The sequence below is a fragment of the Chaetodon trifascialis genome, chromosome 14 (assembly GCF_039877785.1).
Source record: "Chaetodon trifascialis isolate fChaTrf1 chromosome 14, fChaTrf1.hap1, whole genome shotgun sequence".
Taxonomy (NCBI): domain Eukaryota; kingdom Metazoa; phylum Chordata; class Actinopteri; order Chaetodontiformes; family Chaetodontidae; genus Chaetodon; species Chaetodon trifascialis.
This window is the reverse complement of record NC_092069.1, coordinates 15,181,844-15,304,826: the sequence shown is the minus strand read 5'-3', so window position 1 is coordinate 15,304,826 and position 122,983 is coordinate 15,181,844. Positions and strand designations below refer to the sequence as shown.

The 122,983-nt window shown below is 43.2% G+C and overlaps 7 protein-coding genes across 12 annotated transcripts; 3 read left to right on the top strand and 4 right to left on the bottom strand.

Annotated features, from left to right (window-relative positions):
* Positions 1 to 12,183: 12,183 nt before the first annotated feature.
* On the top strand, positions 12,184 to 66,246 carry asap2a (ArfGAP with SH3 domain, ankyrin repeat and PH domain 2a). 2 transcript variants are annotated; one of them, XM_070979101.1, is made up of 29 exons: positions 12,184 to 12,767; positions 31,086 to 31,158; positions 37,186 to 37,331; positions 38,781 to 38,855; positions 44,628 to 44,677; positions 45,099 to 45,125; positions 47,944 to 48,073; positions 48,316 to 48,401; positions 48,544 to 48,619; positions 48,700 to 48,786; positions 49,718 to 49,821; positions 50,313 to 50,382; positions 50,820 to 50,907; positions 51,600 to 51,648; positions 51,915 to 52,081; positions 53,388 to 53,521; positions 54,079 to 54,173; positions 55,599 to 55,788; positions 55,955 to 56,040; positions 56,487 to 56,602; positions 57,702 to 57,769; positions 57,877 to 57,984; positions 58,296 to 58,530; positions 59,620 to 59,772; positions 60,018 to 60,123; positions 60,578 to 60,636; positions 60,790 to 60,869; positions 62,318 to 62,437; positions 64,295 to 66,246. In XM_070979101.1, exons 1-29 carry the CDS (start codon positions 12,639 to 12,641, stop codon positions 64,367 to 64,369), a joined length of 2,982 nt encoding a protein of 993 aa, XP_070835202.1. In that variant the 5' UTR covers positions 12,184 to 12,638; the 3' UTR covers positions 64,370 to 66,246. The 2 variants fall into 2 exon arrangements, with proteins under 2 accessions (XP_070835202.1, XP_070835203.1); XM_070979102.1 differs by lacking the exon at positions 45,099 to 45,125 and having other exon boundaries at positions 64,295 to 66,245.
* Positions 66,247 to 66,436: 190 nt separating this feature from the next.
* itgb1bp1 (integrin beta 1 binding protein 1) lies at positions 66,437 to 70,488 on the bottom strand. Of its 2 annotated transcripts, none has more exons than XM_070979318.1 (7): positions 70,435 to 70,488; positions 69,100 to 69,214; positions 68,926 to 69,004; positions 68,716 to 68,846; positions 68,542 to 68,634; positions 67,685 to 67,834; positions 66,437 to 67,568 (listed from the first exon to the last, which is right to left on the bottom strand). In XM_070979318.1, exons 2-7 carry the CDS (start codon positions 69,169 to 69,171, stop codon positions 67,497 to 67,499), a joined length of 597 nt encoding a protein of 198 aa, XP_070835419.1. In that variant the 5' UTR covers positions 69,172 to 69,214; positions 70,435 to 70,488; the 3' UTR covers positions 66,437 to 67,496. The 2 variants fall into 2 exon arrangements, with proteins under 2 accessions (XP_070835419.1, XP_070835418.1); XM_070979317.1 differs by having other exon boundaries at positions 70,248 to 70,482.
* A 256-nt stretch (positions 70,489 to 70,744) lies between these two features.
* On the top strand, positions 70,745 to 76,292 carry LOC139342372 (cleavage and polyadenylation specificity factor subunit 3). Its single transcript, XM_070979441.1, has 18 exons — positions 70,745 to 70,931; positions 71,044 to 71,107; positions 71,427 to 71,524; positions 71,638 to 71,766; positions 71,852 to 72,029; positions 72,131 to 72,220; positions 72,310 to 72,460; positions 72,713 to 72,888; positions 72,963 to 73,121; positions 73,230 to 73,376; positions 73,488 to 73,640; positions 73,836 to 73,944; positions 74,496 to 74,594; positions 74,706 to 74,800; positions 74,931 to 75,018; positions 75,218 to 75,284; positions 75,445 to 75,541; positions 75,616 to 76,292. Exons 1-18 carry the CDS (start codon positions 70,861 to 70,863, stop codon positions 75,715 to 75,717), a joined length of 2,073 nt encoding a protein of 690 aa, XP_070835542.1. The 5' UTR covers positions 70,745 to 70,860; the 3' UTR covers positions 75,718 to 76,292.
* A 45-nt stretch (positions 76,293 to 76,337) lies between these two features.
* Positions 76,338 to 78,328, bottom strand: LOC139342373 (uncharacterized). The gene has a single exon (XM_070979442.1). The coding sequence runs from the start codon at positions 78,318 to 78,320 to the stop codon at positions 77,304 to 77,306; it is 1,017 nt and encodes a 338-aa protein (XP_070835543.1). The 5' UTR covers positions 78,321 to 78,328; the 3' UTR covers positions 76,338 to 77,303.
* A 792-nt stretch (positions 78,329 to 79,120) lies between these two features.
* On the top strand, positions 79,121 to 81,381 carry iah1 (isoamyl acetate hydrolyzing esterase 1 (putative)). Its single transcript, XM_070979127.1, has 6 exons — positions 79,121 to 79,232; positions 79,375 to 79,427; positions 79,635 to 79,786; positions 79,971 to 80,132; positions 80,239 to 80,360; positions 80,455 to 81,381. The coding sequence occupies exons 1-6, from the start codon at positions 79,170 to 79,172 to the stop codon at positions 80,629 to 80,631; spliced, it is 729 nt and encodes a 242-aa protein (XP_070835228.1). The 5' UTR covers positions 79,121 to 79,169; the 3' UTR covers positions 80,632 to 81,381.
* adam17a (ADAM metallopeptidase domain 17a) lies at positions 80,809 to 95,596 on the bottom strand. 3 transcript variants are annotated; one of them, XM_070979123.1, is made up of 20 exons: positions 95,395 to 95,596; positions 94,944 to 95,076; positions 94,446 to 94,579; positions 93,680 to 93,768; positions 93,239 to 93,428; positions 90,003 to 90,133; positions 89,726 to 89,812; positions 88,992 to 89,117; positions 88,552 to 88,696; positions 88,220 to 88,311; positions 87,644 to 87,796; positions 86,853 to 87,052; positions 86,597 to 86,700; positions 86,368 to 86,502; positions 85,933 to 86,063; positions 85,673 to 85,751; positions 85,229 to 85,317; positions 84,997 to 85,056; positions 83,923 to 83,959; positions 80,809 to 82,628 (listed from the first exon to the last, which is right to left on the bottom strand). In XM_070979123.1, exons 1-20 carry the CDS (start codon positions 95,498 to 95,500, stop codon positions 82,234 to 82,236), a joined length of 2,616 nt encoding a protein of 871 aa, XP_070835224.1. In that variant the 5' UTR covers positions 95,501 to 95,596; the 3' UTR covers positions 80,809 to 82,233. The 3 variants fall into 3 exon arrangements, with proteins under 3 accessions (XP_070835224.1, XP_070835226.1, XP_070835227.1); XM_070979125.1 differs by having other exon boundaries at positions 83,923 to 83,956; XM_070979126.1 differs by lacking the exon at positions 83,923 to 83,959.
* Positions 95,597 to 96,473: 877 nt separating this feature from the next.
* On the bottom strand, positions 96,474 to 106,895 carry LOC139342513 (14-3-3 protein zeta-like). Of its 2 annotated transcripts, none has more exons than XM_070979646.1 (6): positions 106,698 to 106,895; positions 105,699 to 106,110; positions 100,428 to 100,551; positions 98,597 to 98,760; positions 98,413 to 98,508; positions 96,474 to 97,591 (listed from the first exon to the last, which is right to left on the bottom strand). In XM_070979646.1, the coding sequence occupies exons 2-6, from the start codon at positions 105,993 to 105,995 to the stop codon at positions 97,517 to 97,519; spliced, it is 756 nt and encodes a 251-aa protein (XP_070835747.1). In that variant the 5' UTR covers positions 105,996 to 106,110; positions 106,698 to 106,895; the 3' UTR covers positions 96,474 to 97,516. The 2 variants fall into 2 exon arrangements, with proteins under 2 accessions (XP_070835747.1, XP_070835748.1); XM_070979647.1 differs by having other exon boundaries at positions 106,340 to 106,723.
* Positions 106,896 to 122,983: the final 16,088 nt, after the last annotated feature.

Sequence of the window (122,983 nt, the reverse complement as noted above, 5' to 3'; positions counted from 1 at the left end):
CAGAAGCGGCTCTATGCCACTCTGTCTGTCTGTCTGTCTGTCTGTCTGTCTGTCTGTCTGTCTGTCTGTCTCTCTCTCTCTCTCTCTCTCTCTCAACTTTCTCTTTTTCTTCCTCTTCGTTATCCTCTTTTCTCTGTACTGGACAGTCCTGGGACCTCTCTCTCTGTCCCCCCTGCCTGTCGGTGCTTCATTCCAGTTGTTGTGGATCTGGATCTTTGTCCCCCAGGAGATTCTGCCCCTTCTCGTCTCTTCTCTCTCTCTCTCTCTCTCTCTCTCTCTCTCTCTCTCTCTCTCTCTCTCTCTCTCTCTCTCTCTCTCTCTCTCTCTCTATCTTTGTCTCTGTCTGCCTCTGTGTGTCTGTTCCTGTCTCCTACCTGCATAAATGGTGTGTCTAAGTTCATGTGGACTGTCCTCTTTCCAGGTCTCCATGATGGAGAGGGGGTAGTGTGGCTCATCATATATCATATATCATAATATCATATATCATAACATACATTATGATCTTGTCATTCTGAGTGTCCACATTGTAATTTTACAATATTAGTCTATTCTGTACACATCGGGGTTCTTCATTTTTTTTCTCAGTTAAAATGATTTGTGGGGAGTTTGTCCAAGAATAATATGGGTCAAATAAACTACAGGGAAGTTAAACTTGTTGGATAGAAAGCAAGATGCAGATAAAACCAAGTTTCAACTCCATATGCAAGCCATTGAGTGCATGTAAGTGTTTGATCTGTCGGCACACGCTTCCGCAGAATTAACAACTTGTACACAAACTCCAGAGATGAGGGACATTCAGGTGTCAGAGCTCATCTCACGTCTGGGAGGAAGAGCAGAATGATGGAGGAGGAAGAAGTGGCGCGCCACCAGATAATAAATGAGAGGAACTATGAGGCGCATCAAATGAGCTGCAGCAAGGCAGGTCATTAACCAGCTAAGGCTGGTGGAAAGTGATCCTTTGACAGCTGCCCAGTGTTTGTGCCCTTGAATTCCATTAAATGATATGACTTCAGTTTAAATAAAGTTGAAGTTGAATTACACACATGTTATAGAAACATGATGCTAACAGATGACAGAGGAAACGTCTTGTAATATATTAAAATCTTAATAAAACGGCTGAACAAATTGCACAGTACGCTGCTGGCTTGTTTTTGCCTGTTTGATGGCAATGACAGCTATAGTGGAATTACCTTGGGCTTGTGTTGTGTTTGTGATGTACTCCTAAACCAGGCAACACAGGACTGTAAAGAAAACTCACCTGCTTCTGCATGATAATTAATATTTTTTCATCTCACAGTGAAGTCTTTTGTGTCTCTCAGGACTGTCCTTGTTAGTCATGCTTATGTTTCCCCATTAATGGTCTGTGCTTGCAGCATTAGTACACCTTTGCTTCTTAAACTTCATTTTCAGTGCTTGCTGTCCCGCTGGCAATGACTCACTCTGCTTCAGCTGCACTTTTTGTTTGCTTTTCTTTTAAAAGAGTTTGCATTTTGCTGTGAAGCAATACATTTTAGTGAGCCTGATTTTGAATCCCAGTCACTTCGACTGTATGTAGAAGAATGACTCAGCACATATTGTGTGTGTGTGTGTTTGCGTGTGTATTTGTGTGTGTCTGCCTGCAAGGGATGAGCATAGTAAATTATTTAACAATCGCTGGTGTATTCCAGGGTTTTTTGAGCCTGCGCATCATATCGACTGCAGAAGGAATCCATCAAATGTTAAAGAAATGCTGGCTGAGCAAAAACACTGTTAGCGTAAGTAACTTACATTAGATTACATTTGAGAGCAGCAAACAACAGTGCAGTTAATGTCATGGCTGTTTATCTCTTGACTATAATTAACAAATAATAATATATGTGAATAACAAATAGATACATACAGCAATTGCTTCTGTTATTGTCAGTTATTTATTTATGCTGAGCACCTCTGGGAGTCCCTTCTCTCTTCCTCTACATCACCGCGTGCTCTCTGTAATGCCCATCATGCACTTCATGGATTGCAGCTCTTATATAATCACCACTGATCATTCATAACTACAGAAAGAGAGCGGGAGCATCACATTAAGGCAGGCAGACAGCAAGACAGACGCAGCTTCGCCGCATCCATGTCACTCCACTCAACTGCGTTTTTGTTCTCCCTCAGTGATATCCAATTAAACCCACCATCACGAACAGAGACGCAGTTCGTTAAACTTGGCATCGTCATGGCAACCCCATCCCCTTCCTCGCCGCCTCTCCCTCACAGACTGATACTCACCTGAAGAGCTCGACTTTACAGGAGAGAAAGGAGACGGTGAGAAAGAGCAGGGCGAGACAAAGCCTCCACTAATCTATTTAAAAGGCCGTGGCAGCGTGTGAATGGCGGATGAGTTACCGGAGTTTCTCTCTCATTCATAATGAAGGCCAGGCTGTTCACAAGCGCGCACACGATGCGTTTGTATTTTCTTTGCTCGTTCCTTTTTTTCTCATCCTAAAAATACTCCTGGATCTGATGTATGTTTACAAGCTAAGCTGTGTGGCTGATCTGTTTTGTGGTGACAAAGTCCATGAGCTCCTTATATAGTCAATAGTTCATGTTTCTGCACTCAGGCTCGCTCCTCCAGGGACACGCAGCCTTTCTCTTTTACAGATCAGACAGGAAGTGTCTTTGTGTTCAGACGTCAGGTCACAGTTCCCCCAAATGGATGAGGCCTCTTGAAATAGAACAAGTCTACAGAGATGCACATGAACTGTTTATTTACCACAACAGTCTCTAAGAATCACTCTTCCTCCCCTCTCCATCTTGGTTGAGCCATGCCTGCAGACAGAAAGCTTACAGCAGAGAGGAGACTGCTGCGATGCGTCTGTCATCCCGGTGGGATCCCTCCTGGAGCACATTACCCTCATCACTCAAAATAGTCCAGCAGCCGTACAACCTGCAGGAATCATTGAGATGCTGCTGAACCGGGGCCATCAATGAGCAGTGGTACCCAATCAATACGCTCACTGACAAATCCCATGGGATACTGGGAATATCAGCGTAAAGACTTCCCGGATGTTAAAGTTAGAACATCCTGTGAATGAGCATAGTGTCCAAAACAGTTCCTCAACATTAATAATAAATGAGGCAGCAAACGTCCCCCTTGACATTATTGCTGGACAGGGTGTTATTTCACAATGTTTTCCAACATAGAGAAGAGAGGAGAGTTACAATGCATCCATCCTTTTCCCACATCAGCAACACGTTTGGAAATTGTGGGGTCAAATCCATAACGGCCGTCTATGTCAGTGGCAGAAACACGAGCTCTCCCAGCTCGTTGTTTCATTTTCGGCCCACAGTTGGCTGAAGGGCGGGGCAATCAGTCATTTTCCCTCACTTCCAGACTGACCTTATGTATCCTAATGCCTGACTCTTCCTTTCTATCTCTGTTCTTCTGCTTTATTCTGTCTTTGCTAACCTCTCTCAATGAAAAGGAACAACACCTTTGCCTTTTTCAACGCGCTCTAAGAAAAATATGATCAAAAAGGTTTATATTCCCAAACAGGGAGAGCAAAGAATGCTAAAGCTTTCAGATATGCCATGTAAACAATTGACTTTCATGTGTATTTTTCAAGGGTTTCTGCACAAATTACATAATGGTTTTGCTGTGTTTTTCTTTATCATCATAGACATCATAGACAGGTTCAGAGAATAACTTTTGTTTTTCCCGGGTAAGGAGGAGATGATAGTCACCCCAAAGTTCGGCAGCACTGCACAAATCAATGCAGCATGCAAAGTGGAAACACAATAGAGGCTGCAGTGGAGGGAAAGAATGGGAGGGTAATGGGAGGGTGTGTAGCAGAATTTAAGGAGGTCTGTTAAGTTTCACAAATGTACTTATCATCTTTAAATTTTGATGTCAAATAATATATAGTAACGATGATTGTATAGAGATGGATTCAGTACCTTGACAATCACTCACCATACAGTATGAATATTGTGAATTGATTTGAAATACGTTTATTTGCTTATTGAATGAGAACACTGATGCTACTCAAAGGTCAGTGTGGTAAATATGAAACCACAGTAAGTAGTTAGGTTAGCTTAGTTCAGCACAAAGACCGGAAACGGGGAAATGGCTAGACTAGCTCTGCCTACCAGCACCAAGAAGCTCACTCAGAGAGACTTTTGGGGATAAAAGGCCAATAAAGATATTCCTTATCACAGAGACTCAGCTGAGTTCAGGCACCTAGCTTAATTTTTGGTCCAGCCTGATAAAACAAATGAAGTGATCCATCATGGATATCTTTTTAATAACCAAACTGTGGTGGACGTAAAATGTCCCCATCGGCTTGTATATTGATCTGACACAGAAGAGATGAGAAGCCTCCATTTCTCCCATATATTCATGCAGTGTTTCCACTTGCTACTGTATACTGCGGCATTCATATTCCATGATTAGTTTTTCCATATGGCCAATATTCTATCTCGTCAGGAAAAAGCACGACCATGATGGATGTGAAGGCTCCATTCTGTGCACTGTCTGTCTGAACTGCCCCCTCCATTAGCATTCCCCAGAGGATACTGACAGATTTGCTCCACACGAGATGCTGGTTTGACTTTATTCTTTTCCGCGGCACCATACTGTAACGTCGACTCATCGTCCTCTTTGAACTCGCCAGACCTTTCAACTGTTCAGAATTAGGACACGAGATTGTCAAGCTGATCGTGTAATAGAGGCAATACAGCGCAGATTACGAACACCCTTGAGGCACACTTTCATCCTCTGCTATCTGCCACCATGATCCCATCGCTCTGGATCACAGATAGTTCAAATGCCTGAGACGCTTTGAGCCGGTCTGTTGTGGTGTCAGAACAGATGGAATGCAGCCTGGGAAGTCGCGCCGTGACAGCAGTTACTCTGGGACTTTGCAGGACTGTCAATGAGCCTGATTTGGATTCATGGTGCCACAGAGATGCTGATTCAGTCAGAACATCCAGTCTGGTTACATTTGTAGCCTGAGTTAAATTAAATCAGTGTGGATGAGCTGAACAGATACAACCCAGCAGTCTGATATTGTCCCCCAGCACTTATCTCATTTATGTCCACTGGTCGCCTCTCAGAGGTACTGGGTTCAGGAATGTGTCACTTCTTCACTCAGGACAGACACAGGACGGCACTCTTTGACATGATCGCTGTGTCACAGAGCTCATCGCCCTTGGTCCTCCATTAATCCCTACATGAATGGATTCAGAGGAACCACTGGACCTGCCCCGCACGTGTTCAGTGCGGCCATTAAACTGAAATGAAGATGAGGAATGAATATTGAATTCGTTTAAAATGACGATGCTGTGATAAATGAGATGCTTTGCACAGTCAGCGTGCATTCAAATGCCTGCAGTGACCTTGTGATGTGTGTAGATCCTGCAGCTTTTTGTGAAATGCTTTGGATTTTTTTGCACATGCACAGGTCATTTGGGAGGTTTGCACTTCCATTTTTTTTAACGACATTCAACACTTGTTCTGATTGAGCTTGAATGCACTTTTTGGGCACAAGCATCTGCCAAATGAATGTAATATACACTTTAATCTGTATTCTTTGGTGTATAAAGAGTTTACCTTCTCAATATGCAGCAATGTTTGTGACAAGCTATATATTCCCAACAGGGGCCACAGGAAAGGAATTGCAAAGATTTCAGCGATCATAATCATGTTTGAGTGCATGTGTTTGTCCTGTGGTTTAATAATTAATATCCTGTGGTTTACATTGCTTGGGGACCAGAAGAGAGGATCAGCAGTATACACAGAAGGAGCCGCTGACCTTTTCTCAAGAGCTGCTGAGAGCACACTAGAGGTGTCCTCATACTGTCTCAGGGGACACTAAATAAAATGAGATGCTATACTATACAATGAAATAACATGGAACATATTTGTGCTGCAGTATGCAACATAAAATGTCCCTTTCAAGCAATGAGGAGATTGTTTAAAGTGGAAGTGGAACGCTTGATTAAGCATCTCTGGTTATGGTAACTAGGAAACCAAGAGAAGATGGGGCATGTTGACACACTGCCTGTCAAGATATAATGAAGAGCAGGGACACTCGATATGCTCGGGCTTGCAGTGCCAAATCCTAAGAGGAGTAATAATTACTGTAAAAGCCACTTGCCCCTAATGATGATAGTGAAGCAGCTGCAAACCCCCAGCTCTTTGCCATCATCACTCAGATCAGTGTGTGTGGTGGGGGTTGGCTGAAAACGTCACGCAATTTTTCTACAGAGCATCATGTCTTGGGTGTCCTTCAGAGTTGGCAAGGTTAAATGAAACTCATGAGCCCAAGCATTCCTCTGGCTGACACATCTGGAGTGCTCAGATATATTGGATATTAATGGGAAACTGGTGATGATATTAATGACTTGATGATAAGAAGGACTATACGTATTTCTGTGCTTCTCAGTGAGGAAAAATGAACACAATCAATCATACAACACAGTGTACCGGTCACATATTACAGTGAGACACATACATGCGGCCGACTATTTTAATGTCCACCAGCTAATTGAATTTCCACTGTTGACTGAACAATGTGTAATTACATCCAACACTGACCTTTGACCCTATTGACGTTTTCACTTGGCTTCAAGATAATGTATGAGTTTCTGACTGACTTCAAATTGACCACTCCTGTTGAATTACTGCAGCATGTTTCCTCCTGACGAAAACTATTCTTTTTTCTGTCTTGCTTTAAATGTCACACAGTGGGTGTGAGTCTAAAGCTGTATTGCTAATGTAGGTAGTAAGCTAATAAGCCAGACATGCTGATGTTTGCAGCTGACACGCTGTTTAACATCCATTCCATCCAATTTTGTGGAATCACGAGGCGTTTAGGGACATAAATAGTCAAGATTAGAAGTACCTCTATGCTGTTCTTGGAAGTGTTTTACTGGATGTATTCTGGTCCAAACTTCTAAATATATTCAGTATTTTGCTTATTTTTTGACACAGCTTTCACGCTAACGTAAAATGGTATTGAACGGAAGTAAACCAATATGCTTCATTATCTTCTCCATATAAGCTGTCATCTACATAAAGCTGACAACATGTGAGTTGCATTTTACTTACTTACTGAACACTAGTACACACAAGCACTAAATTTGTGAAACTCTGCAGGCCAGGAATAACATTCACAGCTAACAGGCTAACAAGCTAACAAACAGATGATTGAATCTGGTGAGTCTTTAAGCTTCCAAGCGGCCTCTTTCCCAGTATGTAAGAGAACTGGTATCAGCAGCAGTGGAGTCGAGGTCGAGCTGAACTTTGTCACGCACGCTCCAGTGAGTTTGTGATAGGAATTTATAGTGGTTCCATTTATATGACTGACCGTTAGTTTGGTAACTGCTAAAACTGGATGAGCGGGAGAAGGCAAGAGCTTCTGTCAGTGTTGGACTTTAGGTGTAAGCATATGTCTATTTCCTGGAAGCAATATGTAGCAGGCCAGACCTGGTTTGAATAAAGCTAGTAAACATATCAGAAAATAATTTCTGTCAGTACAAGATGCAGAGATGACTGCTGCAAAGGCCGTACGTTTGGTGATGATGTCTAACATCTGCAGCTAATCAGAAAGCTCAGTTCAGACAATGGCTCACTCTCTATTCCTAATTTTGAGAGTGCTGCATGACTGAAAGACCCAAATCAGGATTTGGAGTAGAATTTCAATCACATAAATAAACTGCACACTTGCCTTTAGCGACAAAAACAGCTCCATAAGTTGGTAAACCAAATTCTGCATCCTAAGCATCTTAATGTTCTAGCTTCGTCTCATTCTCTCATGTCTGTACCAAGTATTCATTCAAATAAACACTCTTAGTTTCCCCTGAACTCACTGAATTCCCCCCCTGAGAGTTTGTGAGAAAAGACTCTGCTCGTTACAGTTCACTGCCCTGCCCTCTGCTCTCCTCTGCCTCCCCTCTCCTCCTCATCCCTCTCCCATTAGGAGCCCCACAGCACGCAGCTCCCACTCAGGCTCACCGGGCACTGCTTGTTCAGCTCATGCCCATGTGCAGCTACCTCATTTGTGTAACAAGCTTTTCTTTAATGCACTCTCAAAGTAAGTAAAGTGGTCAACAGTCTATGAGAAGCTGAGATAATTTCTCCACTGAAGAATGTTTCAGTAATGGACCTGCGCCTGGCCCAGGATGTGCCATTTCATCCACTTGTGTGTTGGAAAGTTTCGGCTGCCAAGCGGTTCGAATTAGTTGCTGATTATTTTAAACAAAGAGGTCATTCATTCCACTTATTTGAGACATAAGAAGCTGGATTGTGAGGTTATCCCACCTGTTACACAATCATGATGTCATGGCAGTTCAATTAGGAAAAAGTGACTCCTACTCAAACCGCAGTCCCTTTTATTGCTATGACATGTTGTCTGTTTCTGCAAACATTCAAGCGCCAAATCGTTAATATTCGATGCTTGTGTGCCGGCACACCCTGTGCTCTGTCCTGGTGAAATACAGATTACATGCATGTTTTCCAAGAGGTTCCCTTTGTACAGTATGACATCTGCTTTGGCTATTGTTCTGTCTGCAGCTGCCTGCTTGCATTTAGTTCCACTTCACCAAGTCGACTTTAGTTTTAAAGGAAAGTGAAAATAGCACATTGCGCACCAAAGGAGCGGATGATATGGACACTTTCGGTTTGGTGACTCACTAAATCACTTGAAGATGCTCAAACACAGCAGCAGTAACCACAGCAGATCCCGATACTACCACTCTCACTTTCTACTCAAGGCTGTTTGCATGCGAACAAGGTCCACATTGAGGATGCGCGCTGCTGGAGAATGAGGCTTCTGTTCGGCTCAAGAAAGCGGCTGACAGCCTCTGCTTTTGCATCCTTTTACTGTAAGCTTCTGCACAGCTTGGTTGTAAAATAATAAAAAAAAAAAACTTTTTGAGGCTTTAATGAAAATATGATACAATAAAAGCAGAGTATGGATTAGTTACGCAAAGGCTACATTCACAACACAGTTTATTTTCTGAGTGTTTTTTTCCTTGAGCTGATTTTTTATGATCCCTCATTGATATGCCTGGTTGTGCTTTTCCAGGTCCTGTAAAATATACAACAATGTGCTTTTCATATGAAGTTACCACCCTGTACCTGCTGGATGGCCATGCTCGCTGTGGTTTCCAGTGCAGTTCTTCAGCAGCAGAAAGGAGAAACTGAAACTGACACAGCTAACAGTTTAGGTATTTTTAGGTTGGTTTGGTTTTGGTTTAAAGGATAAAACCTTCATTTTGAAAAGCAGATGGTGCTGAAAACATAAAGCCATGTCAGTGGTGCAGAGGAAAGCTGGTGTTTGGTTCTGCTGACCTCACTGACTGAGCTGCTCCGTCTCTGGATAGCAGATGTTCGCTGGGAGCGTGTTTAATTATTTCATAAGGGAGTTGAGGCCTGAGTAGCCAGTCAGGGTCAGCCTGGGTCTTAAGCTCTTCATTTAGCAGCTTGCCAGGAGACGCTGCAGAGCTGAAAGAATGTGTGAACACTGCCCAGTTTGTGATTTAAAGGCTGCCCGGGGTTTTTGCCTCGGCCGCTGTGATACTATTTATACCGGTGGCTGTCCTGCCGGGACTGAATGAGCTGGGAAACATCAGCAGATTTTTTATCCCGAAGCCCAGGAAAGAAGCAAGTGCTCTGGGAGCGGAGGCTGTTGTTTTTTCAGGCTCCTGTTGACAAAAATTTCGGCATGGGAGAGAGTCTTAACAACTTTTCAGGCAGCGCCTAATGATAGAATGTTTTCTTTCTTGTCTGTCTTTTCCCAGCAGGATTTTGGGAGATACAAATGTATTTTAATTTTAAATTGTGTCTATTTTTGGCTACAGCCTCAAAAGAAAATCCAAACATATTCTCACATAGGGCATGCACAGTTGATTGTACTCTGTTAATTACTGGCCTAGTTAGCCTTTTTATCTGATACTCATTATCAGCATCAGTGCTGATGAGGCTTATCCCAAAAGTCTGAATCATTTTCCTCTATTTATCAGAGGTGTAACAAAGAATAGCTCCCCTTGGCTGTCTACATAAATATTCACACAAAGCTCAGATCAGACGGAGATCCAGATAATGAACACCTTGTTGGCACCATGAACAGGACAGCGGGAGTGTAAGCAACAGAGTTTCCATTTTAGTGTTTCCAAGCATGAAAAGCATTTAATGACTGCTCATCTGAAGATGACGAAGAAGAGAAGCTACGTTATTTATCCCCCCTTGGAAATATCTTTTTTTTTTTGACCCCATCGTTATTTTCTTTCATTTACACACACAGGCCTGAAATGCAAATACATTCACAAACCGCACCTACAGTTGTGGAGAGATGTCAGCCTGATGGGGCTGCTGCATCAAATAGCATCCTGAGCAGACAGTGGTTAGGTGCCCTGCTCGAGGGCACCTCAGCAGAGCCCAGGAGGTGAACTGGCACCTCTCCAGTTACCAGTCCACACTCTGAACCGACCTGCTGATCCTTGACTGAATCCTTGAATGTTTAGATGATACAGTTACAGGATAATTTGAACATCTGGATAAAGCCATAAACCCGCCTTTATAAACAAAATTCCAATGGGATCCTTTTATTTTTGTTTTCACTCCTGACATTTGGCCACAACTCCACTGGATTCACAGCTTGTCCGCACAGGGAATCACAGCGAAGCTCATCCTTGGCAAAGCATTCACACCAAACACTATATGCTTTTAACACGCAACAGAAAAAAGACCCCAAACATGAGAAACCACATTTAAACTGCACTTCCACAATGATACTGCATCATTATCACAGTTTACTGCTTCTCCTGCGTCCACCTTAAGAAACTACAGGCGGTGCTGTAATGAACGTGTTGCTTTTAAGTGCTGTCGGTTTTTATTGTTTCACGTTTGGCTCCTACTGCACTGGATTAATAACCTGCCCAAACCAGTGAAAAAACAATGAAAGTTGTATCATATATCTGATTGCGAGGGAGTTATGCCAAAATGTATTCATTTTACTGTTGTTGCAGCATTTTGTGTCATTGAGTTATATGTTTTGTGTAAACTGATCGTTTAACATAGGTGTCGTGTAGCAGTGTTTGGGAAATAAAATTAAACATTAGCTGAATATCATACATATTCTTCTTACCACCACTGCAACAGAAAGTCTATGCTGATTGATTTGGAAGTATACTGTAACAACAGCAAACCGCAAGTGACCATAAATACAGGCTCTATTTTGTTTTTATTTCAGACCAAAAGTGCTTTGAATGCACCTAGTAATGGGACAGTTATACCACAACACTATGGACAAAAGACACTGCTATTTACTCCTCAGATGCACAACTGAATGCAGTTGACAAAGTCTCAGCAAACCTCATTTGCTAACACCTTCACAGATGACCATAACAGCACCAAAGTCACATTTAAACACAGACCTTAAAGCGTTTACTCCACTGGGAATCAGAGCAGGAATCTATATTTATACTGTCTGGACACAAAAAACAATGAGAAAAGGGGGGAAAAAAAGACAAACGTGTTTATATGCACTGCAATAAGATGATGCTATTAAACCCCAGTTTATGTGCAGCTGGTCAGCGCTATGAAAAATAAACGTAACCACTTTAAGACACACAACTGTAAGACTGAAACTGCAGGGCTCACAAAAAATAATGGATTTTTGTCTGGCATGTGCTCTCTTGATTTTACAGACTCTTTGATATGTTGAATAATTTTGCAGTTATTTGACCAGGACACCTGCCTTCTGCTTTTTTCTATTTATTTAAATTTAATACACACATCAAATGACTGCTAGCTGAAAAATATTGCCACTGAGCATTTCAGCTCATATTAGTAGTGGCATTTGCTAGTCATTCAAGAGTCATAGAGCCAAAATATCAGCTAATTTCAGTTATCTTTCCTACATTTGCATAATGCTACACATACTCGCTCTAAGACCCTTTTCTTGAGGTGTTAAATTTCTTATGTGTACCCTCACTTGACTAGAGAAACTTTTGGTAACAGGTTGAGGTCTTTGATGCCACACATGAGGTGGATTTAGTAGTATACGAGGAGCATTTGAAAGCAGCATGAGTTCACGCCTCCCGTGAATCCTGATTGGCTTCCAATTACGAACTGGCGCGCCCCATTGGCTGCTGCGCGTCCATTGAATCCCCTCCTCTACCTTTGTCAATTTCTTGCGCTCTCGTTGAAAACGCCTGCTCGTTGTTTCCCCGGGATAGGAGGAAGAAGTTGTCCACCCCGCACAGCCGGAGGTCAGCGAACACCGAGAGAGGATAACACGCTCAACCGGGGGAGCTCCACGTTTAGTGACCACAGGACGATCCGTGAAGCTGAATGCAAAGAGAGCAGCGGGCTGAAAACCGGCGGGGACATAATCTACCGCATCACCTTGTAGTAAAGCGCGGTGTGAGCGGCAACGCTGCAACTCCTCCAGCCAGCGTGCGACACCGCGGCGCGGGGCGCAAACAAGGGGATGACATAAACATACCCAGAGATGGTTCACTACCCGCGGGGGCCTTCATAGACACTGCGACTGCTTCTGTGAACACTTTTGTGTCCTAAAACTATACAGGCGAGAAAAGGGGGGGTGGGGATTACGAAAAGTGCTTCTCCTTCTTCTTCTTCTTATCAGCAAAGATAAGGATTTATGATGCCGGACCAAATCACAGTTTCAGAGTTTGTGGCAGAGACGAACGAAGATTATAAATCGCCGACTGCCTCCAACTTCACCACCAGGATGTCCCACTGCAGGAACACAGTGGCTGCCCTGGAGGAGGTGAGTGACTTTGGTGCCAGTGGGGCTGTAGTCCACATCAGTGCTGGTCCGCCTAAAATACCTGAATGGAAGATTTCTGTTATTATTATGCTCATAATTTAAAGATTGCGGTTAGCTCAGAGTAGCAGATCTCCTCCATTCAAGAAACTGTCCACCTCCATCCATCCCTCATGCCCCATATACCTATTTGAGCCACCTCAGCCATTTTTATTTTTTATTTTTTTTTAAACCAAGGTTTGTATTACTGTCCTGGGTCTATAGATTGCCATTATACAGGAGTTTTTTTTTTTTTTTTAATCAAGAAGTATTATTTCTATATTTATTTATATAGCTAAAAGTCATATTGCACTAATTTGCCTAAGTGGGCTTTACAATCTGTGCTCCCAAGCTCCTAATAAAAGACCAGGTAAATAGAGTATGGACATGCAAAGTGGAAGGTGCCACAAAGGGATTATCACCTACATGTGCATCACTTTCAGTAGTGGCCATTGCATGTGTTTTGGCTTAGTGATCACTCCCTCTGTGATGGATGGAGAGGTGCAGCTGCATGGCCCCGCATGTGCACAGACAACGTTCCTGCCTTAACTTGCAGGTCATCAGGAGGAAGGACACTTCCGCTTTGTTCCCTGACAGCCCTCCGCTGCCTCCCTCCCTCCCTTGTTATAGTTTCCCTACTTTGTGTGCTGTATGGCGGAGCCTCGCCCAGTCTGATGGTAAAAATAGAAGTTCCCACATGAGCAGCTCGTTGTGTTATGTGTGTTAGTGTGTCTCAGCTCTGTAAGTCAGGGTACGCTTGCAGATGTTTAGGTGTCCGGTGCCTGATTTCACCGTGGAGAAGTTTCAGTTGCCTTCCAGATGGGATTGTGACAGACAGTTTGGTGCCTTCCACCTTTCCATTGTGAAAGCAAACACCTGAATGCGTCACACGTGCAGAGAGGAGATAAGCAATTGGCGACAGATTTACCCCTGCTTTATTTTTAAAGCAGTGTTTGTGGAGGACGGAGCCAGGCAGCCAGACGAACACCTGCTCAGGCTGACAGGTGCTTCACGTGGGCAACGCACACCTTCAAACCTCTGCTGCAGCTGCTTTAAAAATAGCAATTAATCTGCTGCTGGGCTTGTGAGGAGTGGAATGTGCTTTTCCGTAGAAGGAAGCAAATAAGTGTGTGGATTGTACTCCTTTTAAAAATAGTAGCTCTGCAGTAATTGCCGGTTGGGTTGAGAATGGGCTTCAGAGATGTTCTTCTGGAGATGAGCTGAATTGTCGGTGCAGAGACGTGGAGGAGCGTGTTGTTGTTTCACATTGACCTTCCCGCGCTCAGGCTCAGGGAAGACAAGGCCTCATTGTTGGGACGGCAAGGCCTCGCTCACTTTGGTCTGTTTGACCAATTAAATGCTGCAGTGGATGGGGAACACTTCCACTTATTGTCCGCCAGCCTGCCTGGAATCTCAAACACAGGCACGCTAAACAAAAACACATCTACATATGTGCATCCACCGGCTGCTATTTTTATTGTTCTTTTTTATAGTCCTGTTAGCATTTCTTGAAACATCTGACACACTGTCTGAGGATGACTCTTTCACCCTTGAGTATTACAACACATCCGCCTGCTGTGTATTCATGAAGTCTAAATGAAAATGAAACTTTTCAGCGCTGTGCTGACTCTCAAACATTGTGCTGATTCCGGCCTTCTCTTGAACAGCGCTCACCTCTCGGCTTCACCCTTGTACTGACAGTTGAGGACGGGCTGACAGGAGCAGCGCTGCGCTCTGTAATGCTACAGTGAGCTGGTATATCATTTCACAGGATGTCTTGTTCTGTGAATTGGCACCTATGACTTTTGATAATGGGCTGTCTGTTTGCTGACTGTTGTCCTCTTGCTGTTCTTGGTGCATAAAGATTCTGGATATGATAATATCAACTGACAAAAAGGCGTTTTATAAGCATTTTAATATTATGTGCATATATTTGCTTTGGACTGTGCATTTTAGAGCCTACTTTGGAAGTGCAGTTGTGCATTGCACTCTTTAAAATAGCACTGCACTGATTTAGCATTGCACTTGTATAACTTTGTCGGACTCATGATTTACAGTTTTGGACAAAAACGATTAAAACCAATGCAGCAGAACCAGAGGACATCCTCTGAATTTATTCCATATATTCTTTTTCCTTGTAAAAACCTGGTGCCTACTTAACCCACAATGCAACCATCCATTGGAGATTCAGGTCTGATGTGGCGGCAGCACCTACTGTAGCCTCGAGGAGTGATCTGCAGTAGTCTGGTAAGCTCACTCCTTCCAAAGTCCATGCCCCCGCACCTTTTCCATTTTCAGACTTCTTCACCCCCAACCGATGCTGATTTATCAGACTTCACACAGCTCCCCCTGGAGACACAAAAGGCTTTATATGACTTTCTGCCCTTATGCAGCAGTATTTTCCCAGAGCTGTAGACAAACTGAGAAGCCTTCCATTTGCTCCCACTCCAAATCAGATCTGCTATATTTTGACACTTTTTGTGTAGGTGTAACCGGTTGACAAGCGGCATTCATTTGTTCATAGAGGTTTGTGATTTAATGTGGAAATCTGTGCTGCTTTATGTTTGGTACCAGTTACACAGAAAACGTGCTCGTCGGTCCTGTTACCACTGAGAACTGATCCTAAAAACAATGAGTGTATGACAACAACACAGTAAACATACACACAAATACAAGTACTGCTTGGTTTTTCAGTTCAGTCCACAGTGCAATTTTAATGTAGATTCTGTCAATAATTAATGGCAGCATGCACTGTTTTGAGCTTTTCAGCGGATCCTTGCTGTTTTGTTGACTGTTTCTTCGTGCTCCTCCATCCCTCTTTATCAGACTTACCACAAATGTATGAAATGGAATACATCCACTGTCCTTTATCTCCAAATAGGGCTTGCACTTGTTTAAAATAGCTGATGCAGTTACAGCCTCATCTTCTTAAAATACTTTTTAGAAATGACCTCTGGGTCTAGTTGTTTATAGGAAGCCTTTAAACACATTAACAGGAGAGGAGGCTCAGAGGTTTTACGGAAATGGGTCCACAAATGTTGCATAATTACTTCTTTCTAAACTTAATTGCATCTGACACAACCTTAATTAGGCTAGTAGTTTAAACTGCTGGCACTAAGAGGCCATCCAGAGCGCTTGTGTGTGTCTGTCTGTGCGTGCATGTGTGTGTGTGTGTTGTAAAACCACAGCAATAAAAACCTGTTTATCCAGTAAGAGGATGTTAGGGATTTGGGTCACGACCCCCCTTTGTGCCCCTGTAAAACACAGCTTTTCTTCTTCCACACTTGTGTTGACTTTCTTCTGGCAAGTCCAGACTTTTCAGAAATAAGAGCTCTAGGATCTGGTTTTTCCTCCAGTGCTTCGATGAAAACGATCTGAATGGCAAGTAGTGACTGCTTTAGTTTAGGCCTGACAGTAACAATTTTGTCAGATACTTTGTGTTAAAGTATCATTTACTGATTTGAAGTGGGTGCATTTGAGTCACATGGTATTTCTAACTTTGTAAGTGGAGATTTTCTAATGAGTTGTGACATATAAAAACCCATTTAAGAATTGGAGAATTTTAGAAATGTATAAATGGCAGCATGCATGTTAATCTGACAGCACATAATTGGATATATCTGACACTGATCGGTGCGTCTTTACAGAGCACACAAAATAATTCTTCATATCTGAAAGGTGGCAACCTGACATCCATTTCTCTTGTCAGTTGCCAAACAATAGTGTTTGCGTAAGGTAAACCTTGTAAGCCAATTGTCTTTTCAACCTTCCATGTTGGAAACACGAAGTTCCCTTTGAGGGAGGCCTCAGGCCACGGGGGCTGAGCTGACCTCTGTGTTAAGTATTGATCTTTGTGAAAATGCCCCCGTGCTTTTGTCTCACCCAAGAACACCCCATGAGGATGTCTGTCTGAGGCCAGAAACTGGCACACATTGTAGTCATCTCAGATCTATTTTTGCATCTGTGACTGTTTTACGCCCCAGTTACTGAATCCCGTAGGTTAAAGAGAGAGACTCTGAAAATGATGCAATCGATAGAGTTGTCTCCTTGAACAAATCTCAAGTGCATCAGCTTCGAGCTCAGGTATGAAGACGGGTGTATTTGTGTAGTACCACAGTGTTGGACATACAGCTCACTGAGCAGTTGTGGCAGGTGTTTAAAGCATTAATGGCATATTAATTCTCTGGCAGAGTGGATCAGTTATCAGCATCACTGTGTATTACATCAGCAGCCTTTTCAAAGTGTCGCTGAGCTGAATACAATGAGTTTGTAAGGGATCTGACTCATACAGTAGACTGCAGAAGATTATTGAGTATTAGGGCTTGTGGCTGCAAAACAACCATCACTACTTGACATTCGAGACAAGCTTTTGTGTTGTTGGCAGTGGAGCCCTTTGATCGGTCTGTCAGCTGCATACGTTTACTCTGACAGACACACAATATGTTTCATGACATTTCAGTTACTTTGTGATTTACACTTGCTTTTGACAGGTACAATGCATGTGTGTAATGCAGCCTGGGACATCCCCTGTTATTGTTGCATAAATACAAATGTTCCAAAGTTGTTTCTGACCCCTTCGGCCCATAAGCATTGTTCTGCACTTGTCTTCAGCAGACCTGTCTTTCTAGCCCTGTATATTTACGTAGTGTTTATTTTTACACTGGTAAGTACATAGTGTCAACCAATACTACATACCACAGCATTCATAACCTAAGCTAATTTGCAGCACTCGTTCCTTGATGGGCCTTTGTGCAAATACACAGAGCTCAATAGAAAAGGCACACCAAACAAAACAGTAATACAATTCAAAGCACCATAAAATCTACATGAAAGGCATCTGATCACATGTGTCTTTGAAAATGGTTTCAACTTGTGTTTCGAATGAGCCAGTTCACGATCCCCTTTATGTTTTCTTCCCCTTTGAAATCCCTTCAAACGTAAAAGGACGCCTCTCCAAAGGGTGTTTTTGGAGAAACAAAAGGGCACCTTTCATTTCTCTGTAACTGGAACCAAAGACACTGAGCCTGAAATTCATGATGTCACTGAGGACCGAGGGGGTCTGGTTATGTAGGTATTTATGGATACGTGTAACATAAGCAAATTTAATTCAATATCAAAACCTAGGACATTTAGTTACTTGAGTTCATGGCATTTGTAATATCCTTTATTGGCGTCCTGTCCAAAACTATAATTGCATGTGTGCATGTATATCATCTTAAGTCACTTGATGATTGTAGAATCTTTTCGTGACCAAGGTACAATGGGGGGTCCTGTTCCTCACATGAGCCCAAACAATGATCAACAATGCTGTCGTCATCGTTGGCCTGTATCCCTTGAGGGAAAGCAGCTTCTGCATGGTCTATATCGTCCTTTATATAGTACCATAAACCCACCCATACACTAGGCCTCTTCCTCTGTCCAGTTTATTCATTTTTTGACGATGAATAAGGGTTATTTTTAGCCAAGGTACCTTTTCATGGGTCATTACTGGTTTTGAGGGGGTTGGGCCAACTCAGTCCTGAAGGCTGGCGTCATTAGTCTTCCATCTGGCTATTATTTCATCCAACAGAGGTCCATCACACTGGTATGCCAGCTATGCACTCGTAAGGCACGCTGCCTTACTGCTTGATTTTGTTGAGAGATTACTAGGGAGTATCGCAGGGAATGCTAATGGTATTTACAGCATCCACAGACAACTGTTGGCGCTGGCTGTGCAGACCACACCAGCCCTCATTCTGGTTCTCATAGACTGCTTCTAGTTTTCCTGATGCTGGTGAACAACAACGTAATGGTGCTTGTAAAATGGTAAGTAGATTCTCAATGCAGTCATGAGTGTTGAAAAAGCAGTTAAGTGCCTGCTGTGAGTGCCTTTAGACTCTCATCTCTTTATAGCACCTCTAAGCTTAATCTCAGACCTCAGGTTGTTTTGGGTACACGCTTAACGGCGATGAATTCTTACCTTCTGTTAACACAAGATGATGTCTCATTTAATTTCCAGCTGCCTCGGTGGCTATGCTGCTCTGTCTTTGCAGAGCTGAGTGACTGCAGAACAAAACGCTCTCCACTCATGCTTTGTGCTGAAACGTGTCATTTAAAGTGCAACCATTTATCGTTGATGTGTTAACATCTGAAGGCAAGCGTGCTCTCATAACTCTTCTCCATGTGTCAGTCTGTAAACCTGTGTTGATGCTGGAGTAGTTCCCGAGCCAAGGGTAGGCTTGGCCTTCTTCCTCCCCCCCGGCAAGGTTGGTGGGAATGGTTTGGCTGGGGACAACAGCTGCCCTCTTACAACAGGTGGCCTGGAGGAAAGTTTTAACAAGGCTTCAGACAGTAGGATTATCGATGCAGGGACAATCCACATGTAATAGCTTTAGAGACAAACTGACGGATCTGCGAGCTCTCACACTCATGGCCAAATGTGCAGTGTGGCCCAAGCGAGCAGTCCAAACCTCCAGACACTCTGGCCAGTCTTTAGCATACCACCTAAGGAGCTTAATGCTTCCTATAATTGAAATGGGATTTCTGGCAGGATCCCTGCAGTTCTGTCACCTCCCTTCACCCTCACTCTACATCCGCTGTCCCCACCGTCCCTTGACTTTGGCTTACTGTAGTTAATGCACCAGAGTAGGCCAAGTACATTGAAGCAAAGCCAACTACATCCATTCTTCCAATTCCTCGATGAGAACTCTTGGTTTCTTAAGTAAAAAAATGTTCATGAGCTTTCGTACTTGTTTCTGATGCACTTGTGTTTGAAAATGAAATGCAAGTTGATGTCATCTTTTTGTTCTGGGACAGCAGTGCACCAGATCACTATAGGCTAGTCCAGGCACTGTGAGCATATACTTGAATGCTGTGTTCTTGGCAGGGGTATAGTTTGGGAAACAATCCCAAACAGTTGCTTTTGGAGCTCAAGCACCAAGTATCTCATTTTTGTTGTCCATACTCATGATGCTAGCTGTATAAACTGAGCTAATTTGGTTCGTACAGTTTAGGTAACAGTCAACAACCTGATTTATTATGGCACTTTGTACGTCTGGGTGGCACTTTTGACTTTATGTTGTTCACGTTCCAAGAGGTGAACAGTTATTAGACCATATTAGATTAATAACACTTCTAAGTTTCCAATTCAGTGATGGGTCACCCTAATCTTGTTTATATCAAAGCACCTTTTTACCCTCTATGTGAGACCTCAGCATTTCCTTAGGGGATCTTTGTTTGAAGTTAGAGGTGTCTCCTTAGCCTCCAGGGCCGGATAGAGCAGGGCCTGTGTTATCATCCAAACACAGGTTGTGATCCCGACCCTCGTTATGATGCAGCAGCCCTCCCCATGGATCTGCCAGGGGCGAAGGTCACGGTCCTGTCCCAGTCGATTCAAAGCCATGATCTCCCTTATCCCCTGATGGGCTTTGACTGCTTGGATGTGATATGAGTCTACTCTTGTACATCTATCCTCTTTGAGCGTGGATGTTGGGATTTGGGAGCGATGTGATCAGCCATTGTGAGACCTGATAGGTCCGTTTGGTTTGGAGGAGCAAAGATGATCGTGAAACTCTCAGTCCAGCATGTCGAAGTGGATTGAGGTGAAAGGGGAGACTGGCTGCTCTCTGTCCTACACTGAGGTTAGGGGGTTGGACACAAGGGGCACGGGGGGTAAATGGGGAACTTTCAGCCCATCTCATCCATCAGAGTGTCCTGGCCCAGATTGTCTGAGACGGCTCCTGTTGACGGCTATTGTTCCCCGACAGGCCCTGCCTCTTCATTAATGAACTCACAACCATTGATTTGTGGTCCTGGCCACTTGGCTCTGCTTGGGGGTGGGGCGGGGTGGGAGGGGTGAATCCTCACAGTTGTGTCGCCCTGCTGTCACTTTCACTCAGGGAACAGACCCAGACTTCTCTGTTGGGGAAATGCTTCCATATGAACTTCTTGGAAGGTCTCCTTTGAGCTTTAGTCTGACTGCTTTTGACTGAGCTGGGACCAAACGAGATCAGTTAAATGAAGCTTTAAGAAGGTGTTTTTGAGTCAAGACCTTTTGCTCATTATCATTTTAATTTAGTCTGCTACATGTAATGAATTATTTAATATTGGAAACCGTCCCTGATCCCTTCAGTCTATTGCACAATACGAAGCATCTTCAGAGTTTGCAAAAGTTGTAGCACAGAAAACACTGATGTACGAAATAAAACTTGCTCTGATGTCATTCATGCAAGTTTTATCTGTAGAGCCTGTCGATAAAGTTCTGCTGAAGTCTTAGACCCTTCAGATCGTCTTTTTCATTGAAGGGCTGGGTTTGTGTCGAGTGAAGCTCTTTTCGTGTCGTAAGTTCCCAGCGGAGTTCAAAGGGACCTGTTTGAAATGAAGGTCTTTTTTTGTGCAACTGAAGTGTGCTCTGAAGCCCACGATGGTGTTTGCACACACACACACACACACACACACACACACACAGCCGTGCTCTCTGTAGTGTTTTTCTGCAGCCTTTTCCAGGAGAAAACAAGTCATTTTCTCTGTCTCTCTCAGACATCATTGCACTTTACAGAGCTGTGTGGTAACTCTTGGGCACTTTGCCTCTGGCTCTGCAGCTTTGACACCACGATGTTGACGCATGCGTCTGCGTGAAAAGAGAGACTCCAAGGTGAAGTCAGAGTTTTTTTTCTCCCTCAAAGTGCGGCACATTTGGTCCTTATTTCCCAGCCCCTCCTTCCAGGATGGTTTTTATCAGCCTCCTGTGAGTTTATAAACTCCATTAAAGACTCCCCTCAAAGTCGGGGAGACCATTTTAACAGGTTTTAAACTTGGCGCCATCAGGTCTCTGCTGTGATTTTTTTTTTTATTCACTGTATTTCAGGGCTGCTGACATACGGGACGGTCGAAGAAATGCAAGAATTGAGAAAATACTCATCTTCAAATGAGAACAATGACAGTTGATGAAGTAGGTCTGAAACTTGGTTTAGTAGCAGGTTGGGACAAAAAATGTTACGACCATGAGGCAGCACAGCCGTCTGGGAAAACCAAATGGAAACCGAAGTTCTTCCCGGGTCTCTCACCTTGTAAAACGTAAAACGCCCTGAACAACAGCTCAGCAGTTAACATGAAAGTTTGTTTCTCTAACACTTAAATGACTGCTGTTGATGTTGTCATCCCACTGTGATTTCTGGCAGCTGGCGGTCGAGGCTCTGGTCCAACGGCGGTCTTTGTAGTGCCCACCGAGGAGCTGTAAAGCACCAAGTGTCCCGGTGCTAAAACACCAGAAGGCTTATAGTTAGATGAGATGTTTGAGTAACTCGCAGTCAGGCAGAAAATCCTGCACAGAAACCAGCAAGGTCCTGTCTAATTGATTAATAAATTAATCGATTGGTCTGTGAATTGTCAAATTCTAGAAAATGCTCATCATAATTCCCCAGAGCCCAACGTGATGTCTTCAAAATGGCATCTTTTGTCCAAACCCTTCAGTTAAGGTGTGTTTGTGTGTGTTAATGAACTCTTGTCAGACAGTCTTATGACATAGAGAAAAACGCCGTCCCCCTCCCTTTCTCTCTCCGTCCCACGCTTCCACTGAACTTGCGTGCTGGAGTTTTCCGTGCTTCCCCCTGGCAGCCCGACTACACACATCTCAGCTATCTGAGAGAACAGAGCGACTCTGCAGCCATGGCCTGTTAGCGGTCGGCTCGATGGAACCCACTTCTGTCCAAATATTGACTTTACTCACACAGCATGGAGAAAAGTTGTGAATGAAACACTTGAAAGGGTGTCAGATGGATTTTTTATTTATTTTTTTTTTACAGTGGATTTGTAGTTGTGGGGATATTGAATGGACTGTAGTTAAGAGTCAGCCTCATGGTTGTGCTGTCTTTAGTAGAAAGTATAATAGCTGTAACAGAAAAGTTTGTGCTGTCGTCAACAGCTCGAGTTGAGCACAGCTTCCTTTGGGATCTACCTTCTCTTTGATGGCTGAACTGTTTATTTGACATATGTTTTGAATGAGTCACAGCTTTTCCTCTGTGGATGTTGAGGTGGAAAGAGCGCCCTTCCTGTGTGTACCCTGACTGTACCACATGTGGAGCTGCAGACAGCAGCTCTGTGTCTGGGCGAGAGCCGGCCAGCAGCACATATACAGCACCGGGCGACCACTTTAGCGCCACACCTGCAGAAAAGCTGACGTGTCCCATTCTGCAATGAAGCAGACGAGTCTGTCTGCAAATGATATGATGTTTCATTCATTTTTCTGCGGGGAAATTTTCCATAGATTGCTCTCAGGTGAGCTAACATAACTGCTGGCAGCCATGTAGGAGAGCAAAATTGTTGTATTTAACACTGGTGTATTATGTGTCCTCCCTGTTGACTCACTGATGCTATGTGCTGCTGTGTTGCAAGAGGGATTAGGTGCAGGGGTAGGTGGACAACCATATTGACAGACCCAATAATGGACTGTGTGTTTAAGGCCGGGGTTTGCTTCAAACAGTCTGGTTCATATGAAGTGTCATCTGACCATGCCTGGAGGCAAAAGTGCTTAAAGCCAAATGTCGGGGCCAAAAGCCTGAAAAAAGTGCATGAGAGAGAGGTTCAATTCCTGCATACTTCCTCGTCTCTGGGTAGGGCTGTCGCTTCATTGTTATACAGATAATTGTGATTAACCATTCTAATCATCTTACAATGCTGTCAAACAAAAATGTGCTCACCTATCAGTGGAAAGATAAGAACCTGTCCAACAACAGTAAGGTCGAGACAGCCGAGCTTTTTATCCCATGTTTTTTCACTCACATTTTCACTCACAATTTCAATCACACTGTGCTCAGGTAAAAGGTTTGCCTCCACGAACTCATGAAAATGCACATAATTCACTTTCAATTTGTTGCAACATTGATAACATTAGCCAGTTTTCATCCACATGTAGCACAGCTTTTGACCAAATTTACGTTAACAAAAATATGCAACAGAAAATGTGAACTACTGTCCGTTTACATCCGCTACTGTTATACAATAAACAGTCAGCGGTGCCAAGTCCAAACTGAGGTGGCATGAAATGAGAGCAGAAGAAGGGATCACGACGAGATGACGTCATCAAAAAAACAAACCTCTAATGGTGGAAATATTGATGGAATATGTCATTTCTGTTTTATCAAGCTGTTTTTATATGCAACTGTTGTGATAATTATGCAAAATGATGGTGGTGACCTCAAGTAATTGCAATCAGGTGACTCCTATAAGCCACTTCGTCCATAGTGTATACTCACGTCTGCTCATCATATCATGACATACTGCTGCTGGTCAGACCTGCTTAGTGCTTTTACTCAGATGTCATTTAGCTTCTCGTGAAAATATCTCAGCTCAGGACGGATGTTGTGAACGTGCCAGTGGCAGTTATTGACCTGGAAATTGATCACAGAGGAAAATGGATTAGAATTGTCTCGCTGGAAGATCCGGTTTCACTTTTTGCTGCTTCTCCAAACGCTGTGGACCGACCACACCACAGTGGTGAAATAAATATGATTAACTCGCCCATGACTTTCACATCAAAACCATTATTTATGTTCCTGCTGTGAGCTCGCCCTTTTAGCACGCTCTTCTTAGACCTTTTAGTTGTTTTCTTTGGGGGTTCAGTTTGTTTGGGTTTCATGTAATATCTGGCATCTTCATGAAACATGGTTTACAACCCACCACAGCCCCCCACAGACACTGTACCCACACATGCACCAAATAAATTGGATAATTACATCCCAGACTGCAGCCTTCACATTGGCTGATCTCCACAGTATGTGGCAGACTGTTTCCTCGTGTGCCTGTCGCGGGGGGAAGGCTTAAAGGGTTAGCCAAGTTTAGTAGACAAGTTATAATGAGACACCAGACAGAGCCCAGATATGTGTGTGTGTCAGCTTTAAAGGAGTATGCGGTGATGACGGTAGCAATACTACAGACGGGGAGGATTGCTTGCATTGTGTTTTGTTAAAATTGGACATGTGTGTGTGTGCGCTGTATGGCGATGGGGCCTCAGAGAAGAGCGGGACAGCGTCTTGTCAGGCAGACATGCTGTCATCAGCAGATAGTTAGCCGGCAGGAACAATGGGGCTGGATCTCTGTCTTGTCTGTCAGTCACTGCAGCATGCAATCATCCAGGAATGTCTTTCTTCTCCAGACTGTGGAGTAAGAGGTGGAGAGCGCTGCGATGAAACAGGCTTGTTAGCTGGACTCACTTTCCTTGTATTCAGCGGCGCCTCGCCCTCCTCGCCGTCCCTCTGTCCCCTCTGTCCCCTCTAGTCTTCAAATGGCTGTTTGTCACTGAGGAAGAGCAGCTCTTAATTTATTGAAGGGAATAAAAAATGTAACACTTTAGATTAAACTGGCTATAGACACGTTTTTTACTTCTGTCATTATGAAGTAAATTTGATTTCATAAGATAATGGCTTTAAAACAATGACACCATCAGTGTGTGGAGGTTTTTTGTTTTTTTTTTTAATAAGCCCGACTTTCACTGTGCGCTTCTGTCTGCCACCGAGTCCGATCTCCTGGGGGAATGAAGGCTAGTAATCCAGGCAGGCTGGCACCGTTTCTGTCTGCTTTCATGTCTCCATTAGAGACTGAATGAATGAATGAACTCACGCTTTTTCTCCTCACGTGTGCTTCTACGCCTTGGTCACCCCAACAATGTTGAGGGTTAGGTTATTAAGATTGTGATTCATATGCATCAACTTCAGTCTTCAGCCGATTGGTCAGTAATGAAAGTGATTGTTGGCTGCAGCTTTAAGTCACACTGCTGTCTTGTCTGCACTTAACAGTTAACAGAATTTTTTTAGGAAGCTCATCCAAAAAGTATCGCCGCCTTGCTTGATATCCAGAATTTCCCTTGCGTTCCTCGTGGCATGTAGACATGTGAAAGCACTTTCAGTGAAGTGAACAGCTCAGAAAGTGGACAATGGCTGCCCTATGAGACGACTCGGTGACCCTCTTCTTTTCCCCCGTCTTGTTTTGGTTTTAAAGACCTTGGCAAATGCTGAGCTGAGCACATTGGATTCATTCGCTCTGGTCTGGATCCTCGTAGTCAAACATTGTGCTTACGCAGCTGAGTTTTGCCTTGTGACAGCAGTCAAAATTGCTAGTTTATACGGAAACCTACACCTACCTAAACCTATTCTAGGGATCTAGTCTGCTTACGCTGTTTTTTTTTGTGTTTTTTTTATTTCCCTCAAAGGTGGTTGTGGCAACTGTTGGGCCAACAGGAGATGGATATGAAGCCTGAGAGAGCGAAATCTCCTCAGGAGTCTCTTTTTTATTCACTTTTTATGATTAATCTCTGGACTCTTTTTCAAATAGTTGTATTTCTTATTCAAAGCGTTTTCCGCTAAGGATGGAAAACTTGCCTCTGATAAATTCCTCGGAAATTCACGCTGTAATCCATCTGAGCATCCGCAGCATTAATTAGGTTTGCATCTCGTTTCCCTCTCTATCTGTCCGTGCGCACACACACATTTGATGTTATCTATCCGCACCATGCTCACACAGATCCGTAACCCGACACATGTTACTCTACTATTCAGCAAATGCACAGCCATAAGTGAATGGATCACCGTGGCAACGACCCCCACGACCTCGGCAGTGTTGTGATAGTCTCTGTAGATTGGCTGGCAGCAGATGGTGCCCGATTGTTGTCACAGTGATGCTGATGACGGCGATGATGATGCCATGCGTTATAAGATGAGGATTAGTTCAGCTCAGTTTGGGATCCTCCTCCTCCTGCTCCGGCCGTAACGGCCAGTCGGCGGCAGGAAGGGAGAAAAGAGCCACTCTGGTTAGTTTACTGTGAGCGGGGTGGGGGGTGCTGACATCGCACTAACGTCATATGAAGTGTGCTTGTGAAGCAGCTTCGGGCTCGGAGGCTGGCTCTGTTGTGCAGTGATTCAGCGCTGATCCTTCGCTGTTGAAACGCGACACGGCGGTGGAATTCCCCTCTCTGTGAACAGTTTTTTGGGTTAAAAGTGTCTAGTTTTAGAGCGGCCTTCGCTGCAAACAACAGGGCTCGCGTTTAGGGTGGCCTAGAACGAGAAGAGGAGTCACTACTTTGCTCAGCCCTGGAGGGCACATCAGAGTGGAAACGTGTGAAAGTGATGGAAGAGTTGTGTGTGTGTGTGTGTGTGTGTGTGTGTGTGTTCATGTGAAAGTGTCAATGATTTAGAGCGGTGTTTCTGTGTTTATTACCCCGCCTGTCTGTCCCCCACTTGTCTCGCCCCTTTCCCCCATCAGACCACTCTCTGCAGATTGAAAGGGTCCGCTGGAGCATGATACTGCCTGATTTGTGTGTGTGTGTATGTGTGTGTGTGAGAGAGAGGGAGACCTTGGGTCGATGGGAGCTGTGACATCCCATGTTGAAGTGCGTGTAAGGCTTCGGCCTCTCAGGCTGATTCACGGCCTGATCGCAGACGTCACGTGTCAGGTGGAGGTCGGTTAGGAGCTTGGATTTGCCAGTGTGTCAGTAGTTGTAGCCACTACAACAAAGCGTTGTTCACTTTAATATTTCACACTCACAGGGAGTGATGACGTATGTGCACCAGCAGTTGCAGTGTATCGTACAAAGCAGTTTCATGATCTCAGAGCAGAACGCATAGCTGCCATCTGACTGTGTTGATGCAGCATATGCACCGAAAGCTTTAGTCACAAAGTGAACAGATTGCTATAAATCTCTTGTCCACTTGGCTTGTCTTCCTCCACAGAAACATGAACGCTGGTGCCAGGGAGCCCAGCTGAGTTGGTCAGAGTGCTGCCTGTTTTTCTTTTTTTTTTGTCATTTTTTCATATGTGTTGATAAAGTTGTGATACCACGATCAACCACAACAACAGGCAGCTTGCAGTCAAGCAGTGTTTAAGCACAGACAGCCATGAACAGAAAGGCACATTACAGTTCAGACACAATTTTGTGGTTTTCAGTCCGGAGTCGGATCGATTCCTCGCACCACTCAGCTGTTAAACGCTCTTACATGCTTTGACTTCAGTTTGACCTCACTTCCTCCAGACCAAACACATTCACGCCATCAAATAATCAATAAATGAGCTTCAAGTATGTTTTACGGGCTCGTCTTCAGACAGCTTCTTGCAATGCTGAAGCTGCTTCTTTGTCCATAACGGATGTTTTTTTGGGCCTCGAAATCGTACGCTTCGTGAAAGCAGATCCACTATCACGCCTTCTGCTGTCTCACAGAGGCTCAGATACCAGAAGAAATGCTTTCAATGCTCTCAAGGCTTTCGCTCTGAGTATCAGGAGTATATTCAGCACACAGAGCAGAGCCCACAGTAGCATCAGCTCTGCTAAGAAAGCACGTCGAGCTCGTCGCCAGTTCCTTTTTAAAAGTCTTGGTGTGGTCGGGGTGTAGACAGAGATAGCACTCTGTGTTGTTTTGTAGATGGCTGTATTTTTCTCAGTCCTTGTCTCCTTTGAAAATACGTGTTTAACAGTATGCAGACACGCATGGCTGTGTGGGGTCTGAGCTGCAGTCAGGAGAGTCTGTCTGATCCAGACAGAGCTAATGGGATAATGGCACATGTAGCAGATGAGTCATTTAACAGGAGCTGAAGGAACTAAAACCACAGTACTGTAAGTCCTACTTTTACTCAGAGGAACAAGTGGCCTCTGCTCGGCTTCTTTTAATTTGCACAGTTCCCCTGGTGAAAGACATCATGTCTTATTTTTAGCATGTTACTTTTGCAAAGTGCAGCTGTCTGGAAGTTCGGTTGTCTACGCACTTTTGTTTGGAAAAGTTTAGGAATTTTTTGACTTATGCTGCTTCATATTTTGCAGTCACTGTTGAGATCCTGAAGGTGTGAAAGATGTAGACCCCGTTTATGCTTAGGGAAAACGCATATGTTTTCATGCGGTTTGGCCTCTCGTTTACACGCAAATGGAGTTTTTTTTCACGGAAAACGATCATTTTTAAAAACATCCGGCCAAAGTGGAGATTTCTGAAAACGCCGGTTATGTGTCGGTGTGTAAACAGGTTTAAACAGCGTTTTAGGTTCCGCAACGTCACAACATGCGACTGAATACTTAACGTCATGTGAGCGACCTGTGTTTACACTCGCGCCCATAGGTTTGGCATAGTTATGATGGTGCTCGACGGCGTATTTATCCGGGTTCATGTAAACGACAACATTTCTGAAAACGATGTTGTGTGCACAATGTTATTTTTGAAAACGGAGGGGCCAAAATATCCGTTTTCCAAAGTACCCTGCTACATGTAAACACAGGGTGAAGCAGCTAAATGGAATTGAGCCATCATTTACTTTTATTATTTGCACCTGTGCTTGTCCCGCTGTGACAAAATGTCTCTGTGAAAATGGCCTGTTGGGTAAAATGTGTGTCCAGCTGGTGACTGTCAAACCAGCTCCAGCCTGTGTGTGGATTTCTGTGCAGCTGTGGGTTTTTTCCTCACACATTAGCACCTGATTGTGACTTATTAGGCTGTTTGTCTCTACTTTTCCCAGTTAGATCCCCAGTGCATCTTATCTTGTACATACCGTCACTGGATGTTAAACATTGGCCTCAGTCATTAAATATGTGGCCTTTGCTGTGGAATGTAGTGCCGCCGCCGCTCGCTCTCCTCGAACCTCAGCGAGCCTGTTTCATAAACATATAAAAGTAAGAGATGGCACCTCCACAAAAGGACAGACGTGGTCTTCGCTTGATCAGACACTTCTTCCATTAGGCCTGCATCGTTTGGATTTGAGTCCATCCAGTGTAACTGTATACACACTGCTTTGCCGCTTCCCATAGGTGGTCCCTGTGAGTCCCAGTGAGCCTCCTCTGATAGAGGACTTGAACACCACCATGTCAACGTTCTTGTCTGAGCTCTGTGTTCTTCTTTGAGTCTGCCCGTCCCTCCAGCAGAGACACTTAATTTATGCCACTTTCACCTCCGTCTCACTCTCTCTCTGTTCCTTTTGTGCGTGTCTTTGCAAGTGTGTGTGAAATACGACTCTGGGGAAAAGGAACTGCTGAGCGGTTCTCTCATTTTGCAATAGCAAACCGCTCGTAGCTTGGATATTAATACAGAACCGATTTATGGATTTAATAAATGTTGTCATCCCATCTAGTGGTGTTGCAAAGAGGGCTCTGTGTGTGTGTGTGTGTGTGTGTGTGTGTGTGTGTGTGTGTGTGTGTGTGTGTGTGTGTGTGTGTGTGTGTGTGTGTGTGTGTGTGTGTGTGTGTGTGTGTGTGTGTGTGTGTGTGTGTGTGTGTGTGTGTGTGTGTGTGTGTGTGTGTGTGTGTAGTATTGCTGTGTGCTTTGCAGCTGAATGGCAGCCATTGTGTGTTTTAGTTTTCAGAGGGTTTCAGGGGATCTGATATGTGTCAGTCAGATGGGGAACAGTGCAGGGAAAAGCGGCGCCAGCTTTGGCCCGGTTGGCAGACGTTCTTAATAAAGTCCCCTAAAAACTCATTTCCCAAAATCCCCCTCATCCCGAGAGTCTCCCTCACTCATCGCTGGCACAGTGCTGCATTGTCTCAGCTGGACCTTCAGTGTTTGTTCTGGTTAGTGTGTGAGTCTGAGCTCAATGCATGTGAAAGTGTGTGTGACCGTGGTTATTCAAAGCCGTCTGTGTGTGTGTGTGTGTCCGCGTATGTCCTTCATTCATAAGGGACCTCAGATGCTCGCTGCTCTTGTCCTACAAGCTATTATACTGATAAACACACACACACACACACACACACACACACACACTGACTGATGAGGGAGCTCAGGTCTATTCTTAGCTTTCCCTTGAATAATTCATTACTGGCAGCCACAGTGGAGATGGCATATGCACACACACACACACACACACACACACACACACACAAACTGTACCCACCTCAGTGAGGCATGCCTTCAGGGCATGGACAAAAAAGCAGGAACAACAAAAAGTGTAATCCAACTCAGTGCGACCTCTAAAGTGACAGCAGAGTTGAATTGAGAGTCTGAGCAGTATCAGCTTTACAGAGGTGTTACAGAGACGCTGCTGCGTCTGAATACCAACCTGGTCCAAGCCTCTGAATCACGTCTCAGGTCCGGTGTTTTTGTCAATGATGAACAGTCGACCAGTCTTTGTAGATGGGATTACAAATGGGGACTTCATCCTCATGCATGACTCGCTAGCTATAGTTCTAGTTATATAGTGTCAGACTGAATAATAGACAAATAACAAACATTCAGGCTAAACAACGTGTCACGCTCTATAAAATACATTCATGGAGTTAATTAAAGTGATAAATCTACAGTGGTTGGTGAGTATGACTTCTCAATGCCTGCCTCTCTGTGTGTCCAGGCTCTGGATGTGGACCGCAGTGTTCTGTACAAGATGAAGAAGTCTGTGAAGGCCATCTACACGTCTGGTCTGGGTGAGTCCGCCTTTCTGTCCTTTCTGTTTTCATTTCCTTATCTTGCCGCTCTCATTTTAGACAGAAAACCCTCAACGATGTTGTGCATTTTCTTGAGTTGTGTACTTAAATTATTCCAAATTATTCAAGGTAGCGCTTTCATTCAGTCGCCTGTTAATGCCGTCACATTCCCTCTACGCCCTCTGGTTGCTGTGAATCCCGCTCGGTAACGACAGACTATCGCTTTTGTTGCTCACTCCTGATGGAGCGCGACTGCTCATTTTCTTATCAAACTGCGTCTTTTCTCCCTGTTTTGATTGAGAGACCTCTTGTGGCAGAAATCACATACACAAGACTTTGAGGTTTTGCGGCCCAAGCATTTGCGAGACATCCAATTGGGCGGATTCTTTTGAAACAGGATAGTTGCCTCAGTTCAATAATGCACTATAGGTTGAAAACGAAAACAATAATTAATTGCATCCCTAAAGCATCTGTTCCTCTGGCTCTGAGGCGGAGGTAGGGCGGATAGTTATTACCATGCTCATTGTGGCTGTCTGTGCCAGTGTTGGGTGTTTCCAGTGTCTTTTGTTTGGCCTGCCTGACAGAACCCTGCTGAGAGAGAGAAAGAGAGAGAGCGAGGCAGAGAGACCTCTGAACAATGTGCTGAGCATGTCTTTTTCAGAACAGTGTGAGCTCTGTTCAGGCCGGAGGGACAGCTGTCTGATCCAGACCCCCAAAGGAACAGCTGGGGAGCCCTCTGTGTTTGTGTGTGGGTGCTGAGGCACGGACGGGCTTTCACTTCACCTCACTGTTAAACATGCATTTACACATATACATGTTTCCTTATTGCACGTCTGCCAGACCTCTATTCTGTCATCCCATGAAATGAAAGGCTGATCTCACGCAGGTGTACATTTATAAGATTAACAGATCCCGTTTTCTCACAGTGTTCAGCTGCCAAAGCGAATGCCCCCGTTGTTGATGAGGTACCTTCATTTGAATCTGTGTGGTCCGTGCGGCGGGGAACACGTTTGAGGTTTGCAGGTGTTTCAGGCAGTTGAGATTTGTTTTCACCGTGAACAAGATAATGTGCTGTAGGAAAAATTAGGAGGAAGCAAATGAACCTTTTTGAGTTGAAGCGTGAAGCCTGTGTTTACAGTAGAAACACTGTATTGTCTGAGGAAATGCCGCTGGGAATGCTGTCGTCTACAGTTCTTCCAGCTGAGGTCACCTTGACTTCTGTCATTCAGGAAAAGCTCATCTGAGTCTAATCTGTTTTGAATACAACCAAGATGACCATGAAGCCCTCTGTTTTATGCCTGTGGCGACCTTGTATCTGTAAAACATGAAACCCAGACAGACCCAGTGAAAAGATAATGCAGATGATGTATGTTCCAAATATAGAGCAGACTTTGCTGTTTTAGCCCATTTGCTGCAGATATTGTACTGCTGTACTAATCAATATTTTTACATTAACAGTGGATCGACTGACCTTGTAATGTGAAAGGCGTCGCTCTTACTGACAAACCCTCCGTGTGTTTCAGCGTCTTTCAGCTCCTTTTGTTGGTTTTACAGCCTGAAACTTTGCTGTTTTAATTCACTCTCACTGCATAATTTTTGGCTGCAGCAGGCAGCAGTTTTCAGGGAAGTAAACCAACTGTGCACAACCTGCCCAGCACCAAACAAATTGACAATTACCTTGTCAGCGTAGTGGAGCATTTAGCTGCGAAAGAGCCATGTTTTGCTGTTACAAGTTGGTGGAGACCAAAAACGGAGCTACAAGGGAGTGAATATTGAACCTAACATTTGTCAGACACGTCTCCAAATGAATGCTTATGTGGCTGTTTTTCTGCTGGACGGGCAATTAAGCAGCTGTTTTACTAACAAGGTCACCAACACAACTTTTAAAGATGTTGACATGTCAGTGTTGCAGGTTTAACATCATAAGTAACCATTTTGCAAACCAAGCTGCAGTGAAATAACCCTGTTTTCCACCCATTTCTGTATGATTGTATAATCAGTTCATTTGGGTTAAAGCAACATAATAAGTATGAATTAAAATAAAACAAGAAATCGATCAGCAGTTAAAGTACATATAAATCACTGAACCCCATTTAGCAAAAATGAGCTGCAACTTGAGTAAATCAGCAGTAAACACTTAAAATTATGAATTCATGCAGGTAAGATTTAATACAGCGTTGGATTGCAGAAAGTAAACAACTAAATATGCAGACTGTTGATGCTGACATGCTGGAAAACAGCTGTGTTACAGTATGTAAAGCAAATCTCTGCCATCTTGGTGAAAAAGTGAAAGCAGAGAGTTTTCTGAACAGTGCTGGGATAAAGCCTCAGTAACGAGACACACAAGAGGGAGCCTCAACACTGACTGGCTGTCAAGCCCAGACCCCGCAAGGATATTCTGGGCTATGAATTGAGGAATAGTGATGATGAGGAGAGTTGGAGTGGTGAGGAAAGATAAACACAATTACATGAGTTGCCATGCTAGTGAGAACAAGAGAGGCTGAGCAAGCAGTGTGAGGTGGTACCGGAGAGGAAGAAACCCACGGGGTAATGAAAGAGGTGAGCAAGAAAAACACAGGAAAGGCTGCACAGACGAGCCAGAGAGCCCCGTCCTACTGCAGGGGCCTGTCAGGTTGTCAGTTTGTGGGTTTTGATGAATAAACCAGCAGCAGCTCCTCAAACCCCCGAAGAAACTGGAGCTGATGGAGCAGAGCTGCCGGGACCGGTCTGCCAAAGCTGCTGAACAGATAACGACATGAGGCGAACCTATAGGTGGGCAGGATGGCTCGATGGAGCCGCTGAATAATGCAGCACTCGGCCGACGTTGCATCAGGAAAACGCTGAATTCCACGGCGTCTGATCTGGACGTGTCCTTTGAATTGCTTCTGCACACACACACACATACACACACACACACGCACACAGACAGATTTCTCAGTCAGTCTCAAGTCATCAAACCTGTTCTAAGTTATTATTTTAACATAATTTACTGTAGATGAAAACCTGCAGTGCAGAACTTTTGTCAGTGAGAGGAAATGCCCAACACTGTTGCTGCATGCTTATGACATCATAGGCTCTGGCATACTCCTGCCCCCCCCCCATTTTGTCAGGCCTCGAATGGAACGGATGTTCATTTCTATGTAAAATCCAGCTCTCCTGCTACAATCAGTTTGCAGCGCTTTCATTGACTTTGACTTCGGATTGCTTAAGTTGATGTGGGCCATGTTTGTCAGTCTTGTTAAGAGCGTGTTGCTCGTTCAGCAAGTTTGTCCACATCATCAGTGTTGTTTGTCTTTGCAGATGCCTGGAGCCACAGAAAGAGGCAAAAGAGATCTAAGAGAGATTGTGAATGAAAGATTTAATAAGGTATTTGTTGGCCGCCATGCTGGACGAAATCTGGTATTTTACCAACTTGGAACCAGATCCAAAATGGAACCCATCCATAACTGCCTCCAGCTTCTTATTAAACAGATATGACGGTGACGTTTATCTTCTCATGGACTGCGATTCTCAGCAAAAAAAGAAATAAGCGTATTCCCAAGACTGCTCCTTTAATATCATTCTCTTTTTAGTTTATTTGTCTTTCATACGCAGCCGAATCTCGCTCTCTCCTCTGTGTGTCAAAGTTAATTACACTCCCGTCTCTTTATACCAGTGGCCGTATTAAGTGGCCGTGGACGCCAGTGTTGTTTTCATAGAGTCCACAGAGAGATATGGAATTGATCCGAGCTTGGCCGCGCATTGTGTTAGCCAGCGTCTGAGCGTCAGCCGACCAGGCCTGACGGAGCCGAGTGTAAGGGAATGAGTGTGGGAGAGGCGGCGAGAGGAAGCGGAGGCCAGCCTGCTATCTGATGATTAAACCCTGTCTGTGTGTGTGTACGTATGTGTGTGAATGAGAGAGACGGAGGACGCTGCAAAACAGGCCTTTGGCGTGTTAGATAATCCTCAGCAGACGCCTGGAAGCTGTGTATTATGTTTTTTTCTTTCTTCCCCTGCGTGTGTTTGGGAGGGAAGATACAGTAAAGAATGTTTAACTCAAGTGTGGTGTTAGCAGGCCATTTGTGTCTGCTGTACAAGCGTGTGTTTGTGTGTGTGCGTTCAACCACGTCATGGCCTCCGTCCTCCAGCAAAAAACAAGGTCATCAGTTCCTGAGGTCACCACTTAAGGGCACAGTACCTTCTCAGGCATTTCTCTGAGGCTGAAACTAAAGAAAGAAGTAACATTGAGTTAAAGTTTCAGAAGAAATGTAACTTTAAGACTTTAAGACCCAAACACCAGCTTAGTCTACTGGAGATATTTAGGCATCACGTGCAGGGCGGCGCTGAATTGGCGCCCTTTGTTTACAGGGTAAATGACGGAAAAGGTTGCCTCTGTCCTCACGTCTCACTTCATTTGCTTACTTTCCCCGCCACGTTCCTCATAAACCTGCTCAGTCATGCCGTCCCTTGATGTTCAAAGCTGCTCTGTGCTGTAGCTGCATGTGTGGTGTGTTTAGGTCACGTTACGACAAATACACATGTACTCACCGCGCAGCCCCGGCGGGGGGTTTGGACTGTTCGTCTGCGCTGAGTAGCGGAGCTCAGATCTCATGTGCCACTTCAAAAACAACAGCAGGCCTCCGCCCTGCTGGCTCGGAGCCTGGCGGAGCCACAGCCAAACAGCTGGAGCTGATGTGTAAACTGTAGGCTGCGGGTGCGCGGCGAGTGTCTGACACACGACGATGACAGAAGTTTATGATATCTCTCTGTACGACGATGTCACTGCTTCCGACCAGAAGCTGTTTTTAATAGGGCTGCAAATAAGAGAGAGTCGCCAGCAGATTTTAGAATTGGATTGTCATTTAATTAACAGCAGAAGCCAAACTTTCAAATGTCAGCATTCAGTGTTTCTCTGTTTTATGTTTTAAATTGGGGACTTTGGGGCAAAACGAGCTGTTTTCTGGCGTCACCTTGGGGCTCTGGGAGCTTGTGATCACACGTCATTTTTTGCCACTTGTGCTCAGAGACTCTGTCGCGCCTTATCGTCCCGCTCACCTACGGCATCGGTCGATATTTGGTGGTTTAAATCAGATTTGTCTGGCGTGATGATGTCAGCAGGTAGTGACTCAGAGGCTTTCGGCTTTCTCCTCTTAACAACGCTCTTAACAACGTGATGGATACGTGAGCTTAACCAGCTCCGTCTGAAAACCCGCCGCATCTGTGCACCTGTGTCTGGTCCGTGTCTTTGTGCGCGTGCGATGTGGCAGCAGGTGTCTTTTCGTGTACGTCCTCATGTTTTTACGCACAGCCCCCCCCCCCCCCCCTTTTTTTTCTCTGCGTCACGTTTCTCTTAGTGAGCGTCGTCATAGCAACCGTCGCCGGCGCTCCATCCCTGGCTCCAGCGCTGTCCCAGTGGCGTTGGCTGTTTTCAGCTGCCTAGTGTGGCGTGAAGTGTATTAAGTGGAATCATGTCGGCCTAACCCCATGGTGGATTAGGTTGACTTTAGATGCACTGGGTGACTTTGGTCATGGCTCGTTAATGGTCCACCCCCCCCACCCCCCACCCCCCCCCCACCACCACCACACACACACACACACACACACACACACACACACACACTGGTGACTGACTGGAGGTTTGTTTATTTTGGGGGCCAGCTCAGTGCATTTTCCTTGTCTTCTTCCTGTCCATCTTTTGGCGTAACGTTTTCCTTCGCTGTCGCTCGTTTCTCTACCATCCTGCCTCTCATTTCTCTGTCTCTCTACAGCCATTATTAAAAAAAAGGATCAAGGAGGATCAGGGATTTTTTTTTTTTTACCCCTGTCGTTTAGAGGACAAGCAAAAAGCAAATGCAGATGAGGGTGAAGAAGAGTGAAAAAAGGAGTGTTTAATCACAACTAATGGTGGTAGAGATTTCAAGATCATAGGCAGCAAAACTTTAAAGTCAATGCAAGAACAGCCTCACTTAACTTCCACATTTCAATTTATTGACCTGTGTGTGTGTGTGTGTGTGCGCGTGTGTGTGTGTGTGTGTGTGTGTTCTCCAGCCCACGTAGAGAACGAGGAGCAGTACACTCAGGCCCTGGAGAAGTTTGGAGAAAACTGCGTGTACAGGGATGATCCTGATCTGGGTTCAGCTTTCCTCAAGTTCTCCGTCTTCACTAAGGAGCTCACTGCGCTCTTCAAAAACCTGGTGAGTCTCGCTCTGTGTGTAAATGTGTGTATTTATGGAGGAGTAGATGGAGAACGGGGGGGGGGGGGGGTCCTCTGGGACGAAGAAAGATTTCCATCCTGTCCCTAATTGTCTCTTTTCCCTCGAGTCTCTGTGTGTGTTCTTTAACACACGCACACACATCGAGTCCAAACTGAGCCCAGCTGGAACTCAAAGCCCTCAGGATGTAGCTCCAGTTTTCCAGTGAGACGGCCAAAGAGCCCCTGCAACACCAAATATCTGCTGGATCTAATTCAACCTGATCCCACTCTGCTAAAACCAGCTTTTGTATCGAAGCCAAAGCTTTATTAGAAAAATTTGACACCGCCATGTGAGGTCTTTCCCTCGGACACTGTGTCGACTCACACCGAGACCAGGAGCTTGAGACTCTGTATTAATGTTATCTCAACACCTTATATTAAAGAAATATGAGCTGCCGCCTGACCTGGACGCGGAGATGTAATCTCTCAAAGCTCCAGCAAGCTTCCTAGATTACATTTGCAGGATTATACGTGGAGGCCGGCCTCGACTGGACCGGCAAATGGCAGGCTTGTCTCATAATGGATTGTTTCATGTTTTTGACTTTAATGATATGAAAATGTGATGTCTTAGCGATTAAAAGATGGCGGAAACCGTGCAGAGGGTGCAAACGTTAACACATAAGAGAGATTTTGTCCCCCATTGCTTCAGTAATGGGTATTTCCCGCAGTCGTTTTATTACCTCATTTAGCCTCTTATCACCATCGTTTAATGAAGATAAAAGTAGAGCTGGGCAGTTAATCGAATGTTATTTTCAATCACGGTTTTTGCTCCCAACCGTAATGAAAACCAGATAATCAAGATAAAACCATTCTGCTGCTGTCTCGTGTTATAAATCCAGCGCGCCCCTTTTCTTTACAGCGGTGCACATTCGCCCAAACTCACTCTCAGCAGGGCTGTGGCACGTTTAGCTCAGCCCGCACCAAGGCGGCGGAAAGAGAGTCTTTGATCAACAAGAAAGGGAAAACCAATTCAGCTGTTAGACAGGACGCTGTCACATGGTACGCACAGCAAGCACGCACACTCATACACAGTGAACTTGTGTTGGGAGAGCAGACGGGGGGTCGTTACACACTGTGGCAGTCCCAGACCTTGACAAATAAATTAGAAGACAGCGAAGCACATGTCAGCTTGCAGTGCGCGTATCGGCCCCACGGTCATGCCTGTGTGTGTGTGGACACAGTGAAGCCCATGATCCACGATGTATTTTTACCTGAGCGCCTTCATCTTTTCCCATTGGACGCACACACTGAAACAACAACACAGGACACTAAAAGGATTACATCTCAGAGGCGTTGGCCGCCCCTGACTTCCACCCTGGTGCAGGTTTAAATCCTCTGACGTAACCTTTCAACTCTGATCTCGTCTTTCTCTTTTCTCACCTTCCTCCAGTTCCAGAACATGAACAACATCATCACCTTTCCTCTGGACAGCCTGCTGAAAGGAGACCTGAAGGGAGTCAAAGGGGTAAGGCGTCACAACAGCACAGGCTTGTGTTACTCTGCAGCTGAACAGGCCCGTGTTGAATCATCAGTGATATGCACCTTTAGTTAACTTCCAGGTATTTTTCAAATGATGTCGTCTTTTTTCCTTTCATCTCGTGGCCCCCCTGTTGCATGAGGGAACTGTTATTAACAAAAAAACAAGCCTGTGGATTGACACTGAAGGCTGATTTATGTTTTTTCCTGGCAAGGAAATACAAAATTCAATGTAAATGTCTGTCGAAACGTGCTCATCTGCAGTAAGAGCTTAAAAGCCTCATTAGCTGAACCTAGGGGCTGCTTTTTCAAAGTGGTTTGAAGCAGCCATGACAATCATCGGCATCCTTGAAGTCCTGCTGTTTCACTAACAAGGTTGCTAACGAGCTGCTTTGATCAGCCTCAGGCCACTTTCCATAAAAGCTAGATGAGCTGGTGAGACAGCTGCCCGACGACACCCGGCTTCAGCGGAGTCGATTTCTGAACGTGCTGAATAAAAATGCTAAACTTCAGCTGTCGCTAGGCGAGTGTTGAGGTATCAGCATGATGAAAGCTATGTAGAACTGTCAGCATGAAGGTTAGGATCGCTCAGTCAACAGAATGTGTGCGGAGGTATGAACCAGCGATCGCTCGACAGAGCACGTGAATAAGTGTTGGTATGGAGCCCAGTAACTCAGCATGACATCATTTAGTGTGGAGCGTCAGCGTGAACAGTTTGCCACTGACGCAGGATGATTTCAGAGTTTATGATCCAATCAGTCAGTTGTTAAGCTGACTTTTAATGGCAGTTTTTGGGACTTGGCAGTTGTTTCAGTACTTGTATTGAGGCTCAGTACACGCCGCCCTGCCACCCGCTATACTGACGCCTTAGTTAGTCCTCCAGTCTGTCATGTGCGTCCACCGACCGGACCAAACCCAGACAGACGCTTGTTAACAGGCTCTGCAGCTCTCTAATGCAATCAGCCTTCGTTACTGTCCCTGGCGGTCTGTGACCTTTCACTCTCCGGGCACATGATTGGCTGCCTTTCCCACAGAGGTATGCTACTAATAAGGCGGCTGTGTAATGAGGCTGGTTGCCATAGAAATGGCAGTTGTTCCCCGTGACCCTCTGCCACTCGGCTCTGCGTTGACCTCTGACCTGTTTGTCTCCGCTCCTCTCTTACTCTTTTGCACGTCTCTCAAGTGCAGTCTGCTTTTCTCTTCTTCTCTGTGATTTCCTGTCTTCGTCCTCTTGTCTCCCCCTTGACTCCACTGCCATTTCTCCTCCTCTGTCTTTCCCCCACGTCTCCTTCCCTCTGTCCCCTGCGCCCACTCACCCACTCTTCATCTGGCTGTGGCAGCCAGTCACATCTGTAACGCTTACCCACTTATTCCTCATTAGCCCTTGAATGAATCTCATTACCCCAGTGACATGGGGCTAATGAGCTGCTGGTTATTTTATACCTCAGGACACACACGCGCACACACACATGCACACACTTACACACACACACACACTCATATAAATGTTACTGCTGTTATAACATCAACAAACCTCAGAAATTAAGCCTTCGGTGTCAGGAGAAGAAAAGTGAGGAAGACAGCAGAGGCAGGATCATCCCCTCCCACCTGTTGCTCACCTCCACAGCCCAAGGCCATTACCTCCTCCCCTCCCTTCCCCTTCATCATCCTCCTCCTCCTCCTCTGTCATTATTCTGCTCCTTACTGCTGTCCTCTCCCAGGGGAAAGTACCTGTTTGGAGAGGGGGAAGCAGGAAGAAGTCCAGACCTGCATGATGGGCTGATTAGACTGCAGGGACAGAAGGAGGGAGAGGAGCATGTTGTAATGGGCTGATATGGATGTCACAAAAGAAGAAGAGGAAGATGTATTCAAAAGATCAGAGAAGCCTATGGAAAGACCTCATTGATGACAAACATGTGCTTGATGATTCACAAAGAAAAATGTTTAAAAATGTACATGATGATTTGTGACCAACCAATTCTACACGTGAATACAGCTTGAATAAATGTCAGTATGATTGTCTATCTGACAGCCAAATATTACATGTAAACATACTTTAATACTGTCTATTATGTACGTTTTGGGAAACTGCCTGTCCCACTTTGAAATTCAACACGACCTTGCTGAAAAGTGGCGCTGCTTCGTTTTCCGCCAGCACTTAAACGCAACGTGCATTTGTGGATCAGAGGCGGTGAAAAGAGTCTCAAAACTCCCCGTGCTCACACATGCAGCAAATTGTGAATAAATGTAAAATTAAGGCTGCAGCAGGGAGGCTGAGCTTACAGAGGGCGGGTAACAGCTTGGAAAATGCTTTTAGGGGTGTGATAAGGAGCAAAACGGCGAGGGAAACGGGAGCATCTCATCGAAGATAAATGGCATAACCCTAAAAATGCCACTCCCGATGCTCTTTAAATGCATTAAAAGTGCGTTCTGGTGCCTAAAATGCTGCTTTGTGGCAGAAATAATAGTCACCAGTCTTTTCACTTGATTTAAGTCAGACCTTAATGGCTTTCTTGTGGTCGTTGTACCGTCAGAGCGTGTTAATATTCTGCCGGTGCCGTCTTTGGCAATGAGTGCAATGAACTAACCTCGGGGGAGGCGGCTGCTAATGGCTGTGAGATTAGAGGGCTAACACCTAGCAACCTGTCCACTGCTGTTGCTCTGCTAAAAACCCTCCATTTTCTACCTCATCTACCTTCATGGCCATTTCCCCGCAGCGGACAATTTACATTTCATGTGTTTAAAAAAAAAATAAAAGAAAGAAAGAAAAAGAAAAAATAGTTACCATGCAGTTTTTAGGCTGCCATCAGCAAGAACTGAGGCAGGTAAAGTTTTCTTTACTCAGGATGCAGCTCAGTCAGTACCAGCACAAAAGGCTGGGCTGGGGTCCCTGGAAGACCTGCAGCATTATTACTGAAGATAAACACACACACACACACACACACACACACACACACACACACTCCAATCTGTGGAAAATGGAAAGTGCTGAGTCCACGAGACCTTTCTGCTAACAGCGGACTTTCAGAGTGGACGCCGGCATGATGTCATGCCTGCAGCCGACCCTCTCATCCTCTGCTTATTGACCGGTCTGTGTTTCCAACCCAGCGTGAGTCATATCAGCTTATCACTATTCAGTTACAGTGTCTGGATGGCTGCTGCACAGTGCGCTGTGTTTGTGTTAAGTGAGCAGTGTGAGGAAACAGGACGGCGGTCTAATGCTTTTGGAGGGAGCGGTGAAGCGAGTCCAGCTGCACCCTGTCTCCATTGTGGTTCAGCGGGTCGTGAACGCCCGAACCCCCCCACGCATGCTTGCTGTTTGAGATTTTAGATAAGAGCAGATTACTAAGAAAGGCTTTTCCTCGTTCATTTACATACTCTGCTATCAACTGAAGCATCAGCAGCAGCGGTAGGTTTTAAAATCACTGAAGGATTTACACTCAGCAGAGGTTTAAAGAGTCAGTTTTAAATTTGAATATGGCGATGCCGTTTTTCATTATTCTCTGATATTACAGACCAAACTCTTCTTTTCGTCTGAGTCTTAGATCAGGTTTTACACAATGTCAGCCCAGCAGGTTCAGCTTTGGGAACTGAAATGAGAGTTGGGAGCGACGGCTGCTCATTTCACCTTGTAGTAGAGGTCGCCTGTCGCAGTGTCCGGGATGCCTCACGATGTCCTTACTGCAGGTAGTCGACCTCTCGCGCCTTGTTGTATGACTTCTATGATGAGAGGTGTGACGTTACTCCACCGGGGAAAAAGCGTTCCTCTGTGCACATCTGTAAACATGGTGGGTCTCCTCCGTGCCTCGGCAGCCTCCTTCCCGATTACCGAGTCGTGAAAGACAGCATGTGTCCTGGCCAAGTCACAATCTGGCTCAGTGACCATCTGTATACTGTGGAGGCGGCGGGACACCAAATTAAACCAACGCTATCTGCATGAGCACCAGAGTGAGGACATGTTTTATTATTTTGTAATTTGGGCATACTGGCCCTTTTTACCACCACACCTCCAAAGTGAGCTCTGCCTGCGTAGCTGCCGACCAGGTTGTGCATTTATTACTGAGGTGGGAAAAGGTTTGAGGAATGTGTGACAGGAAGTGCTATTCCTGGGCTTGCGTGGTCGTAGGTAGGAAGAGGTGATAGGTTTGCAAATGGAGGCCCTTGTCAAGGGCACGACATTCCTCTGGCGTGTTTTGGATTCAGCTAGATGGGGACTCTTGCTGCTCTCTCAGGGAGTTTTTTGCGCCGTCCTTGGCCTATTCTGCTCCGCCATTCCCTGCCCAGCCATGCCGGGATCTGGTATATTTAGCCATTGTTACCATTTTTCTCCTCTCTGGCTCTGGCGCTTCCTTCCGCTCACCCTCTCTCGTCTTGCTGCCTCCCCTTTGACCCGTAGTTCGTTCTTTTAGCAGCTTCCTCTTTTCCTTTTTCCTTTGCAGGCTCGTTCTTTCACATCCGTCCTCGGCTCCTTTTGTATTTTTACAGTCTTTTTATTCTCTTTCCTCTGGTGGTTTCTGCCTTCACGCCGCTCGATTGAATGGCTGAGCGCCCCTTGGCTCGGCCCGGTGAACCAGACCGTGATCCTGTGGGCTGACAGGTTGAGCCTGCCGCTCCGCTGCTGTTGAAGTGGAGGTCAACAACGGGATCACGGCCCTCTCTGGAGCTCTAACAATGCAGTGAAGCCGTATGCCGTCTGTCCAGGCAAACAGAACTATGTGTGCTTTTCACAGTGATGGACAGAAGTGCACGGCAAGCCAGATATGAGTGCTGCTTAAGTGCTAAATGTTAGCATGTGTTTGAGTTTTCTCACTTTAATGCCATGCTTCAGCAGGTGCTTGCTGCAGTTTTTGCTGTTTAATTACAAAGAGAGTTAGATGTGACAGAGTCCTCCTGATTGTTCATTATTGCCGCATGCTGTCGAGCAGACTTTCCTGGCTCTCTGCCTCCGCTATCAGGCCACAATTCATTTTGTTAAATTTTATTTTTCAGACGCGGCCAATTGCACCCAGTAATGTCTGCTTTTGTTTGTCCTAATCGCTGTTTAATCAGCGCTGCCGCGTTTGGGATGTTGTTTAATCAAGCGCTGCGCTCGAGCAGCTGTTGAAAGCATACCCATGACGAGGAGAAATCAGCGCCGCCGTTGTCGTTGTGTCACCGGAGGAATCGCGTAACCGGTGTCAGAAACAATGACACCGTGCTTCTGCGGTCCCAAAAAGCCTCCACAGCGACTTTCGCCCAGTTCCCTGCTGGGACAGCTGCATCTGTGAGGAGGATGATTCAGCTTACTGATTCACATCGTGATGAAACGCACACCTGCGGACGCACACGCACACACATACCCAGTAGCCTTTCATTAGTGAGTAAGAAAGGAAAGTATTTTCTGAACATGTGACCGTTAGCAAGCATTGATGATGATGATGATGATGATGATGATGTGTGCGCGCGTGTGTGTGTTTAAATTCCTGTGCACAGCCTCAGGCATCACATGTTGTTTAGTGTTAAACCAGCTTCTATTTGACTTCTGTTCATGAAATTGAAAAAAAAAAAATCACACCAGAAGGTTTAAGTAGCTGCTCTGGAGCTTTTGATGGTCACAGGGTCTTCCTCAGTTCCACAGTTATCCTGAAACTGTGATGTTCAATGTGTTTTTTTTGTTTGTTTGTTTGTTTGTTTGTTTTGGGGGGTGGGGGGCTTTACAGAATGTGTTGAGTGACTTCTGTTAATTAGCTCATTACTTTCTGCTTTGTGTTGTTTCTCACAGGATCTGAAAAAGCCTTTTGATAAAGCCTGGAAGGACTACGAAACGAAAGTGTAAGAAACCTAATATGTACACTCAGCAGCTTTTGGTTCAGTGTCCATAAATGTAACCATGACGGTTTGTTAGCTAGCTGGTCGACATTGAACAACATGCTGACACAGTGCTTAAAACCACGTGTCCCCATTAGCTTGAACTTATCACTTCAGCTGCTCAAGTTAGCCTTCACTTGCCGATTTGAAGCCACAGATGTGTCACTATGTTAAAATGAAACGTGCAGTATGTGTCTTGTCTGTGTCTCGACTAACCGCTCTCCCCCTCTAACCTCCCTCTGTGACTATCTGTCCACACGTCCCTGATAATGTGAATAACCAGCATCACTTTGCCACCTCCACACCATCTCCACTGACGCACCGTTGTGATTGTGCATGCCAAAGAACACATGACTTTTTATAGCACTTTCATATATTTTACAAGCTGCAAAGGACATTCTTTGCTGAAAGGGTAATACATCCTCCCTCCAAGCCGTTTCGATCAGACAGTACGGGCTTTGTACTGACCGAGAGTTCAGCCGGATGCTGTGTGACTGTTCCTGACCGTCCCGACTCATTCTTATGATTTGACTCTATTGATGGCGAACAGAGGTCATCAATAGAGTTCAGTTTTCTGCCTGATTGGAAAACCGCCCCGACTGATCGTGCTGCTCTTCATTATCAGTGATCCTCTGGTTGTCCTAGATCTCTCTGCCGTCTGCTGTCAATGTTTTCATATTCACAGACGCAGAGAGATGAAACTGTTTGGTCTTAACACAGCATCGATTTCTCGATTCCCTGATTTGGTTTGCAAGCTCTCTGCATCTGACACCCGAGCCTGAGTTCTGTTTTCAGTCTCCGGGTCAACAGGTGTCTCACTTTGAATGCTGTTGATTCAGGAAGAGTGTTTAATCTGAAATGTATTTACTAAAATCAGACTGTTTTTCCTCAATTTGAATGTAGACTGCTTCTATGGAAGCTCAAAGTCAAGCGTCTGGGTCTTTTTTTTCCTAATTGGTGAATCACTCCCTGAACTGACAGGACTGAAAGTGAATGGATTCTCAGCCCAATCATCAGCTGAACAACTGTCAGTTTGGCTGGCGGCCAAACAGTCTGGCTAACATGTGTCTCTCCATTAGTCGCAGCCCTGATGATGCTGTAACGCTGTCAGGGCTGAAGATTCATGTGCTGACTCGGGCCGGTAGTGTGCTGTCAATGAAATTTCATTTGGCTTGTTTGCGATGGCAAAATGGCAAGTTTACAACAAAAACTAAAGGCTGCTAAAACTTACTTACTGTTTGTGACTTTAAGGCTGATTGTTTCAGGTTTTCCAACCGTGTTTCTGTTGGTAAAGACAAAGGTTTTATTAGTTTTCTGGAATAGCAGAAAGAGAAAGGAAACCAACCTGGGAGCTCACCTGATAGAGAGTGTGCTGGGTCTCTTCCCACCACGATTCACAGTTGATGTCAATGAACAAAGAAATCTTAAGTGGAAGCTACACAGCTGTTGTGAACATGCCAAATGTTTCATTTACAGTGTCCTGCCTGCCTCACAGTAAACGTTAACAATACGACTGCAGCTCAGTGTAGCTGCAGACCGAAGTGTGAAATCCAGTCAGAGTTTGCAGTTCAAATAAATAAATAAAAGAAGAAGAATAAAGAATAATTCCCTCTTCCTTTTTAAAGTGGTACAACATCATGAATCACAGTATAAAGGGAGTAACGTGGCAGTTGAGAGGGAATGTTAAAGGAAAAGTTGGACATTTTGGAAGACACGGTATGGTTAGATTAGCTTAGCTTAGCATAGCATTAAAACATGGCTAGCATGGCTCTATCCAAAAACAAAACAGATACAATAAAAAGATACAAACATAAGCAACAGCAGACGTTTAAAACACACTTTCCAAGTGTAAAAAAGTTGTGGTTCTCCTCCAACTTAACAAGAACACAAAGAAGTGTTTTTCCCAAAATGTCAAAGTGTTCCTTTAAGACCAGTTGAAAAGACGATCCCACCACTTTAATCCCACCTCTTTAAAGGTGAGCTATGACATGGCCTTTTTCTATTTATTTCTTTTGTCATGACTTCCACTGAGCCGAGCTGCAGGTTTAAACAGATGACACAGTTTAGGGAGTGAAGTCTGCCTTGATGCACATGAACCAGGCTGAACAACAAATGGCTAGCGGACTCCGACGCACTCGTCCCGTCTCTCTGAGCGGGAGCAAACTGCTGCATCCTTTTTGTAGGGAATATGCTGTCAGAGAAACAAGAATAACAGCATATGGAAAAGAATGCCCTGTTGCATGGTTTGGTGCCCCACCCTCCCACCCCCGCCCCCCTGTGTGTGGTGTGTTTTCCTGATTGCCTGTGCGAGATGCTGTATGCAGAGTTTTTGGTCTTTGTGAAAAATCAGCCCTGTGTGCGGACTGTCAGGCAACATGGCAACTCTCATTTACTCACATCCCCGACCTTTTAAAGCACTTAACCCATACCTGACCTTAATCATCTACATATTAATACATACATGTAACTGAATACTTAGTGCTCATCAATTATGCATAAAGATGGATTCCCCTTGGTGGGATTTTTTTATTTAAAACAGATTAGGTCTGATTCAATGGATGAAGACTGCTGAGTTAAATCCCACTGGCTGACATCTGCTTTCTAACTTCTTCAGCTTTTATGCCGGTTTTCAGTTGCCATCATCGGCGAGAAACAAGTGTTAACGAGCTTTATGGTAATGATGGAACATTTCACACCCTCAAAAAGCACTGATCAGCCTCGTGCAGCTTAACCCCAATCTTGGTAATTCTGATTTAAGAAGTTCGAGTAACATAGATCTTTTTTCCCCCAACTATTCCAGCAGAGTCAGTGCAATTAGCCAGATGTTCCTCCTCCAAAAAATTAGGATGTTTACTTCTGTACATTTGGAAATGCAGCACATTAGAATAGGCAATGACTTGTTTGCTGTGCGTCTGAATGGCTTCTTTAGCTCTGTTGTCTGACAGGGAAACCTCTGTGTTTAACCCTGTGGAGGATGCAAAGCCTCCCAGTCTTTTCTAACTGTATCACTAACTAACTAACTAACCATTTCTAACCCATAGTCACTTAATTAGTAGAACCCAAGGATTTCTTTGGCGGCCAGCTCCTCCTCCTTTATCTGCCACACAGCAACAGGGCTGATTTCACACAATACCGCTCTTTTTTTTTTTTTTTTTTTCTTTTTGCGTTTATGTTGACGTCATGGATGTGCTGTGTGCGCTTTGACCCCCTGTGATGTCACTTCCTGCCAGCACCAAGATAGAGAAGGAGAAGAAGGAGCACGCGAGGCAGCACGGGATGATCAGGACGGAAATCAGTGGGGCGGAAATCGCTGAGGAGATGGAGAAGGAGAGGAGGTTCTTCCAGCTGCAGATGTGCGAGGTTAGGCGGAGGATTGACCGAGCGTCAGATCTGACTTATTGACTTTATTGACTTAGTATGTTTGTGCGGTCCGTACCTCTTCGATGCTTTACTTGAGCAAAACTTTACTTGAAAGATGCAGACTTTTGCTTTGAAGTGCTCAGATATGAGATGAAAGGGGCGTACATGTTTGAGATGGAGCCTGAGTTAACTGAACGTGGCCTCACCCCGTCTGAAGAGATGTGTGTTCGATATGTTTACAGTATCTCCTCAAAGTCAATGAGATTAAAATCAAGAAGGGGGTGGACCTGCTGCAGAACCTCATCAAGTACTTCCATGCGCAGTGCAAGTAAGACGGACACAATCCTAAACGCACTCAGACTGCTTTGATTTGAGCCTGAAAACTTGTTTGCTTATATCACTGTTCATTAAAGGTGTACAGCAGTTCTGTGATGCCGTTGTGCTCCATTAAATTCATGCGTCCTGTTCAGTTTCTTCCAGGATGGTCTGAAAGCCGTGGACAACCTGAAACCTTCCATAGAAAAACTGGCCACAGATCTGCACACGGTGAGAAAAGCAGCAGCTCTGGCGTCTTCTGTCCTTCAGCTGACTTTGCTCCCTCTCTAATGATCGTTCCTTCACTACAGATAAAGCAGGTGCAGGATGAGGAGAGGAAACAGCTGACTCAGCTAAGAGACGTCCTCAAGTCAGCGCTACAGGTGGAGCAGAAGGAGGTAACACACACACACATCCATCAGGGTTGGTGTCCACACAGCCACGTATCAGCTGATTCAAGAGCGAATCTTCTTGCTAAATCCTGTGAAAATCACTCAGTCTTGAATAGGTTGAAGAGTTTCCTATTTGTTTCATACATGCACTGATGTTTTCCAGTTTCCCCACCAGCTGAATGAGCGATGCTTTTTAACTGACCTCAGGCCTGTGCTTAGCAAACTATTAAATCTGCTCCTGGTCTCACCTGAAGATTGTTTTTGTTCTTTCCTTCACTGCCTCCGTCTTTTGTGAAACAAGTCTAGGAGAGTAAGTGGATTTCTTGAAAAAAGCTCCTCTCATCCTGTTTTCATTGTGGTGTTGTCATGTTTCAGTGCTTCACTTAATTTAAGTTTTCATTTTTTATTTGAAATCACTCTTCAGTTAGAAAAGCCGGAGCTGGAGCTACAGTCCAGCTTTTCCAAGTTTATCCTCTGTGTGTGTGTGTGTGTGTGTTTGTGTGTGTGTGTGTGTGTGTGTGTGTGTGTGTGTGTGTGTGTCTGGCATAACAACACACACCAATGAAATCATGAACGCTTCGTCAACGCCTGCCTTCAGAAGTCGTCCTCTGTTTCCTGTAGTGTTTCCAGAGAGGAAATGACATCACTCATAGAAAAATCTGGCCTTTGTTTTGTCCTTGTTGTCGTTACATTGCATTCAAACCTGAATGTCCAAAAAATAAATCAGCTTACATTTCATTTATTGAAGGTTAGATCTTTTGAAACTTTTGATGCTTCAGATTTGATTCTGGTTCAGAGGTGTAAAAGCTCCTTTTATTTTATGAAATCCTCCAGACTCACAGCAGCAATATTTCTGTTGTTGTTTTAGTTGATCTTTTATTTGTGTAAAGTCACTGATTTTTATAATCTCTTTTTAATCATCTATGTGTTTTCTCAGGATTCACAGGTGCGGCAGAGCACCACCTACAGCCTGCACCAACCGCAGGGTAACAAGGAGCACGGCACAGAGCGCAGCGGGTACCTGTACAAGAAAAGCGACGGGTGAGATACTGAAGTGAAGTGATTCATCATGGATTAACCTGCTGATTACTCTCTCATTTAGCTAATTAACTGCTTAGTCTATAAAATGTCACAAAATGGCAAAACACGCCCATCACGATGTCCCAGAGCCCAGGGTGACGTCTTCAAGCTGCTTGTTTTAACCAATAAACTGTCCAAATTATAAAGATTTTCCATTTACAAAGATATAAAATGAAGAAAAGCAGCAAATACTCCTGCTGGAACCAGTGGATATTTGGTGTTTTTGATTGAGAAACAATCAATCAATCAATCACCAAGTTTTCTGTTGATCAACTCATCATTTTATGGAGTGATCGTTACAGAACCAATGTTTTTTTAATAGATATGAATACACTGCTCAGCCTGTGTGTCATAAGTAATTCATACAGTCTGCTTTATAACATGAATATTTTACCGGTGTCCGTTGCCGCTGCGGTTGTGACGCGCTAATCGCCGTCTCGTGTGTGTCACAGGTTGAGGAAAGTGTGGCAGAAGAGGAAGTGCACGGCAAAGAACGGATACCTCACCATCTCACACGGCACAGTACGTAAAACGACGACGTCATCTGGAAACAGAGCAGCTGAACGCAGACGGGATCGATGTGTTTGTCCTGATTAAAACACGCATGTGAACAGACCTCCACACACACTTCATTTAGTCTCACACACATCAGTGTCAGTGTCCCGGCTGTGAGCCGTCTCCCTGGCCGGTCATTATCTTCACCCATTAACCATGAATACGTTAACAGGCAGCAGCAGGCAGCGCCGGCTGAGTTCACGACTTAGCATTCCTCTCACGTCGAAGCCTCGGCCGAGTCTCTTTAGACTTGAACTCTGTTTGTTCCCATATAAAGCTGCAGTTCACACAGTTCATCTCACAGGCAGCAGCTTATCAGATGTTTTCTCTGGCGGCAAACACGACGCTGTCCCACTCATTTATGTTGCTATTGCACTCCCTCCCTCCCTCCCTCTCTCTGGCAGGCTAACCGGCCGCCAGCTAAACTCAACCTGCTCACCTGCCAGGTGAAACACAATCCTGAAGAGAAGAGGAGCTTTGACCTCATATCCCGTAAGCTCAGCCTTTTTCCTCGCTCTTATTTAATATGTCGCCCTCCTTATCTTTAGTCTGTGCTCACTGCCTCTTTTTCCCCTTTGTCCAGTCTGTGTATGTTGCACTCAGATGCCTCATTTTGGGGGGGCTCCATTGGGTTGTTATGCAGCAGTTTGGATTTCACATGGTTTTTCTATTAAGCAAGCCAAAGATAAGCTGATTTTTCAGTCGCTGAGAAATTTTTTGCTACCAACTTTAATCGAGAAAAATGTTAAATAATAAAATGATCATTTATTCTTCCCTACATAGCCAGTTTGTGTCAAGGCAACAGCCCTTTTGAAGCTGTACACTCTTTCCCACATCAACTAAGGTTGAGCTAATAACACTTTTGACACTAAAACCAAACATTGTAGTTCCAGTTCTTCAAAGGTTTGACCAGTTTTTCCACACGTAAAAGACGCTGGCATCGAGAGGCTAACGTTCAGCCACTGGAGGCACGACATAGCTGAAGTGGCTTTAGATACAGTGCTGTATAATAAATAGGCCTCGGTCTTCCTGGTTACTCGTCATCTGAAGACAGCTCAGAGTTTTTTTTCTCTTTGGCAGTTCATCCTCAGTCTGACCCGTCACTTTTCACTCCATCGCCGCTGCTCTTTGATTCATGTCCTCCTCTCCCTCTTCTCACCTCGGTCATTTCTCCTTTGTTTCAGACGACAGAACGTATCACTTTCAGGCCGAGGACGACCAGGACTGTCAGATGTAAGTGCCTGTTCTTTCCTTCCCTTTCTGTGCGTTCAGTCTAAGTGCATCCTGTTTACCACCTCGGCCGCTTTCCACACACTTCCCACCTCACACCCAGACAGACGCTTGGCCTTGTCTTTACCTCCTCCGCCTTTTACTCCCATCTTCTCTCCATTTTTAACTCCCTTCATTTGTCTTCTGCTCCCGTCCCCCACCTCTCAACCCGCTCCTCCTTTTCTTCTGTCCTGTCATCTGCCTGACTTCTCCCGTCTCCCCTCCTCCAGCTGGATCTCGGTGCTGCAGAACAGTAAGGAGGAGGCGTTGAATCAGGCCTTTAAAGGGGACCAGCATGTCGGCGAGAACAACATCGTGCAGGAGCTGACCAAGGCGATCCTGGGAGAGGTCAAGAGGATGACGGGAAACGACGTGTGCTGTGACTGCGGAGCGCCCAGTGAGTGGCAGCGGAAACCAAACGTGATCACATCTGTGGTTTTGCATGTTTTAGGCGTATTAACCACAAATCAGGCTTACTTAAGTTCTCGCCTATTTGCAGAGCATACCAGAGTTTTTCTACCGTCCAGGCAACATTTACTGATCGTTTTATTTCACTGTGGTTTGAGTCAACTTGTACAGACTTGATACTTGTTTGAGATAAGTAATCCAATCACGGCGACCGTTTCATTATAGCTTAGATTTAGTTCTTTTGTTCGACAATGCAGTGACGAGCAGAGATTGTTTGGAATGTAAGATATCTGGCGTTCATTGAGTGTTTCCAGAGTTCCTGCAGGGAAATAATCAAATTCACATTGTTATCTCAAGCGTAAAAGAAAATACCCCAGATAATTCTTGAATACACCACAAAGCATGCTTTTAAAGACAGTGCCGGCCTGAGTTGAACGCAAGGAATGAGGCATGAACTATATAGCGAAATATTATCAAGCAGGAGCTTCAATTTTTGGATAAAGGCAAAATGTCTCACAGCTTGCTATTGTAAGAGAGGCGCTGTGGTGATGCTCCAGCCTGCAAATCATAATCTATAGATGTAAGAGAACATGATTGTTTGGTGCAGATCCCAGCAGACATCACATCATCATATTTAGATTTTTTTCAGTGTAAGAATCACAATTGTCACTAAAACTGTGATTCGTATTGCAGTCTCTGTCAAAATAGTCACAATATGGCTTTTATGGCAGTAACAAACAGAACATAATGATGACATTTTAGGCAATGCAGCCGCCCTTTAAGGCATTTTTAGCTCCTGTAAAAGCCTGCACCACGTTTGACTGATGTGCCATATTCTGGTTTAACTCACAGAAAACAAAAGGACATATTATCAAAAACATGAAAGACCAATACTTTGTTTGCATGTAATAAGTTTTACTTTTGAGATGACTTTTTTTTCCTTCAGTGAGCTTTATTCTTTCTCAAATTCTTATGTTTGTTCGACGTCTAAAAAGTTTTGTTTGATTTTATTAGCACAAGTCTGACTCCATATATATCCACACATACACTGAGTATCTGGGCCAGACTAAGCTATAGTTCAGCGTGGTCACTTTCCTCTGACATTGTGTGCTGTGAGATAGCAAAAAGCCCCTCAGGCAGCTATTAAATTTCCAGAGCTCTCAGCTTTTCACAAGGACACATCAAAAATTGGCTCATGTGCTGCAGAAATGACTTTTGCTTTAGCAGATTTTCCCCCAGGGGAGCGTGTCACTCATTCATTTCTCCCTCTCTCCCCTCATGTTTCTCTTTCTCAGACCCCACGTGGCTGTCCACCAACCTGGGCATCCTCACCTGCATTGAATGTTCGGGAATCCACAGGGAGCTGGGCGTCCACTACTCCAGGATCCAGTCCCTCACTCTGGACGTACTCAGCACCTCAGAGCTCTTGGTAAAATCACCAAATGTTCTCACTGAATCACCTCACATCCCGTTTCCTGTCACAGTTTGAGTCATGTCATTGCATTGATTTACTTTCAGAAGGTTTTTAGGCTGGATGAAACTGGAGGGGAGGACATGTGGGAGTAGATAGAGCCAGGTGGAAGGAGGAGAGGGAGAGTAAACGGCGAGTAGCATCCTCCCAGGCCTCTTCTCCTCTCTCCTCCAAGACCTCTGGAAGTCTCCACACTTAGAATAGCTGAGATGGTTTTTTTTTTGGCTTTTCTAATCACTGTTTGGTGTAGAGATTTACCGCCTGCGGGTCGGTCGGGATTAAATGCTTCCAGTCATGATTGCTTTCCTCAGTGTTAAGACGCCAGTTGCGTTCACCACAATCAGACAGGCGTTGTGCTGTGTTTATAAGGCTCCACACACACACTTCAGAATCCGTACCACATCCTGGTGGAGCTGTGAGTTGAACTGGCAAACACGGTGACCTGAATTAATGCATGTGGTGGAAAAAATGGCTAGTATGACTGGCTTTGATATGTGTGTGTGTCTGCTCCACAGCTGGCCAAGAATGTGGGGAATGCAGGCTTTAATGAAATCATGGAGGCTTGTTTGAGTGCTGAAAATGTGGTGAAACCCAACCCAGCGAGTGACATGTAAGTCACCTCTCCAACTTCTCTCCTCCACACTCCGTCTCTCCACCTCAACTCTCTCCTTTCTCACTTGTATCACATCACACTCTGCCGGAGCCAATCAACAACTGGTGACATCATCACTGTGATATATTGGCATATGCTGACCAACGATGAGGATCAAAAGGGTTAAAAGGGTTAAAGCTAGCGCTGTCAATCGATTAAAATATTTAATCGCGATTAATCTCATGAATGTTGTAGTTAACTCGTAATTAATCGCACATTTTTATCTATTCTAAATGTCCCTTGAATTATCATTTTAATACTGTTATCAACATGGAAAAGTGGATGGGCTTGCTTTGTGCAAATGTTTTTTATTGAAAACAACGTGTAGTGTTATATTTCACACCAACATTCTCACTTTGAGCAGTCATTCACATTTGAAGCAAAATCTCACACAATTTAACACTGTTAATAAATAGATGACAAAAAATAAATACTTGGTTACAAAAAAGCCCCTTCAACAACCTGTTCTAAGGGATCAAAACAGGGTGATCCAAAATAAAGTTACAAAGTGCACATCATTGTAAACTAGGACTCAGGCTATAGTGCAGTTAAACCATGGCTTAAACTCTCATACTTAAGTTTCCTTTGAACATACAAGCATCCATATGCCTCTGTTGAAAACCATCCATTGTCGCCTGGTTTTGACAAGGAGGCGGCGGAGAATTCACATTCGCCGTGTGTTTGGCCATCAAGTGGTATTTCAGACTGGATGTGCTCTGGTGATAACTCAGTTCACACCGACAATGCACACAGATAACTTTGGTCTTTTCAGTCGAACCCATCTGGCAACTTTTTGAAACTAAACTTTCCATTCAGAATCTTGTTCGCATCCATTTTGGCGTTTCGCGCTTGACGTCCACACAAACCGGTAGCCTACTCTTTTACAGCTAGCGAACAGGCAAGACCAAACACGTGTGTGGGGCGTGCCTATTGTTTTGTTTCCAGTTTACAATCGGATCCTGTAGTTTTTTTTACGTTACTAGCAGTGGCCACAGCTTATAAAAAACTGCAAGTTCACTAGGTCACAAAAGACGTTAATCTTGCGATAAAAAAATGGCGCCGTTAAAATTGATTTGCGTTAATAACGATATTTTTGATAGCACAGCACAATGATTATGTGCAGTTAGTGTGTGCGTGAATGTAATATTTTAGACAAATAATTTTATTATTTTAGATTTCAGATTAGAGGCAACAGTGTGAGAATTCTGACTTTTTATTAATCATACCTAATTACAAAACCCATCAAGCACTGAAACAGTTATCACAAAAATCTAATTCAGTGTGCTTATTTGCCAGTTATCCCAGTGTTAATGTCCTATTCACATTAAGACCACAAATGATCCAGCTGTCACTGAGCAGCTGCCTCTGCACGTCTCCCACCAGGCAGGCGAGGAAGGACTTCATCACCGCCAAATACACCGAGAAACGTTTCGCCAGGAAGAAGTGTCCTGATGCGACATCGCGGCTCCACACGTTGTGTGACGCAGTGAAGGCCCGCGACATCTTCTCCCTCATCCAGGTCTACGCCGAGGGGGTCGACCTCATGGAGCCCATACCTCTGGCCAACGGACACGTCAGTACACGACATGTTTAATCTGTCCGTCAGTGAGGAGTTTGACTTCTCACTCAGAATAATCTGTTGCGTCCTCGTTGCTCTTTGCCGTGATTCTCCACAGACGCCTCATATTCCCCGGGGTGTCATAACAACATTATGCAAATGTTTTATCTTTTTGTTGCAGGAACAAGGGGAGACGGCCCTTCATCTCGCAGTCAGACTGGTGGATAGAACATCTCTTCACATCGTTGACTTCCTCACTCAGAACAGGTAAACATAGCAGGAAAACAGAATTATTATGCATTTGCACTTCAGTTATTTGTCACAGAATACAGCATGCTGGAATAAGATGTGACTGAAGCAAACACTGAAATTCTAATATTTTATAAGACAAATTTCCGTATTGACAGGGGTTACCACACCTGCTTATGCTCATTTTCTTCTTTTATCTCTTTTTAGATTTTAAGTATTTGTTTAATTATGCATTTTTCTCCTTTGTCTTTCTCTTAGACAGCATTTTTTCTGTGCCCTACTTCTTAAAACACAATGGAAATAGTGTTTCAATATTTTACATATTACATAACTACAAAACAACACTCTGGACAGAAATGTATTTACAGCTTATGTTTTTACGGCTGCATAGGAGAAACCAAGACTTCATCTTATGCCTCCTGTGTCGGGATCTAAAGATTTCCTCTCTTTATTTCCCTCCGCAGTTTGAATTTGGACAAGCAGACAGTCAAAGGCAGCACAGCTCTGCACTACTGCTGCCTGACCGACAACAGCGAGTGTCTGAAACTGCTGCTGCGGGGGAAGGCCTCCATAGAGATCGGTAAGGAGACATACTGGCATCAAACAGACTGCACATTGTGCACAGCCTGCCACAGCTCCAGTCAGCTCTGCTGGTTTTTCTGCAGCCAGAAAGTCACTTTGACCATTTCCTTTCCACACGTAGCTACATTGTTACCTTCAGGGCTATCAAGAATATTTACATACAGCAGCAACAGACACTGGCGAGGATCCTGCAGTGGAATTCTGTATGACAACAAAGCTAACGCTAGCTGAGCTAGCGCTGCAATATGAGCACACAAAAGTAACATGAAAAAACAGTTACTGGCATCAAACCGACTGCTCGTGTTTTTTAGGTTACTTCAAATGTTCACAGTTTCTCTTGACTGTCCCTCAATACTACAACATTAGTCCAACATGACCCCAGCTTCATTAGCCTCGCAACATGCTAACACCAACTTCAACAGGCTTATAAACAGTAAAACAACATAAAACATGGCAAAAATAGTGGATAGTCCACTGAGTCTTGACATTTTTGGATGGTTGGAGTAGTGTTGGGTGTTGAAGCCAACGCATGTTGGACTGGACTACTGACAAGACATTTGAGGCAGTTCAGGAGCAGCGTTTTCAAAAGCTATGAACACACTAAAGTAAAGGGAAAAGCACAATATGGCCTCTTTGATGCACTTGGCTGTTGACATTGTTACAGTATTACTTTCACTTAGTACAAAGTTTATTCAGTAAATGATCTGTGTACTTCCTCCTCCACTGTCTCTCACAAATGTTTTCTCTCACCATGTCCCTCTCTCTCTCTCACACACACACACATACACACACCACGTGGTCCGGATCTTTCAGGTTTAGTTCCCAGAGGTGCGGGCTTTGCCAGCAGACCATGGCAACTCTTTCTCACAGCACTAATCTTTCTGCTCGGCTCTGACATCAACACAACAGCCAAATAATAGATACTGAGAGGAGGAGGATGGGGAGAAACCAGAGAGTTGCTCAGTGTGGGAAACAGTCTAATTACACATTTCTCATGTCACAGTGAAATAGGAGGAAAGAAAATGGGCTGTGTGTTTGTGTTCATGTGGCATGTGGATACAACAGTGATTATATGTTTGTGTTGTTTTCCCTTCCAGCTAATGAGGCCAGGGAGACGCCGCTGGATATCGCTCGGAGACTCAAGCACCTACAGTGCGAAGAGCTGGTGAGCTCACTATGCGTAGTCCCAGACATACTGCTTCCTGAGACCACGTGAGAGCAGTCAGTCATTCATGTTTGTTTGTATGTGTGTGGATTTGTTTGCGTGTGTAGCTGAACCAAGCACTGGCAGGGAAATTCAACGCCCACGTCCATGTTGAGTATGAATGGTGCCTGCAGCATGAAGACTTAGATGAAAGCGATGAAGATCTGGATGAGAAGGTGAGACGCGCAGAAGGGGAGTTTAAGTGCTTTAGAGCAAGAAGAGAAAACAAATGTGGTGATGAAACCTAAAAAACAACCCGAAGAGCCCAAAAGAATTTCTGCAATTAGACTTTTGTTTTGTTATTAATAAAGAAAATAAATGATCCTCCAAACATAATAAGCTGAATTCATTATTCCTTTTGTACTTTCTAATCCTCAGCTTGCAGCATACGTTTTAAAAACCTGCATTGCTTTTTGCTGAATTTTGCTCCCAGAAGACTTTTCTTTTTGTTATCTGGCTTCGCTAACACCGACCCTCTCACCTCCAGCCCAGCCCCCATCGCAGAGACGAGCGTCCGGTCAGCTGTTACACCCCAAGCAGCAACTCCCACCTCCAGACCAGCCAGGGCTCGGCGGGCCGCGACGCCGCCGGCCTCAGCAAGGACAAGCAGCGCACCTTCATGCCCAACCTGGTCAACAACGAGACCTATGGCACCATCCTCAACACCAACCCGCCTCAGTCCGGCACCACCTCTGCTCCACCCCTTCCCCCGAGGAACCTGGGTAAGCTCAGAACTAGGAGAATGGAAGACAGACAGTAGCATTCGCAGGCTGATATGGATGAATTGATGAAAAAGATATTACTTATAATCCAGCTCAACCTGATGAGCTCTCTGACCTCAATCTGACCCGTTTGCCCGCCTCAGGGAAGTGATATTCATAAAATATGCCCTCAATGAACAACCTCATTTAGATCTTCAGTGTCTGAGGGCCCAGTCTCATTTGGTTCTGTGTCGCTAGTTTCCAAAGCCTTTCTGTCAATTACTATGCAGGTCTCTGTGACTCTTTGACCTGTTTCAATACCACAGATTAAAAAAAAAAATCTAAAAATAGATGTGATTAAAAAAAATATGACAGCAAATTTCTATCTAATGAAATATTCTCCTTCATGTTTGATTTTCGTTCAGCCTTTCAAGCCTTTTTAGGGTGATGACGTCATAAAATATGACGACAGACATTGAAAGCGTCATTTGAAAACCTCCGCAGAAGCTTCAAATGTGAAACAGTGACATTGAGCGAGACCCTGCTGGGCGCTGGAGGAAGAGTTGCACTGGAGACGATCTCAAATCGAATTTCTTTTCGTGTTGAAAATGAGCGCTTGGGGATGGCAAATTCAGTGTTGTGAAAAAAGGGTTTAAAAATGTGTGAAACTACTAATTAAAATGTAAAACCTTCACTGAGCGGCATCTGTTGATGTGCTTCTCAGTGAAGCTTTACGGGCCAGCAGACCGGTGACTTGTCCACTTCAGTCAGTCTTTAATAACATTAGTGGCCGTCTGGACTTCTGCCAGCAGGGCGGAGGAGAAACAACCAGCTGTGTTGCCCACCTCGCCTCACCGCAGCCCCCAGCCCCGGCATTCTGCACATTCCCTCTCCCCATTAACTGTCGCTTTCAATTACACTCACATGGAAACGGCCAGACTTTTAAAGTGGACGCTGGTTCGGGCAAATATTCTCTCTCTGTCTCTCTCCCTCTCTCTCTCTGTCTGTCTGTCTCTCTCTCTCTATGTCTTTCTCTCGCTCTCTGTCTGTCTCCGCCTCTTTCTGTCTCTCTCTCTTTTAATCTTAATAAGCCGTCTCTCTCTTTCTCAGTCCAGTTATCCGGTCTGGGGGGGATCGGTCAGTCTTCAGCATCCAGCAGCTGGAAGCCGGGTTCTTTGGACCTGGTTGGCCGACAGAGGTCGTCTTCAGACCCCCCCAACATGCACCCTCCTGTCCCCCCCATGAGACTCACTTCAACTGGAGGTACGCATCCCAATAGACCCATTCCTGCCTCCTAAACTGGACCTAGGAGGCATGTCAGTATATTATAGTTCAGTGTGAACTCACTACATGACTGTAAGGAGCCGTAAATGTTTGATTGTCCTTTGCAGGTCCTGAGTTTGTGTAAACTCAGAGGAATGTGTCTTTAAAGAGTTAAGGTCCAGCGGTAGGTTCAGTGTGCAACAATATGAGACAAAAACAATAAGGCTGTATCACTGTGTGGCCAGGTCTGGGTCCTGCTCCTGTGGCGAAGATGGAGACCATGAGCATACAGGTCAAGTCTGGCCAAGGACCAGTGGGGTCCAGAGCGGTGCCACCTAAATCCCCATCAGGGTAAGAACAACAGCTTCCCAAGCTGTGTGCAACAGTTAACTCAGTGTAAGCATGTTTGGAGCCAAGCGTTCAGCAGTGTTTTTGCAGCTTCAGTTGCTTCCTCTCAAAGTCATTTTACAGGTATCACAGTAGATTGATATAAGGGGACATTGTGTCTCAGGAGTTGTGTGTCTTGCTGTTGTAAGTTCTTGTCCTGTAACATGGTGTTTGTTGTGTGACCTACATGGCTTCATTAGCTTCCAGGCTAAGCTGTGTGTCGAGCCACACAAGGAATAATTCTCCTCCACAGTCGCCCTCTTGTCTTTTTTATCCTCACAGGGCTGGTGGTGCTGTCATAAATCTGTAACAGAGCTGGACGCTTCTGTCCGTTAGATTATTGTCTTTATGTGACTATTACTTTGTCGATGAGAGCACTTTGTTTTTTTTCATTCTTTTTTGTTTGTTTGTGTTCCAGCAATGATAAAAGCTTCAACCGAGGACCCCTGAATCGAACCCAGTCTATCGAAAGACCAGGTGAGTCTGCAGATAAGAGACAGAAAACATCGAGTCCGGTGTCCTCAGAGCAGCACTCAAGTTGTTTTACTATCAGTCAGCTCCTGTTTCTTCTGTGGAAACGTGGAAAGTTTTTTGTTGTCATTGTGATATAATTTCCTCTTCCTGTTCCAGCTAAGGAAGTGCCAGGATGCCCCCAGAACTCCATCGGTCAATCTCTGCCTCCAGCCCCCATGCCGAGGAAGGCTTACCCAGTGAGTTCTTCCTGTCTTTATCATTCACATAAAGTTGATTGTAAAGTTATTACTCATTCATACCGTTGTACCGATTCATTGGCTGCTCATGGTTTATGTTGTTAATAGTGTTGTGTGCGTCTCAGTGTTTCCAGTGTCTGCTTATGCAGTAAAGTTCCTTCCTGTAAGAGGCAAAGAGCCTCTTTCTCAGGTTTTGTAGAGAAGCTCTCTGTCAGGGTTTTTAAGGACCAAGAGGAGGGTTCATTTACAACTTTCTTGGCCACAAATACGAATAGTGATTTCTTAGACGTTTCTTTCAGGTTGTCAGTCAGTCGAGAATCCAGAGGTCACAGCAGCTTTTTCCACCTTTGTCTTAGATCAGTGTTTCTCAATTCTGGTCCTCGGGCCCCCCGCCCTGCATGTTTCCTGCTCCAACACACCTGATTCAAATGAGCGGCTCGTTATCAGGCCACTGCAGAGCTTGATGACGAGCTGAATTGAGAAACACTGTCTTACCCTGTGTTTACACGTAGCAGGGTATTTTGGAAAACGGATATTTTGGCCCCTCTGTTTTCAAAAATAACATCGTGCACACAGCATCGTTTTGCAAAATGTTGTCGTTTACATGAACCTGGATAAATACGCCGTCGAGCTCATCATAACTACGCCAAACCTATGGGCGTGAGTGTAAACACAGGTCGCTCACATGACGTTAAGTATTCAGTCGCATGTTGTGATTTTTTTGGAACCTAAAACGCCGTTTAACCCAGTTTACACGCCAACAAATAACCTGCGTTTTCAGAAATCTCCACTTGGGCCAGAGTTTTTAAAAATGATCGTTTTCCGTGGAAAAAAAAACAAACTCTGTTTGCGTGTAAACGAGAGGCCAAACCACATGAAAACATATGCGTTTTCCCTGAGTGCAAACAGGGTCTCAGAGCCAGTTCTTCCTACATGTTATCACTGGATGAATCAGTTCAATTCAATATTCAGTATTCCTTTATTAGTCCTGTGAGGTTGCTTTAAAGGTCTTAAATCCTCTGATTTTCAACCTTTAGTCAGTTGTTACATTCAACTTGAAACAAAATCACATTGCAAAGAAATTAATTTGGTCAGAGGTGCAAATAAATAAACAATAAATAAAATACACAGATGCAGTACAGAATGCACAAAGTACATCAGTAGAGATGAACCAATCCAACACCCTCTGTTTCCAGACCCTCAAGTCAAAAAAAGAAAAGGTCCCAAAATGGGGTTAAAAAATGAGAAACCGCAGAAGAGGCTGTACGTAATCGTCCTGAGGACCTTTATCTTGGAACATAATCTGACACAGAACAGCGACTCTCACCGACTCCATCTTCTCTCAGTGGAACTTGGCCGCGGTTCCCAATAATAATCACAGAAAAATCCCCAATTTTATAAGACAAACAACGATCCTCTCTTTTCCTTTTGTTTCGTTTTTCTCTCAGAAGCAGAGGCCGAAACGAGTGAAAGCCATCTACAACTGCGTAGCCGACAACCCAGACGAGCTGACCTTCTCTGAGGGCGAGGTGATCGTGGTGGACGGAGAGGAGGACCAGGAGTGGTGGGTCAGTATCTCTCAGTGTTTTCAGTGTGCTTGCATTATGTTCTCAGATTAAAGCTTCCCAGTCCCGCTCTGGTCCCATGGATGTCAGTGCACTTGGTAACCATGGCAGTGAAAGCAAAAAGCCATGACCTCACCCCGGCTGATATTCCCCCTCCTCCTCTTTTTCCGCCTGCTGCTGCTTCCTCTGTGGAGCCCCTTGTGTGAACCATCAGCCAGCTGCAACTTGTTTTCCTCCGAGCCACCTCTGCAGAAATGACCGTATTTAGTCACTCTCACTCTCTCTCTGCGTCCCTGCGTGGACCCTAAAGTCCCCCGAGGTGCATCTGAAATATCAAAATGAAAGCACGGTACTGAGGCGGCGCAAACGGGGGGATGAAGTCATCTGCGGCGGGTGTCTCTGCGGTGCTTTAAATTGGTCTTTTAGCTGGAAAACAGGCCTGTTAAATGTCTGAAGTTTTATTTTTAATTCTGAGTATTAAAAAGGTTTCGTGGGAGAAGTAAAATAAATGACAGAAGGATGATGTGTTGTTGGTACAGCCCTGATTCCAATTAAGTTTGGGCGTTGTGTAAAAAAATGCACAACAGAATCATGCAATCATGTGAATCTAACTGTGTTCCTGAGCCCATGTAGTAATAATCTTTCCAGGATGCCCCTTTCAAACCCAATCATGATGTTATCACCTGTTACCAATGAACCTGTTTACCTGTGGAACGTTCCAAACAGGTGTTTTGGAGCATTCCACATCTTTCCCAGTCTTTAGTTGCTGCTGTCCCAACTTCTTTGAAACATTTTACTGCATCAGATTCAGAATAAGCAGATATTTACAAAAATCAATGAAGCTGATGAGGTGAAACATTAAATATATTGTCTTTGTGCTGTTTTCAATTGAGCGTAAGTCAAAAGCGATGACTTAATTATCACATTCTGTCACTTTATATCTCACGCCGTCGTTGTTAGATCGAGGTTGTCGAAGCAGTGTTTGTAACTCCAGTTTGAACTATCAGTGTCAACGTATTGCTCATTATTCCTGTCTAAACATGCAGAAAACATGTAATAGCTTTTCATTTTCAGGTATAGAGGACGTTTAAAATGACTTAAATGGACATAATAAGTTCTGTCTTCTTTATCCGCCAAGGTAATATAACGTGGGAATGTCGTTTTACATCTTAAGAAGATGTTAATTGTGACTTAGCCTCTCTTAGTCTCTCTGTGTGCTCCATTAGGTGGTGATTAGCAGGGCTGGATGTTGGGACTGATTCAACTGAATTCTACATATTTAGTGCAATTAGGGCTGCAGCTAACGGTTATTTTCATTATTGACTGATCTGCCATTATTTCCATGATTAATCGTATAGTCCATAAAATGTTGTGAGAAATGCTCCCAGAGCCCAAAGTGACGTCTGTAAACTGCTTCTGTTCTCCAACCAGCAGTCCAAAACCCACAGACTCTTCATCTAAATGATGAAGAAAAGCTGTGAATTCTGACTTTTAACATGCTGGAATCAGCAAGTGTTTTACTTTTTGCTTGCCAAATGACGATTAATCGATCAAAATAGCTGGCAATTAATTGTCTATCCATCAACGAATCGACTGATTGTTGCAGCTCTAGTGCAAATGTACACACATTCGCTGAGAAAAGGCAGGTTTGGTGTGATTTTAAGAATCGATATTGAATCTTTCAATAGCGATTAATCAGAAAATCTTTCTTTTTTTGTAAACCCAGCCCTTGTGTTTAGCGGTGCTTTAAGTGTTGTGACTTGGTGAAAGCAGTCAGATGAGTTCGTGTTTCAGTGAAATCACGCGGCTCTCAGTTGTGGCTGCCCTCTGACCTCACCCCTCCGTCTTCCCCCCTCACAGCTGGGCCACATCGAAGGCGATCCGATGAGACGAGGAGCCTTCCCGGTCACGTTCGTACACTTCATCGCCGACTGAACGGTTCCTCTCTGGGTCTCAGGAAACGTCACGGGACGCGGCGTCCCTCCTTCACCCGCCTGTGTGTGTGCCAGCCAGCAAAACCTCCACCATCGTCCCCGTGTTTGTCGTCGACATCGTCACTGGCCTCATCGGCGAGCTTGTTGTAGTGTCACTGCTGTTTCATCACCTCGGCTGCAGATGTGCGTGGGTGTCACCATGCCCAGACTTTGGCCAGAAAGTCTGGGCGTCGCTCCTCGCGAGGACTGTATGTGGTTTTAATGCTTGCTGTTAACGTTTCTGACAAAAGACTCTATAAGATTTAAAAAACGATGATTGTAGTGAAAGACCTCTCGCAATAAAATGCACTTTCCTTGTCTTTATCCTTGTTACAACATGAGACGACGTGACATAATGAAGGTTATATGTACAGTATTCATTTCATCATTCATCCATTTTCCGCTCGGCTGCATTGTACAGACAGTCCTGCAACAGTACAGACAAGACAAAAGCAATGTATTTTATCTTACTAACAACTGTAAATGTGAACATCTTCAACACGCTCGCATTCCGCCTCTGTGCACGAGCCGTTTTAAATGCCTCCTGCGTGGAGGTTTTTCTAATGGTGCTAAATGAAACCTGGAATATGCTCGAAGCTGCACCCGAGGGAGCGCTCCCCTGTTCCCGTTTCAAAGACGAGACCGCCGTGGAAGAGGGGGGGAATGTAAAAAATAGCCTCCAACTCATCACACCTGCGAGAAACACTCTTTCTCGCAAGTGTGTGGAGTGAAAGAGCTGCAGATGAATGCTTCTCCACGCGAAGAGTACACACTGCCTGTACTAGTTCACAGATGATATTGAACAGTTCTTCCTCCTCTGCTGTTTTATGTCAAACTATGAGAGCAACTGGAGCTGCAGCAGCCAGTGATTACCTTTATGCCGAGTCTGACACCTCAGGCAGTCATCGCCTGTCATCTGCCTTATTGGAGGAACAGGAAGTGATTGTGCGCGTGTCTCGCCTGCACAGAATAAGCTGAGAAGGAATACTGAAGTAAGAGGAAATAAAAAAGCGTGGGAATGTCATGAGGCAGCTCTGTGACTTTTGTTGCTTCCTCTTGCCTTTGAGAGGCTGATTTTTGAGCTCTCTTATCTTTCTGTGTACAACCAGACGTAAAGAGAGAGAGTATCCTTCCTGCAGCTTAATACTCTCATATCTGGGGTCCTATAATGTGGAGAAATGAGTTTATCTGATAGTGTTATCAAAGAAATATAGAACAGTCAATGTAATTAACTTCATTTTGGTTGCAGAGCAACTTTCTTTCTGTTCATAATGTTGATATTTAGGCATTTAACCTCCATGAATTTGTCACTGACCGGAAGAGAAGCATGTGAATCGTAGCTGAGCTGCTCTCTTCATCGTGTTAATATGAACTCACTGGAACCAGGAAGCTCTAATAGTTCATGTAAATAGATTTGGTTTTGTTTTGTTGATATTTAAATATAAAAACAAGAAGTTAACCTGGGCAGTAAATGTCTTTTAATGCACTGTGGTGATGAGCAGTTACAGATGTGACCTCAGCTGGACCTCTGTGTGTCTGTGTGTGTGTGTGTGTGTGTGTGCTGAAAACAGACAAACACACACACACACACGACTGGGAAAATAAACTTAATTCATTCTCATTAACCGTCTGTGCATCGACTCTTAACTCCATTGTACAAGTAAATGGGAAAATGAAACTGGAATAATAAAATATGAATTAATACAAGGCTTTGGTCTGTTTCTTAAGGTATTTCAGAGAATTTAAGATCCATTTGTGTAAATATTAACGCCTAATTTAGCTAAATTATTGCTAGTAGCATGTTTCCCTCTGAATATTTCAGTCTTCAGTCATTTGTGCACAAACAACTGTATCAGCTAATGACCTGCTTTTTAAAAATAAAACTTCATTTGACTGGTGTGATTCTTGTAAAGTCAGATGATGTATGAAGTGCTCCCTCTAGTGGTGAATATTTCAGCACATCAGCATCAAAGTTGTGGGAAAAAATTACCTTAAAAACTGTTTGTAGCAGCACATAATTAAGACCAAAAAAAATGCAAGACGACACTTTAATCAATAAAATAATGATCAGAAAACACTCAAGCCCTCCACTCCTTTATCAGAGCAGATCAAATTTCTTTACTGTCACACAATTTCATCCCAGTCTTAACTGGACCGCACTGAAAAGGAGGACAGGAAACGGGCTATTACTATGTACAAGTTGAAATCAAGTTCGTACCACGACTGTAAACACATTCATATGCTTCGAACAGCCTGCAAAGATTTGTGTGGTTTGAGCAAGTCTGATGGATTTAATACATTTTCAATCACTGCATAAAAATGAGAATCAGAAAACACATCAAGCTTTCAGTACCAAGAAAACTGCAACGTAAAGAAATGTAAATCAAGATACGATAATGTCAAAACAGTCAGTAAAAATTCCACAAATTAAGTACCTTCAAGTCAAAAAGTGACCGGTAATGTAACAATACTGTTATAAAAACACAACAAATACACACAAAAAAAGGATATTTAAGCTTAAAAAGGGGTCTGAGTGGTTTCCACATGAAGAGAACCAAACCTTGTGCATGTGTTCAGATCTGTGTACCGCGTGCTTTCTGCACTCATGACACAGCTGGGCAGAGACGGACTACAACATTATGTACCATAATTTACATGAAATATGATTCATTTACATGACATTGCTGAAAGCTGTGCGCTCTATTCCATTGATTTTTCTTTTTTTAAATGCAACCATTTCCCTTTTTGTGACACTTTTTTGTGACTTTATGTGACAGCTACAGGAATACGTGAGGTAAAGGAAACAAACTCCAACGAAACGATTCAGACAAATTCACAGTAGTTCTGTCTCGACTGGTGATAGTGCGTGATACCATCAATACAGAGGCCTGAATCATGTTTTCATGGAAACTAACTCCGGATTTGTCCTCCAGTTAATCTCTCTGAGCTAAGTTGGAAAAAAAAGGGGAAATGACTGCATTTCTTTGGCAGTCACGATGCAGCCACGGTCGTCTCCTGATTCGCTGTTTTTGCAGTTGTTTCTTTTCTCTTCTAGACAGATCTCAGCTCCCCTGCCTGCTCATCTGGCCTCAGGACTTGTCTGATGTCAGAGCGCAGTCAAAAGAAGCCGACAGCACCTTGCAGATGGACTGAGCCTGCTCCTGTCAGACAGATGATAAGAGAAAAACAGCATTTATTGACAGGGTAGATAGATGAGCTCAGACAAGAGATACAGATCTTTTTAATAAATCCAGCAAAGGGCCTGATTCACACTCACTGAGCTGCTGCACTGGTACACCCAGATGCTGCACTCCTCTTGCTTTGCATCGGTGGTTTTGAGAGCCAGGAGGTTCTTCCCTGCGCCCAGGCCGTCATCGTAACACAGCATTCGCACTATCAGGTACAGAGGGTGGCGATGCAGCACATCCTGGCCAGAGGCGCAATTAAAAGCACTTTATTACTGTTTCATTAGATTAAACATGCATTTTCTTCATTTGGTAACCCTTTTTATGAAGGTATACTGATTCACCATCAGCACGCTACTTATCAGCATGCATATTAGTAGCATACTGACTCTTCATTAGTCATCATAAAGCACTTATGTATCCTTTATTCTGCATGACCACATTCGACAACTACAACGCCATTAACCTTCTGTCTAAGGATTTTTCCCTCAATAACCTCCTAATTGCTATCAGTGATAGGAAGGAAGTACATGAATTATGGTGTTCATAACCTTACCCTTACCCCCAGAATGAGGCATTAATATGTGCTTTATCGTGTATAATAAAGAGCCAACATGCTACTAATAAGCATGATAATAAGCAACTAGTTAATATGTGCATCTTAATAAAAAGGTGTTTCATTCATTTGTATTATGTGTGTAAGAAAGACAGTTTCAGGGGTAAAGCGTTACTCCAAAATTCAACTCACACGGCATCATTTCAGATAAAATGGGTCATGTGGAGGGAACATCAGGGGAACTGCTGAAACATTCGAGTCAGCAGCTTTTGTGCAGAAGCGCGTCAAAAATATAAACTGATGCTGAATTCATAAGCATGCTGTTTGACTGCACTGAGGATTTAGCAATACAGGACACGTCTAATCAATCCGCGACATCACGGCTGTACTCACACACTGGTCCAGTGAGGCCACTTTGACTCCGTACTTGGACACTCCCAGAATCATCTCTTCATCTGCGGGCACGAAGGGCAGCTTTCCATCTTGCTGTGAAAAGGAAACTCATATTTACAGCATCTTCTCTATGATAGCGTAAATTAATGGCGTGGTGTTTCTCCAGCTTCTCACCTGAGCGGCATCAATGTAGTTGATGAGGTCCAGAGGCTCCTGGAGGGTCCTGCTCATGTCAAACTGTAACTTCTCAATGGCTCCAACATACTTCACCCTGAACTCGGCGCACGTTTCAGACGTGCTGTTACCTACGGAGGGCGTGCAGCGAATAATCAGTTAGAAAAGAAAAGAGGAAGAGTGGAAGGCAAAGAGGACGGAGAGACCCACCAGAGCTCTTGGTGGAGTCTGTGTCAAGGCTGGCGACGGTGCTGGACCTGGAGAGCCCTCCCAAACTGGAGTCCACAGACTACACAGAGCAAGAAACACAAGAGGGCGTTGGCTGAATTCGACAAAGGAGAGAGTGGCTCTGCTGAAACATTTACAATGTGTGCGTTACTGTACTTTGCTTTTGGTGCTGATCTCACTGCTCTGTGAGCTGCTGCTGCTGTGGCGCTTCTTGACTTTCCGGAACATCGTTCACCATGACGGCCACATCCAGCCCTCCAGCCTCAGCAACCTGAATCATCACAGATCGCAGCGTTAAACACACTAAGCCTCAATAGAGACGGGGAGCAACTGAATTTAGATCCCAGCGTAGTCTGAAGTCCACATAATGGATAAATAACACAGCACGGGCCTTTGTCTATCGTTTGAATGATTCAGCTGTTACTGTGACAGCTGTACGGCCAGTCATATTATACTTTATTTATTCAGGAAATCTCATTTAGATCTGGTTTGAGAGAAAATGGGGAACAAACAAGACAATTCAATTGCTCAAAGCAGTCATCACACACACAAATAAGATTTAAAATGTCAGCGTGTAGAAGTTTAAAGTGCCTCAGAGAAATGAGTCTAACCTCAGTTAGTTTTGCACTTGGCACGAAAAAGCTGATCTCTTCTGTAATCTGATGTCAGAGTTTTTAGGGCTGAACTCAACTAAAGATTACATTTGATGTTTCAGAAACTGTCCTCAACACACAAAAGCTTTGTAGACATGAACTATAAATGAAGCACAACACCAAAAACTAAATCACGTTTCACTTTCTATTCATCTCACTTTCATTTTTAAAGTGTAAGGTTGCTTTGTTAAATGATGAATGTTTCCTTTATGATTTAGCATTCATGGCGGTGCTAATATTTCACGCTGTAGTAAATCTCACTTGTAATACTGACTGAACGTTGAGACTTTGTAACCACGGCTGACAGCAGAGGAAGTCACTCAGGGGCACCAGTTCAATCGGACACCACTTTATCTGTTGCACCTGCTGCTGTAACAGTATCTGCTACCTCCATCGAGTCAGAGCAAATTATTACTGCGGCTCTGGAGTCGGAGGCTGTATCTGTACTGGGGTGAGGTGGAGGGTTATACAAAATTTACAACGGAGCCCCCACGACTGATTACCCGCCATACACCGGAATCAACAGGTTACGTTTGACTTGAACTCATCATTTATCTAGCTAACCGACACGCGCCGCTGAAGGAAAAAAAAAAACTCCTTAGCTATATTTTTACACCCTAAAACAAAAACAAATGTTTGGATGAAACTCACCCTACTCCACCTTAAATGTCCCCCACCGCATTTATTTTCATACTCAAGTTGAAAACCGAAGACTTTGAGAGCGGGCCGGCAAACACAAACGCAGTGTATTAAACAGAGTTAGCTTCCACGCCCGTGTGTACCCTAAACGCCTCAGTGTGCCGTTCAGAGTTAATTTCCATCAAAGCTTTGTGTTTACCTTCAGTTTGACTCTTTAGCTTCCCTCTGAGTTTCACAGCCTACACCCAACACCGCTTAAAGGGGACGCAACGAAGTGCTAAAACATCTCTCAGAAGTTGAATATTAAACCGAAAGGCCTGTGGATAATATATATTGTTAAGTGTGTACAGAGCTTATGTTTTGTTATATATCTAAATGTATGTTTACCGTGTCTCTTATAACATTTACCGAGTTCTTTTATTTTAAGTGCAATCGCAATGACAAATCCGACCAACGTCTGCCTCGGAAATTTTATCACCGCTGTTCTTTCTCATCGGCGGTATTTTGGCACAACACCGGAAGTGTGACGTTTGGAGAGGCCGCCCCCTCTCATTCATTCAACACAGTGCAGTATGGCCGAATTAATGTATTCTATTTTAAAATTTAGCAGCAAAATTTAGCAGACATGGCTACAAAGCGCAAGGTAGAGGTGATTGTGCCCGCAGAGGAAAGCGACCAGCTCCTCATTCGTCCACTGTGAGTTCATTTGTATTTTATATAAATAAAGGTTTTTCAATATAAAATCATAATAACAACAAATAAATATATGTGGCGTTATCTTAAATGCTGTTGTCTCATGTAACTTCAGGGGTGCTGGTCAGGAGGTTGGGAGGTCATGCATCATCCTGGAGTTCAAAGGAAGGAAAATTATGGTAAATATCGTCTTGACTCTGTGATTGTATTAAGTTGTAACTGTATGCTATTATGTGACTTAAAATAGAGAAAATGTACAATATTCCTTAACCCAATCACATATCAATGAAGTTATATAGTACAGCATGCAGTTCTATGTTCTCACATTGTGCAGGCTGAGTTATCGAGGCTGTTTGATATGTTTTTATTACTCTGTTGTTATCTTATTGTGTCCTGTGTTGATTTCATGTACCCTTTCCAGGACCCCCTGGAAAGCTGTATTGATACTGAGTGGATTATCCCGGGTGAAATAAATAAATAAATATTTGTATTTGGCAGCTCGACTGTGGCATCCACCCTGGCTTGGAGGGGATGGATGCTCTCCCCTACATAGACTTAATCGACCCAGCTGAGATAGATCTGCTGCTCATCAGCCAGTGGGTCTTCCCTTTTATGTGTCGAGCCATCACATATTCTTCTGCTTGTATTCTATTTTAATTATATTCTAAAATATAGTTACAGACATGTGATGTATGCATCCTCTAACCAGTTTCCACTTGGATCACTGTGGAGCTCTGCCCTGGTTCCTCCAGAAGACCAGCTTTAAAGGCAGGACCTTCATGACGCATGCCACCAAAGCTATCTACCGCTGGCTACTGTCAGACTACGTCAAAGTCAGGTACATGCAGGAGCACTCATCCTCATGTAACACTCTTCCAAATGATAAATGTACCTGCAATAATTCTGTCTTGGTTTAATTACAGCAACATTTCTGCAGATGACATGCTCTACACTGAGACTGACCTGGAGGAGAGCATGGATAAGATTGAGACCATTAACTTCCATGAGGTGAAGGAGGTGGCTGGAATCAAGTTCTGGTGCTACCATGCTGGTCATGTGCTTGGGGCTGCCATGTTCATGATTGAAATAGCTGGAGTCAAGGTAATGTCTCCAATTTTTATATATAATAATTTGTCCTGTCAATGAGTACAAATTGAGGTCCCTTAACAAATCCATCGCCTGTTTGCTTTTCCCCTCCGAAGCTGCTGTACACAGGAGACTTCTCCCGACAAGAGGACAGGCATCTGATGGCGGCGGAGATCCCAAGCGTCAAACCTGACATCTTAATCATAGTACGCTACATACTAATTCACATCCAACACTGCTTTTAACAGATTTTTGGGTGATCACAACACGATAAATGCTGTTCCTCTTTCTGCAGGAGTCGACCTACGGCACCCACATCCATGAAAAGAGGGAGGAGCGTGAAGCTCGGTTCTGTAACACAGTCCATGACATAGTCAACAGGGAAGGCCGCTGTTTAATCCCTGTGTTCGCCCTGGGACGAGCCCAAGAGCTGCTGCTCATCCTGGGTGAGAGGTCATGTATAGAGTTGAATAAATACAGACATGTACTGGCCTACAAATCATATTCTGCAGACATAAAGCCCCCAAAAAGGCAGTTTTAACCAAATCCAACAACATTATTAGCCGTTAGCTTCTATGCTTTCATTTATTACCCTTTATCATGGAAACCTTAATGTTTGTATTGTGTTACCCTCCTCAGTTTTGCATCTGTGTTCTGTTACGTTTGTGTTTGTTTGAGATTGTGTTTCTCTCCTGTAGATGAGTACTGGCAGAACCACCCAGAGCTCCACGACATCCCCATCTACTATGCCTCATCCCTGGCCAAGAAGTGCATGGCCGTGTACCAGACCTACGTCAACGCGATGAACGACAAGATCCGGAAAGCCATCAATATCAACAACCCTTTTGTCTTCAAGCACATCAGCAACCTCAAGGTGGAGAGCGCCGCAGATACAGACAGCCAGACTTGCTGCTGAATGTCCTTAACCGTGGTGTCGCTTCTTTCCAGAGCATGGATCACTTTGACGACATCGGCCCCAGTGTGGTGATGGCATCCCCGGGTATGATGCAGAGCGGCCTCTCCAGAGAGCTCTTTGAGAGCTGGTGCACTGACAAGAGGAACGGGGTCATCATCGCTGGATATTGCGTCGAGGGCACACTGGCCAAGGTGAGACGACAGCAGGACGGCAGACAAAGTGTAGTGTTTTTTTGGGGTTAATAACAGGCGGAAGCATCCAGCCTCTGGGATAACACCATGTTTGCGTACTTCCTGCAGCACATCATGTCAGAGCCGGAGGAGATCACCACCATGTCAGGACAGAAGCTGCAGCTGAAGATGTCAGTGGACTACATCTCCTTCTCTGCCCACACTGACTATCAGCAGACCAGCGAGTTCATCAGGGCTCTCAAACCACCACATGTGGTAGAAAAATATAAAAATATATCGATTTGTGTTTACAATTCTCAGTCGTTCATACTTTGTATGAGCTGTAAATGAAAATCCTTGACTCTGCCGTCTGTGTGTTACCTTCAGATCCTGGTCCACGGGGAGCAGAATGAGATGGCCCGGCTGAAGGCTGCACTGATCAGGGAGTATGAGGATAATGATCAGGTTCACATCGAAGTCCACAACCCTCGCAACACAGAGGCTGTCACCCTCAACTTCAGAGGAGAGAAACTGGCCAAGGTCAATAGACTGCCTCTCTGTCTATGCCCTTTTTTATTAGATTTTACAGTCTGACATCACTTTGGACTCCATCTGTCTTTACAGTGCTGCATCACGGTTATTGCATGTGTTAAATGACCCTGTGCCAGTTGTTATAAAGGTTTCACACAATCAATCCACTCTGAAAGAGTTACTGGACGCCACTCCTCCTCTCAGGTGATGGGATCTCTGGCTGATAAGAAGTGTGCTCAGGGCCAGAGGGTTTCAGGCATACTGGTGAAAAAGAACTTCAACTACCACATCCTCAATCCCTCTGACCTTTCGAGTGAGTATTTTTTTAGTTCTCCAAACTGCCCCGAGAGATGTTTGTTAGACACTTGTTCTCTTGCTCCGCGGCACTTCAGAACCCAGATTCCAAAAAAGTCGGGATGCTGTTTCTGAGCCCATGTGTCAATATCCTCTATACAGTCATGTGTTCAGGTGATGCTATCACCTGTTACCAATAAACCTGTTTACCTGTGGAATGTTCCAAACAGGTGTTTTTGGAGCATTCCACATCCTTCCCAGTCTTTGGTTGCTCCTGTCCCAACTTGTTTGAAACATGTTCAAATTCAGAATAATCATAATAATCAAGTTGTTGAGGTAAAACATGGAATATATTGTCTTTGTACCGATTTCAATTGATTATTTGTCAAAAAAAAATGGCAAGCTATCACATTCTGTTTTATTCACGTTTTACACAGCGTCCCAATTTCTTCGGGTTCTGGTTGTACAACCGTCTCCGTGCTCGGTTGAACGCACTGCTATCCCTCCGTCTTTTAACATTTGACAAAAGAGCGAGGCATCATGAAGTGACCTGATGTGTCCATTCTGCAGCCTACACGGAGCTGGCCATGAGCACAGTGAAACAGTCCCAGGCCATCCCCTTCACTGGGCCTTACTCACTGCTCGTCTGCCATCTGAGGAACCTCACAGGTAAGGCTGCTTATGTGTGCAGTTACCAGTGTCTGCACTGATTGGTGTGTATACATGGAAACTTTGACTTGGAGTTCACACCATACTGACTGTGGAGATCTCACGTCTCAGGTGATGTGGAGGAGCTGGACGGAACCGAGAAGAACACTTTGAAGGTCTTTAAAAACATCACTCTGATTCACGAGGTCGGCATGGTGCTGCTGGAGGTGAGCGGTCAGCCAGCGGTGGTCCACATGCAGGATAGCAGGATTTTTCTGTGTTCAGACATTGCTGTTTATTGTCCTGTGCTATATATTCACCCAGCCTTCCTTTCTCTCTCTCTCCCTCCTCTTTCAGTGGATAGCTAACCCTCTCAATGACATGTACGCCGATGCCGTCACCACTGTTGTGCTGGAAGTTCAGTCAAACCCAAAGGCTCAGAAAGGTCGGTACAGCAGGCAGTTATGCATGTTTTTTTTATCCAAATCTTTGGTTTTGAATGCTTTATGGACTGTATGAAGAATACAACAAGTCACTTGTTTATTTGAACTTATTTACTGAAAAAAAAAAAAAAAATCCATTGTGTCTCAATGCCATGCAGTTTGTTCTTTTCTCACATGATGTAATTTGTGTTATATCAACAGTCATGGAGACCCAGAATACCATTCTGGACATGGACATCTTCCAAACCCGACTAGGAGTCATGTTGCAGTGAGTGGCACACCAGCCATCTAATCCATGCTCACTTGCTTTAAACATTGTATACATGGATGGATCAGTGTGTTTGTCTACTGTAGTATACTGTGAAATGTCACCAGAATTAACAGTTTCTCAGCTGATCTTTAACATCTCGTCATCTGTCTGTCTTAAGGGACATGTTTGGAGAGGAATGTGTGGATTTCAGCGATGGTAAAAACATCTCTGTGACAGTAGACGGGAAGACGGTTCACATTTGCTTGGAAACGAGGGTGAGCAGCAGAACAAAGCAGTGTAATTCTTCTTCTTTCATCATTCTCACTGACCTCCTCTCCCTCCCCATCAGTCGGTGTGCTACGAGGATGAAGGCACAGAGGACGACTCCCTGAGAGAGATGGTGGAGCTGGCGGTGCAGCGGCTCTATGATGCCCTCAACCCGGTCATCTGAGGGCAGGGACAGGACTGCAGACGAGTTCGTAACCAGAACACTTCGACAAATACAGAGAGTATTAGACGGTAACCAGCAGCTTGTGCGTGTGTGCTAAAAACTGGATTTCATGTATTCCCAAGAATCACAGGGACTGGTCTGACAGATCAGTCTGACGTCCATATTTCTACACCTCCTGCACATACACTTTGGTGTAATCGATCGCCTCAGAAACCAATCCGAGTCACACCTCATGAATGCAACTTGGAAAGACTTGATTGAAGACTTGTTATGATCTGTGACCTCAGAGCTACCATGTAAGAACATAAAACAAATAAGCTGTGCAGATAGGACTTTATAGAGTTTTGTTTTTTTTCTGTAATGCAAGCACTTTTAATATATTTAATAAGTTAACTGTGTAGATGCACTGTAGGTTTTATTTGACCTGAGTTTGCTACTAGTGTGCACTGATGACGTATTTGTTTACTTTTGTGATGTGAGCTGTGAATTTCTCTGTAGACTAAATGTTTGTGTTCATTACATGTTTGAGAAAGACTTGAATCACTGAGCAATTAAACCACATTGGTCAGTTAATGCATTAGCGTCAGTGTTGTTGATGGAGCAAACAAAAGCATGCAACATTTTTTCATTTATTAGTTCACTATCAGGACAATACAACAATATTGATTTTTTTTTTTTTTTTTTTTTTACAATAAACATCATTCAAGGCACATTCTTCAACTTACAGTTCCTGTAATGCCTGTTTATTGGGCTCTCGAGGTACGACTGATCCACACATCCCATACTTCCTGATATTGTGACAAATGTTTTAGAAATAGCAATACATTAAATCAATTAAAACTCGCCCTACCATTCAAAATAAAGAAATCTGACAGACAGATGACTTTATAAAAGCTAAAGGAGTGGAGACGTGGCACCACCTTCTTTTGTCAGTGTGTACACTCAGTATTTGTAGACCACATTTAAAGGCAAGCCCTGCAGAACAATAATTACTGCTGAGTACAACTTCAATAGTTTTGGGTCCTGACTCAAATGTTTCCGTCAAAAAACAAATTCCTAATGATAATTTTGTCATTTTTAAACAATTTTATTTTGTTCTTGTACGGCTGCTTGAGTTTTGACAACATTTAACATTTGAGAAGTTTGGCTACTTTTGCTGAAAGTAGAAAGTCCTCAAAGCAAAGCATTGAAAAAGAAGAATTTTGGTAAGAAAAGATACCCCTGCTGCTGGGTGTCACATGAGTGACGAAGGCCATGCCAAACTCAAACCGGTGCACAGAAACATCTCAACAACAAATGAATACTGTGCTACTGTGCAGAGATGCAGGATTGCAAACTGAAGAGCTGAAACATAAACATTTCAGTCCAGTCTTGTGAGCAGCTTTTACAAAATTGCACAGTGTTACATTGAATATAAGTATGACATTAAGTCATCCACTATTTTGTCCACGTCCCCCTGCATAGAGATGTCAGAGGGCAGATCAAGACAGTCTTCAACAGTCATGTGAAAGGTCAGATGATCCAAGGGACCCATAACACATCCCACACCCCATTAAATTGCTCAGAATTCCTCCTCAGCGCACCTTTCATCTCCCCTTCATGCTGAAGACCAACACCATGGCCACACCCAGCATAATACAAATTCCCATCTCCATCATACTGGCAATCTTATTTTCAACCGCATTTTCTTGCCTCTTCAGCATCTCCTCTTTGCGGAATCTGGCGTCCCTTTCTTTCCGCAGCTGCTCGCCGTAGTGGGCCTTGAAAAACTTGTCGAAATCAAAGATGCCTCCGCGGCCATCTGCGCCCATCACAGACCGGGTCCCGGCTTGCCGCTTGGTGGAGCTCCCTGTGGTGTCCTTACCGGAGGGTCTGGCTGTTGCGACGAGGTCTGACGGATTCAGCAGGCCCCGGTCGTACTTTCTCCTCAGTGACTTGTTGCCCAACACAGTGTAGGCCTCGCTGATCTCAGAGAAGCGGACAGTGGCCTCCTCGCTGCCGGCGTTTCTGTCCGGGTGGAAGATGAAGGACTGTTTGTAGTAGGCTGTTTTTACCTGGGCTTGAGTGGCAGTGGGCAACACCTCCAGGATGTCATAGTAGCCTGTTTTGGATTTGTAAAGGGGCTCGGATCGGGTTTCGTCGCCGCTGTAAGATCTGATAAACACGAACTGTCCGTGTCCCCAACGCTGACTCCCGAGGCTCTGTGCTCGGTGACTAGACCTCCCAAACTTCTCATAACTCCGGTGTCGAGGGAGATGTCTACCTATGAATTGAACCGGGGTCTTGTTGGAAAATGAACAGTCTTTGTTACATCCAAGATAGTAAAATTCAGCGACATTTCCGTTTCCACAAACATTATCAAACAGTGGTGTTAACCTTGTGCAGCTGTCCTGTGAAACTCCAACAGTCACTCCATCCTCAGCATTTTCGGCTCGATACAGTTCGCCATTTTGGATATCACCCAGCAGAAACCCGGCGGACAGAGACGAGGCTTTTATTGCACGTTTACTTTGCTTGTTCTGACTTTTCAGGAGGTAACGATTACTTGTTTTTAGTGCTATGTCGTATGCTCCCCTTTGGATTCGTTGCCTGACCGCTGCCATGTTTAGAAGGAGTAGAAGAAGAAAAGTGTTTTCCGTGATTCTGACGGAGGATCGTCTTGCTGCAGCGCCCCCAGTGGTGGGAATGAAAAGGGCAAATCATAGATTGCTTGAGCCAAAAAAAAAAAAGTTCCGCTATCAGCCACTTACAACAAACTTTTATACAGATATATTTTGTTTTGAGAAAATGTGCAACATATTAATTCCACAGGATATAGTACTAATACTCTTTACAAACAGACATATTTCTTGATGGGAAAATAATCATTTGATTCCAGGTAATTACTGCCATAGCAGGTCAGTTCAATGTGCAAAAATGTGAAATTTCATCTTATTCAAAATACGTTTTTTTTTTTTTTTTGTTTTTTTTTTACACCCAGGTAAAACTAATGCAAGAAAACAGTCCTACAATAAATCCTACCTTCATGAAGTTTATTTTAGAAGGGTGTTAATTCAACTCTCTGATAATTTTGGAGGCTATTGTTTGTGGTGCTGCTCAGTAGTATTGCATATATATATATGTGTGTGTGTGTGTGTGTGTGTGTGTGTGTGTGTGTGTGTGTGTGTGTGTGTATATATATATATATAGAGAGAGAGAGAGAGAGAGAGAGAGAGAGAGAGAGAGAGAGAGACAGACAGAGAGAGAGAGAGAGAGAGAGAGAGACAGACAGAGAGAGAGAGAGAGAGAGAGAGAGTTAGTTGGTCAGATTTTATTTATTTTATTTGTTTAAATAATAGGAAGAATAAAAATAAGAATGGTGTAGACTTTTATTATGAAGTAACACGCCTCCTACCCTATAACCGGAACTTCCGGTGTATACAGCTCAGCTGGTTCCTACCAATAAATACAACATGTCCAAATTGAAAACAATAATTTGGCCTAAAGTGATTTTATTCGGGGACTCCATAACACAGGTTAGTCATGCATGAAAATCGATTTTGAAGACTTTAACTATGATTATATTTCATATTGTCAACTACTCTTTCAGTTAGCCTTAGCTGCTAGCTTGCTAGCTTAAGTTTGGATTTAACAAAGCGGTGCTGTTGATTCTCTCAGTTTTCATTTCAAACCAGTGGTTGGGGTGCAGAAATTGCCAGCAAACTAGAGAGGTAAGTAGTTCCTACATATCATATATCGGTTGTTGATTTGTTTTAGCCGTAAGTTAAGTGCTCAACTAATGTCTCATTTCTCACCACAGATGTTGGTAACAATAGCCCAAAGTTGTGAACAGAAATGGTACTGATGTGGGGTTTTTTATGTAAGCAACCAGACTTTGTGCCTTTGCCTAATCTGAACCTGGCATGTTTTGCCTTCAGAAAATGTGATGTTGTAAACAGAGGACTGTCTGGCTACAACACCAGATGGGCCAAGATCATTCTTCCTCGCCTCATCAACAGTCACGACTCTGCAGACAACAGCATAGCTGCGGTCACTGTCTTCTTTGGAGCCAACGACTGTGCACTGGAAGGTACAATGACACTGAGACTGCAGTGACGATTCAGGATGTGTAGTGATGCTACAGTATCTGATATCATACTTTGCACTTCACTGGTTTGGATAAATGAAATCAATGTTGTGACAGGAAATATTGTCACTAATGATTAATGATTGTTTCCTAATGTTTCTGTGTGATTTGTGCTCCTGTCATGCAGATAAAAACCCCAAACAGCACGTCCCTATGCAGGAGTATTCAGAGAACCTGAAGGAGATCACCAGGCTTCTGGCATCTGCTGGAGTGTCAGCAGATAGAGTGATCTTCATCACCCCTCCACCTGTTCATGAGGCAGCCTGGGAGAAGGAGTGCATTTTGAAAGGTTGCGCTCATTCAGTTTCTCTTCTGTCATTCTTGTATCGTCACTCAGACCGTTTTTATGCTGCAGGCCAGCAAAGATCGTGAGTGCCTCTTCTTGTCTTTTCCAGGATATCCTCTCAATCGGCGCAACTCTGCAGCGGGGCAGTACGCCCAGGCGTGTGTGCAGGCTGCTGGTCAGTGTGGCACGGACGTCCTGGACCTCTGGACACTCATGCAGAAAGATGGACAGGTGATTAGTGCTTGTCATTGTCCCTGCTGTCTGTTGTTAGAGGTCACTTAAACATGAAATTCTCACACATCTTGTCTTGTGCTCTGCTCCACAGGACTACACAGTCTACCTGTCCGATGGGCTGCATCTCTCAGAGAAAGGAAACCAGTTTGTGGCTCAGCATCTGTGGGGGCTGCTGGAGAGTCGCGTGGCCGACCTGCCCTTCATCCTGCCCTACTGGGGGGACGTTGATGCCAAGAGTCCTGAGAGCAGCCTCCTCTGTGAACAGTGAAGGCTTTGGAGAACACACTGCTTTAGGATCCTACAAGGCTGGAGAGTCTGAGGAAAGCAAATCAATCACCACCATTCATGTGTTGCACTTGGTCTAAATTCCTGAGAGCCTGACACTGGACTGCATTCCTGCTACAATGAAGCAGTGATTTGTATAAATCAGACGTGAAATCATGTATTAATGTTTAAAATGCACAATAAAGATTTTTATTTTGAGATTTGTATAGGTAATACAAGTAAGACACTTACAAAAAAAAAAAATCAAAGGTGGCCATTTATACGCACAGAAACATTAAGAATATACACATCAGAATGAATCACACAGGGCATGTGCTTGTTGTGTAACACTTCACATCCATCCAGGAGAGTCAATGTTAGCCACAGTCTACTCTTATTTTCTTGACCTACGTTTAAATACATATTCTACAGTTGTAATGTGACACAGCAGGCAGCAGTGGTGAGACGGCATTAAATAAGAGGTGCATAACTCACATTGGCACAAGGACAGAAAACCGAGTAGAAAAATCACATTCAAGCACCTCACGCAGTTTCTTTTAAAATTTAATCAGGATTGTCCAGAGGAATGTTCGACTACTGTGAGTTTTCATGCGTTTTAGCCCAGAATAAGTCTGCTAGGAACGGTTAGGCACAAACTCTGAAAAGGCACCATGTTGTTTAGTACAGAGCTGAAACCACGCAGACATGATAACCAAAAAAAAAAAACTTATAACACGGAGGGAGACCATCACTCGATGCTTGAAAAATGTTACATCCTAAGCACAAAGGGGCTCAATATTATAGAGGCCTGGCAGTTTTAAAAGAAACCACTGATGACACAGAGCACAGAAAGAACATGCACAACTTATTTCAATCCTCCAGTGATGTGAGAAATACTTCCAAGTGCAGTTATGACACAGATTCTGGTCATTTTTAGGTCAAAGTTCAGCATTTGCCGCTTAATATATCACACTGAAATGTTTCCTTTTAAGAGAAAATAACAATAATATTACATCATTCACCTGTTGAACGGTCAGTGGAGTGAACTGCTGAGACTGAGGCAAGGCTGAAACTTCACATAATGCTTTGGTAGCTTTATGATCCACGATCATAGCTCACTTTATTTTTTAACGTGACTCTCTGGCAAAGGCAGATAACCTTGAGGTCAATGTAATTTGTTCTCGCTTTTCTTCATTCTTGGACAATTTAGAAACTATTCAGCAACTGGGTCACGCCAACAAGATAATTTAACTGTGGATTCATTTCCACAGACCTACTCAGAACTCTCAGGCTTCACTGGGTCAAGGACCCCCCCACCTCACTAAAAAAAGGCACCACAGGCACAAAAAAAACATGAAGTCACCCTCACTATTTCACTTGCAGTCACAAGGGTTTGAGACAACTACTCTACATCTAGTGTTGGCTGAAATGTTGGTCTTAGTTTTGTTAATCACCTACTGTACTAAATGTGATGCTACTACCTTTCAACACCTGGCGTCTGTGATTTGTCATAAGAAAAATTTATATGATGCGGCATGTATATGTATGTTCCCTAAAACACATATCAGTACTGGTCGTTCGCTCTCAGCACTCTGTCTCTTTAGTGTCAATGCAGTCCTGCCTCTTGAGGCGCCGCCGGTCCCTGGCTGGCTGGTTCTGTTCTGTCAGATCCTCGTAGGAGGATTTCGTAACCGACGAGCAGGCTCCTGCGGTTGTGAAATCGTCCGACAGGCCCTCCTCTCCCAGGTGAGAGTCGCTGCTGGTGTCCTCCTGGATGGTGGCCATCCGCAGCCCCCCTGCGCTGTCCGGGGTGGGGCCGCAGCTCGGGCCGGGGGCCGGGGTACTGCTGCTTGCCGCGGGAGTGGCCCCGACCTGACTCAGCTGCTGAGGCTGTGGGTGCTGGGAAGAGGGCGCGGTCCGGCCGGCGGAGGAGGAGGGAGGCTGAGGAGGCTTGACGATGCGCACGGATGCTGACTCGAGGTTGCTCAGCATTTCTTGACTCTGAAGAGCAAAGAGTGACATATGAGACCGAAGCATCTCAAAGCTGACGGGCCCTGACTGAGGTGGGATCCATTCCCTTTTTACTGCATTCTGCTCAGATTAGACCAGTGTTTCTCAATTCCGGTCCTCGGGCCCCCCTGCCCTGCATGTTTTAGATGTTTCCTGCTCCAACACACCTGATTCAAATGAGTGGCTTGTTATCAGGTCACTGCAGAGCTTGATGATGAGCCCATCATTTGAATCAGGTGTGGTGGAGGAGGGAAACATCTAAAACATGCAGGGCGGGGGGGCCCGAGGACCGGAATTGAGAGACACTGGATTAGACCATCAGATATTTCCCTCTTCACAGTTAAACATCTACAAAGTTTTATCAAAACCCTGAAGCTGCTTCCATTATATTTTAAGAGAAATTAAGTAACATCTCCTGCTATCTCCATCCCATTATAATCCCTAGCACCCCATTTAAAGTGGGAATGAGTAAAACAAACATTTCTCACGGTGGACAGATTGTGTTGTAGAACAGAGGTGGAACTAATATTAATAATGGCTGTTGTCCTTTTAGGAGCACAAGGGGCCTGATACTCTGCAAGCTGGCTCACTTGTAGGACTTAGTGTCACACCTAAATGGAATTAAGCCATCGTTAATGTTATTAGTTGCACCTGTACTTTTCTTACTTTGACAAGTCAAAATGTCTGCCATGAGAAAAGTCTGTAGAGGAATGTACCCTCAGTCTCCAGGTGTTCCCAATCAAACCTAAAAAAAGGACGTAACACAGTGCAGACAGCCACTGAATAAAAGAAAAGCTAAGGGTAAAATAAAAAAAAAAATAAAATAAAAAAAATAACGATCACCTAAAGGGCAACACCCTCTTCATGTTGTGGCTTTGAACAGCAGCAGATGCAAACTTAAAATGTTGACACACATTGCATCGGATTTCACAAAAGACAACAAGGTGCAACCTGTTCAGTCCTCTCTCTGTTTGAATACTCCTAAAATGCCATCTTGCTTTCTTGAAGTAATTTCTGATCAGACTCTGCATGGACGACGTGCACAGAGGAACACATTTACAGCTATTCAACTACGAGCTTTAGTTTTCTTCATCAGCCACTCTCACTTTGTCTCAGACGAAAAAGACACAAGTGAGTTTGAGGACTGGAAATGTGCAACTAGATCAGCGATTACGTCAAGGAGTAAGTGACTGCAGGAGTATCCCAAACGTGGGCCACCGACCATGCACCACCATGGACTCAATGGCAACGCACTGCAACACCAAACCATGGCGCACACACTCACCTATGGCGGGAGCTCTACTACAAACTTCCACCATCTGCTGCAGTTCCAATGAGAATGGAAAGGGCCAAGGCAAAGAGTCATGGACAGGTCATTTGGAGTTTGAACCCAGCAGTGACAGTGAGGCCCTAACTGACAAATAACCTGACCACTAGTTCACGCTGCCTGAAGCTCGAGCTTCTGAATCCAATCGCGTCCTGCTCTGGCCCTGTATTTTCAAGAATATTGGCCAATTTAGCACCTGATGTCTCAGGACTGGGAATGATGCTACAAAAATGTTTCTTGGGTTTGAGAGAGTGAATGTTTTGTACAACCCTGATTACAAAAAAGTTGGGACGCTTTGTAAAACATAAATTAAAAACAGAATGCAATCACCTGCAAAATAACTGCGTTTACACAGCCTCCCCCCTCTTGATATTGGGGTTGTAGTAGCAGATACTGAACATCATAGAGAATAAATATTAGTTAATATTGTAGGTATTATCAAGTGTTTAATGCTCAAAAGCTCAGCTAATCTGCACACACAGGACTGTGTGCATGAGGTTTGATAAGGTCACAGTGGCCTGCAGCACAAGCACAACGCCCACAACTGTTATCAGTTGTTAATTCAAATACTTGAACATCCTGACTGGTGCACAAAATACATAACATCACCTTTTTTTTTTCCAAATGGAGCTCTGATACTACACTTTTAACTTTAGCACACTCTGCCGTGTTCATGTCATGTACTGCTCCTCCTAACCATTATCAAACAGGAGAGAAAGTTTGGTGTTAAAAACACAAGAAGTTAATTCTTATTTTATTGTTGGTCATTTAAACTTATTTATTTTCCCCTCATCAGAATTTTTGCCAAATTGATGTGTTCGAACACCTAGTTTAACGGTGACAGATGATGCACGGATCCAGAAAAAAGGCAAATACCTAAACCTGAACAATCACCCTCATGCTCCAATTAAAGATGACAGTGTGTGTTTAACAAAACAATGTGGGATTGTGTTAGTTTGGTTAGTGTAGCAGCAAGGCTAGTGCACAGGAGCATATAGTATGGGGTATGCATTTGAGAGATGAGAAACTTACACTTGGAGGATAGTAGAAGCATTTTGTGTTCTCCTCATACTGCTGGTCAAGTCGTTTGTCCTGCAAAAAGAAGCACAAGAGGAGAGGACTTTCAGTATCTAACGAAGTAAAAGAATATAGGTCATCACTGCAGCTGATGAAGAAGAACTCTAGCTTCAACCACAGAGCTACAGAATGTGAAAAGGAGCAGATACTCAGAACTAGTATGAATTGATGTCCAGCAGTTTCTTACCACGCAGTGAACCAGGATACTGAGAGGAATCCAGAAGATGAGGGAAAACACAACCACAGAGCCTACGATGTTGTCAGCCAGGAACTTCCCTGATGGAGAGGTGGCAGTGAGAAAAAAAGCATTTCCATCATTACATCACGGGGAAAGCGTGTTGCTGCTGGCTAACGGTGTACCTCTGACAGAAAGTGAGTGTTCCTGACAATAAATGGAGAGCTTTATGCATGCTTATATTGCTTTATTGTATTTTCACTCCTAAGTTTGTCGTTTGTAATGCAAGTTATGAGTTATAGGTGTAAATTACAACTGCTGGCAGGGCTGTGCTGCTGCTGAAACTGGCAGACATTGTCATGTCATCAAATATCATATTGTTGTCCAAAGAAATCGATATAATAACATATTGTGGTGAAACTTGTGATTTACTCCCCTTAGCTGTAACCAACTCACCAAATGTATTAATGTCCAGCTTGTCAATGAAATCCCACAACCTCTCGATCACGTCCTGCACCTGCTTCATGCACTTTCCCTGTTTTAACAAGAGACAGTTGACACTCTCCAAACAGCCAAATAAAGAAAAAAAAAACAATAAACTTATTGTAAAATTCACAGTTTGTAAGACCTTTTGGGGTTGGCCTGTGTTAGCAACTAAAACATAATGAATAAATGTGATGGAAACATGTCTGTAGAGGGAAGATTTGTTGACTCACGCCCTCGTCACAGAAGCCCACTGTGCAGGGTTTTCCTTTGCGAAGGAACAGGAAACTGCCATTGGTCTGGACGAAGGGAGAGCAGGCACCATCTCTTCCCCTGCAGCACACTTTACAGGAGTGCTCTGTCTCTGCAGGCAGAAGAGGAGATTAGCTTCAATGACAATTCACTTTTACGTCTGCAAAATTGTAATAACTGTACTCTATAACATTGGCAATGCACACATAACTTTTTTTTTTTTAGAACAGAGATTAAAAGATTTATTCAGACATGTGAACAATCACTTCATATGTCTTGAATGAGCAACTGACATCTGTCACAGCTCAGACTGGCAGGATCCACAACACTGGTCAGACAATCCACCTAGAGCTTTTATCAGTTTGGGGCTCTTGCACGTTTTCCCCCTGATTTTGTGACAATTCACTGTTCTTTACCGTTGCAGGCACAGGACTGCAGGTTCTGCATGGCCTCACAGAAAGGGTTGCACTCTCCGTTGAGACACCGGCCATTGTCAACACACGTCGTGTTGTCATCAGCGTTTTCAGGAGGTGGACACTGACTGCTGTTGCCTATCAATTCAAGCGAGAGGGATGCAGTTTTTCAAGGTATTTCTAACATATAAATCACTGCAGTTCTTTTATTTCACCAGCAGGAGGCACTCACCTGTGCAGGAGGATATGCCTTTACAGGTTGCGCTAATGGCTTCCTGGCACCTTACTCCTGCCTGCTCAAACTTGCACTTCCTACAGCAAGGGCTGTTTCTGTCACTGTGGAGAGAACAGACACATGTAAATGCATGAGTGACTCAAACTAGCCCCACAAAGACTTTCTGGTTCAATTAATTCACTCAGCATTTGAGTGTAAACAAAGACTGGACGAAGTGTTTTGCACAATTCAACCTGTCTTTTGGATCTCATACCTGCACTGTGCACCATGTTTGAATTTGCAGTCGGCTGAGCAGCAGGGGTCATCGTTCAGGTGAAGGAGCCCAGGGTCGCACTCCTCCCCCTCCTCCACCCTGGAGTTCCCACATACCTTACTGTTCCTCTCCTTGAAGCACACGGGGGCCTTGAAACGTAACGTCTTTCCTACGGAGATCTTACTGCAGTTGGAGAAACGCTGGGGGGGGGGGGGGGGTGAAGTAGATGGTGGTGAGATATTAAAAAGGACTGTAAATCTGTTTCTGATGCAAAATTATTCCACAGATATTTACTCAAATACGATGCGAAACGATGCTGTTTCCACCTGCAACAGATGCATCTTTTTTACATAACTAAGTATGAATTTACAGCCACACCTCTCAGTTTCTTTGACGTTGTATGAATTTTTGTTGATGCACACTGTTGTGACTCAAGATTTGGTTTTAACCTTTGCAGATATCTTTAAGAGGGCCTAGCTTCCAGTGCAGAACAAGTCACAAAGGACAAACAGCAGCACTTCAAACTTTAAACTGCAGCATAACTCATATGCATATTAGCTGTTGAGGCCAATGGTGGAGGAGGTACAGTACACTGACTGTCTATCATTATATTTCACAGGAACAACTGTGATTCACAGTTATACAACACTCTGTAGATTAAGCAACTCATTTAGAAACAGAATTCACACTTCAGTTACACTTTGCTTCATTAACTCTGTGTATTCTCATAACTGTCAGCAGAGTTTGTTATATACCAAGATATACAGCAATGCTTCTGTTTGGGAGTGTACCTTGTTGTTGACATGGTCTCCGCTTACAGCAATCGGGTACATGACATACTTGCCCCCGTGGTCGTCACTGGGAGCACAGTATGGGATGTTGTCGGGATCGTGCTCCGCTCCGAAGTTATGGCCCAGCTCATGAGTGGTCACCAAATCTGCCTCCTGATAGGACACAAACACCAAATGGTCTGACGTAAGGTCTTTATTCCACAGAAAGATGTTGGTGTCTAATTACCAATAATGTGGATTTCACTCACAAAAAACATGCATTTTATCATAGAAGCTAGAAATACACATTCAACCAATAGGCCTCAAGTCTCAACACTTCCTCCAGCTTAAACTTAGCTGTAAACTATGCAGAGGAGCAAGTAATACACTGGCATCTTAGGTGTCAAAATGCAAACCGTTCACATCATTACTCAAAACACCCACACAAAAAGGTGTGTCTGCCCTACTTAGAGCCTAAACTTGGCAAGATGACATGTTTCATAACATCCTAAAACTGAGTGCACTTAGTAATTAGCTGCTTCTTTTTTTTTTTTTTCTTTTCCAAAGATGAGGATTGAGAGTTGGGGTAAAACAGACCTTTGTTAGGATGGTTTTGCCATAGTTCTTGGTGCTGGTCAGGCCTGTGTTGAGGTAGCTGGGCTTCTTTACAGAGTGAGATGGGTAGTATGCTACAAAGTGACACAATCAGAGAAAGAAGTCAGTATTTACTTTGCTTTACTGAAACCCAGACCTCCAACAGTTTTTCCACACTTCCATTTCTACACTTCTGATTCAGCAACGTATTTTTAAAACATGTTTGAAAAATATTCCATTGAACAGCCTACATTGACCACCTGGTAATGTAGGTGTTGCGTGATGCTTAGCTTAGCAAAACAAAGCCATCTTGCCACTCAGGGATGTGTCCTTACGTTTTGGGCAGAGGCCGCCCAGGGCCTGAGGTTTGGAGGGGGCCACGTAGGCCAGCCCCAACGTGCCCTCATCGAAATCCTGGTAGGTGAACAGGTGTGCCAGACACACAGTGGAGGCGTTGTCAGCTAGGTCTGAGCTGAATTGCTGAGAGACACAAAGAGAACTATCATCTTGACTGACAACTTGAGTCATTAGCTTTTACAGGGCAGCTATACGCACATACATGTTACACATTTGTGTGAACACATTTCACATTCTGTTGATTGACGATTTAAGTTTGTAGTTTTCCAAATCATATCTAGTCCCAAGGCTCTGACTAAAAATAGAAAAACCACTGTATTTCCCCCAGCTCCCTTCCCTTAGTGTAGCTCTCACGGTGAATTTTGTTTAACTAGACACATTTTTGCATCCGTCTGTCTATACATTTTTTGTTTCCTACCTCCAGAAGTCTCTTCACATCCCAGACCTTCTTTCCACTCACAGGGCTGTCCTCCATATTATAGTGGACCCAGCCGGTGCCAGCATGGCCAGGGGGAGGCTTTGTCGGCTCCTTGTTAATGATGATCTGAGAACCAAATACTCCATTTATGAACAATGCATTTAAACAAGTTTAAGCATAATGGCACATAATCATATGTTACTAGAAGCATTTCATAGTCAAGGTTTTAAGATGTATATTACATTTATTTTGCCCCTCAAATCACTTTACATTAAACTTAGGTTGCCACAAGTGGACCCAAACCCTGTAAAAATAGCTTTACAAAAGCTTTACCTAATGGGTAGAGCACACCACATGTCACTCAGACAGTACAAACCTAAAACATGGTTTGTATTTCAAGAGGCAGGGAGATAAAAGCTGCATGTTAGAAGTCCTTCTTGAGATGTGTGGTGGAGAAAATTGGAAAATAACTCCACTAAATGAATGCATATCTTTTCAGTGAGAAAACCCAGGACTCAGAGTATGACAAACAGTGTCTCCATTTATTCCCATAGCCCATGGAACAAATTAAATCACCCCACGTGACTCACACAAAGGCTTTCAGTTCCTCCAAAAAATGCTGTTGCTCACTTCCGGGAGCAACTCAGTGTCAAACAAAGCTATCGTGCTGCTAGGAGCAGCGCCTGTTGCACAAGTCAGACTTGAACCATATTAGAGTGAAGTACAACACGCACCTGATGGATCTGGACCCCATAGCCTTTGAATTCATCGTCCCAAGTTGTGTTCCTATAAATGTCATCAACTCGATCAATCAGCTCAATCTGGAGTGAGAAAAAAAATCCTTAACATACAGAAATACCATAAAAAATGAATTACATTTAAGCTTTTCCACAGGATTTTTCACAGATTTTTCAATCTGATGAATTAAATCTAAACTGTTAAACCTTTACATGGTGAATTCTTTCTGCACCACTGAATTAGGTGTTTGTACATAGCATCATAAGGACAGACCAAGTAGTTAAGAGTGACGCTCTCTTGTCCGCGGCCCATGTGTTCAAAGAAGCGGTAATCTGCAACCAGCAACAGGGGGCAGGTGTTCTTCTTGTGATCATGAGCCTGCCTCTTCTCTCTGTGGTGGTACCCTGTGACAAAGAAGGAACAGGAGCAGCGTTGGAGATAGATGCATAGGAAGGGGTACAGAGAGAAAAAATGGCCACAGGAAGACAAAAGGGGGGAAAAAAGAAGTAATGATCAGTTTTTTAAGCATTGCCATATTCAAACAGTCAAAGGTAAGCTTACATAAGGATAGACACATAAAGAAGTTTATGGGGTGAGTCTGGGGAGATGGCATGGTTTGGTGCAACAGGCAAAGAGAGTCAGTACAGGATCCTTGACAGTCTGCAGCACACACCCCAATCCCTGAATACTTTCCATCGTGGGAAGTGCAGGAAAGAGGTTGAGGTCTTACATACATACTACATATCATCGCTGTCCGATAAAAAACACGTATCTCAACTTTTTACGATTTTGACTTTCCATTGGCTAAGGAATATTCACATTCTCCCCCAGCAACAGGTAGCATTGGGGATCCAAGTGACCAATGGAAATACGTTTTATTACATCATATATTTAACACGTATCTCCATTGGGTGTCAGAAGTGTCCATCAATGCGCGTATCTCCCGCCTCTGGCGTTGCCTGTATATCAGATGATTTGTCATGTCCGTAAACACAGACTGTATACCGTCAGTACTTGGCAGACTTATTATAGCATCTAACGCTAGGCTAATGTTGTCCTTGCATTGAGCGATGCCGTTCAAAAACTTTTTATAACCATGACAGTGTTGTTTACGTTAGATTACTGACCGAGATGTATTCATTGACGTCTGATGTGTCTGTTATGTGCACTGTTTTCTCCTTTTCAGGCTAGACATGTCTCTCACGTTAGAGGAGCTATGTGCAATAGCAAAAGTAAAATACAGTAGAGCAGTTGAGGCAGAGAGGAGGGTCAGCAGCAGTGAAGCGATAGACGATAAACTCTGTGATTTCCTTGAACCGAGTCAGACTGATGCATGTGCGTTAATACAGTATTAGATGACTCTTTGCCTATATGGACTAATCTGATTTCAACACAAAATACCAAAAAAATCTTAGATTAGGGTAATGTGCTATGTGGAAATGTAGGATAGCCTGCTATCAATAGTTTACGGATTTAGTGGGACATGAACGGGAGACTCAAGGCTCGTAAATGACCGGACATCATTGGAACGCATTATTTAAAAAACACGTATGTCCAATGTCACTCACAACAACGCACGTAAATCCGATTAAAATACTAAACGGGTTGCTAATCACCGTGTAACTATAGGTTTTCATTTCGAGTCCTAAGTGTGTCTAATTACTGTGTTTTGGGTTTAATTTGAAAATTAATTGACGAGTAAAACACTTTTTTCATGCTCCTGAAAAAAACGAGTTTTGGAGATCCGTGCTTTTTATCGGACAGCGACGATATGGTACTGCCCTCTGATATTCAGTTACTAGTAAAATTACTATTTTTGATGAGATACAGATGAATCCTGGTTAGCTTCTGCTGAATCTTTCTGGCAAAACTGAACAAGATTCTCCTATTAGCAAGAAGATGAATTTTATTTCAACTGATTAAGCCCAGACCTCCTACAGTAAACCAGTGGTATGGAGAAATCCTTAAAGTTTTGCTCAGACTCATTCTTGAAGGGCAATGAGGATTTTTTTTAAAAGCTGTTGACACCTTTTCTAGACTACCTCCCAGAATGCACAGCTGACCTTGTACACAGGGGGCATCGCACTATGGACTGGCGTCCGTCCAGCGTCCTGTGAATGTCTAACACTCTCACCTGGGTATTTTACTGCTTTGCCTCACTTGTATACTCCCTGCTCTGTGCCATATATTGAAGTTCTGACATCTTTATGACTTCCCATGTAATGCGTATGTCTACATCATGTCTATCATCATCGTATACATCATGTGCTATTTCTTTCCTGTTCTTTTTTTCCCCTTGCCTTAGGGTCTGTGATCTGCTCATATCTTTCTCTGCTGTCACATGTTTTTATTGTGTATTGTATATATAATATTATTTCAACAAAACATAATGCAAAAAGTAAAGTACCTATTTAAAAAGGAGTTCAACAATGAGGCCATGCTCCAGTATCCCATTGTTAATTGCCCTCATTTTCACATTTAGCTGCACGTCTCCTTTTTTGTTTGGCCTGTGAACTGATTAAGCTCTGCCTCTGTTCTTCAAGCTAGAATTTAGAAGTTTATCTTTATAGAAAAGTCTTCCTGAGAGTATAATAATATGCGTGAATGAGTTCTGGCATACACACAATATTACGTTCAATTTTCCAGCTAGACCAGGTTTTTTTTTAAGGTTATATTCATGGCTTTCTGAGCAAACAAATCTGTGTCGAAGCTGATCATGATCATAACCTACATGCATCCTTAGCACTTCAAACAATCTGTAGTTGAAGAAGAATAAAAAAAGGACAACAGGAAGACATCCCATTTGAGCATTACATCATTCACTTGGCTATGCACAGCTCAGAAGTGTGGGTGTGTGCTGCCCTGGCTTCCATAACAAGCAGTGGGAGACCAGTGACGACTCAGAGTCATCTCACTGGGCAGCAGAGCCTCCATGAATTTTAATGCCTCCTCCATAAGAACCTTCACCTCATCTCATATCCCCAATGAGTGCTTTCAACCAGCAGCCACTGAGAGGTGTTTCAGATTTCTCTTCTGGCACATTATCGCTGCTATACGCTTTACATTTCCCGAGCAGCACGAAAGAATCAAAAGGCATTTGGTTGTTACATAATACCCACTTGTCAGCAGTGTGTATGTGCATAACATAGGCTCGGTCTTACAGATAAAAAGGCTTTTATTAAACTGACTGTTACAGAATCTAACACCTACCTCCTCTGTCTCACTACTACAACCTCCTCCTTCCTTCTCATCTCATCTCACCTTCAACCGCTTATCTGGGGTCGGGTCGCTCCTTCCTTCTCTCCACCTTAAACATTTGTTATCCTCCTACTCTTTATCTGCTCTTTACCATCCACATAGAAAAGCACAGAGCCTAGGCTGCAGCTGATTTGTAATCCCTAACCTCTTATATACTCCATTTTCCTCCTACACATTTCCACTACACAGGCACAAATATGCACACACATGCAACACTCTCCAACTCTAGTGAGGGAAACGGCAGCGCTCACCATTTTCCTGGCCCACCTCCTCCTGCCTGTCCCAGTCCCTCCTGGCAGTCTGTGGCAGCAGGTCCTGGGCCTCTGCATGGATGTAGCCACACACTTTCGGAGAGGCGATGCGGCTCAGATTCCTAATGTCATCAGAGCGATAAACCAGCAACCTGCCATCATTTGGGGAGTCTGTAAACCTCCACAGGGGCTGCATGGGCAGAGAGAAAGAGGTGGTGTTAGAGGACAATACAGTAGAGTCAGAGGGGGGTTAAAAGGAGGAGAAGAGATTTTTTTTGGGGGGGGGGTCCTTCACTGACATTAAGGTACAATAGACTTGAGGGTCTTCAAATCATTATATGAACAAAGTAAGAACAGTGACCCTTTTTTGCAGAATATCTGGTCAGAGACTACTTTAAACCACAAGAAGAACCTTTGATGGTACTGCCAGCCACTTCTTACCTCTATGTTGTACTCTGCTTCGTCAGTTAGAATGTGAGCAGAAAACTCATCTCCTTCAATGTGTGCCTGCACACGTGAGTTCTCCTCTCCTGCAAACACAAAACAAATATGGTTACTTACGAAAATTTTGACCTATGCAGACTAAATCCAGCTATCTATTCAGTTAAGGTGCACAGATGCATGAACTTACTATCGCATCAGCCAGTATCATTTCCGTGAAGCAGTATCGGCATCAACCCAACTAATGCTCGTAATTAGCAAAAAAGTGGCAATTATTTGATCATAATGTCACAGATTGAGGTCTTAAAAACAATGATCTGAATCCCACAATTAACCAGCAGGTTTGAAAGTCATGTCTTCTTTAATAAAGGAGAAAAAAACAATATTACAAAATATATCATACCCAGAACCCGTAAAAGCAGAAATTATCATCAGATCTTTATATTTCCAACAATCCTTGAAGGAATCATGTGCTACAAACACTTCTGTCAAGAAAAATTAATTTGATGATTTGCCATAAAAATGTTATAGTGCACAAATGACATGTCTCAGTTCTCCTTACTTCTAGCCATGACTGTGCGGTCTTCACAGAGGTGCAGGACTTATAAATCGCAGTGAAAAGAAATGTGACAGGAGCAAAAATGCCCGGAAACTGCTCAGAGGGTTGAGCTTTACTTGTTTTGCACTTGCAAACTAAGACTCTTGGAATAAGCAGGATGTGGGAAAATATCATAGTTATTAAAAAGAAACAGAGTCATTCACTCACCAACGACATGTCCAGTGAAATAGTTCTGAAGTTGAACATCATAGTTCTCCTCATTCCCATGTTCATCGACAAACACAGCTTTGAAGTTGTCAGTGAAAAGGCCCGTGTTGGTGGTCAAGTACAGCTTGAAATGCCTGAAGACGAAAAAGAGCAAACAGAGACATGATTACATGGCTGCTTTCAAAAATCGAAGTCATATCAATTGAAGTGTTGGGCTTATTTACAAACAGGACTAAGGTGAGCAAATAGTTTGAAGATATGGTCTCAAATCAACATGTAACATAAGTTGGGACTTAAGTTGGGTCTTAAGGGATCTTACTCTGCAAGTATAGACACAGGAATTATTACAGTGTCCAATAACTTTTTCAACATATACATGGGGATGTGAGTTTTGTATTCACACAGATTTGAAAGGATGTGAGCCTATCACATCACTCCTATCAGAAGAATTGAGGTCCTATGGGTAAGTTTATGTCAGACACGAGAGTGCTGCTGTACCTGTGCAGAGCTCTGAAGCTCACCAGGCGCTCCAGGTGGGACTGGGTGTGGACGTCCCTCTTCCTAACAGAGTGCAGCTGGAGGCTTGACAATGGCAGCACCTCAAAATCTGACAGGATGGAGTTCAGAGCATCTGGAAGACATGGAGAAGTCATAAACGACCATTTCATTTTCATGTGACACACCAGAGAGATACGGTCAACTATAATCTGGAGCTAACGAACAGCTTTCTAGCCTGATCATGTTGTTTTATTTAGCAGCTAACCTGCACTCAACGAATTTACATTTTAGAACACTTAATCCAAATATCAGTGTTGTTAATCTCAGTAAACACACTGGACATAAATAGCATTAATTTACAGTAATTATCGTTAATGTTCATTTCTCTAAAAACCGTTACCGTTAAAGCTAACGTTAATGCTAGCTTTGGTTAGCTTGCTAAGTGACTTACCAAACTCCGGGTTTTCTTCGTGATTCGCCTCTGTAGTAACTCTTGACTTTGTTGCACCGTCGACCCAACAAGGAGCCAGAAAGACAAATATCAGTATGCTCCTCATTTTTCAGGAAGCTCAGTCAGTCATGCTAGTGCTGTCATTGTCACAGGTTAGCTGGCTTGTCGAGATAGCTAGCTAAGCTACCCGGAAGTGCGCCGAGTGGAAAACATCCGCTTTTTGTATCCATGGGAGGACGTGATAATCGACGCCACACCTACACGCCCGATACACACAGGTAGCGGATTCATTAGTTTATTACAGCTTATTACTATTACAGATCTTAGAGAAAAAGTGGAAATAACACAATGAAAAGACACTCTGTTACTGCTAAAAGTCCTGCCTCCAAAAGTTAAAATCCTCGCTATGCGGAAAAGCATTTGTCAGATTATTTGTCTAAAATGTATTTTCATGTTGTGACTGGCGGAGGAGGAACCAAACTTGTTAACACCTTATCCCCTTTGGTCAGTTTAATCTCTAACCATCATCCATCTAATCCATCATGATTTACAATTTTACCATGAATGTTTTAATGTAAAATCTTAATCAGTAAAAAACTAAAATATCTGTGTGGACACTTGCCTGCATACATTTCTTTTCTATGATGCATCAGTGGCCTTTCAAGTCTAAGTAGTGTGCAGAAATGGCCACTGCAGGGAGTTTAATCGTATATTATACATTGTATTTTAAAAACTCGTGTTTTGCTTTAAACTCTTAAAGTAAATGTATTTTCCTTCTAACACTGATGTATAATTATTGTGTATTCAGCTATAGCACAAAGATAATGATGCCATCAACATATCACATTTTGGGAATAACTGCTCTCCATTGCTAACTTGGAATTCCAGTTCAAATCAGTGAGAAGTAACTGTTACATTTTTCTCATGGAAATATGACAGAAAAATCCTAAAATTTTAACTCAAAGTTTAATTCAAAAAGAAATCAAATCTCATTTCTAAGGTTGTCAAAGCATTTTGCAAGAATAGATGCAGAGAATTTACAAACATCCAAGTAAGCAATAAAACACACAAAACTGAACTTGGTTTATAAAATGTTTTATTCATGTTAACATAGCTGATACATAGGGATTCAAACAGTTCCACAAGGCTTTTGGGGACTACAATTGAATGAATAGCAAAACAATAGTGGTTCAAATCTCTAATGACAATCACTGGACAGACTAACAAATCATCCTTTTATAGGATGTGTACAAACCTGCATTGAAAATGACTAAACTTGACACTTGGACTTGTGTGTGTTACAGCATTTGTTCCCATTTCCAGTGTAATATCTCAAGAGACATGCATGACAGAATTGTCTACTTCCCATTAAAAAGGTCCCTGCATTTGGTCAGACAAGCCCCACCACCCAACCCCTTCCCAAACAGGCATGCTTCAGTGAAAGAGTGGCGTTACAACCAGGGCAGAAAGTGAGGATTAAACCAATTGGCACTACTTGGCTGTATTACAGTATTTGTTGCCAGCATGTAAAGTGCACTAGCTTTCCCTGCAGTATGAAAATTAAATCTGTTTGAAGTTGGGCTTCAGCTGCTGTAACCGTACCACGTAACTGTGTAGAGACAGACATTAAAAAAAAAAAAAAAAAAAAAAAGTTAAAAAAAATTGGGCGATATTTTTTTGTATGTCTAACATTTCTTATTGGAAAAAAAAAATCAAAACATTCTCAACTGATGGGATTTTAGGCTTCCAGTTGTTCAACAATGGGAGTTTTTCTGCCTCTAAACTGAGCTAGAAGTCTGATACCATGTCAAGCTATCAATCACTTTTCTACAGCTGAAACTGCACAAATGGGAAGGCCAGGATAAACACAAATCAAAGGAATGGAGGGTTTCTTTTCACCAGTTGCTGTCCAAATCTGCATTGGGAAAAGCTTTTTTTTTTTTTTTTTGGAAATTATTTTTTCTTTTTGTCCTTACGCAACTCTTTTCAGCAATGGGTTTAATTGGTAGAATGTTTGAGTGGAGCAATAAGGAATGAAAGATGTGTAAAAAGTTTTTTTTTTTTTTTTTTTTCCTTTTGTTGTTTTTGGAGATGACCCCAACATTTGAGGGCTTGTGTTTTTTTAATTCTCATTCTCGCCTCCCTCTCCTCCGTCTCCACCATCGGCCTCCTCAGCAGCGGTGTCGGATGTCCATAACTGAGGAGAGAAATGGGTATTTGTTTAAAATACAGAGGAATACAGTGAAACATCCACACCCCTTTACCCTTTCTGAATTTTGAACATCATAGTTTCTCCTTTTTTACCTTGCAGAGTTCAAGGTGCTTTAAACAGAACACAATGTAGAAATTTGAAGTGCTGCAAATACTCAACCTCTCTTTTTAAATAAATCCTGCCAACAACGATTTCAGTCCCTGGACAGTGAATGAATAACAAGGCAATTCCATATACTTAAAAAAAAAAAAAAAAAAAAAACTGCTGGTAAGAAGGCACTTGAGCCAGCATCAGTTTGTACAATGTTGGCTGTCAAAATTAACCACGATAATAAGTAAGTATATTTGTATACAGTATCAGAATCAGAATTACTTTATTTATCCCCGAGGGGAAATTGTTTAAGTAGGACTGAGTAATAATTCAATTACATCTTTTACTGACTTTCAGTCAGTGTGTTTGCACACAGCAGCAGCCATCTCCTCAATGAACAGGTCTATGCTTGCACCACTACAACAATACAGCTAATAATGAGTTCACCATCATCAGTACATTCTTTGTGCCCTGCAGGCATGAGCAAAATGTCTTCCAAAACCTTCTGGAGTTTTACTGTATGAACCCTAATGAATGCCTTTGAGGAGACACTGTGTGTGCCATTACACCTATTTGTATGGTTAATCACATCTCACCCTTCAACAAATGAATGCATATGAAGCATATCAAGACCATAAGACAGACATCGAGGCAAGCGTAACACAACTGCTACACAACAAGGATCATTTTTTGCTGTGTGAGAGCAGAACACTCACTGTCAGGTTGTCTCTGAGGAGCTGCATGATGAGAGTGCTGTCTTTGTAGGACTCCTCATTTAGCTGGTCCAGCTCTGCAATAGCATCATCGAATGCCTGAAAGCAAGAAGGAACAGGTTAACATGTGCAACGGCACAACTGAGGCCGCAGGAAAGTGACAGATTTTGTAAGATAGTCTGCAGACCTTTTTAGCCAGTTCGCAGGCTTGTTCTGGGGAGTTCATGATTTCATAGAAAAAGACGGAGAAGTTAAGTGCCAAGCCCAAGCGGATGGGATGTGTGGAGGCCATATCCTTAATGCTGATATCAGATGCAGCCCTGTATGCTTCCTTTGATCGTAAAACGGCCTCTGGAGACAAAGGAAGGAATCACAAGAGAATATAATGTCAATAAAAGATTCTGACTCCTTGACAAACATTAATGCAATAGTTCAACTGTACAAAAACCAAAGCGTGAAACAACAAATCTGTGGCTCTACCTGCAGTTATGTGCCAGACTATAACCTACAGTTGTTACAGCATTTGCAAAGCAACCAGCAGGAACTGCTCCTGGCAAAGAGACTGTCTGGTACACAACTGTGAGTAAATATTTTTTACATTTCCTTTTTTTGTACAGATTAAACAGTGAGATATAACATGCTAATTAGTAAACTTTAGAGGTGCTGGTAGATGGATTTTGCTAGAGGCAGGGTAGCAGTTTCCAGTCTTAGTCTCAGATAAGCTAATCAGTAGCTGGCTCATCAGTGAGCCACACAGCTGCATTGGGTGACATAGTCATTCATTACCATGAACATGGGCACTGTAGATTACTTTGAGGACGAAAATAATCCCCCATAAATTCACTACTTACTCCTGTTTCAGTAACTTCTGCTATAAAGTAGAGTGCCCAGGGCTCTTTCAGGAAATGACAACTTTTTTCTGAAAATGAAAATTTGTACTTTTTTTCTTTGTTTTTTTCCAAGTACATCTTTGGTAGGAACCAACAGGCTTGGGGCTGAGAGACAGACGAGGTGAGAACATCAGAAAGTACTGAAGGAAGGACTAAGGCATTGTGAGGTTTTGTCTTTTCAAAAGCTTCTTGACAATAAGAAGAATATGGAATACAGCATTAATGTTTTATATTGAATTCATCAGTATTAAATGAGCCAGGTCCTTTCATTTATGTGGTTCCATCTGGAACATACAATGCTAACAAGAGAACAGCGAGGGGAAGAAACTCTGTCACTATACATTTTTCCTGTGGGAAAGCGGGAGGCCCTCTTTATTAGCTGCCACCCACTCCTGTGTTACCCTCCAATGAGAGGGGGCCCTGTGGTCAAATGACTGTGACACATTACCCTATTTGACATAATTTACAGCTCTTGGCTCTAAGACAAAATCTGACACATCCCTATTTGCAGTGTGAAGACGCCCTGATTAGACAGGGGGTGGGGACAGTTTACCTTTTACTAGGGATCTAACAATTTCAAAAACTCACGGTGCATACCAACCGTACATACCTCGATATTAAGGCCTTGATGCCATATCTATTGCAAAGAAAACTTATTTGAAAAAAATGCTCTTTATTAATAGCGCATACAGCATTTTTTATTCATATAAAGATGGTTTAGCCTATATTCAAACCCTCTTGTGAAGAGAGATATAAAGTGTGTGTAAAACTATGTGTTTGGACAGTGCAGCCTCTCTCACCGCTACATCCACATTTCCTGCATTGTCTGTAATGACAGCAATACTATAATGATAACAGTTATTCTTCAAGTTGAGGTCCCACTCCAAAACAGCAGATTTCAAAACCTCAGCTATATTGAGTCCAGTGTATGACTGGAAAAGAGGCCACGTCTGTAGGACAAAACTTTTCATTTCCCACTCGCTGCTAATAACATGAGCTGTGACTGTAATCTAGCTCTGATTTGCCCAGTCGGCAGTATTTGCAAGTTATTTTGCGTTTCTCAATTACCTTTTCACCAATGTCAGCACTTGAACTGGAAATTGAAATGTAGTATAACTGTAAACTCACCATCTTTTTCAGATTCAGTGGCAACCTCAGCGAGGTATCTATAGTAGTCCCCCTTCATCTTTAGATAGAAGACTTTGCTCTCGGAAGAAGTGGCTTCTTTAATTAAATGGTCTTCCAGCAGTGACTGTGAAGAGAGAAAACGGAAGATCAATTAGCAAGTAAACAATGAACAAGAAGACTCATCACAACAACCAATCCACATGCACACAGACAGATGAAGAGCCAAATCTGAAGGACTATTTCACATGATCATTCACTGAAACAGCAATCACGCTGTACTTACAAAACACTCACTGTGGAATTGGGCACAAATTAAGGCACATGTGTCAAACTCATTCCACAAAGGGCCGAGCGGCTGAAGGTTTTCTTTCCAACCAAGCAGCAGCACACCAGACCTGACTCATTTCATCAGCTGATCTCAGTCTTCAAACGGCTGATTGGTCAGACTGCATCGTCTTGATTGGTCGGAGGAGTAACCTGCAGCCACACGGCCCTTACATCCACACTGCACCGTACAACACTAAATATAGGTGGAGCTCACACATCCCAAGTGTGGCCTCCATCCACCAGATAGCACCAACTCCCCTTGCATTTCACAGCTGCTCAACTCAATGATTAATACGAACACTTCTGCTCCATCTGAAGTCAAGTGCATGTGCTCACCCGGTGCCATTTAGAAGAAACATTTTGCTCTGTGTCAGTTTCAGCTAAAGTCGCTCCAAAATAATCTACAACCAGGCCAGGCCTCTAGTGTGTCCCCAGCTGCCGTCTGTCCCAGATTCCACACTCTTTCACCAAGCACTCTCCTCCTGTCACCACTGTATAGCAAAATTTGAGGTCTTATTGCTGATTTTAACAGATTTGGCATCAATCTTTATTCCCTACTGAAACGTGATCAGTAATGAGTTGTTTCGTTCACAAAGTCTAGGGTTATGACACAATAGCTGTCTGTGTTGCATCATACTCCCTATTATTAACTTAAACAGCAGAGCTTTAAAATAAAGCCCATGCAGCATGTGTCTGTGTGCCTGCACATTGGCTGGCAAGTTCAGGATCTTCCTCTATCTAGGCCACAGTACAGAAATAAGATTGAAGAAAACAGCGAGGGGAAATTTTGAGCTCAGATGTTCAGTGATGAGTTTACTGCAACTGCCGGCTTCTTTTCAGTAAAATCACCCTCAATTTTCACTTAATTACAAAATATACAGCAGAGCAGTGGAATGAAATTACAATTTGAAGATTAAATTGCTAACAAAATTGAATCTGTGCTTTACCACTAAATATGCAAACTGCACTGCAACTACAATTAGTTGCTTAAAACAGCTAAATTATTACTAAAGTAGTAAGACTGGTGAAATAATACAGACTATAAAACAAGTCTGAAGCCTACACTGAAGCCTAAGGTATCCATCTTGGGATGATGAACACAGGGCGATAACCAGGGCTAATCTGTGTCAGTGAAACTGTGTTTTAAGCTCATATTAACCAATTTAGAGCAGATCAACCATTCACTCAGAATGAATATGCTTGCCAACACCTAAATTCCAATTTAGGTGTTCTGACTGAGAGGCTGTATGGTGTTTAGAATACATATCCTCCATGCCTTGAACTAAAATAAGTTTCATCAAAAAAAAAAAGAAGGAAAAAAAGGAATGAAAAGGAAAAATAAAGCATTCCCTTTCACTTTCCCTGGGTAAAAGAAACTTACCATTGTGTAAGGCAAACCCACCCCAGCAGCTACTCCCCAGTCATTTACTGACAAAGATTGGCTCAGGCAGAACATGTGCATGTCTCAAGTGCTAGCTATTCTTTTTTCACTGCATGCTCTACACAATAGACAAGAAGAGTAGCTTCACTCTTAGTGCTTTCACACAAAGCTCTGATTTCAGTCATCAGTGCTCACAAGAAAGTACAAACAGTGTTGCTGGATTAAAGACTGGCTGGGCATGTGTGTGAGTGCCTTTCCACATCAGAAACTGATTAGTTTTCCGAGCATGGATTAATCCCTCATTATCAATTTAATTAGCAACACTACAATCAGCTGTGAGGTGGATTTCTTTGTTTGTTTTTTTAACTGTGATAGTCAGGCATGATGATGAGATAAAAGGTGAGTTAGCTGCATGGATAGAGAGAACTAAAGTACTATTAGAGGGGCGTGGGGGTATCCCCCAGAAGAAAATTTAGTCAATTTTAATGCATCGATCTGGCCTACTCTGAAGAGACAATTTAAAGATTTGTGTAACTTAGAAATAATTTTCCCACATATTGTATTAGCAGGCTAAATACAATATACAGAAGCTTCCATAAACTGCAGGCCGAACAGCTATTCCAGCCAGCTACTTTATTATATTCATTTTTTGATTCTAACAAAATAGTTTTGATTCACAAGTTGAAATTCAGCAGGTGTGTACATTTTACGACCATTAGCTTCCGCCTCAACAAAATGCGAGCAAGATAACAGAGAAATGTGCCATCTGCCTTTATCAGTCCTGCCCCCATATGCTCTGTGTGAGCATGTGTGCCACACAGGCTGTGTCCTGCTGGGTGGAGTGGAGCTGGCAAAATCATCATCAGCATTTGACAAATATTAGCAAAATAATTGACGACAAAACACACGAAGAACTGCACTGATTGCACGGACAGGATATTTTCATTAGACAGGCTACTTCGGAAAACACTTGAAGATGCACTACCAACAGACTAAAGAGGCAATGCTGTCAAAGTAAAAACGGTACAGGTTGAGGCAGAGGTGCTGCAAGCACAATACAGCAGTTCAGCAGGGCAGTTATTGAGCTGGGCATGAACTCGGACAATAGTGAAGATGATTAGATGTTGATGTTATTCGGTAGATTCACATGATTTGAGTCACATGAAATTATTTGTATATTTTGTTATTTTCGAGTTATTTTTGCACAAGCTTATTTTATAAGTTGTTTAATTTTAAACCAATGCTGAGGCTGGATAAGACATGGGATTAAAAACATGCCCCCTTAAAATAACCTTGTTTATTTCCATTGTGGAAAGCTCTGCATATAGAGCCACAACAAAACATTACATTCTAACATTTACCATTACCTATACTATTGCAGTATTTCCGCTAAGTCTAAGTTTATAGAGGATTCAGGACTCTACTATGTGCCATGACCACATCAAACACAACTAGTAAGAGTCTTTTCCAAACCATCAGAGAGATTACGTTTAAAGCATCAAAATACATGAGGGTCTCACCCACACATCACTGACTGCACTGAGCATATTTCAGAAATGTAATCTAGTTGTAATGTAATCTAGGCTACTAAGAGAAAGCGACAGTATTACGATATGGCTAGTTTAAACTGATGCTGGGGATGTTCAGAAACAGACCGTGAAGCATGTAATCTAGAATGAAAGTAGAAAATAAGTGACTCTAAACAGCAAATTTTGCCAAAATATGAGTTTACATCTCGTCTGGTCTAAAGCCCTACATTTACACCCAGTGGGTTAGGGTTAGGGTTTCTCAACGGGGGCGGGACTGCCCCCCAGTGGGCGTTCAAAGAACATTGGGGGGTGCTAGGAGTAAAATAGCTGAGTTTGTTTTGCTGAAAATGGGGGGCGTTACTATAACAGTAACAGTCATTCACCACCACAGTATTTTAATAGTCTTCCATGCCTTGTCTCACAATATCATGTAATTTTTACAAATTTACAGCAAGAGTAGGCCTGGAACATGCCGGACGCGTCTGCAGGGCGTGTGCGTGGCAGAACCGTGTTGCTTTTTATTTCAGTCCTGTGTTAACAGGTTAGAGCTGCCACATTGCCGTGACACTGGCTATGAATGCAGTGGGTAGTCCTACATCTCAAACAGGCTGGTAAAATGCACAATTTCAATCATAAATATCAATATACAGGGGTTCCAATTGCTTTCTCATTGATGGGGGGCGGCAAGAGGTGTGGGCATTGAGTAGAGGGTCATTTATCCAAAAAAGGTTGAGAACCACTGTTGTACAGGAACTGGATCCCAAATACCCCCAAACATCTGCTGCCTCCCATCTGAGACCTGCATTTAGCAGAGATGCATGTCTGTCTGGTTTCAGTCTGCTGTGCAGGATATCAAGACAGGGTGGGCAGATGACGCTTACTTGTCTACCGCAGCCTATGCACTTCTGCCTTTGTGTGTGCATAAGTAACCCGTCAGGTTTCTGCAGACAAGTTATGGCATGAGGACTGACACACCCTCCTCTGCTGACAAACCCTCAGTCAACAATCAGGAACAGAAATGCTGAAAACTGAGTCACAGATGTGCGAGTGCATATTCTCAGGAACACACATGGAAAGCTGGTTGAAAATTAATGGCCCCTGCAGCTTTGCTGTGCATTTTTTTAAGACTTTAAAGGCAGCTCACAGAAATTATCTCAATCTTACAGCCAAGCTTCCACCCAGCTCTCCTCTAATCCATTGTCATGGCAGACTAGAAATAATGTAAAGCATCAATCTGTACTGTTGCATTAGATTAAACAAGAGGTGGAAGTGATCTGTGCAAACTGGGATTTATGGAGGGTATGAGTCTTTTACAAATGCAAATTCTTGCACTTGGCTAACAGCATTAGGCTTATATCTGCCACATGGGATGGCATGGATACAGAATATAGCACAGCTTTAAAGAATACAGAGCATTCACTGAGTATTACCAGAGTTCTCTCTCCAACCATTTGGACACACCTTGCTGGTGTAGTCACGATGACCTTTTGTCAGTTCATACCCTCAAAGGTTTCAAGCCTATTGTTCTAAATCCAGATTCCCAAAAGGCAGGAACAGTGGGAGGAATACATAATACTTCCTTGTCCTCTCTGGCTTTAAAGGCCATAATTTTGCAACAGAGCAGCTCACATGAATCAGGGCAGATGCTATTTGACACACATTATTGCGCTCAACAATGACATCTCACATTAAATTTGTACAGATCTGTCATGAAGACAGTGAAGGACTCAATGCAGACATGTTAACAAATAAGATGAGTAAATATAGTTTCTTCCACCAGTGTTTAAGTGTAACTCAAAATAGCTAACCTTAGGCTACACATACTTCAACCGTTCACTACTGGTCTCAAGAGAGTGGGGGAGTATTAATGAAACCATAGACATCATCAGCTGAACATGGTTAAATTATAATGTTTCAGTGAAACAATATCGTTATGCTTCGAGTGTGTTTTTTTCAGGAAGGTGATCTGACATGGAGGTAACAATGATTCAGGCTAAAGATTTAAAAATCGGAGAAGAAAATTGGAGACATTACCAAAACAACGTCGCAGATATCTTTCAGCTCTCTCTCTACCTTCTTCCTGTATTCATCGGCCATTTGCTGCTTAGCCTCAGTCTCCGAATCGCACTTCTGTGCGATACCGGCTATCACCCTCCATGCGGACCGTTTCGCCCCAACGACGTTTTTGAAGGCAACGGACAGCAGGTTCCTCTCCTCGTTTGACAGCTCCCCTCCCAGCTCTGTAACCTCCTTCATGTTGCTTGCCATGTCGTCGTAGCGTTCAGCCTGCTCCGCCAGCTTGGCCTTCTGGACAAGAATCTCTTTAGACATAGTTTATATTTTTGGGGGGGACTGAGAAATCAGAAATCCGGGAATAGGTGACAGTCAAGGACTGCTAAGTTTAAGAATGGACGAAGCAAGGTATTCCCCACAGTATCGTCAGAAGCTGCGAAAAAATAGTTAAAAAAAAAAAATTAGTAGCTGTCGATAACACTTTATGCAACTGGGAGGCAAAATAGCCCCGCCGATCATTAACATAACATGAAATAGCATGCATCCGGCTGGTATGAGCTGAAAAGTGGTAATATCAACCGTTAGGTAGGTAACAGCAGTCAGTAAAATCTCTTAAACGGAAGAAAACCAGTTTTCAGACACATTTAGTAATTACAAATTACCAGCTCGCTTTCACCAAGATAACTCGCAGTGTGGGAAAAAAAACTTTCTCTTTACAAACGGTTTCTAAACTGATGTTGACTACAAACATCGGAAGCGGACATCTGATGGTGAGCCCGTTTCGCACGGCGACCCGCCACAAAGCTGTCTAGAGCAGCCAGCAAGCAAGTTAGCAAAAGCTAGCTGGTAAGCTACAATGGCCACTCCTTTAAATAAAAAATGTCTCATTACCGTTACTGATACAAAAAGCTAAATGCAATAGAAAACGAACCGCGGTTTGTCAGTATAGCGATTAAACAGTGATCTTATGTTTAAAGAAAAGAAATAAAAGATTTAATAATTGTCTCTGATCTACTCTACCTCAAATTCGCTCCACAAATTGATCCGATTTGAGGGGTTGGTCCGAAATCTAAAGAACAGCAGTAGCAGGGAGACTACAACTAAACTGCTGAAATTGGGAGGTTCGTTTGTATATCAACTCTCCAATCATAAACCGTAATCTCAATTGATCGACAGGAAGATTAAGCGGTGTAAACCAGTCGTTGTTTAGCGCTGTGGGAAAGAGGTGGGCCTTCGGGGGTAGTTTGACAGACCGGAACGCTGCAGCGGTTGGGGCCACGGGGTTTCCTCCAATTAGAGCAAGGGATGAAGACGTCATCGCATTGCCATGGCGATACTCATCCAATCACTCCCTGCTTTCACACGCCGTGGGCACTGTAGGCGGGTGTGGCACTTAGGCACTTCAGATGGATCCGTCTTTTTACACAAGGATTATTGGGTGACATTTAATTTTTTTTCTCATCGTTAAAGAATCCCATGTAAATGGACAATATGTTATATATGGATGTACTACCACACAGGCCTCCTGGGCACAGACTGAGGGACCCAAGTCTAGCTAGTCTAGTTACATTATGTGAGTCCACTTTTCTCATTAGTGCACTAACTAATTTATTTCAACCAATACTGTTCTCATAGTTTCATAATTAATTCCTGTAAAGAACTACAAAGGCCAAGACCTGTCTTCAATCTTCATTGGAAGTGCATTTATCTCACTACATGTACATGTGGATGTACATGCATAATGAGGGCAGAAGAAAAATGCTAATTTCAGGCTATTTTGAATTCAGGAATCCATTTGTAATTATCAGCTTGGCCGTATTTACAGAGCCTTAAAATCAGGTAATAAAGCAAATCTTTACCTGCTTTGCAGAGCTGATAGTTCAACCTTGTTTATCAAGAGCTCTGAATTGGTACTAAAATCTGCTAATTGGTCAACATTGACCCATTTTAAGTCACATCATGCAACTACTACAACTTTTGTTGCTTAAATCTAACCAAGTAGTTGTGGTGTCTAAACCCAAGCAATATTAACAACTTGAGGAAAAAGGCCCAGTATGACAAAGGTCTGGGATTGTCTCACAGTGTTATTAGTAACACTGTCATGTGTGGTTCGACTCAAACCTCCATCTGTTGCATGTCTTACAGGCACAAAAAAGGATAGATGAAACACTCTGCTGAGCAGGTATTTCAGTGATGGGCTGTGCCTCCCTGCTGTGTGTAGGTTATGAAAATGGCCTACATCCTGGGACGGATCAGTTTCCACTCTGGAATGTCCCCCTGGACACCTGAAATTATACCTGAAAACGTTTGGCAATAGGTTAGCAGATAAGGATTGACTCATGCATGCTGGTATGCCAATGTTTTTGCCTTTTACAGATGAGGCTGGCATTACTGTGTATTTTATTTATTTTCAGGGCAAAATTCACGTAGGATAGTGTGCAATGGACCTCATGATTTTAAAGTCAACTGCTGTTTCCTTGGTCCAAAAGTGATTTTGCAGCTCAGCTTTAGAGCCACATGGACACAACAACAATCTACATTTTAACACTTACTCAAGGTCACCTAAATAAACTCAATCTGATGATGACGATCATGTGATATGAACAAAAGCAACAGAACAGCTACTAAATGGACCTTTAGATGAGATTGTTTTGCTCACTGCAGTGCTGATGTTCATTGTAATGAAGGGACTCATCATCCAGTTCAACTCTATGGCTCAACACTGTGTTTCCAATAGAAACTGTGGTAGAGAGAAAAAAAAATCAGTTGTTGGTTGTTGGTTTTGATCTTTTCATGGGAGTTTTTATGGGGAAGTACAGAATATCACCAGACATATCCTGCCATTTTGCTGCAAGTAGAATACAACAGATGTGCCTTGTATGTGCATTAAACAAATGCTGTGCGTCTGCAATCAAACAGCCCTACATGTCTATAACACTTCTGTCTGACAACTGACTCACAGCTTACAGTGGCTCAAACGTTAGACAGCATGTGTCTCTGGGAAAATATTAAGGGCAGCTTCTACTGAAATCTTGTTTGCCATCAGTCATCTTCTTCAAAGGTCTTTCTGAGCCTGTTCCTTCTCTTACGCAGTTCAAACCCTCTCACTCTGACCTTTGTGCTCGCTCGATCCCCACCTTGCTTTCCCCGTCAGTCATAGAGGGAGGCTGAGTGACAAGCCGCTGAGTTCATGAAGAGGCGTGGGCTTACGTAACACGTACTGTAGAAGGTGTCTCAGCTGTCTACCTGGCAAGAGCTCTCATTCAGTTCCTTTGAACCCTGTGATGATGGATACAATATAATGAACCAATAGCATAAGAAATATGGAAAATGTAAAACCCTTTTCTCATAAATTAACATGTATGCCTCTTATGTTACTGGTGTTGACGGGCAGTACAAACAATAAAACACAGCTGCACAGTTTATTATGTCTCCCAGATTCTGTGTGCTTAGTCATACATCCCCAAGGAAACCACAGATGCATTATTTACCATTCATGAGAGACAACAGTCGAGCTAATGGGGACTTTATACAAAGCCTCAGCTGGAGGAGGCCAGGAAAGACAGACAGGATTAAGTCTTGATAAAACAGGTGTTTGTTTTTTTCAACCAAGGCATCTTTATTCCTCCTTTGCGTTCATGGCTGGATTACATTTCTACAGAACCGCAAATGTCACTCCCAGACCACAGGCTAATAGGAAATGATTATGAAGGAGAAAGTAATTAAAAAAGCTGTCATTCTATTTAGTTATTTGCTTTTTGACTCCTTTCCTCTTCATGGTTGAGTGCAGGCCTGCTCTTGCTCAGAGTCCCTGATAATGATGTGTGACGCAGCCTGAGAACTTGCTGGCAGTGAGGAGTCATGAGTGATTCAAGTAAAGATTCAGCCTGAATCACTGTGAAATGTGGGTGACTTTAACAAGTCATCATATAGAAACTAGAATACAGGCAAGAGTTTACCGTCTTAATCCTAACTGTAAAACTGTTCTTTATCTCTGAATGTTTCTGGATAATATCATAGGTGCATTTTGAAATTGTAGAAAGAGCAGCTATTGATGCACGTATTCAAAGCGTGGGTATGCATATTTACATATATGAAGTATAAAATTTTCTCACACATGTTTTCCTTATACTGAAAGCCTTATTTTGCAGGCAATGCTTTTAATTGATTAAATAACTTTAAGGGGTCAGATTAGGCCAAAAAAAAGAAAAAAAAAGAAAAATGAATTTAAGCTATTTGACAGGACAGAGCCCTTTACTCACTGCATTTTCAGATGGTCTCTTCAGGTATTTGGTGCTCACCTCAGTTCACTTGCTTCTGTCCTCACCACACTGAGCCACAAACACACAAAATTCTTCGGAGCTTGAATAAACAGTTCAAACCTGCCTGGCGGGTGGGAATGCGCCCTACCTGAAGAGTCGAGGCAGGCCCAATAGTTGACAGCAGAGTTTCCATTTTGAATTAATTCAGTCCTTTTATGACATGGTTTGAAATGGGTGTGACAGAAATTCATGTCGATTTTTGAATCTTATCCAAAAATCATAGGCTATCAAATGTACAATACAATACCAGTCAAAAGTTTAGACACACCTTTTCATTCAGTGGTTTTTCTTTAATTTTTTTTATTTTCTACATTGTAGATTAATACTGAAGACATCCAAATTATGAAGGAACACATATTGAATTATGTAGTAAACAAAAGTGTTAAACCAGAATATGTTTTATCGTTTAGGTTCTTCAATGACAGCTTTGCACAATCTTGGCTAGCTCTCAATCGGCTTCATGAGGTAGTCACCTGGATTGGTTTTCACCTGACCCAAACCCAATGGAGATGGTTTGGGATGAGTTGGACCACAGAGTGAAGGTAAAGCAGCCAACAAGTGCTCAGCACCTCTGTGAACTCCTTCAAGACTGTTGGAAAACCATTCCAGGTGACTACCTCATGAAGCTGATTGAGAGCATCCCAGGAGTGTGCAAAGCTGTCATCAAAGCAAATGGTGGCTGCTTTGAAGAACCTAAACGATAAAACATATTCTGGTTTGTCTACAATGTAGAAAATAAAAGAAATAAAGACAAACCATTGGATGAGAAGGTGTGTCCAAACTTTTGACTGGTGCTGTATATTAGTAGTAATTTCACAGTGACAATGGAGTTGTCACCATAATTTTGCACCAAATGGTGAGGTGCAATCCAAACATGCTTTGAAAGTTGTGAATGAATGAGTTGCGCTTCAGATTCATGGACATCTCTTTGTGTTTACTGTGTGATGTGTTGTTCATAGCAAACACTTCCCCTCCTTTTGGGACAAGACGTGAAAATGTTTTCCGAAGAGTGTTAGATTCAGCCCCTGATCATGTGTTTCATCAGTGATGACAGACAGTGCACGATGACTCTCTTTTAGACCCAGCAGCGCAGATCAGGATATATTACAACAGCTACCATTGCTCTCGACAGGAAAGAACATGAAGGTTCACATCCTGCATATGGCCAAATGTAACCGCACAACAAGCCTTTTCTTGCCTTTACAGACTCAGAGGAATCTACAGTAAATGACTAACTGATGAATAGTTTTCGGTCATATTTCAAGACCACCTGCATCAAGGAAAAAGAAATCTTAAACTAGATGTGATGTACTGAGCTATTTTCTAGGACTCAAGCAAGAGGCTTTGTTTTCTAAAAACTATGTGGAAGATTTTATTTTGATAGATAAGTATTGCAATGAATTATCTCTCTCGCATCGTGAATAGAAAAAAAAGGTGCATATGAGCTGCTCTTTGGATCTTCACTCTCCAACACAGCCAAGTCCTCTCCCTCAACTTTAAAGTCTATATTTGAATCACCACCTTACACTTCATAGGCTAAAAACTAAGACATCTATTTCTGCCATCAGCCGTGGCGTTCTCAGATGAAGAGAGACTCTTGTCCACAGTAGGGCAGATGGCTATAAATAGTAATGGTTAATAGGTTGGGAAGTCCCATGGCTTCAGCTCTAGTTTTGAGCTGCTTGTGTGGATACTAGTCACCAGTGGTGCATCTTCTATAGTTTAGGTTCACATGTCCTGTTGTTGCATGTGCTATTCAGCCAAAATCTATGGTTTGATATATCTGTGCTCAAATGCAGAGACTGAGATGTTTTGTTGTTGTGGAGTTCTGTGTGGGCCTGAAACTGAGACTCAAACCCAACCCTTACCCACAACTTTGAGATCTGGCCCAGCTACTGTCAAATTTAAGACCCAAACATGACCTGACACCTGAAGCTGCTGTTTTTCGTTGCCTTATCCGTTAATAAATCGAAAATTCTTCACAAATGACATTTAAAACAAAGAAACCTGCAGCTGGCCTGAACCTGAAGCTTTACGCAGCAAAAAGCAAAAAAACGACATGAAGCATGGTTCTTTGTAGGGTCCCTCTGTGCCCTGGATGGATATTTTAAGTCTATATATTTGGGACGGTCTATATTCTTTGTCCTTTCATGAAGAAGTTAGGTCATTATTTAATATCTGCTAATAAGGATGTGTTTTTACGGTCAGGGACATGTCTGTAGTCCTGACTCTCATCATGTCACATCTGCAAGGGCGCTGCAAGCAGGGCAGGAATTTCACAGGGGTCAGAGGGTCATGGCTTTGCTCTTATTCCACTCAAAACACAAAATGCCCTGTAGCCACAGTGGCCACGATGCCCCGCCTGCACTGCCCCCGCTGATTTCACTGTCTCTCCCTCTGCCTCTTTTCTGTCAATAGGGTTTACAGCAGTCGTTGGTCCCGATTCTGAAGTGTTATTGGGGAACGTCAAAAGAAATGCTGTTTACATAACCAGTGGTGGACTCAGTTTGGAGCCTGGTGTGAACTGCTGGAAAACCGGGCTATACCTGATGATAGTTTGACACATGTCTAGGACAGGCCAGCCAGGAGACTTAATCGCACTCATCCTGATGCGCCAAAGCTGCAGAGCTGTGACTGAGTAAACTTCTGAGCAGAGAAGGTCGATTGAGCTGAGGTAAGAAAGTCAACGAGTAAGACAAGAAGCTCAACATCAATAAATGCTCAGTCAATGCAGATACATTTATTTGTGCAATGTGATGTACTATACATATGTACACTACTATAAGACGACACTCATTTTTCCATAGTGTGGTACCTATCTCTTAAATATCCCCTGGGTTTGTTAGTCCTTTGTGGGTGATATTAATAAGGTTGATTTTTTTAATGTTATTATTATATTTTATGATTTGAGATGATTTGAAATGTGGGTTTACTCCGGGTCCTCCAGAGTAAACCCACACGAGGAGTGTAGACACTCCACACATCAAAGATCGAGGCTGGCAATCCAACCCAGACTGTTGCTTTGTGTACAGTGTGAAAAATGTAGGTGTCATGTATTGTATTGTATAGAACTGCACTTTTTGCTGCATTGTGATAGAAAAAGAGCATTAATGCTGTGGACATGTTCAGTGCTCCATTTAAAGTACATGCATGGCAAGAGCAGAGATAAAGAAGCATTGATTTTAGAGACTGGCCAAATATGTTCTATTACAGACAATCCACTCAAGAAATTCATTAAAATTGTGTTCAGTTTGCACTCACACACGCACAGGCACACACACACACGCACGCGCGCGCACGCACACACACACACACACACACACACACACACACACACACACACACACGCACACACGTGTGTGTAGCTGTTGATGGCAAGAGGTTGAATAATAGATGAGAGATGAAGCTATTTTCTGAACCTCATTAGATTCTTGTTCTGTGTTTAAGAATTATTGACTTTCTCTTTAATAGTCTGTTTTTAATTATCCTTTGCTCAGCTCATTCTGTAATGCAGGAACCATTTAGGAGGCTTGTATGTATTCAGGGACAAATGCAGCTGTGATTGTTTGTATTTTTGAGTAGTGTAAACCTTGCTGTATTTATTTAGTGGCTTGTGACTGCTAAACGACTGACTGTAGAGGAGAAGGTGGTGTCCGCTCCACACTGTGCGGTGGTGGGAGGTGGTCTCATGGCAATTACGGCTCTGTGCTCCAGTTCGCAGCCCATCTCTCAGCTCTAATTAGAGGTAATTAAAACACTTTCACTCTCCCTTACACTGTCTGACACACAGACACATACATACAGAGATGCAAGCACACACCAGGATTTCAAAAGGGTCTAGGCTCTAATTAAATCCAACAGAGAATGTCAGTGAATTATCAAGTAGGATTTAGACTCTCTCTCCTGCATTTCAGCAATGTCTTTTTCCTCGTATCTTGGGTAGTGGCGCTGCTGACGTGCTGAGCTGCCTCTCTACTTATCTGTCCTCACAGTGGAAACCAGCTTCCGCACATTTGCATCCACTGCTCTTTTAACAGAGGTTATGTGCTGCATAAACTGCTGCATGTGTGTGATTGTGTGTGCATTAGCTTGGTATGTTGGTATGCAGATTGCATGCACTTTGTAATTCTTTGACTGCTAATATAAATTATACATCACCTGTGCTCACTAAGTGCACATCGCTGCAGAGATTCACAGAACCAAAGCTTTATATATACATATGTGTGTGTGTGTGTGTGTGTGTGTGTGTGTGTGTGTGTGTGTGTGTGTGTGTGTGTGTGTGTGTGTGTGTGTGTTGGGGGGGGGGCTCATGCTGTATATGCTACTGGCCATCTCTTCTCCTCTTTCAAAAAAGATTTCCTGTTTACAGTCTATGCAGTATTTTGTGGGAAAGCAGATGCAGCTTATAATACGGCAGAAAGACATGGATGAGTTATCATTCTTGATCATTCTTGGATGGCCAAAGGGTACAGGGGACCTTGATATTATTTAGTACTGAATGTTTTTCTTGACAAACCACTTTTTGCACATGTTATCCAGGCAATATTTGACGCCGCTGTCCTGTTGGAAAAATGAAGATGTGGAGCAAATGTGACTTCCGGATAAGACCTACATATTTCTACTGGCAGTCAATGTAAACACCAGTGACCTCTGCAGTTTATATTTAGATCTAAAGAGGCGTTACAAGATGTGTATGACAACTGACAGATTTGTCTCCATGGTCGCTTGTTGACAATAGCAGGAAGACTTTTGTACTTTGACATATGTGGTTCTCACTGATTGACATACTAAAGTTACATCTTGGAAAATGACTGTGGAGAATTGTTCAACTAAAAATAAAAATGATGAATGATAGGTTTGTATCAAACTGGCACACAGTACATTGGGGAGTGGATATAACACCGACCGTTAGCAGAATGATGCAAAAAAGAGTTTTGCCACATAAATCATGTGCATATTCTTCTATGTATATAACCATCACTATCCAAGTCATTTTTGAAATGTTTGGAAAGGATTTTTGTGAAAAGAAAAAAAGTCCTAAATGTATAAGAAGTAGAGAAGAGATTCTGGGCTTCTCATTTTGCAAATAATTTGCAAGTGATCCAATGTCCAGACTCCACCAAGCATGCGGATTGGTACAATAATTGTGACTCTTATGAAGCTGCTTCTGAGATGCTCAATATTTGATGTGTGTTGAAAGTTGTACATTTTTTTGAGGATTTGCTTTCCTTCTTTTAATCCTGAGCTCTGCGCTTTGGGCAAAATAAACATTTATATGGTTTCTCCGCAAAGCTTTTTGAAAGGTGTATTAATCAAGATGCAGCACCCTTCAGATAGTGGCCTCTGTGGTTTTTGCTACTTTTCCCTTTCCCACCCACTCTACTTTCATAATGTATGGAGTGTACTCAGAACCAGTTCTCCCTCCCGTATCTTTTCTCACTCACTCCGTGTTTCTCTTGACTGACTCAGCCTTTCCACTGATGCTTGACGGTCAAACATGTTCAGACACACCTATGCATGGGCTCATCACTGGCAGAAAATCATGCTGCTTGTTCACAGCTGTGCCTGTTTCCCCCGTTATGGTCATTCTCCACATCCTGTTCTCTCAACAAGCATGGCTGAAGCACCTAAATTTATGTGTCTATACACTGTCTCCTCCCAGCACTTTGTACAATCATGCACGAATGCTGCAGTGTTTCCAGCCTCCAAGCTGTGTCCGCCAAGCATCATTCCACCTCGCTGCAGAGTGGAGTGGCAGTTGGCTGCAGGAGGGCCTCAAGCGAGGCACACTCTGGCAAGATTTTGTGCCTCTCTGTCGGACTACTTCATCTGAGCCAGAAAACATGTTATACTAGCTGAAGGGGGGTGAGACGAAATGGGCATGGGGCTTGAGAGAAAGAAAAAGACGGATGAGAAAAGCAGGATGTGATATGATAAGGGTTACCGTTAAAACAAATGCTTTTGAGTTTACCTGCTGGTGTGGATAAAATGTCAGGAAAACAGTCAATTATTGAAGATCACTGTGGTGCAGTCAGTCTCACATCCACACTAGCTAAATCAGCTTTGGTGTTATTGGTCCAATACAGTAAGAGGTCAATGTTGAATAAAGTGAAGTTACCATTAGATGCTGATGTAGCAGCCATCTATCACTGCTTCCATTTATCTTGAAGTTAGAAAAGCAGGAAAGCCAATCTCCTACACAGTACTATGGAGAACTACTGTCGAGGTCAACAAAGAGCACATCAAGAGAGAAAAATCAATGGAACATGTCAAGAAGCATGATTCCTCTTTAGAGACATATATATAATGTAAGACATTAGCCTCATCTGTAGCAGCTATCTGGAACATCAGTATTATGTTTTGTCTTACATTAACACATAGCAGTGTTGCAGTTGTTTTGAGGACTCTTCCACACAGCTATTTTGTGCATAATTTTAAAAATTCTGTCCATAAATCAGCCTTAAAATAACAACCAGGCTTTAAAAATATATCTAAATCTGATCTGTTGTGGTCACAGTGTAGGAGAGCTGAGTCATAATATGAGCACGAAAAACAGTTATGAAGATTTGTTTTAAAAGTAGCCTGCTTTGACACGAGAGCGAAGTAACACGCTATATTATTTTGCAAAGCAACCAGTATACACATTAGAAGGTGCTCTAGCTATAGGTGAGTTTTCCCCAGTTATATTTGTTTTGTTTATTGTGTATGGTGTTTAAAGATACCTCTCCTGAGTTTGTGGTATTAGTATGGATCCCCAAGATGTTCCATATTGGGAAAAAACAAACAAACAAACAAAAAACATTGTGAAATAAATACACCTTTGCATGACAAGGGTGTCACCGCCCCCTCACCTTTAAGCCAATCACGCACCCCTGACTCTCTCAATCTAGCATGCTTGACCACTGCTACGAAATTTAGCCAGTTAGCTCCAATTTAACAACAACAACAACAACAATGCCAGAGTTATTAGTAAACAGACACTACCCCAGCTCCTGTAGTTATTAAGCTTATCTTTACAAGGCTGCTCACGCTACCTGACTAACTAGGCTAGCTTGTGATCTTATTACTCAGAATTAGCTCGCTAGCTGGTGCCATTACCTCTCTCTTCAAGTTAACAACCCTGCTTAGCCAGTTAGCCAGGTAGTTAGGATGTGCAGCCTTATAAAACTAGATGAATAAAATGTGTTAGTCTCTGTGTATTGTGTTTATTTAAAGCAGCAGCCAGAGAGCTGATTCAGAGAGATGCTGTCATTGTTGTTTCTCTAGCTAACAGGAGATATGTGGCTAATTCTGGTAGCAGGTAGGCTGTTGACCTTGTTAGCATAATCGAGGCGGGGGCATGTGATTGGCTGAAAGGAGAGGGGGCGGTGACAGCATTGTCATGAAATTTAAAATTAGGAAATAAAGACATTTTCAAACGTGACATTAAGGAAAAAAAGTGATATTATAAAGCATTAAAAAGCACCAAATGTTATCCCAGTTCATCAGAAGCAAAGTAGTGCCACAAATCTGTTGCAGCCTTACAGGTTTATTAAATAAGGAGTCTTATGAGATTGATGAAAGTTGCCCCATTGATTTATATTACTGCTGATTACCAAACTGACTGAATTCTGTTGATTTTTTTTTTCAGAGAGTATTACGGGGGAGATAGGGACAGGCATTACAACAGCATATAAAAACTTGAAATATCCCACCCTGTAAGATGAAAGCTGTTGTGACTCAACCTTGTTGTAGCAGAATTTGGCAATAGTGTGGAGGAGAGTAAAGGTGTTACACAACAAGTGGGCTTCCAATACTCCCACTTAGGGTGCTACAGTACCAGAGACTCTGCCAAATGAAACAGTGATAGGAGGAGGCTGAAGTGTTCCGATTTCTTTCTCGCTTGCCATCTGTCTCCATTGCATTGTTTGTCGTTCTCTCCTTTCCCTCAGTAGACGTTTGCTTTGTGTGGCTGGCTTACGAACCCCCTCTCTCCACAAACATCACCATTGGAAAGAACACCACTTAATTTGTGTCAAAAGCATTGTTGCTCTGTGCTCCCAAGGTACACACCCAAATACCATCACCCTGTGCGTGTTGTCAGGAGATCAGACAGATACCTGTGTCAACCTGCAGAGATGAGACATAACCAGCTCTGCACAGGAATGCAGCCAAAAATGAAGGTAGACGCAGGCGTAAAAGTAAGTGAAAGCTTTCTCCCAGGAAGTGCACACGATGTGTCTCTGAGGGGGGAGTAGCTTAGGTGTGCTGGTAGGAGTACGTTTTGTAATAGTGCATGGAAGCAGAGCCTGTGCATAAAAGCACTTTATGTACACATTCGTCATGGCTTTAATCTGTGGAGAGATCTCTTTCGCTTTTTTTTTTTTTTTTTTTTACATCACAAGTAACTACTTCACGAACTCTGCTGCTGTGTTGTAGTAATTAGGATGCATTTAATATGCCATTCCAGACATTCGTTGGTTTATGTTATTTGCTGCACAATCTAAAAATCTATCAACATAATTTTTCAACAAGTCCAGATGAGTTTTTGTCACTGTTTCTGTGAATGCACTTGAAGTGCAGATCAATGTATGTAGTTTACGCCACAACAGTTAGGTAACATTGAAAAAACTATTAATGACGACTTGAATGCTTGTTGTGACAAATGACTTTTTTAAGTTTTTATGACTCTGAAAAAACAAATAAATGGCAAACAATAGATGGCTGGACTCATAAGTCGATAATTAATAGTTGAGGAACTAAAATTGGCAAACACTGGTATGATGCTTCAAGTTGATCTCACTAAGGAGGTGTGTGTAATTATTTTCAGACAATAAAACAACCCCAACCATTGAGTGTGACTTTCTCACAAGCCTCTCCCTTCCTTCTCTGTGGTAAGGTTAACTGAAATGGAAAGTTACTAAAGCTGGTTTTATGATACGTCGGACACTCCCTGTGGTTTACTCAAAGGTGAGGTGATTGACATGCTGCTGTATCGTTCACAGACAGCTCGGTAATGTGTGACAGGGCGTGTCCCTTGTGTGGTTGTAGAATAACTAATAGCTTAACTAATAAATGCATTTGGCATTTGATCGTGACAAAGAAAATAGTAGTTTGACCAAGAGATGGACATAATTGCATAGTGCAGTAGCCAGTACTGTACTGTCCTCTCTCTTTTTTTTCTGGCTGTCTTTAATATTTTATGAGTCATGAGAGGGCCGGGCTCAACCACTTGGCCAGTATGCAAATAGACACTGCCCTGACTGTGCTGTAACATGCTCAAAGAGAAATCTGCTAAATCAGAGATGAATAATGTAATTTTATAGAAACATTTGTGACAGACAGAGTTGACCGGAGTGGATGGCCATAACAGCAATTTTCAGATTAGTTTAAACTACATTATTTTGCAGTGCGCAAACTAGGTTGGTCGCACAGTATGAATGAACAAATGTATGAATGTACACTTCAGACATGTCGCAACAGACCACATATGAAAGACGCATTGTCACAGCAGGAGTAACACTAACCCACAAACTAAACGCATATTCGAAGGGGATATTTGCGTAGACTGACCATGACTGATAGACCTGAAAACAAGGCAGGCAATGAATATAAAGTGAAACCTTGAAAACAGCAAATGTAAAAATACACAACCCCTATCTGGGGAAACATGCAAGTGTCACATATGTTTCAAAAGTTCCACCACTGTGGGCACAAATGACCTTAAGGTGTTCTGTGGAGCATCCTAAACCAGTCACTCAACACACTGTTAGACTCCTAAAAATCCCAAAGAGGGGATAATGTTCAAACTTGTTTTAAACTCTCCAAAACTGTCTCTTATGAATCAGAGGTCAAACCTGTTAGAGATGATATAAAACCAGCCCTTTTACTTAATCCTGTCCATATCAATAGCTGTAATCCCACAGACACTGAAGAGCTTATTCGCTTTATGCAGGAAAAAGAACCTGAACTGTGACATTTTAAATACAGCATTAACAAAAAACACCAGGTCTGTTTCAACAAATATGAGGCCCAAGATATCCCCCCCCCCCCCCCCCCACAAAAAAATTCAACCTCTGTGATGACTTAGAAGACTTTTTTCACCTATTATGCAATTAGAAGGGACATGTTGCACAATCCCTTTCCAAAACTATGTCAAAGGTTAAGAAAGAAAGAAAGAAAGAAAGAAAGAAAGAAAGAAAGAAAGAAAGAAAGAAAGAAAGAAAGAAAGAAAGAAAGAGCAACACCCTGCAACAGTGCTGTACTTCACGTAAGGCCTCAGTCAAAGTGCCCCTATTTGTGAGCCACTACATCATATCAAGCCCTCAGCTTGCCCCGATACAGCACACCACCAGCAGGACTGAGATCTCCCAGTCCTGGCCAGAGGGGCTTTTCCAGTGCAGTCGGCAGTTTGGCTCCAGAGTCAGAGTGATGATGTCAGCTCACTGCATACAGGTCACAAACTCAATTATTCATTAGCATGCTTCTTTTTGGATCAATATATTGACAAATATGTTTGACGTATATTCCAGTATAGTGTATTTGGACCACAAGTAACAAACATGTTTATTTTGGGTTTGTTTTCTTGTGGAGGCCACACATCTTAGAGAGTTTCATTGTGGAGAAAAACCAAGTTTTTCCATGACAAACTTTCCATGACAAAAAAAAAAACAAGAATAGTAAACTTGTTTTATAATTTGCATATAACCTACAAAGCCACAGCGAGGCTGACTGGAAACCTAGTAAGCTGATCAACCAGACCTTCACACAGTACAGCGCTTCTGTAGCCATCTCATAATTAGCATGGGCCACATGAAATGGTTTGGGGGTTGGTGTTAATTATTAAGTGGTGGAGTCAGTTCCAGAGCTTTGCGGGCAAACAGCAGCAGAAAGGTCACCGGGAAGCAAGGCACTGAGCTAATTTCTAATGATTAAAAAGCACCCTGCTATCATTTCCAGCGAATATTTTGATGCTATTATTCTGTGATGCAAATGGTCTGTCACGCTTTAACCATCACACACACCCACATGCTCACAAAACCACTCGCGTACACGCACATTCTCGCCCACAGTTCCTTGTTCTGCAGAAGATTACAGCCCGTACTGTAGCTCGTGTAAAACAGAGCAGGCCATTATGAGTTTTCATCCCCTCCTCCCTCCCCTGATTATTCTAACTGACAGTGCACTCTGTCTTTTCTAGGTTGCCTCTGCATGCCTCTGGGGCACAGATTGGCACAGAGATAAACTTAGCAACAGCTAGCCGGGTCAGACTGCAGCCCTAATAGAGAGAGAGAGAGAGAGAGAGAGAGAGAGAGAGAGAGAGAGAGAATGAGGAAGAGTGAGTGGGGATAAAGATTGTACCAGAATATATGAGACACAGCAGGTAAAACAGGTCAGCTTTGACAATGAAATTACACAAAATATTATCAGTTCTGTTAACTTATGAAGCATTTTAATGAGAATACTGGTGTTCTCAAATGTAAAAAGATAAACCAAAGAGAAGAGATTAACAGAATTTCAGACCTGAGTATGTACAATTAGCTTAGCTTAGCTTAGCACACACACTGAAAGTAGTGGGAAACAGCTAGCCTGGCTCCGTTCAAAGCCCACTTTGTCTAACGCTCATGAATCAACACATTTTGTCCAGTTTGTACAAAAACCACACCTTCTCCAGGACTATATTTAGGATGGATAAAGTAACTTGCCGGGAAACATCACGGTGATGTCAAGACTCCAGAAAATTACTGCATGCGGGCAGAATACAGTCTGCTAAATACATAACCACTGCTAAATATGTGTTATTTTAACACAACAGTTTTTATTCACACTAAGCAAGCAAGATATAATCTTTTCATTTGTGAGCTTTAGAGGTGCTAGTAGGCGGATTGTGTTACCTTTGAATATAGCCAGCCTAGCTGTTTCCAGTGTTTTTGCTAGGCTAAGCTAACAAGCTGCTGACTGCAGCTTCATATTTAGTGTAGACACATGAGGGTGGTATCAATCTTCTCATCTAAGGATCAGCGAGAGTGAAAATAATCGTATTTTACAAAATGCAAACTATCCCTTTAACTAACTTAATGCCACAGACACCTCCACCATACTCGGGCCCTTCAGCTCGTGTGTTTGTCGTAGATACAGATGAGCTGCTGACATTTCCTCCAACATTACACTTCCACCAGAAATAATATGAGAGAGCTCTGTCTTTATGCCATACTCTGAGCCTTTTCATCTCCATGGTTATGCATTTATTTCTAACATGGTTCATTATCATTCTTAATTGATCTGCTCTCTCTTCCCTCTCATGTCACAGACTCCTGCTCTTTTACCTTTCCTACCTCCTGCTGAGGTCTTGTCACCATAGTAATGCGAGCTGCCAGCCCACGCTTTCTGTCATCACTTGAAAAACAATGGCTCCATAGAGCAGGATTGAAAACAGAGATGATATCCTGAGAATCTAAAGTAAACTTTCAAACACCACTATCATCACATCATTTTCCCTCCTGTATCACAACAGGTTATATTACGATGAATTAAAGGCTGATGAAGACGAAGTGGGCTGAAAGGTCCATACAATTCACTATTTCTATTAATCAACTTACATGCCACAGTATATTTGGAACGGGCATGTGGCCAAAACTGGTATAAATATCCTGTGGTCACAAACACACAGAGGATATCCCTGGAGGAAGTCCTGCTATACCGTCCTCTGTTAACAATGCTCCAACGGAAAGTGATTTATCACCTAAATATGGAAAATCTAATAGGATGTTTGATGCTGTGGGACTGTATATGTTTCATCAGTTTGGAAAATTTTAATCGCTCTGACTCTAAAATCCATATTCACAGCAGTTTAGCAGTAACAGCACTATGGTGTTTGACAGTATCGGTTAATTTAGTTTTGAACTTCAGGCTGTTCTGAGCTGGTTATGCAAGACTGTCAGAGTCACACAGATGGAGATGGTCTTCAGCTTTAACACTTGTGATGAATGATTTCCTTCCAGGCAC

Coding starts and splice junctions, on each gene's coding strand:
- LOC139342372 (XM_070979441.1), top strand. CDS start 70,861: ATGGCTACAAAGCGCAAGGTAGAGGTGATTGTGCCCGCAGAGGAAAGC. Junction 70,932..71,043: donor CAGCTCCTCATTCGTCCACT/GTGAGTTCATTT, acceptor ATGTAACTTCAG/GGGTGCTGGTCAGGAGGTTG. Junction 74,801..74,930: donor TCGGCATGGTGCTGCTGGAG/GTGAGCGGTCAG, acceptor CTCCTCTTTCAG/TGGATAGCTAACCCTCTCAA.
- itgb1bp1 (XM_070979318.1), bottom strand. CDS start 69,171: ATGTTCCGGAAAGTCAAGAAGCGCCACAGCAGCAGCAGCTCACAGAGC. Junction 68,635..68,715: donor ACTACATTGATGCCGCTCAG/GTGAGAAGCTGG, acceptor TCCTTTTCACAG/CAAGATGGAAAGCTGCCCTT. Junction 67,835..68,541: donor TGGCCTCACTGGACCAGTGT/GTGAGTACAGCC, acceptor GCCTCTGGCCAG/GATGTGCTGCATCGCCACCC.
- adam17a (XM_070979123.1), bottom strand. CDS start 95,500: ATGAGGAGCATACTGATATTTGTCTTTCTGGCTCCTTGTTGGGTCGAC. Junction 88,697..88,991: donor ATGTGAAGAGACTTCTGGAG/GTAGGAAACAAA, acceptor TGTGTCTCTCAG/CAATTCAGCTCAGACCTAGC. Junction 87,053..87,643: donor GAGACCATGTCAACAACAAG/GTACACTCCCAA, acceptor CCCCCCCCCCAG/CGTTTCTCCAACTGCAGTAA.
- iah1 (XM_070979127.1), top strand. CDS start 79,170: ATGTCCAAATTGAAAACAATAATTTGGCCTAAAGTGATTTTATTCGGG. Junction 79,233..79,374: donor TCGGGGACTCCATAACACAG/GTTAGTCATGCA, acceptor TGATTCTCTCAG/TTTTCATTTCAAACCAGTGG. Junction 80,361..80,454: donor TCATGCAGAAAGATGGACAG/GTGATTAGTGCT, acceptor TCTGCTCCACAG/GACTACACAGTCTACCTGTC.
- LOC139342373 (XM_070979442.1), bottom strand. CDS start 78,320: ATGGCAGCGGTCAGGCAACGAATCCAAAGGGGAGCATACGACATAGCA.
- LOC139342513 (XM_070979646.1), bottom strand. CDS start 105,995: ATGTCTAAAGAGATTCTTGTCCAGAAGGCCAAGCTGGCGGAGCAGGCT. Junction 100,552..105,698: donor ATATCTGCGACGTTGTTTTG/GTAATGTCTCCA, acceptor CTCTCTTCACAG/TCACTGCTGGAAGACCATTT. Junction 98,509..98,596: donor CCTGCGAACTGGCTAAAAAG/GTCTGCAGACTA, acceptor TCTTGCTTTCAG/GCATTCGATGATGCTATTGC.
- asap2a (XM_070979101.1), top strand. CDS start 12,639: ATGATGCCGGACCAAATCACAGTTTCAGAGTTTGTGGCAGAGACGAAC. Junction 44,678..45,098: donor AAGGACTACGAAACGAAAGT/GTAAGAAACCTA, acceptor ATATTTTACAAG/CTGCAAAGGACATTCTTTGC. Junction 48,402..48,543: donor TACTTCCATGCGCAGTGCAA/GTAAGACGGACA, acceptor CGTCCTGTTCAG/TTTCTTCCAGGATGGTCTGA.